The sequence below is a fragment of the Lonchura striata genome, chromosome 3 (genome assembly GCF_050655825.1).
Source record: "Lonchura striata isolate lonStrDom1 chromosome 3, ASM5065582v1, whole genome shotgun sequence".
NCBI lineage: Eukaryota > Metazoa > Chordata > Aves > Passeriformes > Estrildidae > Lonchura > Lonchura striata.
Window position 1 is genome coordinate 46184931 of NC_140705.1, and position 144179 is coordinate 46329109.

A 144179-nucleotide genomic window follows, 5' to 3' on the forward strand; every position below is an offset into this window, starting at 1 on the left:
TGTCTACAAATCTTGAGATGTAAGAGATGGGGGTGGGGGGGTGAGATCCCATTTAAATCCTCTATTTTGAAGCATTTTCCTGAGCATTTGACTTGAAATTGGTTTCTTTATTACACAGTCATGCAAAAGTCCAATTTCAGAATATTATGGGGTACAGTAACAGCGTAGTTGCAGCCCTGATTCAGATAATGGCTATGACAACACTTATTAAACCTTGAAGGTGCCAGAGAAAAGTTAGGATCTACTTGGAGTCAGTGCTCATTTCTTGTAGGCTTTCTGCAGAATTTAGTTATATTCATGTTAAAAATGGAAATGGACAATCTGACAATGTAGCTCAGAACTTGAAGGTTTTTCACAAATCTTTGTACATGAAGGGTTTTGTACTCTGAAGGTATAATTTTTAAGATAGATACAGAGGACAAATTGAATTCTGAGAAGATTTCTGCTTAGGCAGTTGCCTTCTCTTAGACACCAGCAGCCTTGAAATTAGTGCAGAGGTGTGTGCAATATAATGTATCACATACTGGCTTTCTTTGGCACATATGAAATGGTAATTTTAAGGTCTGTGTGGATGTTGGGGGCAGGGAAATTTGCATTATTTTCTTCTCTCTCTTGAGTCTGCAAGTATTCTCTGGTTTATAGTGTTTTTCTTTGGAAACACTGTTCTGCAGAGGGAAAACCCATGCCTTTGAAGCCTAGAAGGGAAAATTGAGGAAGACACTCTCCAAAACAGTGCTGTGTTTGATTAGCTGGTGATATAGTAATAAGAAAAGTAAATTGAATAGTAGCAGTTTATGAATTTTAATTGTTTTTTATTCACATACTGTTTTTAGTGTATTTTTAGTTTTCCATATATAAAGTATGCAGAGGACTGATTAAATCAGAAAAGTAATTTTTAAATGTAAATCCACAGAACAAAACCAAATCACATTGCAGCAAATATGGCTAAGAGAAATCTTGTTTATTCACAGAGCTTGGATGTGGATATGAGAAAATACGCTTTAGTTTGAAGTAGGTGTGAGACAGAAAAACATTCCAAGAATGTGTGTACCAGTTAACATACAATGCTCCACTTAATACCAGCATTCACTAAACTCTGATGCTCTTAGGGGCCACAAGCGTTTTCTATTCCTGGCTATCTCTGCTGAGCAGCTGCAGGCAACTTAAAAGGAATTTCAGTAATCCTTGTAACCAACCTATCTAAGCAGGGAATCTGCTGTTCTTTTCTCTCCAGCAATAAGGTCTCCAGGACCTGAGGAAGCTTAGCTCAGGTTGTGGTGTCATGAGCTTTTTTTTGAGCCAATCTAACAACTCACTGGCACTGGGAGGAAAGAGACTTCCTTTCTTACCCCTGGTCCCAGCTGTACGGCTCTGACACCATCCATGGCCTCTGTAACCACTGGGAACCCTCTCACTGATCTGAGGACATTCGCCCTCAACACCAATAATAAAATATTCCTGAAGAAAAAGCCCTGAATTTTCTGTTCTATTTATGGGTATTAGCTGGGAGTAGGAAAAGGCTGAGCAAGCATACTGGTTTTGGTGCCTGAGACAAAGATGGCATTTGAAGGCAACTGGATTTAGGGATCCATGCCTGATCCAGAGAGACTGCAGAGGGATACTCTTACTGCCTGCTTCTCAACTATGAACAGTGGGCTTTGGAGTGATGAAAACGAGGGTCTATATATCACTCTGCTGTTAAGGGTGTGTCTGTAAGCTTGGAGCATATTGCCTGAGAGCCACAGGGAAAAGGGGATGTGTTCAGAAGAAGACAAGCAGAACAGGAATGGGGTGAAAGTATGAGCAGAGCTGACAAGGCTGGTGAAAGGAGTGGCAGTGGCTACTGGAGCCACACTGTGTTCATTTACCACCCAACACTGGACTCTAGAGGCAAATGGAGAGTCCATTATGGGGTCCCAGCTGCTGGAGAGTTCCTGTGCCTGTGTATCCAGAGGTTGCAGTTCTTTATCCAGAGAAAGCCAAGTCTACTGCAGTCTGTCAAAACCCCCTTTTTTTCACCCTACTGAGAGTAGTAGGGAAGCTGCTAATTAGTGCTTCCATATGTATCTTACTCGGGTGGTTCTTCTATTTGTCTATGCTTTCAAGATCTTTTGATTAATTTGTGTTTTTTCCAGATGAATTCTGATTAATTTTTAGTCTCTAGGGTGTTATCCATTATTTTTACATTTCATAGTTTCCTGCTTTGCAGCTGGTCATATTTTGAGTTGGTTCCAACAATAATTTGCTCAGCACCCATAAAACTTTCGTTAATTTATTCTTTATTACATAACTTTGTTCTTTAAAGAAAAGAAAGCTTTGATTCCTTGTAGGTGATGATTGTAGGGACTAAGTTTTGCAAGTGACTTGTGTCTATTTGGTGTGCAAGCCTACTGTGACACCATTAACTTCCATCTACCTTCTATGGTTATAACATAGCTCAGATTTGCAGCCCTTTGCTGTCTGTTTACATCTTCCTGTTTCACTCTTGGTTCCTCTGCAGTAGCATATCTTCTGAAGGAACATGTTTCTGAAGGAACATGTTTGAGGATTACTGCTGTAAACTGAAGTCCTGCTGGAGTCTCAGAGGGAAGTGATGTTTTTACATAAGTGATGTATGATAAGGGAGTCACTTGAAACTGTGACTGATTCTGCTTTCTACGCTTCATGTTTACTTGTTTAACATTAGTGCAAATGAGATCACAATGAGATTGTGAATTTAGTGCTGTGTTTGTATTAAGTGCATTAAAAAATTCAGAGAAAAAACTTGAAATTTAAAATTGTCTCTAAGGCAAGCATTACTCTAAAATTACCTAGTTTAGGTAAATGAGTCTATATATAAAGCATCCGTCTTAAAAGATATACATCTTCTCTTCATATTGTGCTAGAACATATCCATGAAGTATAGAAGTGGAATAAAAATTTTAATTTTTCATTGTTTGTAAGCTTACATAATTAGTATACTCTCTTCCTCCCATTTTATTTGAGGAATATATAAATGAGTTGAATGGAAAGTGAAAAATATACAGTAAGATCTTTATACAGTATTTGCGATGTAAATCTATTATCTAGCTTTATTCCTTAATGTGAACTAGCAGATCTTTTTCTGTGGAAAAAGGGTGACTAAGATATGGAATGAGATTATGTAGAGGATCTATTTTGAATGTAACATATTTAATATAATTTTAATTTATTTTATAATCTCGTATTTTCACTTAACAGACTGGCCGCACATACACTATAAGAAATGTTAAAGCTCACTCTTGTGGTACGTTAAGAGAAGTGCAGAAGCAACAGCTTTTATTCTTCAGTGATTTTTCGTTGCATGTAAATACTAGAAGTGACTCCCCCTTCCTGCTTTCTGTAGATGTGGCTCTGATATTTTCATTCTTCTTGTCTTGCTGGATATGGTTTCTTTTCTTTTTGTGGTCTAAGTAACTTTTCAGAATCGATGCAGTGCACTATCAGGCTGCTGGACAAGTATTAATGCTTACAGCACCACTAACCAAAGCTGCTTTACTAAAACTCACTGGCTTTTCATCAATCATGAAGTTACGAATGCAGCCAATGAAGGAATTGCGTGTAGTCAGGCTTGATGTTAGCAGAGACTCTGGAAAAAGAAGATCAAAAAATTAAATAAACAAATGTTTAAAGATCATGATGGGCAAAATAATCAGTTTGGTGCCAGAACCTTTTAACTTTGCTACTAAGTGCAGCTTTTCTGAATCTTCTTTTAAAGTGTTTTGCCTACTTCCAGTGTCCTAGAGGCCATTAAAGTATGGTTAGTTATCTACAGTTATGTGAAACTCTTGATACTATATTATCAATAGAGACACAACTTTGCATTTTTTGACAACTACATTTTCTTTTAAGTAACAGAGTAGAAGGGTCCCAGTGTCTGTTTTTGTAATTTAACATCACATGTGTTGTCATCTGTGTCTGATTTGTTAGTTTGCATTCAGTTGGCTGTATCTGCATGGCATTATTTAGTATTGTATCTTATTTGTTGTTGTGAAGTTCTGTGTAAGACTTTCCTGTGCCAGGCTGATAATAGTATTATAGAGCCAATGTATGACATTGCTTATTATTCTATAATTAATGTAGAAATAGAAGGCTCTATTATGAAGCAGAACAGCATTTGCAATTACCCCTTTATATTACCTCTCTGGGAAGAGTTCTGTCCTAATAAAATTCCAGTTTGGATTTAAACAGTGAGCAGGCATCTGTGCATAGATTTTATTATTCTCTTTAGGCTCATTTTATCTCCTGGTAACGTGGGATGGATGTGAACACCACACACTCAAGCCAGTAATCCAAGATAAGCATTATAATGAATTTTGTAGTTAGAGCTGTTAATGATTGACATGCAAGGCTCAGAGAAATAATGCTGCATATTTTCAATGAGAAATGTACAGGAGTTGACTTAAAAAATGAATCACGTAGTGTTGATTACAGTTTGTATATGAACCCCAAAAGAGTAGCTCTGTCTGTTGAATAAGGGAAGGAAATGTAGTAATCTTGGCCCATGCTACACAGATGGTCTGTGAGTCACAGATACACAGGAGCAGAAATCTGTCTAACAGAAACCCCTAGTAGGAAAAACAATCTCCATCTTTTATCTTGTGTTCAAAGATGCCATTGCTTGAAGAAGAGGAAAGAAGCCTACAAGCAACTAAACTTGGGACTCCAGTTACAGTGAAAGTGAGTTTCCAATCCCATAAATAAATCAATCACTTTTTAAAAAACAGTAAGCCCACATGGAAGGAAAAATAGAAAAAAAAAATTGTTTGTAGTTGGCTGACTTCTCTGCTGAATCCATACCTTGCCCTCCAGCAGCTGTGGATGTTTTAATTTCAATGAAGCAACATATCTTTTTCTTTGAGAACTCGAGGCAGAACATTTATGATCAGCTCTCGAGCCTTTGAATTTTACCAGGTTGTTCACATATTTTGTTATTTTTTGAGCTGAAAACTTAATCTTTATGCTTTCTCTGGAAACAAGGCTGAAATCTCAGAACAATGTACCACAAAGATACCAAAAACATACCTGGTACACCTCCAATAAACACTGGCTCCCTGTGGTCAGTTGCCTTTGGATTTAGTGGCCCTACCACATGGTTGACTTCAGAGTCTACATCCAGCTGCACCACATTTGCATCTCTAATAACTGAAAGGAGAAGAAACAGGGATCAGGAAGAAGTAGCACATGAGTCTTTTATGACACACAGGAGTTTTCTGTTTGGTGTGAGTAGTTGATTTAGTTTGCTAGATTGGGTGTGATCCATAAGTGACAGTTTGTGAGCAGATTCTGGTGCAGAGCAGGGCCCATGGTAGATACAGTGGCAGTGTTTAGGCTCCAGGTTATGAGCATACAATGGCAAGTGGCTTAAAAAAAGCTTTTGCCCTATCACTCCCAATTGGGGATGTATTAGAATGCAGTGAGGCTTCTCCCTTGCTTGTGTGCCTGGATTTCCTTCAGAAGGAAACCAGAATGCTTGTGGAAAGGGTGCAGACTCAGATTGCTTCTGCAGTGATAGTGGAAGACATCCTAAGTCAGCATCTAGACAGGAAGATGAGATGGTTCAAAGTACCCAGGAAGTACTTTTTGACTTTCAAAACCAGAAAAGAAGGATTACCATCTGGCACAGAAGCAAAATCCCAGCTGTAGACATCTTCCTATTGTGAGCAAAAAGTTCCCCACATCTGTCTTCTTGTTCGATTTTTAAGGGCAGCATATACTTGTACCTACTGCAGTCTATCAGTTTATTACTGCATTCTACAATTCTGTGTCTGAGGGATGAATCAGACTGTCACACAAACTTGGGGTTTGGCAGGTGAAAAAGAAGAACTGAAAATACTTCAGCATTGCTAGTGTTCTAGCCCATGGAGATGGATATCTGGGCAGCAAGAAATGGGCTTTGTTACCTTAATTAGGGGATGATCACCTTTTACTGACCTGCAATTCGATGCCACCTGCCGTCGCAGAGACTCTGTTTCAGTGTAACCGAAGTTGAAAAATCCCTGATTCCATTATTCAGTTTCACAGTAACCTGAAGGAAAATAATGTAATCATCAGTGTAAACCCCCTCCTTTTCTCTTTTTACCTTCTGTTGTAATAATGTTGTATTCCCTACTCAAAACATGTCAAGTATCCAAGAGAAAGGAAAACATGGCTTCATTAAATTCTTCAAAATAAGGTACCTTTTAAATCTAAATCAGTTTTTTTTTTTTTTTAATATTTCAGATTCAATAGTTCTGAGACATTCCTAATTATCTCAAGAAAGAGTTCAAGAAAAGCTTTAAAAGTAAGAGCTAATTTCACTCATTTACTAGTACCTCTAGTCTATAATTTCCTGTGTGATAAATTAGTGTTTAGATGCATCAGATGATGGTTTTGGCATCTTGCTAGCCACTTAATAAGGAAACGTATAAACAAACAGAAAATGTATAAGAAAGGAATAGATAGCAAAATTAAGAATGACTTTTAAGTTACTTGTTCAAGCTTACAAGTAAGTCTCTGGCAGAGCTAGAAAGTGAACGTAATTCTGAATTTTGCCCCTCTTCTTTAGTTAATGGATTAATATCTTTTTTCATGGAAATGTTCCAGCAGCAGCAAAACAGTGTTGTGCCTCTGTTGTGGGATGTGAGATTCCTGGTGGTGATTGCCAGAGAACTCCAAACTCTGAGTCCAATCACTCAGGCTTTTCAGATGTTGAAATTGTCCCTGATTATGCTGACACTACGTTGACTGAGAATCACAGAATCATAGAACGGTTTGGATTGGAAGGGGCCCTAAAAATGATCTTGTTCCAACCCCGCTGCCATGGACAGGAACACCTTGCATAAGATGGGGTTGCTCAGTCACATCCAACCTGGCCTTCAACATTTAATGGGATGGGGCATCCACAGGTTTTTTGGGCAACCTGTTCCAGCCTCACCACCCTCACAGCAAAGAATTTCCTCCTAATATCTAATCTAAATCTACTGTCAATTTGAAGCAATTCCCCCTTGTCCTGTCACTACATGCCCTTGTAAATAGTCTCTTGCAAGGAAACAACTTATATTTAATTCTAGAGGGTTTTGATGCAGTTGTAACAGAGATATATTTTTTTTTCAAAAGAGCTCCAAAAAACACAATTAAAATTATCCTCATGTTCTATTTTATCCACCCTTGGACAAAATGTATAGATCAAGGCAAATAAAGAATCACAGGAGAAAATAACTGCTCAATAAATCATCCAGACAAGCTGTACTGATAGAGATGCTTACATTTAAAAAATGAATTATAGTTGTTTATCTTATTTGTTCAGTAAAATGGTTTTCACAAAACAGGTCTTTTGTAATACATTCAAAGAGAGCAGATAGTTAATGCTAAAGAAACACAGATCCCTACTAAGGTGGTATTGAACTGCTGCAGTGACAAGCAGGAAAAAGCTGCTTTTCCAGGATGAATTTTATTTATTAATTGCATATGTATTATACAGGAAGTGAGGTGTGAAGGAGTAAGTGAAGCAGCTCCTTTTGTTAGAACAGTTGGTACAGTTGGGAAAACCAGACAAATTATTGGACATGCAGAACTTTGGTTAGAACTTTACATAAGAAGTGCTGTACTGGACCGTTTCTATATAGACTCAGCTTTTCGGTGTGGCATGATACACATCAGTACAATGTACCTAAGAATTTCTCTGTTAGTTCACCAAGGACTAGATACAGGGGTAAGAATGGGCTTCATCTTACCTAATCTGCAGTCAAAACTGAAGCACCTGTTCTCTCTATAGCCAACATAGAAAAATAAATTCTCTGAATAACAGCTTAATTAGCCACTTGCTTTAGGATAGGATGAATGTTAAACTGATTACTCAGTCACTCTGCTGTAGATGCCTGCTCTTGGAGAAGATGTGAGAGTGTTTCCTTGGATGCATTTCTGAGGTACTGTCAGCCCCACTTAAATACCCTTCCACTTTGATTGACAGCTGCGTATCAATAATTGAAGAATATCCACAATACGTAGTCTCTTGACTGTGCCCTGAGATTTTCCTCTTCAGGAAAGACCCCAAAACTGCCAAGATTTCCTAAGCTCTAAATCTGCTTATGTTGTTCACTTAAGACTGAAATTTATTACTGCATGTGTGCAGAGTGTAGCAAGAAGAGATCCAGATTTTATCAATGAACACAATAAAAATAGCAATAGCAACAACTGTCTGGTGAGTTAATTTCAAACCTCTCTCCTTCATTTGAAATCTAGAGCCTGTAGAAACCAGGCCAACAGACAATCAAAACTTTTCCTTTCTTGTTCTATCACACATAACTCTGATAAAGAAAGAAGAGTCTGAGTGTAACTCAGACTTATCTTTTAAGAAATAAAAATTTATTGATAGTTACCTTACTTGTAACTGTGATACATTTTTAATATGTGGGTGAAATAAAAGTGCCAAATAGTGCTTTTTCTTCTTTTCAGCTGATAACAAAATATGTATGGCTTGTATTAATAAAGTGATCTGAACTTGTCACAGGTTTTATTTTTAGTATTTTAAAATAAATATTTGGTTTGGCTAATCTAAATTGTTATTATATTTAGGGGATAAATAAGAATCAGTTAATGGCAAATTTGTAAGACAAAATCTGTGTGTAACAAAGCCCAGGTAGGTGGAAGAAAAACCAGGCAAGGCAGTGGAGGAGATGTGACCTTTATACCTGTCCATTTCTCATGTGCATATTCAGGTACTCTCCATTCACGCTGTGACCATGCAGTAGGATTCCTGAGCTGCTTCGGGGACGTATTTCAAAAACAACTTCGAATTTCAGACCTAAACTGAAGGATTCATCTGTGAAGTAATAAGAATAACATTCTTTTTATACTGAGTTAGTGATGAAATTGGACATTTATTCAAAGTCAAAGTAGAACATCAAAGGGTGGATTTTATTTGTTCTTAAAACTATTGAAATGTAATCTGCTGTCAATGATGCATTTCAGCTTTTGTTTTGATTGTGTTTGCTTGGAGTACTAATAAAGGTTTATTTACTTTTCTCATTATTTAAAAAATGTATTTTGTTTAAAAAAATTTCTTAGCAATGAAATGGACAGCAGAAAGTAAATTATCTGTATTTTTGGCAGTTTCTTGTGCAAATTCCTAGACACTCAGCAGTCATTATTGAGTGAGTGGGAGTTCACTTGAGCTTTGATGATTCAGTAGGAGAAACTCCCTTTTTCAAACTGGTGACAGGCCAGGGAGCAAATTAGAAACACTTGTCTCATTCTTCTTGGTACTGCCAGTGAATAGGGTTTTGCAGTTTCCTTTCTTGTTCAAATCAGAGCCTATGTGACTGAAACACTCTCCTAAAACTCTTCCTGGAACACAGAAGGCCTATATGACAGAAAATATATATTCTGTCATGCTGTTCTGTATCAAGACATGCCAAAAGCATTTCTACAGGATTTTTTAATTACATGTTGTTTTATTAATTAAAAAAATAAGGGATGACCATTTGATGGTGTACTTGATCTCGGCCATGTTGACTTCTATGCTAATTTTTAGCAATTATGGTCTGTTCCCTCATTAAAATTGTTCCGTTATGAAAATTATTCTTATTATTTGAAACACATATATACATACATATGTGTTTATTCAACAACATGTTAAGTTTCACAATGACACTGTAACCTGTCAATATCATCTGCTTAGCACAATAGTGATTTGTTTCTGATAATCCTTACAGCTCACAGCCTTGGAAATTTCCACACTCTTTAGTGCAAAATGCCATTCTGAAGCACAGCAAATACCACAGTCCTATTTTGGGATACATTTGGTTAGGAGTATATTACCAAGGACGACATATCCGCCTTCTGATGAAAAGTATGTTCCTGCTTCTGATGGGCCTTCAAAGCAAGGTGTTACACTAAATGTCTGTGAAGCTGAAGTAAGTGATCTTCCATTGAGCTGTAAGTTGCTGAGACAGCCACTAAAGCTGTAGACAGAGTTAATCTGAGGGGTAAAAAAAGTCTTGATTAGTAAATAAACTGGTTATGGAAGGAAATAGATTCTTCTGTCCTTATTTTTACTTGTTTATAAGCTGTAAGACTGTGATTGTCTGGTGCATCAGTTTTGAACTAAAAAATAATTTCCATAGAAGGGAAGCAGGAAAAATTATTCTCACAGCCTCTCATGTCTTTTTGATGACTTCAAGGTAATTCAAGCTTGTGCTGTTTCTCAAACAATCCTTACTGAACTGGGAGAAACAAAGCACAAGTAGGGCAAGGCAGTGCTACACATATACCTCATAGCCTCAAGGAAAGACAGGAGTCTATTTTTCAGAGTGGTTTATGAATCTTGTTAGGCACATAACACTAAAGATTACCTTGAAAGAGACTGTTATGTTCATTTTTGGTTTAACACTCTTTTCTGTATACTTCAGTACCAAGCTGTAGAACACAATCCTGACCTCTAGGTACTGTCTTAAAACAGAGGTACTATGAGAACATCAAAATGTCTCCAAAACTCATTCTGTATCTCAGAACTCAGGGTGAAATTGTCTCATCTAATTTTTTGGATTATATTTCTCTCAGGATTTTTCTGTTCCTCGTGGGCTGTTGGTTTCCCAGCTGCTGCTGCAAGGCTGTGGAAGCCTAACCAGCCCAGTCCTGTGGAAGCTTCGCTCTATGCATGAACTAAGCTGTCTTCTCCTTAGCAGGATGAGGGTCAAGATCTTAATAAGATTTTGTCTGATATCATCCCTACAGTCAGCTTTTGTATTAACTTTACACTGAGGTATGGGGTCTGTACATAGAGGTCTTCTTTACCTGGATGTTTTTTACAGCTTTTCCAGGAGCTACACCTCCAATATAGAGTGGTTCAGTGACTTGCCAACTATTTGCATTCCCATCAAAAGATTCTTCTAGTACTCGGAGACCATCAATTATCAAGCGACCAATATTTTTGCCTCTAATAAATATCACCTAGGAAGGGAAGAAAAAAATGTGGAAGATTACTTTCATTTGTTAAGGGATCACTGCTGTGCAGTGGAAGAAGATGAGACATTTGAGAAGAAAAGTGCATGAGCGTGGATACTCTACAAGCCTGTTTTGCTAACTGCCAGTATTCTTTGATGGATAACCCTTTTTCTTTCACATTCACAGGAGAGCTAGATAGTAAAACTGCTGCCTTTCTTACATTACAAAATAGTGGTAATGAAGGTGTCATAAAGTCTACTGAGATCTACCTACTATCACTGTTAGCATTTTCACAGTCATCATTATTTTTATCGTATGGATTCATCCAACCTTAAACACTTAAATGTCCAAGTGAATAATTTAGTAGCTGTAGACTTCCTCTGTAGTTAATGAGGAGAGAGAGATACCTACAGAGGGGAAATTCACCTTGACTCCTAAAATTCTTTTAATTTTCACAGACTACTGAGGTAGCCTAAGACAGCTGTACTCCTTTCTTAGGCACTTCAAAGACATTTGCTGAATAAAATTATTCTAGTCTTTCCTTTAATAACTCATTTAACTCTTAATTGCCTTACTGCTCTGCTGGTTTCCTTTATTTCTGTTCAACTGTTAGTGTTGGGAATTGCTGAATTTTTATAACTGATTCACTTTCTTGTCCCGAGTTAGACTTAATAAAATGTTGCACGGTAGATCTAAAAATATTGATGGAAGTTTCTCATATAAGTATGTTTATGAATACATGAATGAAAAGTTCCTGAGCTGTCAGATGAGTAGTGTCTTCACTGCATCCCTGACAATATATGCCATCATGATTGCTTTATTTTACTTACATTGTGCCACAGACCATCATTGTATTTCTCTTGGCTCTTAATCCTTATCTTCTGGTGACCAGCGTTAAACATAAAAATGAGTCGGCCATGAGCAACAAAAAGGGCCATGAAGTTGGTCTCTTTTTGATCCGAAATGTAGCAAATCATTCCATGAGATGAGTGAGTTTTCAGGCTGATAGAGAACTGAGCTCTGGCACATAAAAACATGATATTAACATTAAAGTAGATACTTCTGATTTAAATCAAACATCAGGCAGAGGAAGACTGAGATTTTCCTTTCATCAAAAAAAATATTCATATGCTTTATGTAAGTGGGATTTCTGATAAACATTCTGTGCTGGTTTTCTGAGCAGAAGTCAAAGCTGGTGAGGAAAATGCCTGGCAAGGAACTTGTTTTCAAAAATTAAAATCTTTAGGGTGAGTAAGTTTAATGCAGACCACCAAAATCTGACAGTGCATTTTCTGTTATATTAAACAGCAGGGTTGGGGGAAATTGTAAGTGTGATAGCACAGGGGCCTGATATTTAATATTATTCCAGACTTGAAGGGGAACTACAAGGAAGGGGAAGCTTCCCCTTCCTTGTAGTTCCTTGTGAAGTCCAAGACAGCATAGGAAGTCATACCATTGTTGTTTTGACATTGTCACAGTGAAAATTTCTTGAGTGATTGCTATTATTACTTATGATCTAAAACCTGGCAAAGCTGTATTGGTGTAGGACAGTGACAGAACTGATTCCTCCTTCTGATGTCAGGTCTAACCTAGTTTCCATTCTTCATGTTTTCTCAAGCACCTATACATTTCCAATGGCATTCCACAGACACTCAGTCCCTTGCCAGTATCCATTGTTTTAAAATGACACAACTTTTTAAAAATGAACATTACATAAATGAAGCTTTAATAACATTTGGCAAATGTGTTTTAGGAATGAAGGTGGGATGAAGATATTAGATTTTGGGTTTTCCTTTATATGGGTGCCATCAGAACTTCCCTAAGTTAAATGCTATTGAATTAAAATGAAGATAATGATTTTTTTAATTTAAATCAGGAAAGAACACTTCTTTTTCTAAGTTAGTGGTCTGGTATGCTTCCAGGAAGTGTTGTGTTGTTGAATTTATAGTCTTTAATGGAAAGTATTAAACCAAAATCCTTATTGGATTTTGAATATTGCATGACATATTTTGTGGGAGCATGAATATTAAATTTCAACAGTATCTGGACTCATTATTACTTGAATTTCCATTATGGCTTGAATTAGACCAGGTTTTCATAGCTTTATGTCCTACTGCTCTGTGAAGATTAAACTCCTGACTAGGTCCACTCAGCATGTTACTGCTTCCTTTCTGCTTTAATGCCTTTACTTCTTGTGTAAAAAGACTGATTATTGTGCATTGCTTGTATAGACTAACATCCTCAAAAGCTTCACACAAATAGGCAAGGAGACACATTTTGTTAATATGCAATACGGATGAAGATTCCACAAAAGGGATGTAACTGGAAACACAATCTATGTTTTTCTCTTACTCAACTGAAACACCTTTTAATATAACCTAACAACAGGCTAGACACAAAATTTAGCCTAAGATATAAAGAAAAAATCCAGGGCAACAGCAGAGATGTGTCCTTTTTAAAATAAATTGAAATATATCTTTCTCCTCCCCAGCATATTTCATTTTTATTTCTAAAGTTACTTTACCTTTGACTGAAATCCTTTGGTATGTGATCAAATTCTTGCCGGCTGTTTGCTGTTCCTCCGAATTGATAAGCATGTTCAGTTGCCTTGGGATTCATGGGCAAGTGGCACTGAGGCTCTCTTTGCAAATTCACTTGATACAGTTTTTTGAGGCCAGATGAGGGCTGTGAAATCTTGTCTTTATCTCTTCCCACCTTCATAGAAAAAAAACCTGTTAACCAGAATTTTTAGCTAAGATTGAACATAATAAAATAACAGTATCATTTATATATGAACTAGTAATATATAGTTTCCCTACAACAATACCAGAATTGTTTCTGAGTCAAATTTTCCTTGAGCAGATCTACTATAAGTGCTGATTTAGGATAGAACAAGGGATAAACCAAATACCTGTGTAGCTAACATAATTTCAATTAAATTTTTTGCAGTTTTCCTAATTAAATATTTTTCTTTCTGCTTTTGGTGATATCACCTATTTTATAGGCATGAGAGGGTATGCTTAGACTAAGCATATCTGCATGCTTAGTCTAAGCATACCATCATGCAAAAATTCTGCATGCTGGAGGGAGTTTTTTTCCTCATTTATATTAATGTGTGCTAATTGTACCCAATAGAGACTCATACAGAAGCAGATGAGAACAGAAGCAAGCTTTTTGCCTTTACAGTACAAAAGAAATCAAAAAGGTTTGTTTCTGAAGTACTGTTTTGAAGAAGCTAGGTATTTTATTTTAGAGTTCTAGCAAAAGAAAATGATGCAAGTGTAGGCCAGATAGATTGTGTCAAGACAATAATTTCCAGTGATGGAATATGTAAAGGAACTGTAAAGGATCCTGTTCATATATGTGGCATTGTCTTTATGCATTTTAGATCCATAATTTGGAGAAATTTGGAAAACGCTAGAGTGGTACTGAAGCAATTTGTAGCAGACCTTTTTATTACGGTTTCCTTTGGCTTTTGATGAGTTTTTTCCTTTCTTATGGATAAGAGCAACTGGAGGAGATTCAACAGGGCATCCATACAAAGATGCCTGAACTTTCTCAAAGTACTTCTGGAAATCTTCCACTTCAACCTCTTGATCCAACCTGTGTTTCAAAGAGGAGATGACAAGAACAGCTTTTTTTTTTTTTTTTTGTCAAGTTTTAGAATTGTCTGCCTCAAAATCTCAGAATTTTACATTTATAGTTTAAATTATATTGAATGGGCAGTTGTTCATTCTTGGATCATGGATGAAAGTACAGATTGATCAATCAATGTATGAGTAATGAGGACAGCCTATACTACATCTGCCTGTTGTATACATGCTGGCATAGAGTGTCAATTTGCAGTGTCAATCAAATTCAACTTTTAAATCTATACAAGAACATTTCATAAAGCACTTAAGATCAACATATTCTGACCACTTTTACATGACCAAAGTCCTAACCTCCCCAGTTTCTGTGAGATGCCTTAATATAATTTTGTTTCACAGGCAGACCTGAGAGCTACATAATATAAATGTAAATTACAGCTATGCAGATTATTCATTGCACCCACAGCATTAGCAGGTGCAGTACTGAAAGCTTATTTCATCAAGTTATTCCCACCTTAACAATATCTTAACCTAGCAGATCTGTGCCAACAGATTCCGTGGAAAATGAGGTAAGAATCTTATTCACACATGCTGTCTAGCCCACAAAATGAGAGTGAAATTTTTATTGTGACAATAAATCACTTCTCATGAGCTACTATTCAAGCTGTCAGGCAGGGCAGTGCAGTGGCTGCCTGTTAATGTGTTTGGGAGGATGTTACTCACCTAGTGAAGTAGGCATTGCTTATGCAGCCAGTGAAGTTGGCTTGCTGTGTTCTGAGGGGAGAGCCACCAAAATAAAACTTCTTGATGCTGTCTGGGCTTTTCCCTGCTCTGTCCTTTGCTGGGTTCTTCTTGCTCTGTTTCTTGTCATCAACAGTCAGCTCATACCTGCAAGGGCAAAGCATCCATTTTGCAGGCTAGCTTTGGAAACATCAGTGCCAGTGGTCAGACACCACAGTACATGCACCCAGTACACTCCACTCAGTGCATACATCACTCAGTGGTACTGCTCAAAGGCAGGAGAGAGCCTTGATTTCACAAGTAGCAGTGCATTGGCAAAACTGTGTACAGAGGCCCATGGATTTAATACTACTCTGCAGTTAATTGTGAAGTCCAAAACTGTACAGTGAAGGAAGATAAACTAGGTGTTTGCTGATGAAGGGATGGAGCCACCTTTTGGGTAAAATAGGATCCAAGCACATGCTAATTGTTTATGCCCCTATCCCTTTTCCCTTCTCTTTCATCACAGTGCATTGGTGTTTGAGCTTATACAATGCTTTTTACCTAATCTGATTTTGCAACCCACTAACTGTTGCAGAAGTTAGGAATGATTCTCTGGCTTTATAAAGAACGGAGTATACTAAAGCATCAGACATTGATTTGGTTTTGCAAGCTCAGGGAAACATGACAATCCCCAAAGTTATTCCAAGGCACCTTTTCACACCTTCGGCTTTTCAAACTGTGATTCTTAGATGTCAGAAGTCATAGGTACAAATGTTCATTTCCACTAGGAAAGTAAGAATACTTGTATCTCATAGGTAAGATTCTTAAAAAAAGTTGCTTTGATTATGTGACCTTCTAAAAAAATTAAACATAAAAACAACAGTAAAACATACCAATAACCAAAGGTTTCAAGACTTTCAAGGAGCACAGAGAGAGACTTATTCCCTACTGCTGTATTTAGTCACATTTGTGGCTGCCAGTGCTAAAAATATTTTAACATGTTTCACTGTGTATATCCCAGATGAATGCTTTATGTGAAGATGCCTCAATTACTTTAGGGTTAACTGGGAATTGTTTTAACAAATTAGAAGAATTAATCTTGTTTAAAAATTAATCTCATGCTAGCCTTAAATGTTATTAAACTGTTTTCTTACCTGAGAACAAAAGAGGACTAAGCTTTCAGAAAAAATATTATTTTCATTTCAATAAAAATTCCCATAATCTTGAGCTCAGGCCCAAGCTGGTCAGTTTTCAATCACATTTTAAAATTGGTCACTTAAAAAAGGCCCCACTCAAGTATCACTTTAAAAGTGAGTGTTAAATCATAATGTGCTTTACAAGAAATACTTATGTTCTAAAGGTAGAGAAGAAAAGATGTTGTACAGCTTTACCTTTCTGGGGTGACAGAAGTAATGATGAAATGGGTTTTTCCGTCATTGTAATTTCGGTCTGGTGACTGAATTTTGGTTCCACTTGCATTTAAAACCACAGCACCTCTCTCCATAGAGATGGATAATACATCTGACTGAAATATAGACAAAAGCATCTTCATAAGCGAGTATTACACAGAAAAATTAACAGTTCTATGAATTTTCCTGTTGTATTTATTTTTTTCTGTCTGTGTTCCACATTTGTGCTTAATTTGCAAAAAGATATACTCTGAGAAGCAAAACAAGAGATGACATCATTAGAATTTATATTCTTGCCAGTTTTAAAGACTAGAATCGGAGAATTCTGCTGCTAATTATGTCTCATGTACCTGTCACATGAGCTCCTTCCATGTAGCACAAATGTATAATGTTTATATTTCATTTGTGTTTCTGGAACCCTGGTACTGTATTGAGCAGCTGTTACTGTGAGATTCCTGCTGTCATACGATCAAGACATTCTTTTCTTTTTCTAATTCCCTGTGATCGGACCTGTTCAATCACTCAAAATTGTCTCAGAGATAAGATGTGCTATCTGGGTCAGGCATAGGGGATCACTGTGCCACTAGCAGGAATACTCAGTTCCATTAGAGCAAGCACCGCCACTGTGCGCTGGTAGGAATCACTCTGCTCATTCTGCCAAGTGCTTCTGTTTGTTAAGTAGGGCACTTGGCACCTCCTAGGATTAGAGCTGTTGAGTTAAAAACCTGAAGTGGCATGTGCGAGGCCTCATTTATGCAAGCGGTGTGGGGAACTGGCACGGTTCCTGATTTCAATTGAAGGTAATGCTCCAGGCTGCAACACGGGAAAGTTTAGAAGTGGTTATCGGTGTCACGCAGCCTCCTCTGCTGCACTGCTGATGATATTCTGCAAGCACAGCAGAACAGACATTTGGGGGTGGTTGCAAATGTTCTGTCTCATGCTCACTGCAGATGTCAGTCCTGCAGCATCTTGAGATCGCTTTGTCTCACACAACATTTTGTGAGTTCAAGTGCATATTTCTGCCCGTGTCACACTTCTGAGGGGGTGTTTAGAGCAGCCTGGCCTCCCATAGCTGCAAGGAGCTATTCTCAAGAGCAGCTTTTCCCAGTCGCACATGGAAGTCTGATTGCCATCTGGGAATATAGGCAGCGTTGTGACTGATTTCTGTCAGCTCAGCAATGCTCAAAATGCCGTGCCACTAATTCAAACAAACTTTGCTTCTCGGTGATTTTCTGGATGGCAAATGTCAGATCCTTAATATTATTTGTACTTTGGTAGCACCTGCAGGTCCAAATAGGGATTGCACTGCTGCTGAGCACAGCAAGATGCTCTGTACATTTCTGCCCTAAGGACTTCAGCGAGCACAAGTTAATTCTAGGCATACGATCCAGTTCTCCTCTCAGCATCAAAATAATGTCGAAGCATTACTAGTTTTCATCTGTAGATCAAATGCAAACTGCAAAAATGAGGTCGCCAGTGAATGCTTTTATATTGCAGACTACTTTCTCTAGCATGAAAACATAAAGTGAGAAATTGTATTATTCCCCTTGTATTCTCCTGGGGAAAAAATGAAAAGGTAAAATAAAACAAACAGTAAAAAATTAGATACTTACTCCTTCAGAATAGTAAAACAACAGCCCACTGGGCTGCAATGTCCGGAAATTAAAGCCTCCTTCAAACTCAGTAAAGAGGGACACTTTTTGGCTTGATGCAATGAAGCTCTCACCATTGAAATATGCATTGCGAGACATCTGTGTATTAAATAAACCAAAATTACATGTAGAGATCAAAAACCATTCCAATAATACAAAGAATGAGGCTATTTCTTTCTAATTTTTTTTAACACTTGCAGCCAGTTCAGTTCTAAAAACGATTTTTCCTGCGTATCGTACCCTAAATTATATAGGCTTTCTCTCACATCATGGGAAAATCTTGAGAAAGTGTAGCAATTTTAGACTAAGTCAAATTATTCCCAGCTTCCTGGGATCTTGGCCCCATCTTAAGTCTGCTGTTGTTAAAGAGCATGACAAGTGGAAGCAGAGGTACTCATGCCCCTGTCTGAGCTGTGTGGCACTGAGTCACAGTTCCAGCACATGACATATTACTTTCTGTGCTGTGCTGGGTACTGGGGTAGCGTGGAGGGTGTTGGACATGGTGGTCTATAACTCTCTGAGTCTCATGAGCTAAGCTAGGTCCAAGGCAGGACAAATTGCAGATAGCTTTGTGTTGACAGGGTGAGGTGGTGTGATGAGTTCTACAAGCAATCCTTCCTCTTCACAGGTTTGCAGCATGGCTTTTGGTAGACATGGCCACATGATGAAGACACCAAACACTGTCTGGACTTGCCAGCTTGCATTATAGTGGACAAATGATGAATGATAGAAGGAACCAGAAGTTAAATGGCAATTTTCTCAGAGCTAATGTGTTACACTATGACACGAAATAACTTACACATGGATGCTAGATGTAAAAGAGGGGAAGAAAAGAACTAAAAATGTTTTATTTTCTGACTCTACTATATATAGTAACTTAAAAATTACAGTGGATTGGAGGGTGAAATTGCCACCTCTCCAACTGCACTGGTCAAACTAACAGTCCATTAATTCTTTCTACCTACAAAGAAGAATGCAAAACAATCATTATTTGCAAGAACAGTGTGAGAAAATTCAGTAGAAATATGTAAACATCAGAAAGTATAAAAAGCCTTTAGAAAAACTTTAAAACTCTCAAAAAAATCCAAAACAACACTAATGCTGGTGTAGTTATTGTGTGTGTGTCATAGAGGAAGAGCTGATGTGGCTTAAGGCGAGAACTCATTTGAAGGGTGAATATTTTGCTGTCTTTTCCATTTCACACATCTGTATTAGGATGCATGTAACGATGATTCTCCTTGTATCTTTAAGAAAAAATGAATTACACTGGAATATTTCAGAATACAGTAGATAATTTATTTTAGATTGAGCTTTCACATTGCAATTTCACATATGAGAAGAATTTTAAGCGAAATACCTTGTGCTATGGCTCAGAGTGAAAATTGGGTATTATGTCAGCAGGTTTTACAGACACACATAACCCCCCCACCTCTGCCAGTCAATGGGTGCATAGTCATTTCCTTGATGGAAGACTGTCTTTCCATTGTTTGGAGTAAAACTCAAGCTTCCAGCTATATTCATTGTCAAAATTTGCTGTTATGTCACAAATGGTGTTATGCTTACCAGTGAATCCTCTGGGCACCCATAGCTGATTCCCAGGGTTCCTGGTTCTTCCAACAAGTTGAAATCCTTCTTTTGGAACTGGAAACCCTTCATGCAGCCTTTAAAGCCGATACTTCCTGCCAGATGTGAGCTAATGCTGTTGGACAACAATGCCAAACAAACTGCAGTTAGCCCTTGCCTTTCTGAACAGGATTTTGTTGCCAAGATGTTCTAAAAGGCCTGGAAGAACTTCAGTCATTTGCCTCACTGGTGCCCGATTCTTGCATCCTTTTATAAAACAACTAATGAGCCCCACACTATGTTTTGAAAAGTCAAGATGCACCAATTGTAGTAAATATTATGTATTTATAAGTACTTGTGGTAAAAATAAATTTATTTTTATCTCAATTTTTTTAGCTCTAAAGAGAAGTTCTGATTTAGGCTTCCTGTCTTGCTTTTACTAACAATCTCCATTATTGCCTTTGCAAGCAAATGGGTCTCTATTTCTCATGAAAAATACTAACAGAGGTCATGGAAGTAAGAGTAAATTCTACTTGCTGATGTGTAGGTTTACATAATTTTAAATGAGAGCAGTTAGTGGGCTTTCAGTATCCTTTTTATGTCAGAATTGAGGTAGACAGCACAGCAGTGTATCCCAACTGCTCCTACTCATTAGTCTCAGTTTTTCAACTGCGCATCTTACCAAGATACCACAACATTACAGCACAGGGTGATTATAATTGAATTTATCCTCACAATTCTCAAGGTGCATGAAAAAGTAATTTTCATAAAATCACAGTGAGTCTATGACAGGTGCAAGGAAATTATATGGGAGCTATTGCGTACCAGTCCAAGAGATAACTCGGGAACAAATACACTGAAGGAGTGGGTGTGAAATCCAGAGTTTTGACCTGGCTGCCTGGAAGCAGGCTTTGTCCTTTAAGCAAGATGTACCTTAGCAGTGGGACTCTCTTCACGGCACGTGACATGGTACTGTTGACATCTGCTACCTGCACTCACTGTCTGTGAGTTAGCTCATTGTAAGGCAGATATTGGGAGCGTGGCAGAAGAATCAAGATCTGGAAATGCCTATTTTTTTTGCATTGGAAAACCCAGACCATAAGATGAAGTAGTGCAGATGTACATGTACATGTCTGAAATATGGTGAGAGAAGGAGTGCTGTAGGGGCTTAATTTGCTCCTCAGTGAATTCAGCAGGAAGACAAAACCAACAGGAAGGCTTCTGTCATCCTTACTGGGATTTGGACAAAAGTGTGGAGTATCACTAATCAGTTAACTATAAGCTTTACTCTGATTGATTACTCTAATCTTGACTCTCAGGCTGGCTGGATGCGACAAATATGTCTTTGTGTTAAATGCTACAACATTTTATCGAAACAAGCAATAAAAGAAAGGCTTTCACTTAAAGAAAGGCTTTTGAGTTAACTTAATTCAGTTAAGAGTTAAGTTCCCAGTGCTTCTGCCTACCCTTAGCTTTCTGCTTTATGCAGTGAGTGAGGTGGGAGCAAAATAACATATGGTGGTACTTCCAGATTCATTTATTTGGAGAAAAAAAAATCAATTGACAGAGAAAAGTGCATTTGAAGTGAGTAATACGCTGCTTTAGAAGACTGTTAGACTACTCTAAGACTAGAACTAGTTTCGCCATGCTGCTGCTGCCCTGCAAAGTTGGTTAAATGTGAGTCTGTCTGCAAAGAGGAAGCATAAATATCAGTAGTAGATAGTAGTAGCAGTAGAGAGAGAGAAGTACATCATCAGCAGGATACTAACTTATGCTCCTGATGAAAATAGAATGATGCCACCGCATTTGGCCCATACTTTGTGCTGTCTAGTCTTGTCAAGAGAATGAAAGCTGAGTACAATATCAAAGTTGCAGCTCTGCTTGAGTAATTTCTGTATATATTTTTAAACATTATAATTGATAATATTTTTACAATACCTATGGGTTTTTTTTCTGATACTGCTTGTTAATTTGAAATGTAAATTTTAAAGAATTTAGAGATTTTAGAGGAGCTAAGATTTTAGTTAGAAATAAGCCTTACTAGAGTTAATTAAAATAATAATAACAAATGAGTAGGTCTAGATGAAGTAAGGAGTTAGTAGTTAACTAATAATTGATTGCTTGTCAGCACAATGTTTATTTAGCTGGGTTTATAATGAAGAATATAGAAACTGACAAATAGCGTTTAGGAACATAAGACAATTGTGGGCCTCCTCTGTTCTGAAACCAATTGAAGACAAGGAATGGGAGTTCTACCAAGAGTTCATTTGTCATATTTGCATTGAAAAGGTAGAAAGGTCAGAACGAGGAAGACTTCATTTACTTCCTCATTTTGGGACCCCTCCCCATGAAAGGGACCACCGACCCATTTCAAGGGACAAACTACGCATGCTTAATAGCTTTTGGAGTAATTAGCATATGAAGTGGGGAATGGGATGTACCAAAATTATGAATATGTATTTTTATTTTGTGTATTCAATACTTGTATGGATAAAGACTCTGTAATCACCTGGAAGGTATGGTGTGTATTTGGGAGCTATCCCACACACTGCTCAGCGTCGAATAAACATACACTTTCTAACTTTAAACTGTTAGAGAGTTTTTGTCCGTCACAGTTGGATATTGGTACTAGATCAATATCCATATTTTTTCAATAAATCAAATTGAGATGCTATTTTTCCTGCTTTGACAGTACCTTCCAGGTGTTTTTCAGAATAACCACAATCTGCTCAGAAAACTGCATGCATAATTCATGTGATTCATCTTTTATCCTATATTTGTGAACAAGTCTCATCTGCCATTGAGTTGCTAAATTATCTAGATTTCTAGGTCCTTCTGGGCTTTTTCAGTGTTCTTTAGGCTTGATTAATGAAAGTAATTTTCACCATCCTTCGGTACTTTCTTTCTAGATCATTAATGTATTTAATTCCAGCCCCAAGAGACATCCTTTGAGAATGTGCTGTAGACTTTTTATACTGTAAAAACTGAAAAGTTACTACTATGTCCCAATTTCTTTTTCCCAGCTGCTTCCCAATCCACTGCAGCATTTTCTCTCTTCACTTCACTAGCTTTCTTAATAGCCCCTTATAAAAGACCTTTGTAAAGAAGTATTTGAAAGGTAAGTTATACTCTGTTTCTCCCTTGCACACTACTCTGCCTGCATGTTCAAATAACTGCATGGGATTGAAAGGCATAATTTTTCTTTACGTGAAGCTTGTCACTGTATTAAAAGTTTAAAGATTAAGTATTTTGTATCTCAGATTTCAATAGCAGCTTCTTCTGACAGCAAAATAAATAATAAAATTTCACAAGATTTACCACTAAATACCAGAAGCTGTTGTGCAACATTTGGTATTTTTTTTTTTTTTTTTTTTTTTAACATGGAGGGTATTCCTGTAAACAGTTGTGACACTTGAAATAGCAGCTGGAGGAGCCCTTTTGAAAATTCTGGCCTTGCTGTCTGACCCTGGGAATGGATACTGCCTATCAGAACAGCATGCTCTTCTTCAAACAGCCAGTCTGCTCTCAGAGCGTGACCCTGGGGTCAGGCAGATTCCTATGGCAGGAAATTAGAGTTACACAGTCTACTGAGGCTAAACTGCATTTCTGCCAAATGGTACAATAGGAAAATGAGACTTTTCTTCCCACACCTACACAGAGCCAGCTGACTTACATCCAAAGAGAGCCTGAGATGAATCAGAACTGAAATGCTTAATGGGAAAAGGATCATCTTTAGGTTTGAAAATGCGATTGGTAGAGGGCTTGGTCACTTTTTGCAGAGCAAGGAAAAATTCCAATTTTATATGTTAACATGTTGTTTGAAAATGCCGTTTTGTTTGAATAACACAACTGTTTCTGTTACCCTTACTAAAACTGGGCTAGTCTCAGTAAAATTTAACTGTGCTGGATCAAGCCTAGGCTTCAGTACTTAAGAGCTCTGAGAGACACTTAGAAGAGTGTCTGAAGGGTTGTTTCATATAATGTTGATGCCAAAGAAATTTTTTTATTGTTATCCCTTAAAGACAGGCTATACAACTTAACTTACATATGGTGATTAATTGAAAATACTGATTGGATCCCATTTGTAAACCAACCTGGAGTGTAAGATGTCAGCAGGTGCTCCTCCAATGTATATATCTGTGAATGGCATTGCTGTTCTTTCATTGTCCACACTTTTTATGTGTCTTCTGTCTACTACCAAGATCATCTTCTTAGAATTGTGATATATAATGGAAATCTGAAAAGAAATGCATGTGCTTAAAAATGTCATCTTTTATGACATTTATATGGTGATCTTGCAAAATTGATTGCATCTTTATACCTTCTGTTGAAGGAGGAACAACAAAATTGTTGAAAAATTCCTCCCATTAAACAGAGAATTTGTTTGTAAATTGGGAGAGGCTGACAATGATTACTAGTAGGAAGTTTATTTTGATGTCACTATTTTTCTGTTGACTGAACCCTCAGGACATTTCAATTAAGAATAAAGAAAATGTATAAAATTCTACACTGTGGCAAACAGATAAGCTCTGTAAATTTCAGAATGCTTTCTTGATTTATTCAAAAGTTAGGGCATACTTTTAAAAAAAACTTATTTCATTATCAAAGCATAGAGAGTTTAATTATTTTCTGCTTAAACATGAACAGACCTATAGCTGTAGTTTTGGTCATGAATCAGACTTTGAATGGACATAAAGTAAAAGGCAGGAGAAGCAACTCACTATGGGAGGATTTACTACTATCGCAGTTACACTGGCTTATAGCAAATTCCCTGAAATGAAATACAAGTAGATAATTTACATCTGCTGAAGTCCCTAAAATAATGTGCATATATAAAAAAAACCAAATCAACTCTCTTTTCAAATGAAATGGGAAATAATTCTTGTAATGCAATGCATAACAACGAAGGTGGTCAAGTTAGCATAATGACATGATTTTACTTGAGAAAGGTTTTATATTTGATATAGAGAACTGTCCTTGATATAATTTCATATGGAATTAATAAAACTTTCTCCCATGTGAATGGTTCTGTCCTTGGCTAGCAATACACACAATCTTTCTGCAAGCACTTATTTATGAGGAGGCAGGGACAGTCTTCCCTTGCCTCTGCTTTGTACTGGTAGGACTTGCATGCACTCTATTCTTCTGCCTGTTCTACCATATCACCACCTGACCCTCATCCTTTTGCACCTTTCATGGGCATCGGAGCAGTTATTTCTGCTTGGAGCCTCTGGGATAGTTGGTCAAATGGCTGTGATAGTAACCATATTTGTACCTCATGAAATTTAGCATCATTAATCCTAGCCTTCTTCATGGAGTCCTCAAGAAGTATGGGGCCGTTGCTGAAACCGAAGTCATAGCGGAGGTACAAGAAACCATTGTGCATCTCTAGACTGAAGAACATGCTCTGTGTAAAACAAAACAGCAGTCAGAAAAGAACTATGTGGCAGCAATTACAAAAAGTTTATAAATAAACAGTGTTGTGAGACTGCCATTGGGAAAAGCATGCTGGGAAATAAATATTTATTTGCAAAATTGTAGCACATTTTATATATGCTTATATTTATAATATATGTGTATATATGCACATGCACACATAATTGCTTTATAAGTGGCAGTTTTTGAAAGACTTGGTGAACTGTTTCCTTATAGAAATAGTATTTGGAAGCAGAGTGATGTCATTATTCTTTATCAGTAAGGTATTCCTGATGTAAACACACCTAGTCACTGTTAAAATAATACCACATGCTCTAAATGAAAGGTATTATACTGGCAAAAGCCATGTTGTGCTCAAATGGCCGTGTCTGCATTAGCAAGTTCTATCACAATGTCTGTAATTGCTCAGGATTTTGCCTTTTCACAGCCCTGATCAGCACTGATGTATTTACTGAAATAATAGCAATAGCTAGAGTGTATTTACTATGTATTTGCTTTCTAGAATTTCTGACTGTTCCTACTTTATGATTCAGTTTCTGTTCTGTGGCTGGGTGACCTAAATTTTATAAATAGGAGCTGTACTTTAGAAAGTCTTTAGGGAGTGCTTGAAATGAAGATCTGCGCCCTAGAATTAGTCTTGTTCCGAAATTAAGCATAAAGAAACAGAAACAAACCTTTATTGCAAATGTGCATCTGGGTTAATGCTTCCAATGCCAATGTTTTGCCTTCTCTCCTAGTGTTCATGGATAATGGAAAAATGGGAACAATAATTCTCAAAACACTACTGCAGGCCAAGCAAGAACTGTTGTCTTTGACATAAATGAGCTTGCTTTCAGAAGTCACTACTTAAAGAAGTAAGAGTAGGTTTTAATCTAGCACCTAAATGAAACTGCAGCCTGGGTTTGTTCTGAACAGCATAAACTTGAAAATGAAGCAAGGATTACATTCAGAGTATTTATGAGCTGTCTTTGCAGAATTGAAGAATGGACTACCACGCTTTTCTAAAAGTGCTTGTGAGCAGGCATGGTCTCCCACAGCTGATATCCAACTTGATTGCAGATTCCACTGACAAATACAAAGTACATAGATCTCCAGGAAACCTCTAGGTGCTTTTGCTTTAAAGAAAAATAAGCGCTCTGCAATAAAGGTTCTTAAACTTTTAACAGCAGCTGCTTAGTCAAAACCTCCTAAGAATGAAGGTTAGTGGTAGCATGCTATGCTGCAGAGCAATTTGCTTCCCACAGCCCTCTTCTGGAAGTTATTCTATAGGCAAACTAGAGAGTAGCTCTTCTAATGACAGGGTTTTTTTTTCCTTCTAAATGCTTAAAGCAGTGTTACATGTAGGTGTCTAGACAAGTGTCTGTCTGTTGACTGCATCTCTGCATCTGCATAGAAAAATGTTTTCTGTGGCTTTTCTAGGTTGTAATCCACACAGAACTCATAAGCTTGATGTGAAAATGCCCAAAGACCAAAAAAAAAAAAAAAAAAAAAAAGTTTGTCTTCAGAGGATATTTTCATGTCTTCAAAATTATAGAGATTGCATCACTCTCAAACTACAGAAAAGCTCTTGACATCAAGCCTTTTTATTTGGACTGCTTTCTATTTTCAGTAACTTAAATATTTAATGCTAGTACACTGTGAGGCACAGTTATAAAAATGACAGCTACCACAGAGTGGCTGCTTTTTGGGAGTTACTTCACAGAAATTTCCCATAGCTTTGATTGAGCATTCACATTTAAATAAAAGTACAACAACTGGGCTTAACTGGAGTCCATCTTGAAGTATCATCACTAGGATATGACCAGTTTGAAGTCCTGGCTGTCTCTGGATAGAAGCAGAATCCAGCTCAGGGCCTTGGCTTCCTGAGGCCTTTGCAGAGCAAGTTCCAGTTCCCTCCTAATGTATACATGCACCAGACAAACACAAAGTATTTCCTCTTCCCAGAAGTTAAATGTGAGGACATAAACAGTTTGGATTTTCCAAGATATTCTAGGTACTGGGGAACTAGTAGTGCCAATGGATAAAGGGTACCAGCAGGTCTTGGTACTCACCCCATTAATCATCAGCAGGATCAATCCATTGTCTGTAGGTGTTCGAACTTCAATGTCAAATCGTGTCACCTGGCTGAATTTTCCCCTTCTCTCAATGTTTCTGGCCAAGGCATAGCCAGAGCCATCAAAGAAATAGCTCACAGCCCGGCTCTGAGTGAAAGCCAACTTATCTCTATAGAAAAATCAAGCAGGGAAGGATTAGTTGGCAAGTACCCATTTTAATTTAGGGGAACTTAAATGTCTTTATATACTTTATTGAAATTATTGTTCTGAACTTCTGCTTCTGCCTGGCATGGTGAGACTGATGACTTCCTTTCAATTTTTTCTGGATTTTTTTTTTCCTGAGAAATAATGTTTAGCTTTGAAGATGAAACTACATCATTACACTGTGCTTTTATCCTGTGCTTTATGTAGAGCTCAGGAAAATTCTTTGCTCATCCTGGTAAAGTGATAGGCCCTCAGCACTTCCTCATTATTAGGATATACATATATGTCTCTTAAGAGCTTTCCCAGTTTGTGCAGAAATCCATTTGAATTCTCCAAGTATCTCTGGTATCTCTGTAGAGGAGAGCATCAGCTTGCACTCGTTCTGGGAATGGTGTGGGAAGCTAATTTTCTCTATCCCAATACTTCCTGCATTTCTTCCCAGTGCATGCTGCAAATTACTCTCCTTTTCTTTCCAGAGCAGGGTTCCACTGTTGCTGCCTGTAGTGTGAGCAAAATGCCTGCTGTGTCTGTGCTAAACGAATGCTGCAGCTTCTACTTTAGGAACTGCATTTCCCAGTTTGTGAAAAGAATATCTGTGGTGGCTTGAAGTGTATGGCAGGAAGAAAGTTCTGTATAAGCTTTCCTAGCTGGGGATGGGGCTACACTAAAGGTTATCAGGCCTACTAGAGCTGACTGGCTGTGGCTGTATCGTTTGGAGCAACGTGATTCGGGTCAGGAGGAGCTCTGTCCTAGGCAAGCCAGTGGGGTAAGGAGGAAGCCTGGAACAAGCCCCAGCTAATGTGGCAGTGTCCTTTATGAAGACATGACCAAGATTGTGAGATAGCTAGTGGAGACAGCAGGAAAATAATAGAGTATCTCATGCTAAAAGGGACTCATAAGGAGTCCAAATTCCATCCATACATGTATTTATAAATAAATAAATTTAAAAAAATTAAACTTGTCAATAAAATTAGGAGCAAAGAGCGACCGAGTTCCTCCTGGGACGGCTCAATACCACTTTCAGTTCGCTAATCTGAAGCAGGAATGAGCCATCAGGACCAGCACTTGAGAGAAACGGGAGCGGCGGAGTGAGGATGGGACTGTCCCTACCTGGCACAAGGTGGCGATGTGGTGGTGTCGATGTTATAGACGTGCTTGAAGTTGTACAGGCTGATCACATCGTCGTTCAGGGTAGCCAGTTCCAGGCAGCCGATGAAGCCAGGTAGGTTTAGGCTAGGAGGGAGCTGTGCAGAGGACGAGGAAGGGTTAAAAGGAGAAAGGTGGCGCTCTTTAGTTGGGTGTTGTGAGAGCATTTGTGCCTGGGGTCAGTTTTGTCCCTGTGCAATTCGTATTTTCAAAAGAAAATACGGTTGATACCGCTGAGAATAGTCTTCACAGCCCTTACCATGATATGGCCTTTGGGCTGTAAGTAAAAAGGGAGCACAAAAATGGTCTCACAGTGAGAGAATTAGGCCGGGTAAGGCAACTGCAAGCAAAAACTTCTTTCGTAGTTTTGATGGAAGCATGCTTGGAAACAGGGAAAAAAGCTAAGATTTGACTAATAATAGAGCTTACTCAATGTATTTGAATAAGCCAGTGGATATTTCATATCGAATGCATAGATATCCTTCACAGCTAAAAAAAGAACTCCATACCATAATTAAAGAGAGAGAAATGAGAGAGCTCTTTAAACCTAGGAGACACGGATTCAAAATCTGTGTCACTGGGTAATCCTCAGTAGGTATTATTTTGAACAGCTAGCAGGATGTAGAGACTTCTTCTTTTAACAAAGGTCACTGCAAATGGAATTTAAACAGCCACACTGGTGAAGGGGAAAATACAAAAGAATAAAGCTAACAGATCTATACCATTCTTTTTATATTAAAATATTTTGCTTGTGGAACAGGTGTGATAATAATAACACCTCTTGTACTTCAGAGTTTGATCACTATAATAGCTTTTCTTCATCTTCTCATTATTTTAATTTTTTTATGATACAATAGCATAGTAATACTTCAATACAGAATATAAGTAGCTGTAAAATTACATTCTTACCTGCAGCACAGATACATTTGGTAAATTATTTTTTCTTTTTTTCCTTTGTTTCTTCTAGTCTTTGAAATGATGTTAAACATGAGAGTTTCTAGTGGTTAAGTGGTGCATTTCATGTGTAACAGGGAAGCAAAAAAGCTTTTAACAAATCAAACTCTATGTTAATAAATAAAAATGTGAGGTGTCTTTTCTAAGAGGGAAGGGACCCATATGCCTATCAAACACGCCTTTCAATATCATGAATCCTTTTCTTCCTGTTTTCCTTTCCACTTTTCTTCATTCTCCTCTTTTCTTTTTCCTCTGCTATGCTCTGGAACAGACCTAGAGGGTTCATTTGCTGGATGACTTTTTGTATGTGCATGTGTGTATGAAACTGTTATTCAGCCTTCACTCCTATTCCCAGGCAGTTTGCACCCAGGACTCAGCAATCCAAAATTCCTGACATGGCATGTATTTAGTAGTCATAATGATGCCAATCTCAGGAATGCATAAGTGTATTGATTTACTCTTTCTGTGTTTTTATGTTTTTAGGACAGCTGATTGTGGATCAGTATTGGGATATTTTTAGAACCTGCTACAGTTAGCTTAAAGAACTTAGAATTCTCTTAGGTCTTTCTAGGTGTGCTTTTATTCAGCCATGCAATTTTCACAGCCAAGATTATTCATAGCAATTTTTAAATCCCAAAAGAGGAACTGATATCTTCACAGAAGCAGGTAGTTGAGGTGCTAGTTTATGCTGACTATTAGGAACTAGACTGATGCTACTGTCTCACACAGGTCTTCACACACATTTTGCTTAGGCAACTTTTCATGCTGTTATAAGTCTGGATTTAAACCAGTGATAATTTAAATTCAAACAAATTACTATCTTGTTCATTTCCTGGAAGATCCTAATATTAACAATATATTACTTTTCATTTTTGTGACAATTGTAAAAGAGAAATTCTAAGTGCCAAGAACTCATTATCATTGAAAAATACTGGTATCCTGCAAGTCAGGTTGGACTAACAGGCCTTTTTTTATACATGCTATTTAACAGCTAGCAAGCATTCCTTTTAGAACTTTTCAGGAAACATGAACAGCAGCTCACAGAAACCTGATCATCATACTTGTTTGACAAAATATGCCAGGCAAAACTTCTTCACCATGGCTAAAAGATAGAATTCTAAGATGATAAATGACTAAATAAGGACTTTTTCTTTATCTACCATTTCTGTGTTTAAATGGAAGTCCAGCAAGGTTAGTTTGCACTATTTAATTTTGAATAGAGAATATTTATCTGACCAACCTTGAAGCCTGGAGGCACTCCACCAACATAGAAAACAGCATTTTCAGGTTCCAAATTAAGAAGGGAGCCAGGACCAAGAACCTCTCCCTTTTTGATGAATTTTTCTTCAGCTGTGCTGCTAAGACTGGGCACAGTTAAAAACATTTTGCCATGTCTTCCAATCCTGCAGAAAAGAATTATAAGGGAAGAGAATTTTATGATGGTCAGACTTACAAAAGAACAAACAAGCCTCCAACTCATGGGGTAACTAAAACCAGGAAGGGTTTTATATCCTTGGAGAAGACTAGTAATCAGGAGGTAGAAAAAGGGAGGGACGACAGACATTATCTCTTCCTCCCTGTGGCCCCTTTGGTCTTGGCTCTTCAAAAGCAGGAAGAATTTCCATTTATTTTAGCAGGATTAGAACCAGACACTGAAAATTCCTGATTGGCAGCTCTGACACAACCTTTTCTGCTTGATTTTTCCTGTTAACTATTTGATTTTAGGGAAATACATGTTATCACGTTACCTCTCAATTTTGATGATACTGAAGTGAGAAGGCCAGGTGCTCACTGGCTTGGCATCCAGAGGTATCTCCACGTCTTGGCTCCCCAGATTATAAATGTACACAAGATTGTCATTTTTAATTGCAAGACCGATGTAATGTTTAGCCTAAAATACCAACGGAGAGACATGTTAGAGATACAGCATTGAAAGAGATTTAATGCAGGACATAAGTAAAGGTAATGACTGAATACAGGTAAAACTGAATGACACTTTTAAATATTACTGAAAGCTATTTAAATAGGAACAAAACCTTCATTCACTAATTGGTTGCTTTCACCACATAAAACTGTACAGAAAAAAAGTCTCTGATATTTTACTTTATATCCATTTTTACTGAGGTAAATTCAAGGTCATGAGGACTCTGCTGACCATGAATTAGTCATGTTCAATGGGAAGCTGTTCATCATTATTTAGTGTGCAGCGCCATGTGCAGGAAACGGTCTAAAGCCTAAGTATTATGCTGCAATTAAATATTCTGCCAAGAGGCGTTTCACTTGATTTATATTCAGTAGACATTCTTTTTTAGGAAAGCTTAAAAATAAAAGCCTGGATCTTTACCTTCCCACGTAATAGATTGCCAGAATAATAGCTGGCTTGTGAGTTGTGATTTTTTTTTCTTTTCAGAACCACAGTTTAAAGAACAGCTATTTCAAAGTAGTGATCAAGAGTGTACAGAGTGTACAACAGCAGCACAAGCCACAGATAAAGAAGTCTGCTTATCTTGTGGGCCTGTGAACTCAGAGATTTGGAATTGACACTGTCAACAGCATAAACTTATTAAAGCATATCTCACAGAAGCCAGGCAGGTGACATTGACTGCTTAAGAGCATGTCGGTATTGGCAGAGGAGATAGCAAGTGTGGCTTGCAGCAGTGACAATCAAAGCAGTACACTGCCAGGCAGTCTAATTTGCTTTTTAGAGAGCATCCTTCATTGTTTGGGGTGACAAGTCTCAAGGACAGGGGTCTCAGGAACCCTCGCTCTTTGCTTGTCACAAAATAAGTGATGGTCATAGAATAGACACCTTTAGTTCTGAAACATGAAGAAACAGTGACAGGAAAAACTGAGGGCAAATAAATTTCAAACTGATTTAATTTTTTTTTTTAATATATGCATAATAGTTAACTGGTCTATTCGCTTACATTTTTGTTTCCAAGGTACAAAATGAATCTGTCCGGAGAGGCTGCCAGTTGTGGGTTTTCTTTGTGGAGCTTTATGTACAAGCTCATGGAAGTGAAAGATTTCAGTTCTTCCACATTGATCTTTGGATTGACTTCAACAGCTGATTGGCCTTCAAACATCATAGATACTTGGACCTGTGGTTGCAGAGGGACAAAGTGAGACACCTGTTGTTGCCTGGGGTCGTTACTTAAGGTAGGTGTGTAACAATACTGTGCCAGCAGCCTTGCTTACTCCAAGAGTGGAGCTGGCATCTATATATTGGCATGTAAAATTGTATGTTTGAAACAATCTTTCCTGAAAAACACTGTAAAGATTATGGAGAAAGTTATCTTAAAATTAATTAAAGGTCCTAATGAACTCTGCTTTAGCATATTCATAAAGAAAATTACATTTTAGTGGGAGATAGGTGTGTGCATAGTTGAATCAGGGCTACATTACTATGTATGGAACATAATGAAATTCTCGCACAGCTATAAAACTTCTGCTCATAATTTATTTCTTTGCTTTGGGAGTAGTGCAACCATTTTCTATTCATGAGTAATCCTGTTATATCATTGAATCTACAGTGATATTTATGAGATGTTAAAAAAATTGTAAAACTGTTCATTTTAGTTCAAAATGCTTTCAATATAACTGAAGTAATGTTTTCAAGTTTAAACACAGTATACCTGAATCACAAAATACATTTTAAAGAACAGTCAAGCACTACATACAAACTGATTTTTCCAAGTTATATTCCAGCACTGTGAACATACAATAATACACTGAATTTTTTATTTCTCTGAATGAATTCAAATATACTTGACCTTGGTTTTCTCGTTAGAGAAAAAACCCTCATTATTTATGTATGGTAATGAAAGTGGTTTTTTCACTATTAAATATGTGTGAGCCAAGGATTCTCTTACCCTGCAGAAAATTAATTCAAAAGACAGGAAAAGAAATCCTGTCATCTCAGAAAAGCTTCCATTAAATTGCTGTAATTATTACTCATGGTAATTAGCTTTGTAGGTAATTTGCCTACAAATTATAGGTAATTAGGTTTTGTTTTTCTGGCCATCTTATGCATTGTGCCCAAATCTTTGTTGTCAAATTGCTACTGCAGTAACAATAGTCTACCATGAATACTATGATAAAGTCAAAGGCTTGCAAATAGTAACTATAAGGAGTTTAATGACCTCCAGTGTGCTTTGTTCATTTGGTTTTGGGGAGGTGACAATGTCCAGGTTTGGGTTCTAGCATAGCCCAAGAAAATGGAGGTTATAGTAAGATTTGATTATTAGCACTAGTAACCAAAATCCCCAGAAGTCCAAAAGTTTTACCTTGCTTGCTACACTCCTGGTTTGAGCAATTAACTCTCTGATCCGCTGAATGCTGGAAGAAATATTGTTTGCTGGTGCCTTCTGTTCTACTCTGCGCATTTTGTCCAGGAGTTGAGGGAAAACCTCTGTAAGTTTCTTCACTGCAGTTAGAAAAGAAGAGACAGACTTTTTTTCTTCTTTGAAAGACTGGTTCTGCATCAGGACTATTCCACCCTATCCCTATCCTCTTAGGTTAGCTCACTTGTCTCCTTCTGCTTTTTGATCAACTCATAACTGTGATGTGTGAGACACAGTGATTTCAGAAAGGGTAGTGATTTCTAAGAATCTGGTGTTGCTAAAGTTTTTGGAAATAAGTTTGCACAAAGGACACTATGTTTTCTCAGGACTCATAGGTAATACTGTAGTGTGTTACGTTTGTAATACTTTCCTCAAGTAGCTCTGCAAACATTAATAGTTTTAACCTTTTAATCTGCCTTCAAGACAAATGAATGTTAAGCCTAATTTTACATCTACGACAACTGGAGCAGAAGAATTATATGTTCAGCATATCACTGGATATCTGTAGCTGACCTGGGAACTGCATCTAAGAGTTATGGTTCATGAACTCTTCAAATTCACTGTAAGGGAGATGTATAGGCTGTTTTCCTCAGCTTTCAGCTATGTGTGCCTCCCAGAGGTTATCACCCAGACAGCAACATCTCTGCACAGGAGATGTGTTTGCTTGTGGCTCGCAGTCATGACTCAGGACAGAAACACTGCCAATTTCATGCTGTGGTGACAGGCCTGTGGTGTACAACAATAGAAGGCCTTAGATGATGATGATGATGATGATGATGATGATGATGCATGTACACCTAAACTGTGCTTAGTACCTGCCCCAGTCCTTGTGATTGGTAACCTCGTTAACTTTCCTGCCTGCATCTGCCAGCGGTCATGAATTAGAGTCCTGGACCTTTGGTCTTTCGCTGTTGTGTCCTCTGGTGGTACATGTGCAAATGTTATTGTTATCAAAGGGAAATTCAGGGGCTCTGTTGTATTCAAGGTGAGAGAAGTCCTTTCCCAGGAAGATAAGCAGAAAAATTATCAAGAAGGAAAAATAACTATCCTTAATTATAATCCAATTTTATCACATCAGATTCCAATGACATGCTGCCCTTTGAAGGATATTTACACATCACATCATTTTTCATCTTTAATTAAATGTAGGTACAAGAAGCTGAGTATAATGAAATGTGAGTTTTAGCTGCAAGCTACATGCATATAAGAAGGATCCAGCATTCAGAGTTAATTTTAATGACATGGATTCACTGTAAAGGTTAAGATCAGATTTGTAGGGTTTAAAGTTATATTTTAGGGGTTGCCAACTTACATCCACCTGCTCTTGTGTTCTTCCCGTTGTATTTTTTCCTTTGTCTGGGACTCATGGAAGGGACCTTAAAGATCACCTAGTTCCAAGCACCCTGCTGTGTGCAGGGACATCTTGCACTGGACCACATTGCTGAGAGCCCTACCCAACCTGGCCTTGCACATCTCTGGATGAAGACTGCAGGGAGGCAGGTAAAGGGGCTAATAATCAGATATAGGAGACTATATAAAAAACAAGGGAGGAGGAGCAGACTCCAGTCACTTTTCTGTGTTTCCAGACTACATTGAATAAGCCTCAGCCTCATTCATATCAACCCAGACTATGAGAATATTCCATGGAGTCCTACAAGTCTGCTTGTTTTTGGAAAGAGTGAAAAATCTGTATTTGTCAGTCCTGTGCTTTCTCTGCTTGGGTGTTTTCATTTGTGTTTTACTTTCCAAGTTCAGTCTAGGAGTGGGCCATATAGAACTTTAGACCCTCAATTTTTTTCCATTTAGTCCTGAAAGGCCTTATGTTGTAGGACTTGGTAATCAACTGTTCTATATAAAGCTTACTGTACCTTAAAATATCATGACTTTAATGAATCCACAAAGAATTACAGTAAATTTTGGTGATACCAAAATGTTTTAAATGTTCTGCTTAAAAAACCCAAACAAAACCCAAATCAGGAAGTTTTCTTTACTATTTTCCATTTTTAAGGCAAAAAAACTGCAATCTCAGAAAATTATTTAGCAAATTGCAGCCATTTTTAAAATAATTTGCAACCAAATTGGAATTGTGTTTGATTCACTGTCTTAAAACCTGTTTTTTCTGTTTGAAATTTGATGCATTAAACTTGAAATGCTACTATAACATGTAAACACAAAACTGATACCTGTAATACTATTGTGAAATCTCAATATAAATCTCTTCCTCTTGGCCTTTATAATGGTGTTCTTCAACACAGAAGAACATTGATTTTGATTTCTGTATTTGTAATGAAGATGGGAGTGGAAAAGAAGACTAGTCTTACCCAGTGATAAAATATAAAAAAGAATAGAAGGGAAATTGTCAAGGAGGAAATACCCTGACTGTAACCTTCCAGACACTTTCCCCTTTTACATTTTCCTTTCCAAACTGTCTGCCCCCTCTCTGCTGAAGCCTACCAGTTTTCTGTACAATGGCAACATGGACTATTCTCAGACAAACTGCACAGCCAAGATATGCTCTCACCCTTCCAAACACCAAATGCATGCTTTATTCAAGGGCAGTGCAGACATGCCAGCTTAGAGGCTTCAGCTCCTTTGGTAGGATTATTGGCATGAAGATCGGGTGTTTTGGTGTTCCAGACACCTGTCTGAACATTTGTAGTGACTTTGCTTTGGACTTGGATGGGCATTACTCCTGTCAGATCAACCTCTCCTGGCAGAAGACACAGCTGATCTGGGAACGCTCCACCATTCCTGGCACGTCTGCATCTGTCTTCCTGGGCTGTGAATCACAATCACATCTGTCTGAGCACTACCTGTGCCAGCCTCCTGTGTAGCACTGATCTCCTCAGCTATTTCTACCTGATCTTTCTGGCAAAAACACCCTCATCATAACTTTAAACAAACAAATCAAATTACTTCAGAACAAAAATGCCATGGAAAAGCTTCCTCCACAAATGTACTAGGGCACACTTAGCTGTAGGTTGCATATTAGCATCTCTCCAACAGTTAGTTTGTGGTCAGCAGGCCCTCCAGGAGCTTGGATATGAACAAATATTTTCAAGGTGACTCCTGACCTGCAAACCCACCATCACAGAGAAGACTTTTTTCCAGGCATGTGACATAGAGGCTGTTCTTATTCCTTTTTGGGAACATAACCAAGGGAGAGCTGGATCATTTTAACTCTGTTCACTCTTACAGAGCACCTCAAATGCCACTGGAAATATTTTCTCCAGTATATGAGCTTGTATGAGCAGCTTTTTTTGACTCCTGAATGTCTGCTGGCATTTTGAGCATGAAGAGCCAAATGCAGTCTGTGTTGCTGCTCTACCCACTAAGCTGGCAAGGGAAAATGTTAAATGTAAATCAAGTGTAAAGGTGAATAAAAGCAGCTTCATGTGTAAGCTACAGCACACTGTTTCTCTTGGAAGTTTTTCATCATACTATTCCCTCATGGGAGGCCAATCATATCCACATTTGCATTATTTTACATGGTAATTAGAAACCATAGCCTAAACTACTCTGTGGTGATCAAAAACATTTTACAGCAATGCATTCCAATCCAAGTGCTGTTATATTAACTACACTCCTATGAAGCTCTGTGCAGTGACTAGCGGTGAGCTTACCCATTCCCAGAGAGAGAGGTTCACTGTTCCCCTTTGATGGAAATCTCAGAGAAATCTGAGTTTCCTCCAGTTCTGGAGCCAGAAATTGGGATATTGAATAGCACTGAATTTCTTCTTGTGAAAGGAACTTCTAAACCAGTTCTTGGGAGTACTCACTTAACAAAAATACTAGGGGTAAGAGTCTTATTGATCAAGGAATTCTGAAAATAACATGACTCTTGGGATGCCCCGGCTGAGAGGGAAGACAGTCACTTTGGAACACTAGAAACAATGTTGGATTTGATGCTCATAACACTGTTTGCAGTAAAATGACACTTGCAAACTTCCTGATAGAAGAAGGGATTTAGGGCAGTAGATCTGAGATTCAGACTTTCTGGAGACAGAATCAATGAAGTTACGGAATTTCTCTGAGGTATTTTTAGAAGGCAAGACATCACTGAACAGGTCTACAGCTGGTGGCATCATCAAACATGTTAAGGAAATTACTTGTTCTGGACTTCCAGCCTCCCTAGCCATAAATATTTTAGGATTAGTGAGCCTCTTGAGCAGAGTCAAGAATACATGGAGCGATAAGTAGTGGTGCTGTAATAAATTTTTTATTCAAAATATTTTTGTTTGATTGATAATAATCTCGATTGATTATTTTCTTCCCCAATTATTCTTTTCCTTCTTTCTAAAGTCACTTTATTTCAGCTTCATCTTCATGTCTCTTTTTCTACTTTTGCCTATCATCTTCATTTTAATTTTGCAGTCTGCCTTAGCTTTTCTTTTGTCTTTTTATTTGCCTTAAATTTTTCATAATAAGTTTTCCAATGTTTTTTTTTTTCAATAATAAAAGTGGAATTAACATGATGTTTACAAGCTTCTCTAGAAATCATCCCACTTAAATATTTTATTTCCTCTATCCTCTTTGACTCCTTTGTTTAGACTACAAGCTTATCAAGTGAGGGGCCATTTCTTCTCCATGTTTGCACTCCTGAACACAAAAGGGTTCTGCTTTCAAATGCTTCTCAATGTTAAAAAGCAAACAGACAAAAAACCCTAAATCACCAACCATAATAGCAAGAAGTGTTTAAACAAGCTGTTTACCATTCAGTGTGACCTTGATACCCCGATAAAAACACATTAGAATTCAATAAGTCTTCAGCACTTAAATGTTTAAATAATTTTTAGAAATCCCTGAGGATCCAGTGTTTTTAAACTATAGTCAACACCTAGACAACTGCTAATTTTTGAAAATTTTCATGGGGGCAAATACTAGAAGATTATATGTGATGAATATGCAATGTAAACAATTAATATAACGTATTATTGCAATGATTCCCTGATTTTGTAACACTGAGGAATGGCAAACTTCATGTCACCATACCTGCATCCCCAGCTGAATGCACAGCACTGTCAAATGCCTCTGAATTTTGCTGGAAGTCTTGCAGGTTTTGGGACCACAACCTCACGTTCTCATCCATGGGGGTCGTAGCCTGTGTTACTGTCGTGGTAGCACTTACAGCCTCTGCAGTCTTCAGCTGAGCTTGCTCCAAACGCTCTCTGGCCTCCACTACAGAACAAATAGGGAGTGACAGGAAAGGAACTCTTTCAAATATTCAAGTGTGTTGTGTGTTTCATCACTCCCCACTCTCTGTCTTCCCCTTCCCTTTTCTCTTCTTCCCTCCAGTTTATATACACTGAGAATATGGAATGGAATATTCTTTTGGTCAATTGGGGTCAGCTGTCCTGGCTGTGCTCCTTCTCAGTCTCCCATGCATCCCCAGTCTCCTCACCACCATGAAAAGCAGAAAAGGCCTTAGCTCTGTGTAAGCTCTGCTCAGCAGCAACAAAAACATCTCTGTATTATCAACTCCGTGTTCAACAAAAATCCAAAACAGAGCCCCATGCTAGCCACTGTGAAGAAAATTAACTCTACCACAGCCAAGATGAGTACAAGGTTCAATAAGAATGTTAATAATTTCAGTGACTAAACATTTAATTTCATTATGAAAGTGATAAAGCTGCATATTTGATATCTAGGTCTAGTAGTTTCAGCCAAACTCTTATAAGTGCTGAACTCTTAGTAGCAACTTCACATCCATATTCAAAGATAAAAATGTGCTCTTCAGTGTATGAAGATAAAGCATCATAGAGATGAAGTTCCTCTCCCAACCTGTCTCTGCTGACTGCATTTTTGCGATGGCTCTCATCAGCTGGCTCCGCAGGGCATTCATTCTGGCAAAAGAGCCATTGACTTGCCAGCTGGTGTCTGCAATGGTGTAGCCGCTGCCTGTGGGGAGAAAAGGGGAGGTACAGCTGAGGGGCCTCCAAGTGCTGTCTGAAAAGGTAAATTCAATCCTGGGCAGGTATGTCCTTAGGCATTTACTATAACATGGACAGTATACCATGGCCTCTTTTAATTTAGGACATACTTGCACTCTTTATGAAATCTAAAGGAAAAAACAGCCCTGCAGCACCCCTGCTTGCCACAGGGTGTCTTCCAAAAATTTGGAGAGCTGTGTTCCAGTCAGTTCTCTTTCTCCTTGCTTTACCAAAAGTGCTGAGAATAGCTGCAACTGGTACACAGGAATAGTTTTAAGGAACTCAAAAAGTCCTGAAAAATTTGAAAGGTAATCCTCTAATTCTAGATTTTTCTTTCATTTGCAAAGAAATTAATTTCTTTCACTTCTTTAATTTGTGAAGAAAGGCCAAACTACTTTAATATTTATTATTACCCTCCACGGGTGAAATCTAGCCTTCTGAACACTTAAGCTGCTGTGATTTGATTTTAATTGAACTACTTAATTGAGTATATTTACCGGTGAACAACAGTTTGCTGGGTCACATATTAAAATAGTAATTGTATCTGAAAGGAACTTTTCATGAATGAAATAAACTATCAATATCTAGTAGGAGGACAAAACACGAGCTACTCAAACTGTGCCCATGGCCATTTCAAGTACTTTGTGTGGTAAATTCAATCAATAACCTGTTCTGTTGCAGCAGTAGTTCTGCTTAGTGATATGCTTCTGAAAGGTATTTTAATGTGCATGGCTATAAGCTGATTGGGAAAGTAGAAAGGATGTATATTTACTGTCATGTGCTGTCCGTTGTAACTGCATGGCTCGGATGAGAAGTTCTTCACTTTTACCTTTATGATAAATGACCTGAGTATCAATTCCGACTGCAGCCTACAAGCATGTTCCAAAAAAAGAAAGTCAGAATAATCCTTATCAAATATGCCACTTTACTGTGATTAATTGTGGACAATATTTTACCTTCATATAAATGCAACTGCAAAGTCACTACAGTTTCATTTGTTTTGTTAACATTTAAGATTGGCAGTTGGATTGGTAAAAAGTCTGAAAAGCAAAATTTTCCATTTTAAGAAATTTTAGAGAAGTGTATGGTTTTCCAAACAACACTACTGAGTAACAAAGATGGAGAAAATTTATCAGCTCCAGTTTAGGCAACATGACTAAATGCTGCCTGTTATTTAGGAACTGTGACTCTTAATTTCTACTGTCATCTCAGATAGGTGATAAATGCTTTCACATCATGGGGAGCTGCCTTGCAGTCTGCAGCAGTACGCTGGAAACAGAGGTCTGGACTTGAAATCCCTCAGCCCTCTGGGGTTCAGACACCTTTAATCTACCCAAATTATCTTGCTATCCCACTAATAAATTGCTGGTAAGTAGCACGTATACAGACTGGTAACTACAGGCATACAAAAACTACATGTGAAGTATTTTTGAACAGTAAGACCGAGAAAAAAATTAGCATCCTACTCCTTACACTGAGTGTGTGAGTGGGCTTTGTCCCATTTCAGCCTGATTTTCTATGGGATGCAGTGATGTCTTGAGCACATTTCCTGCCACATGGCACTCAGTGAAGTAGGGGGACTCAAGCACTAAATGCCAGCTCAGGCTCCCACAGGAGCAGGGAGTTGTCTGCAATTTCACAGAAACGTCTCAATGTGAGTGACAACACAGAGCAGCATCACCCTATGGGATAGGGACAGAAGCACCTCTTGTATCTTTTTAAATACCAGGAGACTTCAGACTGGAAGAATAATTAACTACATGGGAATTAATTCAGGAAATAATAAAGGAAAAAACTGTGCAGTGTGAAGCTAAATACTGCCAGACAACAAAAGTTGTTTTTTCTTTACATTTAGGTACCTGAAGTCCCTGAAGTCCCTGAAACATTGTAAAGTAAAAGCTGGTATTATGAAAATTACTTACATCCTTGACCCGGTTTGTTGTGTTCAGTGCCAACAATGCAACCTCATTGGCTTCTTCGATATAACCAGCAATGTTTTCATACACATTTGAAGCATTGATTGCCCTTTGTACCAAACCATTTGAATCAACACCATACAAATTCCTGTTAAAAAGAGAGTAAAAGGTGAAAGAAACCAAACTGAATCAAAGTAGTTTCTGACTACATAATCACACACATAAATGTACTTGGCCTAACTGGTATTCTCTTCATTGTGTTTGACCAATCTGAAGCAGGTGAAAACTGTGTGGATAGAAGAATCTCCCCCGCCATATAACTCTGAGAATTTTGCCCTTAACATTTATGTGAGCAGCAACAAATGACTACTCAGTTTTTACCTTTTTTTTTTTTTTCTAGATTAGATATTCCATAAATTAACAGAATAACAGGTCTATCAGTAATCCTTCTTTAGGAATGATTCCTATCAATGAATGGAAAGAACTATGTGTGTCAGTGACCAGGATAGATGGGTCACTGTCTGTCTATATTTTCCAAGGTAAGTGGAAAAATGGGGAGAATCAGATGAAGAACTACCCCTAGCCATGAGAATTTGCAGGAGTTAGACTGAAAGAATCCTTTGATGGCATGGTTTTGATCTGCATGTTAGGTGATAACTGGTCTTCAGGGGAGATTCCAAACAGAAGATAGTTCTGGGCTCAACATTCATCTGTTAACAAATTTGAATAAATATTATTTTTTAATGTTCTGGTGATAAGCAGATTTCAAAGTATATTTTAGAAAGATGTTCTAAATATAGATGTATTTGCACATGTGTGCATTCACTTCAAAGTGTTTGCACACTGAGAGATTATTAAATTTCCAGATTCAGCATTATTGCAAGAATTTTCTGCTAAATTCCCTTAAGGCAAAACAATAAACTCTATCAAATAAAAGCCTAACAGGCTAATAAAGCAAACCCATAAAACCAAGATGTTTTGAAGACAGGCTAAATGTTTTAAAGGATTAAAGTTTCACTGCAGGACAATCTTCTCAACAAATAATAGAGTCAGCATTAATCCATCTGGGTATTTTGTAATTACTTTTGTTTGCTTTTTGTGAAATTCCTAATGTGTTAAACTTAGTAATAATTTTAAAATTATTTTGGTAAGGGAGGAAGGATAGCTATATGGGGTATTTTCTTTCAAGTTAGTCTGCTGTCCCCAGTTAACTGATCTCAGGCTGAACATATTGTTTGGTTTTTATGTTCCTGTAGTTTGTGTGTCATTATAGAACAGTCTCAGATGTCAGCTTTATACAATTGCATAAAAGAAGACCATCTGTTATTTTTTCCCTCTATTTTAATCTCCTATCTAGGGCATACAAATATTAAGAAACAACTGGTATTTAGATAATATACTTGAAGAGTAGTTGTAAGCTTATCTTCCAAAAGCATATGCCTATGATATTACTTAAGGTAGATTTTGGTGACACATTTTATTTAAGAATTCATTTACAGCAGTGATTTTTCCACGGATTGTCTTAGTTGCAAATAAAATCATTAAATTTATTTAGAAGTGATTTTTTAGTAAATTGGTGCAATGTTGATGCATTTGGTATCTTCCAACAAAATATAAAAACTTAAAATGTTTTTGATGTTGTTGTGAGCCAGTTTTATTTAGCATCAGAACTACTCCATCTGTAAAACTGTTGGATAAAAATTCTCTCAAAGCTCATTTTGTACCCTGTAATGCTAAACATTTTTTTAATGTAAATGAACCTACTGACATGAGCAATTTCTGTGGACCCATTTAATCTTGCTTGTATTATTTCACTTTTCACTAATCCACCTTTCCTATTATTTTGGAAGAGGAAGGGAACATGCCCAATTAGACTAGAGAAAATGTCATGCAAGATATATACTTATTCTTTAAAAAGTTTCATAGATTTTGCCTAGCTCAACTTCAGCTGTTCTGTGTGGACCATGACAAGTCCTTCTACACATGACTTAACACTGATTTGTTTAGTGCCTATTTATTGTCACTGTGCTTCTGCTTGTCTTTTCAGCTGTTCAGTAAGTGACACTTGTATGAACAGAGTCTGCTGAAGTGAAATTTTACCCATCGAGCTCATCAGAAAGTCTTCTTAGGTTTTGTGCATGATGCATAGCCTTTTCTACCAGATCATCGTCAAACAGGGACAGGTTGGCTATTTTTTCTTGCAGTTCCTTTTTTGCTCCATCTATTTCTGCGTAGAACCCTGATGCATTCTGAACAAAACAGGGAAGGGAGGAAAGATGAAAGTTGCAAAAATCAAGTCTTTATTTTGATTATTATGGGATTTTTTTACCCTTTATGTTATTATAATGTTCCTTTATTTCTCTTATAGTTGTTTTAATCTACATCTTTAAGAGAAAAAGAAGAAAGATCTAATGGTGAATGCCAGTATAGAGACAAATGAAGGAAGATGAAAATCAATAAAAATTCCAGAAGTCACTTAAGAAGGCATTGGAGAGAGATACATAAAATAAAAAGGAAAGATGGTAAAAGTCTTACTATATATCTTGTATGTTTGCTCCAGAATTGTGCCAATGACAAGTCTTTCAGAGTAAAGTCCCCTTTCTGCCTCCTTGCACAGAGAGATTTCTAATGCTAGAGACATCTTGGATTAGTCTGATTTGCAAATCAGTCCACCTAAATACTACCTATGTATGTATAGGCAAGTAGAAGTAGAATCCCTTTGCCTTAGCCATGTTTTTTCCTGTTATGAAATACTTGTGGAAAGACCAAATAGCCTGCATTCACCTTCTCTCCAGTACACAAGCTTGCCAATGTGTCTAAAGATTAGAAATGTGGAAAAATGTGATTATAAATGTGTTTCAAAATACATGAAAAAGCATGAAACAGAGAGAGGGAAAAAGGATGAATGGGTGAAATGTGGAAATACTTGTTGCTGATGAGGATGGACAATGTATAATGTTTGCTTCCTTCCTTACAGTGTGAACAGCCTCAATGGGGAACCCAAAATGATAAACTGTAGCAATGTGTTTTGGACAAAACACCAGAGAAAAAGCTCAATGCACTGCTTGAACACAGGGTTAGTTACAATGTAAGTTGTCATTCTGTTTTCTCAAATTATTTTTTCGAATAAAAAATTAATAACTTTTGGTAAATACTTTTGTGTCAAGAAGTGGGCAACTGTGACAAAAATGAATGCTTGTGGAAATTTTTATTATTTCCTCAATTATTTCAAAATTTTAAAATAAGTAATGAAGAAAGAAAGCGGCTTTGGTAAATATTTTAATTAGCAAATTCCCAGTTTTATTTTCTTCATCTTCTAATAGAAAAGCTAAACCCTAAAAATTTCTGCAAGTTTCCTTCAGCCCCATGTCTGATTCAAAACACTGGATAGTAGTCTATGGTTCCAGAAAAGGATTTCTATATGACAATCTGGTTATATATGTTTGACACAGTGCCTGGTTCTAATGTTGATATCCGGGATCTTTAGTGTTCTTCCATGCTCACTCATAAGCACCAGGAAAGGAATTTAGCATGCAATGCAGTCCTTTACCAGAACATCTTTTGGCACCTGCCTGTAATGAAATAATTGAGAACTCTATAGCAAAATCTTTTATTAAGCTTTGCCTACAGTAATGTGTCCTTATGCTAGAATTATTTTTTTTAGGCAGTAAATTGTAATAACAGAGATTTTCATCCAAGAAAACCATCTACTTTTTTTCAGGAAATATTAACCAGTATTTCGCTGAAGCAGTATAAAGGAGAGTTTTTCCATTAGTGATCTAAACATATGATTTCAAAAAATCTGGATGTATAATTTAAACAAGCCACTGAGGCACTTACCTTTATTACTTCACTTAACTCAGAATTGACCTTTTGTGGTCCTTCCAAAATAGTTGTAGCACTGAGCAGAATGCTGTTCACTTCATCCATTTGCTCTTTTGTCTTCTCATGCTGTTTCTAAAAAGAAAGCTCAAAACATAAATTGCATCCAATACCATTTGTGCTTTGATATGTTAATCAATTTTTAAAAATGTGCTGGAGTTAATTAAAAGATAGTGGTGAACTAATTAGATTTTAGACAAATTGGAAATCTGATTTTCCAAGACATGTCTAATTGCTACATATTGAGATGTGAATTACTTTTTGTTGGTTTGTTTCGTGAAAGAAATGTTGGATGATTAAAAAAAATTAATTTCATTTTATATTACAACCTAAGATGATATTGGAATGAAGCACTATTTATTGCATAGCAGAGACAAGTGAAGCATGGATTTTTCATACTCATCTGGAGACTATCTTATTCTGGAGTTTTTTAAAATCTACAGTACAGAGATCTCTTTTTCTTGTCAGTAGTAAAGCCAATGTGAACAATCTCTTTTGTGCACCATTTGCCTTCATCATGAGGAATAATGGAGATCCTAATGGTTAAGAACAGTGAACAAATACAAGTATACTCTTCAGGCCTTGCTTCATAACTGTGCGACAAGCTGCAGCTTGGCACTGTAATTATGGAACAACAGAAGAGGCTTTGTACTTAAGGATCTCAAGCCCTTGTGACAGGATTCACTAGAGGAGCACTCCTGATTTCTCTATTGAATTCTTAGACCTTCCATATCAGCATGAACTCCTAGCACTGCAAATTTCAAGAACTCTGAAACTAATGCTGTGAAACACAGAGGTTGACCTGAATTTGTGGGATCTTTCTTCAAATCACAGAATTGTTCACTGATGCCCTCTCCTCCAGAATACAAAAAATTTCAATAATTGACATGAAAACAGTTTGTTTTGAATGGCCCTAAATTGTTCTCTTTGTAATTTTTCCCTTGCTGAAAAAATAAATGAGAAGTTTTAGGTGTGATATTCTGGTTTTGCATTCCTTAAAATAAATTTATGAAAACCGGGAAAGAATCACAGAGCTGCTCTGATGAGAAGAAAATAGTTTCTTTTGTTTGGCTGATGGGTTGGGTACTTTTCCTGGATATTAAATGTGAAAATTCAGTTTTCTCATCAGCCATGTGGTTTTGAACCTAATGCCACCACTTCCAAGCAAAGGACCCCCACTTCCAGGCTACAGGGGACAGGTCACCTCTGAGCTTTCCTCCAGAGTGATTACTTTGTTCAAAACCCTGAAACTGTTCATTTGGACAGGATGCAAGGGAAAACTGTTGTAAGTTTATAGCTAAGCTAGCAAGTTCACCTAGCAAGTAGAAAACCCAGTTTCAAAGTATCTATTGTGGAGCAGTTAGAAATTGATTTGTGCTTGAAGATTCAAGGACAGCTGTCAACTCCTCCTGAAAAACTGGGGATGCAATTGATTAAAGTGATTCAGAGGAAGTTTGGATCAGACAGTATGAATGCATTCAGCCCAGGGCACAAACACAGTGCAGAGTCTTTATAAGTAATTGTTTTCTTAGAACAGAATTAGTTTTGTGAACATGATGCCCTCCCACATTATGTCAGGACATAACTGGATGAAGTAATCCCAACACAATATTTATAGCAGCCATGCTACCTGAAATTTTAAGCTTCTTGACTTTTACTGTAACATGCCTTTCTAGTCTAGGCATAAGTATCCATCTCTCTTGGTCCGATGAGGCATGACATGCCAAAACTTCTCATTTATTGTCATTCCACAAATAGATAATAGTACCTTGCAATTCCACAAGCTGTTTCTTAGAACTGATGAATCAAACTCATCCTGCTGAGTGGTCCAAGAAACTTTTTTTTGGTGTGGTGATTCCTGAATCTAAGTTGTGTATAATCTACTGTTTTAAGCAGTGGCAGAGATGGAATGTTCACAGTCAACACTTATGATAAATGTAGTGCACAGTACCTCCTGCCTTTGGAGCCTGGCTGTGTTTTCCCTGTTTATATCCTCCGTTTGTGTAACATAGTCCAGTGCCTCGCCTAATGCCTCCTCCAGGTCTGACAGCTTCACATCCTGTTCGCTGAGCTGCTCCAGCACATCAGTTACCAGGGACCTGGTGTCATTGTACTTCTCGTGAAATGCTTCAATTTGCTGTAGCACTGGGAGAAAAATAAAGAGACCAATAAATCAAAAGCTTGGATTTCTGACAGAACTTACCTATACAGGAATTTCTTTACTTTTACTCAGGCGACAGTAAAACACATTTTGTAAAGCTCATTTGAGGGATTATATACCTAGATTTTAATTTTCCCTTCTCTTTTGAGAAGGAAAGATGACTCTCATTTTAACGTTTCATTTTAATCCTATTACTTCCCCCTCTGAAATATATTTTATTAAAAGAAACTAGATCTGTCTTTGCCTGCTTTTCATTTGTTTTTCATTGTTAAATCTAGGCAGCCTATTCTAGAGAAGACAGTGTTTATGCCTCGTGTTCTGATTCATGTTCATTAAGCTCTGAGAATTAGGCTGCCACTTTTTCCCATGCCAGCAGCTTTTCTCTCTCTGCTGGTGTTTGCTGTCCCATAGGCAGGGGGGAAGATGTACACATGAGCAATGCCAGCCCTGCCATGAACCTTCCTAAGCAGCTGTTGTTCAGGTGCTCCAGTGCACAGGCACACACAGACCTTTTCCCCCCTATTGTGCTGTGAGGAGCACCGAGCACCAGCAGGTACTTGGGGCAGGAATTTGGGAGCAGCAACATCTCCAGCACACCAGCTGGTGCTTGCCAAGTACCTGCTGGTCCTCCCCAGGGGCCCAGCAGTACACCCAGAGCTGCCCAACACCTGCCAGCTGAGCATCAGGATGTGGCTGAAAGGAAAACTGACTTAAAACTCACACTCCTCTGCTGCATTTTCCTCCTCATCTGCAAGTTGCCTCTGATTAGTGAAAGGCTTTAGATGTTTGATCTCCTTCAGCATCTCCTCGGCCATGCTCCGCTTCTGGGCAATTTCTTCAGGGCTCAGCTCTTGTTGAATTGCATAGTATTTCGACTTGCTGCTGATTTCTAGGGGGAAAAGGGAACAGATGGTCAATTCAATATGACTACACAGAAATAAATACTGTGGACTACTTTTAGTTTTGTGAATTGTGATTATAGTGATGGCAAAACAAAGTTTTAATTATGTTCAACTCCATAGTAGATAAGGATTATGTTTAATCAATCCAATCTTAATATTAAACCTGTAAATAATTCACACTTTCTGTCACATGTGAAGAGGATGGGATTAAATAGACGTGGGTTGTGTGCATTATTTGCCTTGACATTTCTTATAGGCTGGGATAATAATTTTATTTTGGATTCTGTGACGTGTAGCAGGCTGAGGCTTTCATCTAGGATCATGGCTTTTAAGTGCTGCTGTTTATAAAATAATAATAATGCTAAGGAGACTGAAGTAACCTCATTTTCCATCTGCAGATGTTTGAGGCACCCTAAGGAGGTAACATATGTCTTCTGGCCTGATGCTGCCTAGGTGGTTTGGAGATAGATACTATTTCAAGGTTTTGGTCTCAGTTCAAAAAACATTGTTGTATCCCTGCAGCTAAAATTGAGTTTACCCATTCCCAGTGTAATCATTATGATATTTGCTCACTTCTCACTCCCTGGCCTTGAATACCAAGCACCTCCTCTTTTATGTCCTGTGATATGTGTGCCTTTGGCTAGTGCTTGCACTAGTTTTGTGGGTAAACAAAGTTGGCAAAACCAGCATTATTCTTATGGAAGATTTTTATAAAAAATAGGCGCGTAATTGTGGCACCACTGATTCTTTGGCAGTGTCTGTATGCCTGCTCTTGCTGGGTCCTGAGCTCATTAGTGAAGTTTTAAAGGCTCATACTGAGCAGAAACTGATGATGACCAGGGCTCCATGGATTTCTTTTTCCTTATGCTGGTACACGTGTGTGTGCAAATGGGTGATAACTCTGTAGAAGAACAGTTGGTGGAAATAATTTTCACCTACTTGTTTCCAACTGTTTTTGTTCTATTCACAGCCATGGACGTTGTTTTCTTCTATAACAGCTGAATGTGATTGTGCTATTTGTGTGCCAGATTAGATGCATATCTGCCTTATGTGGTTCCTGTCCTGCTCCAAACCAATTAATGATCCAAAAGGATGATCCATAGACATCAGCCATGGTTGTTAGTGACACACAGTGAGGCTCATGCTGACACTTTTACTCAAAAATTGTAGAAATAAAATTTGATAGATGGCCAGACAGTCAATGTTTTTTTTAATATTAGAGGCTCTGTTTTTTTGATGGGACATATTAACCATGTTTCCTGAGAGAAAGTAATGAAGCACCCATGGAGGTAAGGATAAGCAAGGATAACAGTTGATATGTAACCACTCTTCCTTACACAAGTTGCCAGATGGCTTGCAATAACTGCCAAGATGGAACTGATCAGGTCTATTAATCAAATATTTTTAATTGGAAAAGGGATGTTTAACCTCAGCTACCAAGTCAGCATTTCTATTCTGGTGCCATAGACAGCTTTGGCATACTGCTGGCTTTGCTGAAGGCTGGGGAAAATGTGTTCTGCAGCAGGATGGAGGCTTTCATGTCACAGGTATACAGGGGACAGGGGTGTTTTTGAGTACATTGATTTCAATTGGTTTAATCTCATTTTTATATTTCAGGATGATAATGGTATGTCATAGATATTCCAGATGAAGATGATTATCACCAACTAGGAAATCTTTTCTGAGTGCAGTTGTGCTTGAGAGGGTGTTCACTGTTGTCATAAATTACATATTGTCCTATATATCAGAAGATTTTCCTTTGATATATAGGACAATAAAAATTCATGATGATCCATTAATACATGAAGGCTTCATTAATACATTCCTGACACTGAGATGAACCAGAAATGAATCTATTTACCTTCAATGTTATCTCTTATATCATTGAGCTGCTGCACAAACTGAGAAGCACGGTTGTTGATCTCTGTGGTTTCTTTCTGTACCAGTCGGCCTTTGCTAGATGCTTCATTTCCCTATGAATAAACCATGAGAGGTAAATAACAGATTTCTTTTCAAGATGTGAGGATGAGCACTATAAACACACATTTTGTTTTCTCCTGGTGAGCACATGGAAGTCCTTTCTATCATATAAAGTAGTATTTAAAGGTGTTCAAAATGAAGATCTGTCTTGTCAGTGTTTTCAGAATTGCACAGTGAGAGATTAAAATCTGTTCCATATTCATCCATCATTTGCTGCAATGAAATTTTCATAAATTAGATACAGTTGTAAAACTCTATCTGCTGAATCTCCTAGGCATTCAGTGGGGCTGGCTTATTTTGTTGCTGGGTATGGCATTTCCTGAGTAAGCAAACAGAATGAAGAAAAAGGTGTTAAGCTCCTAACTCTTTTTAGATTTGTGTCTCCCACAAGTGAGATCCCCAGCTCTGCAACTTGTTAAAGAAAAAGCCTGGGAATTGAAAATACTCTGAGGAGCACAGCCATGGTCCTGTACTACATTGTGTTGGGGGCTGCTCTCTGCACTGTGTTCCCTTACTTAGGGTTTGTGGAGACCCCAGGTGGCATTTGAAGGCAGGGACAGGGTGCACAGCACGACTAAAAGGGATGGGCATAATGATAAAACAAATTGTAAGGGTTATGAGACTGAAAAAACAAGTGAAAGGGTTAGTAGAAATGCTTTGGGTTCCCATCTTCCAAATATTCAGGATCAAGCTATGTTCTGTTTTACTCAAAACTCATCCCATGCAGACTTTGGGAGTTACAGGTAGTTCCAGGAGCTATATTTAGTGGGAAGATTTGCCTACAGTTGGCCTATTCACCATGCCTTTGTGGTTTAGATCAGAATCTGCAGCAACCCCTGAGATATGGGGATGTGCACATAAAATGCTCTGAACAGAAAATGCCGTGTGTCTCTGTGAAACCCACTTAAGGTCCCAGCACCCCTTTTCCATAAATGTACCCTGAAATAGCATAGAGCTCAATATATTCAGAGTTACTATTGTGGTTTTCCACTGTCAGAGTCTGGGGTCATTATTTCCCTGTCTTGCAAGCAATCACAAGTATTGATGTGGAACTCTCATTACAGCTAGCCAGGGAGAAAAGACCAGAGGAAATGCTGAATTTATTTGCTCAGGGACAGTAAAACTGAGGAATGAGGAAAGAAATCCCCAGACAGTACTGCAAATGAAATGTTATTATCCAAACTCACTAAATATTCATAGAAAACCTAATGCCTTAATCAGTCTGCCTACCAGCTAGAGAGAGGGACACTGAGGTGTGTGAGCTCGGACAGATATTCACAGGTATGGAGCTGTGAGTGTGAGTTGATTTAATCAAAGCTCTCTTGAACACAAGCATAGTCTGTATAAGTCTTTTGTGACCTAAGTAAGTGTTGATTAAAAGCACATAAACCTAAATTTTCTCTTCTACTTTCCTTTGTGTTGCTTTTTTACCCCCTACCTGCTCCTATATTTGAGTTTTAGTTTAAGGTATAATTCTAATTTGTTTTGTGAAGGAATTGGTAAAGTGCATATAAGATCTGGCACTTTGCAATAAGCATGAAATAGAATCTAGTTCTATGGCAGCTGTGGCTATCTTTGATAATAACATAGAGTGATGTATTTTACTAATATATGTATATTGCAGCAACAGATATATATTTAATATTATCTTTTTAAAATAGAGGATAAGCAATTTTGAACCTTATTTCTTCTCTTCACATATATCATAGCAGCATTATTCTAGGATGCAATTAAAGTGTTGTGGGAGATGAGAGCTGATTTTAATTTTATACCCTGGCAGCTGGATGTGCAACATTTATGATTATAACTGTATTAAAAATATCTTGAGTGCTGATCAAGCTCCCGTCTCAGTGGATACCTGAAAAATCTTTTAAACTTGCAATTCTGAAATATATCTTGAAATGTATAACCAGGATTAATTTAATTTTAAGAGAGAATACATGTAAAATAGATATAGTACAAATGCTCCCAAAGTCAATCTGCATTAGTTTACTTCTCTTAATTAGAAATCAAAATGTGAATGAGAAAGGCAATGTGTCTATCTCAGATCAAACATGCTGTGTAGCGGGTAGGTGGGAACTCAGATCCTGAGGGGAAGATTTTTGTGACTGGTGACAAACCTCCAACCTCCAACACTCAACACACTTTTTACCTACTTCCTTTTCTGTGAAGAAGACTTGACTTGATAATTAATTTATGCTTTTAATTAATATTTAAAGTAGAAAGTTACAAAATAGAAATAGAAATAGGAGGTTCTTCCAGCTGTCAGGGCACACCCGCTCTTGTTTGGTGAACGTAAAGTGTCAGAGTAGATGTTAAGAAATATTTTTTTTATGAAGAGGGGTGAAACACTGGGACAGGTTTCCTAGAGAGATGGTCAATGCCCCATTTCTGGCAGGATTTAAGAGGCATTTGAACAATACCCTTAATAAGAGACTTTAACTTTTGATGGGCCCTATATTGCTCAGACAGTTGGACCAGATGATCATTTTAGGTCCCTTCCAACTGGGACTATTCTATACTCACCTCTTATGCCACCAGGTGAATATGACAAAGTGCAAACCCTCAGAGCTTTGGCAGAAGGCTGTAAACAAACCTGTTCATCAAGTGTTTCTGCTTCTCTGCGGAGATCATTCATCTCATCTGCAGCATCATCAACCTGGATGGTCCAAAGCATAGCATGATTCTTTTTTTTGGACATTGCCTCCTGTGTGTGGGGAAAAACAAGTAAGTGCATTTTAAAACAAAGTCCTTCTCTAGTGAGGGCAGGGATTGAAATTTACAGGAACAAAGTGGAAATTCAGATATTCAAACTACATGAAAAAACTGAAATGCCATCAATGTTTGTACCTGGAGATGTGTGGCAGTGATATTCAGGTCATTCAAACGCCTTTGGGCTGCAACACCAGTGGAAATGCTCAGTAAAGTGGATTTGCTTTCATCGATAGTCAGAACTGACAATCGGATGTCATCTGTCAAATCCCAAATACATTTATCGCAGCCTGATAAGAAAATAAGACAGCAACATTTTTCTTTAGTGTTAGTGTCAGTTAACAGCAAATATATTAAATTCATGTGGTAGTGCTCTTGACCCATGGTGTTCACTCTCTTTGTCACTGATGCTTGCTGGTGGATACCCATTTTTTCTTTTACTTTCACCCTCTCACTTCCAAGGCTACTTCCACAGTACAGTTATGACATTTCTAGCTGAGCAGCACCAGATGGGACTGCTCAAAGAGGCTGACACAGAGATTCTGTAATCAGTTGGGAGTGAGGGAGAAGTATTTCCTGGCTATTCCCTAGGCGCTACATGTTTGTGGCCTGAAGGACAATGGATGAAGATAAAAAAAAACCCAACTGCATTTTGTTAGAACCTCAAATTCAATATTTAAAATTTAGTGGTATGAGAAATAAGGATGTCCAGTATATTGGCTCTTGGCCACCTACTTTGTTATGAGGGCAGCTTCTAAAAACACAGTTATAATGTGCTTGGAAAGTTCTTTTGCAGATCTATATTGTTCTTGCTGCAGGATTGCAATGTCACCTTGTTTATAGTGACACTGGTGCCAACACTAAATGCAAGAGACTTAGGTGAATGTGAAACACAGATTCCTACAGACACTTTGGCTTGATATTTTAGCAGGTCCCAAATGTTTTCCTTCTGGCTGCTCTTCAGGCACATGACCCTTCTTCATGGGAATTGGTTCAGAAACCCATGTGTGCTACATGCTCTGCATTATATGCAGGTATAAATTAACTAACATTTAAAAAATACATGTAGTTACCAATAGCTACAACACAGTACTCCTGGAAACTCCCCAGGCTTCCTATCATTAGAGTATGGCAGATAGTGGGAAAGGAACTGGCTGATGGATACATGCCAAGTTGTCAACAGCAGCACTCTACATTAGATGTTGTACTGGCTTTGACTGGGGTAGTTTTCTGCACAGGTAATTTCAGTGGCTAGTATGGGGCCATGTTTTTGATTTGTGCTGAACACAGGGTTGAGAATGTAGAGGTGCTTCTGTTGTTGCTGAGCAGGTGAGATCCTTTCTGCTTTTTGTACTGCCATGGTGGTGATGAGAGCAGGGATGTGCTGGAAACTGGGAGGAGACACAGCCAGGACAGGTGACCCCAGCTGACCAAAGGGATATTCCAGACTGAGCATGTGACATCATGCTCAGTAAATACAGTGGGGAGAAGGAGGAGGAGACTTTTGAAGTGATGGCATTTGTCTTCCTAAGTAAATATTATGCGTGGTGGGGTCCTGCTCTCCTGGAGATGGCTGAATGCCTGCCTGCCCATGGGAAGCAGTGAATGAATTAATTGCTTTGCTTTGTTTGCAGAAGTGTGTGTGGCTTGTGTGTGCACAAATTTTCTGGTTTTTACCTTTCTGATTCTCTCTCTGTTCCTACTAGGGTGAGTGAGTGAATGGCTGTGTTCTTGATGGAGTTAAGCCAAAACAAGAAAGTCATAAATTATATGCAAGATATCACAGGTAAAGTTGTGAAGACACTTTTTAAGACCAGAATATCATTTTTCAGGCAGTGTGTCTCAAGGTCTATGGAAGTGGCTTTGGTGATACTTCCCTACTGCTCAGCAGTTTGGACCTGAATGTGCAGTCTGCACCACAGAGTTGGAAATATGCCTGTACTCAGATGAGTGTGTGAGAACTTTCTGAAGTACTCCATCAGCAGGACATTGTGTATATTCACACACTTAAGTGCCCTGTGGGACCACCGTCAAAATCCTGAGCCCACTGGAGTACCAAGCTCTTAAGTTAGTACTTGTAGGCTTCTAAATATAAGAGCAATAGTAGTTATTGGTGTTTTCATGATAATGTTCTTACTGATGGTCGGGCAGTCTGTGTCAGTAGAAACTTCAGGACTGTCTGCGAGGCATTCTCCAGTCTGGCTGTCACACATTCTGCCTCCACAGTTACATGCTGGGGAAAAAAAAAAGGACTTTTGAAAAAAGAATCTTCAAAATGTACAACTCTCCCTCCCAACTCATGAATTTTTTATGCTTAGGATTGTGTGTAGATATTCAAGCCAATATCAAGAACTTACTGGACTGATTTTCCTTTCAGTATTTGGAAAAGGTGCTTCTCGCACTGATGAAATTTGAACAAATGAAATATGAAGTGGAAAACAGAGAGAGAACACCTCTTCTGAAAATACTTGTTCAAAGCTTCGTTGCAAGTAGAGCCAGCAAGGCCAGAGTTGCCCAGAAGGGCCATTGTACATCAATATCTAGAGAGGGTGACATTTAGGAGATGTATTAAGAAAAGTGGGGCAACTAAAGTTAATTATTAGTTACAAATCTCTCCAGAGCTCCGTTGAATTTATCAGCACTCTGTCAGGCTGTCACTAAAAAGGCTTTGCAGCTATCAGGGATTGATAGGGGACTCCAGTTACACTCTCAGCTTGAACATATCAAAAAGTAAATATTTCCTACCACTTACAATGAAGAATAAATGACGTCTTATATTGTTTCAAACTTGAGAAAGCAACATTTTTATTGCCAGCATAAGTGGCTTTTTAAAAAGTCCAATTTTTAATCTAACATCTCTAAACCTCTCTCAAGGTTTAATTGGCCTTTTAAAATATATTATTTTAAAGATGAAAATATTCTTGGAACACTTAAATTCAATAATAAAAACTCAAACAGAACATAAGAACAGCAGCAATCTATCTGGAATTTATTTTGGTCTTGTGATTCATGTTTCACAGAACCTCATATAACAAAATATCTTACTGCCTTTTTATTGCAGCCCATTAATTTTTATCTATGAATTACTCTTTTATTTACATTTCCCATTGCACATTCAAGGATTTGTCAACTGAAAAGGTGTAAAACAACTTCAAAGACAACATCCTGCACTAATGTCAGAATAATTTTGTGTAAGTGGATCAGTGTTAGCAAAACTAATCAGTTTTTGTACTACTGTAAGAACAGAAATTGGTTATGAATTCTCTGATGCATTCAGCATTTTGACTTTATTACAATCTGTGCTTCACAGCTTTTTGATCTATGACTACTTTTAATTCATTATTTTTTTTTAAGAAGTGAAAGAAAAATATCAGTTGAAAGCAGAGATTTCTTTTTGCCTATATCATGGGGACTAGGCTATCATCAGGTAGCAGTATTAAACTTAAAAAGTTAAAATTTCGATGAGATTGATGCTCAAGAAAATAAAATTGTGTCTTATTTAAATGAATACCTGTGAGTCTCCCACATAAAATCTTATATCAAATTAATTCCAAAAGCAGTCTGGATCATTTTTCAACTACTGGTTTAAGAGGTACCACATTTTTAGTAGGGAATTAATACTTTCAATGATACCATAATTTGCTGGTGGGGAAAGCTTCTAAACTTACCTTTATTTCTGAGGCCCATTTGTGGAGAGCTTTAAACTATGGCTAAAGAATATGTGGTCAAAAAAAAAAAAAAAGCAGCTTAAAACTACCATTCACAGCTACTGAGATTTTGTCTTCCACTCAAAAGAAAAAAAGATGATTTTAGATTGATAGAGCTGTTTGTTAACTTAGTAGTCTTGTGGTTTTTTGTTTTATATATCCTTTGCAATGCTCCATGGAAACCATGTATGCAGACTGTCTTGATTCTTACAATAATTTTGTTTCTCTATTTTTAGTTTAAAGAAGATATTTGACTTATTTCAGAATAAATTCTAAGCAATAGCTCCTAATTGTCCCATAAAGCCAGACAAAGGATAAGCTTTCCCTGTGAAATACACAAATAGTTTGAATATCATGGATGTATTGATGTACTGCAATCTGCACAGTACTGTCAAGTACAGCACATTGCAGTGCTCAGCAGAAATGAAGATGAAACAAGAAGTGTATAATTCTCTGAAACATAATACTGCAAAATCAGGATTTGCTAGAGTGAACTTCAAAATTAAATTGACTTCTGAAAAGAGAAAAGCTGTACCTCTCACAACATATTCAAGCATCCAAGCATTTTTTATCTTTAGCAAAGATGAAACACTGCAAGGAAATTTGCTAACGAAGAGAATTACCACACTGGTTTCAAGACTGTGTGAACAGCCTGTATAGAGAACTCCTGTGTACCTCCTTAAGGGTGCAAACAAAAAACTCTACTGAGGTGATGAAAGTTTGAGTTTCAAAACCGTACTTTCAGAGATGCCTTTCAAAATCACTTATTGTATAACCTGCTCAGACACTTGGAATGAGCTGAAACTCTCAGAATTCTGGCAAAGTTACTCTTAGGTGCTTGAAGCTTTTGCCCATGGGCAGGGCAGGATTGCTGTGGTTTGCAGAGTTGAAGTGCCGGGTGTGTTCATCCTGTCTCATGGAATTCAGGACCCACAGACTGGATCCTATCATTCCTTCCTGGACAACTGCAGTTAAATCATCTCAGGTAAGTGAATTAGGCAGTGAAGTTTATAAACGAGATTTTTTTTACCACCTGAAAAATCACAGACATGCTGTATTTCATGAACATCTTGTCTACCCAAATCCAGACAGAAGGTGAGTTTTGGGCATGCTGTTTCCCACAGCTTATGTCTTTTTAGCTAGTTGGGATACATGGCTTTGGCTTTTGGGATCACTGTGCATGAGCACCATCTGTTCCTGTTCAGCATAAATGGAATTGAACCATGTGAATTTGCAATGTGAGTTACATCCTGGAGATGGACACTCAAATTCCAGCTGTCACTGGGATGTAAAACCAGAAAGGGCCAGTAGTGGCATCATGGCATCATATGTGGTCCCCTGCAAGTGAAGATAGCAGCACACAGGGCATGTGATTCCACAGCATCCTCACAGCCTCCATCCTGTGTGTCCCAAAACACTTCATAATAAGGAAGTAAAAAACAAAGTCCTAGTACACAGTAAGTTGCAAGAAAGATCCAAACATTGCTAAGTCCCTGAGGCCTGTAGCTCTGTACCTGGAGGCCCTGGAGCACTTCTGAGGTCCAAGTTGAGTGTGTGCTTCAACTGTCTTACCTTTGAGCCAGGCTGAGGTAGGAATACTATGCCTCCCTCCTTTGTGTTCTGGTCCCTGCCAAAGAGTTTGAGAGGGGGCCTTGCTCTGAGCACCAGCATTTTGCCTTTAAGAGTGGCTGTTCCTAAGTCCTTTGAAAGAGGATGTAAACTTCTCTTCCAGAGCCAAAACAAGGATAAAAGGTATGAGGTCAAAGCCTTGTTTGGATTGAATTCCATGTAAATTAGGACAATATTAGAGGAGACAAAACTTTGCAACCCCTCTGTGCACGTATGTTTTGCTGAGGTGCTCTGGGTAACACTTTACTAGCCCCTGAACATACAGTCAACTCCTGTGTGAAAATACAGTAACCAGCAAGATTACACAGACTCATAGGAAATGCAGAATATATTACCAAAGTGGAAAATAGCAGAAAGTGAGTGTGTATTGAGTCAGGAGAGGAAGGATTATCCTGTTTCCATAAAAAATCCTTTCAAGTCTTTAAGCACTATCAGCCTGAGTAGTCATGGTGTGGACAAGCAGAAAGGTGAGGACTTTGCCTAAAGAACTCTTAGAGAACCTTATTTAAAACAAGATTCAGGAGAACACAACAGTGCCTTCATTAAACCTGATCAGGCACTAGAGATGTTGGAGTCTGGGGTCTGAGACTTGCTCATGGGAGATGGAAAGAGATACTCCTCTGGTGCCTGGGATGATTCAACTGAACAGGCATCCAAATGATCCCATCACCTGCCTCCCAGAGCCCCAGGTAGCTGGGGTTCAGGCATCTCTGATTTCTGGGAGATCATCCACAGACCATGCTGTGCTGCTCAGCTCTGCTGTACCAGACTACAGACAATACCTGTGCAGTTTTTTGCCAATCTGGCGTCCCCATAGTAGCCTGGAGCGCATCGTTCGCACTTGAACCCGCTGGTGTGGTGCAGGCAGTTGCGGCACTGGCCGGTGACTTCATCACAGTCTTCAAAAATCAGATTTGGGTCTGAGTTGCCATTGCAGTCACATTTTTTACAAGTGCTTCCAATTAGCAAAGGGTTCCCATAGTAACCAGGGGCGCACCTGAAAGGAAGAGCAACACTGGCAATGACATTCTTATCTGCGACATCTTTTTTTCTCTGACCTTATTTATGTTACCAGGAATTGATCACTGTCTGCAGCTTCTAATGGACAGAGAGCTAATTAGGAGCTTTACTCCTACAGAAGATATTTTGTGCTCTAATCTCAATCTGTACTGTTACATATTTTCCCCTTCTGGAACACCCCTCATATCTCAAGCATACCAGTCTGCGTTAATTTATTTTTTGTGCATATCTTTAGCAGTGAAATGATTTTCTCCCTATTGTTTTAAAATCTGTGACAGAGTTGTTTTGGCAGCAAGGCAGCTCTACAGTGTTTGTTTTGGTCTCTTTCAGCTCCGTATCTCACCAACTATATTGTGTTATATAGGAAACTGTGCCAAGAGGCTGCATTCAGGATGCTGAAACTCAGAGGAGGTTCAGACCTTATTTCTATTATAAATCTGCATAAAAACTATTGACCAGGAAAGGTTTATAGAAATACTTCTATGGTGAGGTGTTGGGGTGTCTTCTGGTTTTTGCAAAACAGAATAGGCACTGAACCAGACTCTGTTTTTCAGATCTGTTTGATGTTATCCTGTTAGATGAGGATAAAAGGCTGAGAGCAGTCAGCAGGGAGGATTCCTCTCTTGGTCTGCAGAGGAAGAGAGGGAGGTGGATACCAGGCACCCCGGGAAGGCCTGAAATAGCTCCAAATATTTTATCATTTTATCTTGTTATATTTGGGAAATAATTTCAGTTGAGAAATTTCTACATCTTAAAATGAGACACATGTTAATATTATGGTAGTTTTTCAAAGTATGGTAGTTTTTTGATGTAACACTCCTAGATGATCAGTGGTTCTAAGCAAAGAGGTAGTAATAGATTTGGTTATTTGGAAAGGAAATAGTCTCAGTTAAAGATGTTTCTGCTGATATCAGGGAGTGTGCTTAATCCTACAAGCAAGGGGAACTTTTGCAAAACAACCACTGACAAAGGAGAACTAGTACTGGGGTGGGCATGGAAATCTAATGCCCATGATGGAGATGCCTGGAGCTCAGAGATCAGGGACTCACCCCAAAACAGGAAATTAACAATTCCTGCCAGGAAGGGAATAACTAGTTAGTGTAACAGTTGCTAGCTGAAGGAATTGGAGGATTGAATAGCTGCTGAAATAATTTAGGTAAGGAGTATTTATTGTAGTTCATTCTGTTTTATCACCATGTTGTCCTTGTCTCCCATCCAAAGTCCTATTTAAGATGCTGTTTTCTCTGTCTGCTGTTGGTAAGCAGGGAGGGTGAGCGCTTCAGGCAGTTCACATTAATTTTCCTAGGTTCTGGCTGGATACCTAAACCAAGATCTGTTGTCTTCTAAAATCTGAACACAGTCAAATTAAGGTTCTGCCATATCTGAACCATAAAAAATGTGGAAGATCTGATAGCAGCTTCAAGTTTTGATCTGTTCCTATATTTTATTTTTTTTTTTTTTTTTTTTTTTTGGCCAAAGAGAGTAATTTCCTCAACACTGCTTTGTTCATGTTCCAGTCCTGAATCCTCACAATAGAAACACATAAAAATTTGAGCATCTTAATATAAACCATTTGGCTGCCTCAAATACTGCTTTTGTCAATGACAAAGGCTCTTTCTGTCTCTTTGCAACATTGCCAGAATCTTTGGTGCAGATTTTATCATTTGGGTGACCCAGATGTAAAAAATTAAAGTGTGGCCGAGAGTTCTGTGCACCCCCTGAAGAACTGTGAATGCAACACTGAGTGCAGAGTGTAATTTATGATTATGATTTGGTTGACTCATTCCCCTTTCCCATGGGAATTAGAGCAGGCAGTGATGGGTAAAGCTACTGGTCAGTCATGCCAGAAGTCTTGCTATGATTGTCTGTGATTTCAGTTGTTTGTTTTTTCTGTAGTTAGGTATTTTCCAAATGATCTGTCTAATGTGGCCATCAGGTTCACAGAGGCCACTGAGTAGGGCTGGGGTCAGACCAGCCTTTTGCTCACTGCTGCCCACATCTACCAACAGCAGCGTGCAATCCCCACCAGGCCTGCCACGTCTGCCCTCTCATCAGGACAAGGCCATTTTCCCCCTTTTCTGAAATGAACTGTTCAGTTCACTTGCCAGGAATGTAGTGAACATTTCCTCACATCCCCACAGATTTGTTTTACATCTGCTGCTCTTTATGACCACCTGAGGCAGCAGAACAAGTTGTCCAGAGAAGCTGTGGATGCCCCATCCCTGGCAGTGTTCAAGACCAGGCTGGGTGAGGCTCTGAGCAACCTGATCTAGTGGAAGGTGCCCCTGCCCATGGCAGGGGATTGGAACCAGATGACTTTTATAAGGTCCCTCCCAACCCAAACTCTTCTATGACTCACTTTTATTAGCCACAATTTCTCATCTGGACCAGTTGTTTAAAACAAAAAGAAACTTTCAGACCTAAAAATAAATGTGTAACATTCACTCTTCTGTTTGCCACTCAGTGCATCTCATAATACTGAGGCATTTAACCTCTTTTGAATTGTGGGTAGGATGTGAGAAGAGCAGAGGCCAGTGACTGGAAATGTTCTGCTCCATCTCTGCACTTTATGGCCTGAAAAAGTTAAGAGGCCTGGAGTAAATGTCTTTTCCTAGATTGTATCAATAAATGACCATTTTTTGCTAAAAAAGTGTATTTCCTCTCCCATAATAAAATTGAAGTTGTCTTTGTTTCATTCTGCAGCCATAGCTGCTTCCTGTAATTATTAGTGAGTAAGGAATTAACTTCCTCTTCTCTGGCAATGCCAAAAGAACCTTTTTCATATATTTGCTTTGGATGGTAAATTGTAATTTGTTTAGTTGTTCTTTTTAACATTTGTGCATAAACAAAACCTGCATGTCATCAGTTACCACCCTGATGCTTTACTGCTGAAGTTCAGGAGAAAAATGATAAATTCCTAAATTTCAGTTTGTGAAGCTGGTTTACTCAGTTCCTAGCTAGGGTGCCTGTGAATTCACACCACCTTTTTCTGGCAGTGCCCAGCAGCAGTGTGTGCCAAGTAGGGGCTTGCTCTTTAGCAAGTGGGCAGGGGCAAGCAATGCATCATCCAGCTTTGAAACACTTTTGATATTTCTGATACAAATGGGAATAGAACCAGAAGGCAAGTCCTGTCTGTCTCTGCTTGCACCTTACCCCAGCAACTAGCCAAGCTCTTAATATAGTGACCAGGACAGGCTGATTTCTTTCTGTAGCTTTTTCCACACAGCTTTGCCTTCCTTGAGACAGATGCACTGTGTCAGGCTGGGGAGTGGCCAATAGGAAAAAAAGCTGATGTTATTTTCTGCTGTTTCTGTGTTACTGCTACCCATTTCATAGGATTTCTAATGCTTGTAGTCTGGGTTGACATTTTAATAACCATTAAGAAACCTCAATGACCTTTTAATTGTCTGCATTATCCTTTGTGTATAAACCTGACATTTTGAAGGAACAAAAGAATAAAGCTGTGGGCCTGTAAACAAGGGTGGGTTTTTTATTTTTCTGCCATCTGCTTTCACTGTTGCTGTCATGTTAGTGATGTGGAGGTAATTGACTGATGTTTTTGCATCATCTGTAAGGAGAAAGGCCTTTACTCATTGCTCATGTTTTCTTTTTTTTGATTTATTTTTGCATCTTAAGCATCCCTTTTCTCCCTTCCCTGACAGTTACATTAAGTGTCATTTGAATTCCAGGCTTGCCCATTATTTAGTCAGTTGACTAAAGACTACAATACTTCAGGGGCTTTAAGGGAAAACAAAATGAGATGTTCAGGAAGCCATTGTCTGAGCCATCCTATATCCCTCAGTCTTTGTGTTAGAGCTTCTTTAATTATTGGCTGCTCAAAGACAATTTCAGAATTATAATCAGGCTCCTGACATTCATTGAAACATCCTCTATGTGTGTTCATAACAAGTAAGAGAGCCTCTTACAGCACATGGAATTATATTTCTGCTGTATAGTTCAATTTATTTGTGTCCTTTTTTATTTAGGGAATATTTGCTGGAAATAGTTTACGGAGATAAGGGAAAGCTGAAAAGCAGCACTGGCCAGTAATTTTTTGCTTGACTTTATTAAATTATGCCTGTGAGGTGCATTTAAAATGTAACTGAAAAAAGCTGCATCTGCTTTAAGAATTTGATTTGATAGTGGATTTTCTCCTTTGCTTTTGTAAAGGTTATTTAGTAGAAACCTGCTACATATTTTAGAGGGATGAATTGCAAGAGGCATTGATGTGGTAGATACTTTACACTTCAGCTGCTGTTTCAGATTTGTATTTTGTATTTTTAAATTGCATTCCTTTTAGAAAGATCACTACACAAATGCATACAAAGTGCAAGAACTAGATCAAAAGTGTAAGACCTAGAACAGACATATGTAAATGTCTGACTTACGCTGACACTTCTCCACAGCGAATTTTAGTGCTTTTTAGTAGGAAATGAACAAGATCATTTCACGGATACAATTCTACCTGATGAAAACAAGTGCATAAGATTTCTCCCCAGTATGGGAAAATTCCCTGAAAAAATCCAGGACTTTTATATTGCTGACCAGCAAGTCATCCTATGAGCTTCTTACCTTTCACAGTTGGGTCCTGCATAGTTTTCCTTGCAGACACAACGCACACTTCCACTTTTTCTGTGACAGGAGACTGCAAAGCTGCAATTTCATTAGGATGAACAGTTAGAATACCAGGCAATGACAGACACTTGGAAATGTTTCTTCATTCCAGTATGGACATTTGTCAATGTGAATTCTGGCTCTTGATTGTTCATGCTGAATGGGTGTTGGGCTCTCTACATAATTTATATTGTACCCCAATTTTAGACTTTAGTTTAGGAAGCCAGTCATTGTCTTGCAGTGCAGATCAGACACATCTGCAGGTTTTGATACACACGCTTTAGACAAGGAACTTAAGATAAATGTGTATGTCACGTGAACCTAATTGTTTCCTGTCTATTATCCCAAGGGGTAAAATATTGTTTGTGGAAGACACTGCAGCGAGCACTTCAAGAACTGAGATTTTGGAATGGGTGCAGCAGTTTCCTGTGCAAATCCGACAGTTTTTCTCAAACTCCAATCTGGAAGTTCCTAGTGATGAAGACTGACCTCAGTAATGTTGTCCTCATTCAGAGTCACTGAGTTTACAGTAACCAGGGCTGCTCTACCTGTAAGCAGGAAAGAATCTGCAGCCTCTTCTGAGTCTAACATGCCAAGTAGTGATGCTGACTGCAGTAATGGCTTGGGCTGTAGTTTCTACTGCCATGATTCTAAACCATGGATTCCTTTGTTATCTTCTGTTTTCAGGATTTAACAAATGTTTAAATAAATATGAGACCAAGAAACAGCAGTATCCAGATGTGGAAAGTGCAAATTTTATGGGCATTTCAAACACAGTAATGGACATGGCTTAAATACATTTACATGAAAAAAAGAGATACAGTCCTAAGATATTTCTAGTTAGTTTGCAAGAGGTGTGAATAAATTTCTGCCAGCACTAGAATGCAAACAGAGTAGTGAGTGGCAGCAGTTTCCAGCTGCAGGCCCATGCTTGCTAAAACACAGGTCCACAGTGGGCAGCTCCTGGGCAGCTGTGGCTTGGTTGCATCCATTTCACACAGGACAAAAAACTCAGAGCAATGGGAAAGTGCATGATCCATGCACTGCTTGTTCCAGGAACAAACAGCATTGAAAGCTGATGAGAATTCCCACATAATTTCAGTTCCTACCAGGGTTTCTCAACTGGTTGGACAACCAGAGGCAAAAAATCTGGATCTCTGCTGTCTCAAAATATTTGATATTACCAAAGAGAACATAAAATGAGATTCTTCTCAGCGAATTTACAAATTAACTGCTGTGTGGCTTTTACAAGAACATGTTGAGAAAGTCACAATAGCTTGGCAGCTTCCTCTTCTTTAACAAAGTCTAATTCCTTCACGTAGTTGCAAAAACCACATTGTGGATCTAAGGAAGTAGGACTGAAATCTTCCTCAAGTTTTATACTTTTTGTGAACTTCTAGGGGAAAAAAAGGCTTTATAATTCCCTTGGGTTTGAAAAAAAGCAACATCTGCTGGACTGTGAAACAACATCCATCCTTTTCTTGTTCCAAAGAGATGACATTACACTTCATGTGTAATGTTCAAAAGTTACTCCAAAAGTTCCCAGGATAGAAGATATGAAGACAGCCTGGTCAGAAAATCTAGAGACACTGCTGAATTCCTGGAAAAAATATCTGGTGAGTCCGTCAATTCACAGATTCAGTATTCTATTTCCAAAGTAAAACATGGTACAAAACAACATCCTTTGGATGTTTTTAAAGGTATTTAATGCTTCTCTGCTTCTGGTAGAGTTATTATTTTGCCTTACTCTTTATATGTAGTAGGATTAATGAAGGAAAATTAAAAAAACAACAACTAATAAAGAACATTTTTTTATTTGGATTTAGTTAAGCTTTAGTAAAGTTAGTTTTTTTTTTTTTTTTTTTTTTTTTTTGCCTGTTCCAGCCTCAGCTGAAGATTATTTCTGTGATCAGGTCTGTCTCATGCAAGAAACTGAACAGGCAACTTCTGCACATTATTTAAAGAGGGGTATGAGGCAACTTCAGATGGGGCGTTTCTTTAATTACCACCTTCAGGATTTTTCTCAGGGAAAACCAAGGAAACAAAGTGGAATTTTACTGACATAGTTTCAAAAGGGAGACAATGTCATGGAACATAGACTATTCTGAGATGAAGGAACCCTTGAGGCTCATCAAGTCCACGCTAATTTTGCTGCTAATATTGAGGAATCTGCATTCAGATTTCTTACAACATTTGTTCTCCCTTCCCAACCCCATGCTGCTGAGTTCTGGGTTTGGGGTTTCCTTCTCCCTAGTGGTCTGGAACAGGAGAAACATAAGGTCCCTAGCTGAGGAGCATATTGAAACTGGGAATGCTCCTTGGACTCTGCTTGCATCTCCCACAGCATTGGCAGGGAAAGGCTGTAGCCCAAGTCCCTGCTGGTCCCACTGCACTGAGCCCTGCCCAGTGGCCTGGTGACCATCCAACTCCTGCTCTCAGGGAGCAGCTCTGCAGAGTCTTTGGGCTGCAGCATGGGGCAGGGTCTGGGTGAATGCAGACCCAGTCACACTGTGTCAAATCGAGCTGTAGGGAGCACAGACCCAACCTTGCCTGGCTGACCTTGCTTGGTAGAGCCTGAGGCTCATGTGGTAGTGCCTCAGGCATGTGCAGCCCAGGCTGCGCCTCAGAGAACAGCTTCTTACACCAAAGTGGCTGCTCTGTGCCCAACAGGTGACAAAAACCACTTCGCCAAGGAAAAAAAGCACTGCTCCTGACTGTTGTATTTCTAATTTTTCAGACATTACAGCTGCTACTGAAACGGGAAGAAATAGTTTGCTTCATCTGTGAGCTTGCTCGCTCCTAAGCCTTTCTATGTCTGAGCAAAGCCAGGTTCTTCCACTGTCTCTGGAGGATTTTCTCTGTAATCCAGGCAAAGCTGAAGTTTTTCAGCAATATCTCTTCTTCATCCCATGGCGCTTCTCACATGTCTGAAGCTCTTGCAGAAGCCAAGAAAGGATCTGCAGGAATTTGGCCAGAGTGATTTTGTTCCTTTGCCAGTTTGAGCCCTGAGAAGCTGAGCAAAATGGAGTTCATTCCACCTTAAGGTTGTGTGAGTAATTCTATAGCAACAGGAAACAAATACAGTAAGGATGAAATTCCCTTTGCTGTGACGTTCTGCTGAAAGCAGGATGGGAAACAACATGAGAGGAATAGCTAGCTCCCCAAAAACCAGCATCAGCCTGTTGGCAACTATTTACTAGCATCTCCCTGTGGTGGGATTCACATAGATTCCCAGAGCATGAGGAAGCTGATAATTTCTTTCAGCTGCATTACTGACATGCCACTAATTGTTTTTAATGGCTGGCTGTGGCTCCTATTTTGTGTGTTTGTTTGTTTTTTTTTTTTTTTTCTGAAGACACAAAGCACACAACATCTGGAGTTCTTTGACTTGGTCTTGTTTTTCTGTCAGGCTTCAGAGTTTCTTACCCAAAAGTAGCTGGGCATCAGCTGAAGGGGCACTGGAACAGGATGCTCCAGCACTTTCCTTTGAACTGTTACTTTGCTAACCATATCCAACTGCTGTAGACTCAGGGGAGAATTATGCTTTTTTGTGTTTGGTTTCACCCTTCAGGTGACATGGATTGGACTTTCCATCTGTCTTTTTTTTTTTCTCTTTCAACCACATAAATCTGATGCCACCTTTCCTGAGAAGTCTTCTTTAAGAGATTTTAGAAAGCAACCAGACAACTGAATAACCTCTTCTGCATAAAGGGTGAGCTTGAACTTGCTCATTCTTCTCCCTCTTGGTGTCACAGCTCATCTCTGTACAGGCCACCAATTGTTGGCATCGGTGCCTGGCACCAATCAAGGGTGGATGGGAACTGATTGTCACTGCTTATTATCTTACTGTAAGACTTTCATACCTTCTCTTTGTGAGTTTTCACAGGCAGTTCCTTGCAATGCTGACTTCTTTTCTCTTTCTTTTTACAGGTGGCTGACTTCTTCCTGTCTCTAGCACAACCACCTGACCTGTTCTGTCCCAAGCAGCACATACTAACCCTTCCTGTCCCTATCAGAACTGCCTGGCCCTTACTGTCACCAGCACCTGACCCTCACCCCTCACAGCAGCACAGCCAAATGACTCCAACTCACCTCTCAATTAGCTAACCCACTCTTTTATAACACCCATCCTTATTGTGCCCTATTAAAGGCAAGCCTGTTCCTACTTTTTGGTAATTAGTACAGCTGCAACTCCTCAGGGGCAAGATTGCCTTCAGCACTATCTCTATTCTCTCACAAACCATCCTCCCAAATCTTGGTAATAATTGGTATGACTATTTTAAGATATTTTACACTTTCTAAATGAAATGCTGTTTCCTGTGGTTATAAATATGAGCAGCTGGTAATCCTCTTATTTACCCTTGTGTTTGCCAAGGGCCACAGCCTTTGTCTCCTGCATTGAGGAAGAGATGCTGCCCCTTGGAAAGGGCCAAATGCAAGCTAAATCAAAGAGAAGCAAAGACTCTTTACATACTTGGCAAGTTCTGGCAGGGGGCAGGGGCAGGGCTGGCAGAAGGTGGGCACTCCCCTGACAACGTCACCAATGAAGCCATCTGGACACTGCTCACAGTGCTGTCCTGTTGTGTTCCGCTGGCAGTTCTGCAGTGGAAGGAGACAGAATGGTGAAAGTTAAATGGAGATGCTGCCTAATTCAGAAGGAGATCACTTAGCTGAAGACCTGGCCAAGGAGAAGAGTGGCTGATGCCACACCTTGACCTTGCAAGGTATTGACAAATTTGGACAAATAAACTGACACAGCTGCAAATAAAAATATTATAAATTATTACAATGACCAGCAGCAAGTATTGGCAAGGTGCTGTACAGGACAAAACAGACATATGAAGCTGGAAGATGCTCATTATTTATAGGTTCAGATCCTAGAAGACTTTGCTTTTCTTGCTTCCTGCATAGTTTTATAGTGATAGAGAACCCATTGCCCAGAAATTATTCTTTGTACAAGGCTGTCATTTAGCTAGAGAACTCTACAGCAAGTAGAATGTGATGGGAAAAAGGAATAAAGTTAATTTTTATTTCACGGATCTTTAAATAAATTAGCCATTAGTGGTTTTAGAGATAAAGGTGGTTTTAATTAGTCATATTTGCTGTAAGGAGTAAAATATTTAGTATATGAAAAACCAGAAGGTTATTTTAATTAATAGCCTCTAAAATGAGAGAATACTAGGAGAAAGTTTGAGTAGGAGGAAGGGGAGGAAGAGGAAAGAATTGCACTAATCACAGGGCACGTGGTGAGAGCTGGAAGGCTAATACAGTTTTAAAAATATTTTGCATTTGTCATTATACAATTTAAAAATGATGTTAATGTACCACCAGAGAGACAGGAGAATGTGGGCACTGAGCACTTGAAGTGCTTGAGCCACCCTGTGTCTGAAGCACTGGCAGAGGCCTTGTGTGTGTTTGGTCATAGCCTTCGCTGTGGTTGATCAATTCAACTTATCTTGTTTGTCCTCAGCTCTCCAAACAACTCATGGGTATTAACAGAGTAAATCTGCTGCTGGTTTCCAAAGCTCATATACAAATGAATGATGACCAGAGAAGGACAGCAAATGCTGCTCCTCAAATCTGCACTTTTCTATCTAAACTGAAGGGAAATGAAAAAGGGCTCTCTTACCCCAGATACCCCATTATCTGAGTGCATTTTTGTAGCTTTTCTTTGGTTAATGGTTATGTAAAAATTACATAAGCATTAACCAGAGAAAAACTACACTGCTATGTGTATTTAGAGCCATATTTTTACAGTGATAGAAAAGATGTCCTTATATTTTATGTTCCATTATTTTGCATCTACAACTAAACTGCTGCATCCATTAAGCCCAAGAGACCTATCTGAAGGCAGGGAGAACACCCTCCCTGCAGGTCATGGGTGATTATCAGCATTGGGTGACACTGGTGTGATAGTTTGAGAAAAGTGTTTTGTTTCTCTGTGGATCATTTTGAGTGGATGATCGGTAGCACCCTGGCTTCTAAAGGCTTCTATATGAGTCTACAGCATGTAATCAGTCATCCTTCATTACACCAGCAGCTTGTCTGATTGCAGAGTGGCTGGGTTGTATTTGCCTGTGTAAGAAAATATCTTAGGTGGTCCTATTACTCCTCTCTGTCACTCTCACTGAGTGCCAGCAAACACCATGAGCATTCTTACCTGGCTCTTACTGTAACTATTAGTGCACACATGAAAAGAACACGAAATGGTGCTATGAGTGGGTGTGGGGGATGTTCAGTGTTACTTTGAAATGACTGTCAACACTGAGCTCCTAGATCCATTTGATTGGAATTAAAGCTACTGTTCTGAGAACACACAACATTTCATGTGTTCTAATTCTTCTCAGTACGTGCATTTGTGCAGAAATAATAATGAAAAGTTTGTCGATTCTCTTCAGGCAATAGAACTCGGAGAAGTTCCCCAGCACAAGACAAGCATGTTTGTGTAAATTAATATAACTGAGAAACAGAGGCATGAATCTGCCCCAACTTAATTTGGGAACCTGAACTTGCAAGAAAAGAGTTCCTTCTGACAGTCTTCAAAGGCACCAGCTTCATTAAATCTGCCGTTTATGCAGTTTTATGGAAATTACTTCATCTGAAGGATAATAAAGTGCAATTTAGGTAGTCTGGACCTTCTCCATAGGAAATAGGTAGCAAATTGGCTTTCTGTGTACCCTCTAAAGTTGAAGAAAGATAGGATCTGCCACAGAGTGGTACAGAGTACCTGTTAGATACCTAATGCTTGATGGTGCGCAGACACTCCAGGGGCAATCAAAAGTTAATACTCAGCCCTGCCTCTCGTAACCCCCCCGCCTCTCCAAAACCACAAATAAAATCCCCCAAAATAACAGGGTCTTAATTATTGTCTGTGAAATCTGGAAGGGTCCTTCAACTTTGACAATCTTACTACTTTGGAGATGAAAAAGATTATTGTTGCAATGTGTTTGAAATTGTCTGTTTATTGATATTTTTTCTCCCTTATTACTTATCCTTCTGAGAGATGGTATTTTAACAACTGTTAATGCAGAAGATTGCACAAGGATAAATAATTTATATAAGCAGGTGGCTTACATGGCTGTGCAGTCTGTATTTGGAGGCAGATTTAGACTTCTCCTCATATATGTTGTCACATCTGAGGTTACAGGACTGCATAGCATTGCCCATCCCAGCACACCAGAATTTATTGCCATCCCAAAATAATAGTAATAAAAACCATAGTGCATCATAATGACTTGAAAGCCAAGAGTTGTACATGTTTTATCTTTTCCATCTATGAGGTTTAGGGTTTCAAGCGTTCTCTCTCCAGCCATTGTGGGTGATATGCAGTATTAGTTTTCAGAATTTCATAGGGAAGAAACAGATGAGGGATTTAAAGTAAGCATAAAGTATTTTGCAATTTTTCACTAAAGACACCTAAGTAAAAAAAAAAAAACCACAACAAAACAAAAACTAAAAAAAACAAGAATAGCTACAAAACTAATTTCCTGATGTGGTTTGGGTCAAACTACCCCCTATATGTCAAAGTTTTGATTTATAGACCTGAGCTGATGCCTTGCCAAACACACCTGGCACATTTCATTCTCAACCCATCACTTGGTGTAGCTAACTGTGACAAATGTGGCTGAGCAGGTGGGAGAGCAGCAGCAGCCCCTCCTTGCAGTCCTGGCCTGATTTCCTTCATGGAACTGGCTGTGCAGGAGTGGAAACAAAATGCTCACACATTGGGGATCACTATTGCACGTTTTCAACATTAAACTGGGTACGACAGCAAACACTAAGTTTAAACATAACTAAGAGGGAGGGAAATACCTGAGAATTTACTAACAATAATGTTTTTGACAATCTCTGCATTCTAATACTGCGTTCTGGTTAGATTTTCAAACATATGTCAACAAGGCTTTATAGATATCTGCAGCCCATCTTTACAGAAAGAAGCAGCAAGGCTCTTTGTGAAGGCAGAGGTACCTAACAAGCTGGGGAGTTTTGCTAGCTCCCTACTGCTTTTAGCTCATGCTTGATGGATGGTTGTAGATCCACTGGCAGTTCTCCAGACCAGCCTTGGCAACCATGTGGAACATATTATCCTCTTGGGCAGAACTGCCAAATCTATTCCAACCTTTCCACTCAGCTGTAAACCCAAATGCTTAAACACAAATCACTTACACGACAATATGCTCTATTGTAAAAAATTCCATAAAAGGCTGGAAAGGATACTGGTGGATTAATCCTCTCCACTGTTAGGATAATTTGGTCTTTCTTGTTACAAAATGGTCACATTTATTTATTTATTTATTTATTTATTTATTTCCTTGTGATATTTGGATGCCTTATATAAAGACCAATCAAAAAATGGAAGTGAAATGATAAAAAAATACTTAGCGATTTCTAGGGAGACAACAAGAAATTTACCTTCACCTTCTGCTATAATTCTTTCTTCAGACTTCTTTTGTTCTGTGTTTTCTTGCATCAAGGAAGATCTAATCTCCATTAACAGTAGGCACCTCATGTAAGACACTGATAACTCATTCTAACAAAATTTTTGCCTGGATACACAGCTTAGTATTTTTAAAGAACTTTCAACATTTCAATCCATTTTGCTGTGTTCTTTTGGAGTCATTGCCACAATATATTGCAGACACCTCATGCAACTTGCTTCCCTAGACTGTGCAATCAGATTTTTAAGTATGGTAAAGCCCTGTGAATTGTACTACTTGCACAATCCTATGCAAGTGTGACAGTTCATTGCTTTAGAAAAGCTGTTGCACCTCCATATGCCACTCTTTTCAGATGTGACCATCACAGCCCCTCTGATGATCAGTCATTTGAAGACCACTCCCATGTCTGAATTTTGAAATGTTGAGCCCTCTGTGGAGGTGCTTTAAAGAAATAGGCCAGCTGTAGGTTGCTGGTGGGGTGTGGTCTGGGGGATGGTACAGGAAGTAAAATCTTCCCTTAATATTCTTCCTGTCTTACTAGCAGCAAAACATGCTGGACTTTATGCTGGGGAAATGCATATCCCTGGGTCTGCAGATGGCCACTTGAAACTTTTGCAGGTTCATCCAGTTAACATCACATATATGCATGTTTCCAAAATCAAAAGTGAGACCCTGAAAAGAGACTTAATTTTCTTCTCATAGCTAGGATTGAAAAAATTATGTTAAAAATCCAAAGTCCAAGATCAGCACAATGAATTGATGTTTCTTCCCCTACTGGCCTTACATGCATCACCAGATAGTGTCTTTGAAATGAAGCATTATTTCACATTTCTCTTTTAATATATCATTAGTGGAGCTTATGCTGTGTTAGCTATTCCTCTTCTAACACTTGGGTGATTTTTTATCCTGACAAAATGGACTGTGTGTCTCTTCAGTTTTAGTCACAGGATCATGTGACTGTATCTTTACTGCTTTTATGTGGACATCTATGCAAGAAAAGCTCTCTCTGCAATAATTTCTTCTGTCTGGTTACCTAAGGAGATTGTTGGTTCATTGACTGTGTCATTCAATAAGCTTTTAATGACTTGTGGATTTGATTTGCACTCTATGAATAAGCTGAGAGAAGTTTTGAAACAGAACCTCAAGATATATATGTCAGCAGAAATTAAAGATATGAGCACTGTACCTTAAGGCATCATTAAAGAGGGTTTAATGTTATTTGATTTTGAATTCAGGGCACAGGCCAATGAAAATTTCATTAATTTGTATTCTGTGGGAACTACATTTGCCAAATTGATTTGAGGGATTTGCATAATATGATGGCCTCAGAGCATCATGTAGGGCCCAACCCTTTCTTTTCATCCTTTTTGAAGAAGAGTACTTTTTCCTTTTTATACTGTTTTGTCTATTTATTTAGGTCTTACAGCTTAGTTATTACTTAGCATATAAAAAATATCTACCAACCAAACAGAGTGTTATTGTTATTTTCATGCTATTATAGTTTCCAACATTGCTAGCAGAGTTAATTTTAAGAAGTGATATATTTTTAATGTTTAAATCATTCCATTATGTTGATAAACATGCAGATATAGAAAACTTTGACATTGGGGAAGATCAATTCTAAAGATCTGCTGCTAAAGATGTTTTGTATCTATGGCTCAAGGTTAAGGTAAGAGATGGTTATAGTGGAGAATCCATAAGTGATAAAACTTTGGAATGCTGTTGCAGCTTGGAAGCAGGGAGATAGCAAGTTCATAATCATGGAAACAAAGGATGACAACAATAAAAATGTGGGATAAATTTTATTTTTAACAGCTCATTAAAAACTAAATGAGTGCAGAAAATCCTGTCTAGTTATCAGGTGTGGTGATTTCTACTGCAAGACTTATTGGAGTAAATGGCCAAAAAATTGAGAATAGGGAGAATGGTGAGCTCGCCATACCACATGGTTCTAGCACTTCACAGGAACTCCCAGATACAGAGATATTGACTCATTTCTGCCCCAGCAGGCTTTGGCCAGATGACCTTCTCCAGCTCTTAGGGAAGGCTGCTTTGTCCACTGATTCTAATACAAGTCACATTACCAACCATCAAGTCACCATTTCCTAAATGGAATTAATTCATTCAGCTAACGTGCTTCTTCTGTAATTCAAGTTATCTATTTCTCTCTCTAAGCTTTTCTTCTCCCAGGACTTCTCAGTGATGTTTTGCTGTTAATGAATTTCATTAGCCTTCCAAACTTCTCTGGAAATGTCCAAATCTTCAGGAAGGTCCTGTTACTGGAGTCCCCATGGGCATCTCTGGCTCTAGTTTATGCTATCAAACCTTTAAATCTCCTTTTAATTCTGCACTTTTCCTCTGCCTTTCACTTTTCTTTCACTTAAGCCTTTTCACTGTTCCTTTTTATTCAGAAGGAAATGACCTGAGCTTAATGGCTTTTAAAATCCTTCCAATAAGCTATCAAAGAGCAATTTGAACTCAAACAGTAAGCTAGGGTTTAGCTTTTAGTTATTTCTTATTACCTAGCTGGTTCCAAGACAAGAAACACCAATCAGGAATGTACATTTACTTTCAGATAATTTCTTCCTGATACTGTAAATTTTCTGAATTTTCTGTTTTTTTTTTTTTTTTTTTTGTCTTGAACCCTTGACTTTAGCCATATTTTTGTAGAACACAGGAAACAAGACTTCTGTTGTGTTTGTAACCTGAGGGAGGATATAATCACTTCCTAATTCATATATTATACTCCAGAAGCTCTCTGGTGACCACAGTCATCAGAAGTAGACCTGTGACAAGCTCTCTACCTTGTTCCCAAGTTTTCCATCAGATGTTTCCCCTTGGCATCACTGTCACTTGACACTAAAGGGACAATGATCCTATAAGCCATGCATGTGAAAGAGAATATCTGGGAGTGCCTGGCGGTCTTAAACCCCTTTTGAAATTTAGTATTAAAAATGAAGCCAATATGTGTTCTGCAGAAACCAGCCAATTCTAAGCACATTACAATGGCCAAGCCATAGTAATTTTTCCTGTGCTGAACAGCTGCACAGTCTTCTTCCCACAGAAATAAAAATGGTAGGAAATATGCCATGGAATTTGACTGAATGTATTAGAATAACTGAAAACTTGATAGTGTTTGCAACAAAGCAAAGTATGTGAATATTATGAGTCAATTTTATGAAGAGATAAAGTGAGGGCAAAGGTTTATGACTTGTCAAAAGTAACACATGGCAGAGCAAGCGGTTCTGGGCTCTTACAAGCTGGACTTTTTACAAGCCTGCAAAGAATATACTAGTGCCTAGCTCTTGCTATGTGGTTTAAACCACATTAGCTTCCATCATTTTTTTAGTGTATTAGTGCCCTAATTGCCTGCTAGTAGTTTGGATTAGTTTTACTGGGCTGATTTTTGCTCTGGAGCTACAAATGTTTGACTACTATTACTAACACACAGTTTTCTATATGAGGTGATTCTGAGTCAGATTGAGCATAAGGGAAATTGTAACAGCTCCTTGGAACTCAACACACTCTTCCCCTGGTGTATTGTTTCAACCTTTTCATGTTGTTCCTTCACAGCAGGAGACTGCCATGCAACTGAATTGCTATGGGTAACACATGTATATACACTCACAGGGGTCATTCACCACTATAAATTGTTTATATTATACACAGCACTGTATTTATAAAGGGGAGAAAAAAATGTGTTTGAATTCATTTTTTTTTTCTCCAGAGGTATACAAAACTCTTTCCATATTTCTGTGGACTAAAAATTTTCCACATGCTAACTGTCACAAATACTGCATGAGGGAAGTGTTTTGAATCTGCAGAGATAATTTAGGTGAGAATTAATTTTGGCCAGGATAATTCATGGCCTTGGCCCTACTTATGTTCCTTCTTCAGCAAAAAGCTCTTGTGGTACAAACACTGCTTTTGCATTATATTGAAACTGAGCATTGGTATTAAAAGTCAGTCAATCAGAGAACAGAGGAATTCCTTACCACACAGATTCCAGATCCATCAAGGCATCTGTTTGCATTACCATTGCAGTTGCAAGGAGAGCATTTTCCTGAGCTGGTACGATAAAATCCTTCTTGGCATCCCTGCAATGAGAAAAAAAGTGTTTCCTATGCATATGTAGCTGGAGAGTTAGGTTGGTGAGAGGAGAGGAAAGGAAGGCTACAGCCATCAGGTCTCCCCAGAGCACACTGCACAACCCCACCATAACAGACCACACACACACTGCTGAACTTGAGTCTGTGTTTTCACTCTCTGTCCTGGTGCTTGGTTTTTTGCCTTAGAGTGTTAAAGCTGTCAGCATTCCTGCCTGCATCCTGTCCCTGACAAGCTATGGGTGTGGAGCTGGAAGATTCTTACTGCATGTTGTACTACAGGATGAGTTAACCAGACACCATAATCCTTATTCAGTAGAGAAGGTGTGTTTATAGGAAAGGAATAGCTTTTACTGAAAAGGAAAAGAAAAGAAAAAGAAAAGAAAAGAAAAGAAAAGAAAAGAAAAGAAAAGAGAAAGAAAAGAAAAAAAGAAAATAAAAGAAAATTTGCTTTACATTAAAGCTTTAATGAGATTTGGATGAATAACCTATGGAAAACAGAAACATGCCTACAAAGATCAATGCCCTTTTGAATAAATGTGTGGCTTTGCCTGTTGTATATAATTTAGTAATTTTGAAAACTCACCAAAGCTTATCAAAATGAAAGAAAAATTGTAAATATCTGGATCACCTTCTTTTGAATAATAATTCAAGCAATAATATAAGGAACCAGAAACACAAAACTATTAAGGTGTCCTCCAGAGACTGAAAAAAAAGAAAATTAAAGAGGATAGTTTTTTGTTTTGTTGTGTATAAATTCTTGTTCTTCACTGAGGAACTTTTCCCTCATTATGCAAAGCTGGTGAGACGTACACAGGCTGACCTCAGGAGCAAACTCTGTTAGCTCACGTACCCTGTGTGACCCTGCTCACCCTCTCCAGTCTCCCTGTGTCACATGTATTGTGCTAGATTAATGAATTTTTGGATCCTAAGTAATTCAGTCTTGTCTAAGTCTTGCAATATTGTTGCAGAGCTGATATGAAGACACTGGCATGTCATTAGCACTCCAAAAATTATTTGCCACACCAGTGATTTGCCAGTGAAGCAGTGATGTTTCTGCTATCACTTACAAGCAGCATCCCTGAGGTGGGTGTCAGAGTTCAAGGTATGCCAGACTTTCCTGAAGTATTTTTTGTGGCTCTCTGTACAGAACTTACTGTATTCTGGGACTCTTGAGGTTACCTACCCTTGAAAAAAGTGGGAAAAGTGTAAAGTTCATGTAACTCAGAAGCGTGTCTTCTTGAATTTTTATGAGCTGAGAAGCTTCTTATTGTTTTGCACTGATCAAATGAGGGTTAACTTTCCTTTGTATCTTCCTATTCCTTATTTTCCTGGGTGAAATCAAGGATGAGTTATAGCTTATCACCCATAGCTTCTCATGCCCAGGTAAGCTATGGCAGAACAGCAGGTAAGCAGTACCAAAGGCAGACCCACAGAGTGATATCTCCCCTATCCACAGAAACTGGCCTCTGAGCAGTAGTGCCAAATGTCCGTGCTGGTGGCCAGGGCTAGCCAGCCCTGGCACCACGCTATGGCCGTGTCACTGCCGGGAGCTGCGCTCGCACGCCGCATCGCGCTGTAGTTACAGCTGTGGAGCTCTGGGTAGCAATCCTGAGTCTCATCCATGTGTTAACTTCCATTGCCAAGTGTGGCTAGGCTCAGAGAACTGCTTGCTTAGAAAACAACATCTTAGGAGATGACTAACAACAGGCTTTAAAAATGAGGTTTAGAAATGAATCATTAGTCCAATCTTATCCCAGAGAGCTCTGAGAAGTGGAGATGAACATAAATGGAAAACTCAGTTGCCTTTACCATTCTTGTGCACAGAATTTTATCTGGTTTGTTTTGGAAACACTTTCTTTGATAATAGCTCCTAGGAGGCAAAGTCTTCAGACCACAGACTCTTTGGAACAGCAGAAATACTGTCTATTTATATTGCTTGTTTCTTTCAGTTGTTTAGTCTTTACACAGTGGTAGGACTGGCTCCCGCCAGACTAAGGATTGCAGCTCAGTGATTACACCACAAACTGTGGAAGGGAGACAGTTAGTTTCTAAATTGAAAACAGATTCTTGTCCCAATGTCTGCCTTTGCAATATTTCTTTCCACCCATACAGATCTAAAGCTTGTTATATTCTCTGATGAACAGAGCTGGTGGGTGGTCCTAGCTGTGTTCCTCTAGTGTCTGCCCAAAAGCTTTCTTGGTTTTGCAGGTCTAAGCAGAATAATTTTTTACTTATGACAGCTAATACAGACAATGAAAATGTAGGAATGCTTGTAAAGGTGTCTATGAAAATCCTTTAGTCAGCCATAATGATAATCTCATTTATACTTCAACTGATGCTATGCCTGCACTGCAGCCATGAGAGAGCTTCCATCTAATCCACACACCCAGCAGTAACCAGTTAGTGCAGGTCAGTGCTACATCGTTGATTTTAGCACTAAGGGCAAGGGCTGCACAGACTTTGCTAAAGTCCACTGGGAACCTGTTTACCTCCCATTATTAGCAAACACACTTCTGAGTTCTTTAAGACGTCTGCCTTAAGTCTGGGTCCCTATATTTTTATTGTCACAGCCCGTCTTCAAAATGAGATGTGAGGAAATCATCTGAGTATTTTTTTCACAGACTTTCCCCACCATGTTATTCAATTAATCACAAAAAACTTGGAAGGTGCTGATGCTTACTGTTTTAAAACAGTACTTTAAACCATGGGCTTCATCAGTGTAAACCAGACATGAGATATTGACAATCAATGGTATGAGGAACAAGGGAAAATGGGATCGAGATTTCCTTTGGGCTCTGAAGTTTTCTCAGGCATTCTCAACTATTCTGATATATTTTTGTTGCTCCTTGCCCTACTAGTGATAATGGAGTGATTGGTTCCAGAGCTCAAGCCAACATCATATTTATAAAAAGAAGTGTCAGAGTGTTGAGCTAATTGGGGGATTCAAATTGCTGAATGTTCTGGGAGCACAAAATTATTGCACACAAAGCAGAAACAGGACTGGAACGAAATAGAAATACTCTCCCTGCAAAATAGTTATGTAGGCAGTTGAGTGAGGAATGTTTCCGTCCACTGTCTGTTTCTGAGTGGTGAAGACAATTAGAAGGCCAAAATGATAGGTCTGCACTAGCAATTATGTCTTCACAATTATTAGATATTTTATTTCCCCGAGGGACAAAATTTGTTCAAGTTGAAAAGTCCAATCCAATCTTGGCCTTGCTGATCTCCTGAAAATCTCTGCACCCGTGGGGTATTAATTCCCCCCTCCTGCCCTGCATCTGGATTTAATGATTGCATCACTTATAAACAAGAACCAGCTGCATGCTGAAAGTTCTGGGGAGCCTGTAGTAATTTTCTGCTTCTTCAGACCTTTCTGCTGGTCTGGGTGCAACATGGGACTGAAGATGGAAGACAATTCACATACACAAAATATGAATTTACTCCCATATTATATTCAAGCAGTTCCATAAATTCAATTGTAGCTGTTCCTGATCTGCACCTGCAAACTGAGGGCAGAACCAGGTCCCCCATTCCTTCCCTGCTGCCAGCTTGCAGGAGGGGTGCAGCTGTGTTGGGATGGGTGTTTGCTCTGAACCTGCCTCTTCTGGTTTGCTTTCCCTAAAAGAAGAGTGCTGTGCTGGTAGCACACACAGAGCATTCTCTGTGGTCACATCTGCACTGTTCAGCTGAAGAAAGGCAAGGTGTGGTTTCAGGCTTTGATCTTGCTCCTTGACAGACTGTGATTTTCCTCCTAATGACCAGGCCCAGCTCAAGGCATGGCATCTGTTAGGATGTGCTCCCAAGAGGCAGTTTTTATAAGGGTACCCTTCCCTGGGCAAACATGGGAGGTATTTCAGCACATGGACACAGGCTGTGTTGTCCTGTTTGACTAGGAGGTCCCATCACTGCTTTATTTTGTACTTCAGATGTAGCCATTGACTCTCTCATCTAATGGTAAGAAAGCATGGCATGTATCTTTGGTTAGTACTGGAACTTGTAACTTGTGAGTATGTAAACACAAAAAAGCTCTCTTCCACTATAAAAGGCTCCCTTGGATCCACACCAGTGCTTGTTATTTCCAGAGTTTCCTCCCAAGTGATGAGGTCACAAAAGCATGTGTATTCAGGGTTAAATGGTCTACATTTATAGACATTTAATGGACATTTCAGCTTGTGTTACATCCATGTTACTATTTTCAGTCTTGGACCAGGAATCCCATCACATCTGGTACAAAAAAAGCCCAGAAGAAAAAGATGGTGCTGTCCTCCAGGACCATTGTAAAAGAGGAAACAGCTGGTGCACGTGGGGAACTGAATCTAAAGAACCAAATTCAAAGCAGTTGCCACTGCACATCAGCTGCCAAGATACTGCTAAGTTTAGTGCCAGTAGAGCCTTGTTTGTAGCTCCCAGCAGTGTTATGGTCTTTGCTGCTAGAGAGTCCAAAGGTGTGCTTCCTTCCAGGTCTGAGAAGGATCCTCAGGGAGCTACATGGATGTTCAGGCATGAGGAAAAGGTCAAATATTATGGTATTACTTGGTAGAGTCTCCCTACTAGAGAGAAAGGTCTGTTCAGGATAGTAAAAATGAATGCAATCTGGGCACCACTGAGCCTGATGAACTCAAGAGCTCGTGTTGAAATTAAAATTAACGTAATTAATATAATATCCCAGATCTATCTGCAAAAATACAAATAAGTTCTATCCTGTATTGGAGACACTGTGCTTTGTGTAGAAGGGTGATATTTGATGGCAAGAGGAAAAGATGCACATTTTCTTAGTTTCTGGCAGCCTCCATATATCTTCATGTGCCAAGAGGTTAGTTAAATGAGTCTAGCCTCATTTATGATATGATATTCAAGTCTTAGAAACTGTTCCTGATTATATTCTTTTAGCATTCAGTGGAAGAGAATATAATTAATTCTCATTACCCGCCATCTGGTTTTGGCCAAGTACATACATAGCTAGCTCTGGGTAAGCTGACATACCACAGTTTGTTTATCTGCTTTATCTTGATGAAATTTAATTCGCCATATAGTTTAATCTTGAAAATATATTTGTGCATTGAAGTTTTCATTTTTCTGCAGCTTGATCTCTTCCATAAAGGTGGTAAAAATATTGTCAAAAGACATAAACCTAAGGAAGTCATACTTGAGGAGTGTGAAATCTGGCCTGAGAGGCTATCTCTCAATCAAAATATTTATGGAGAACTGTGACACACATTGTCAATTATTTGCCTAATAATATTTATCACTTGACATTGATTTATTAACAGTTTTGGAACTGTAGGACCATTAGAAGTTCCCATTGTCTCTTATGGATTGAAAGAAAGGAAAGAAGAAAAAAGAAAACAAACTCTACTTGAACACTATGAAACTTTGCTTCAGAACACAGGGAAAAGAAAATAGAAAAATGTTGCTTCTCTGATATAACAGGCATCACATCAGCCATAGAACCCTGTAAAAGTAGGACACGGATAATTTAAGTTCATGTTTTCAATGCATTGATGGAAACAATCAGACGAATTGAGTGCAGCAATGTCCCTTCTTGACAGCTTCACATCAATTTGTAATGTCTATCCATCTGGAAGGAACAGTTTAGACAAACAGGTTTGGGAGTCAAAGTTATAAGTCATTGAAACTCTACATTTTTTATCATACATAGATGAGTGAATACTCTAAACCACCTCCATTCATATAAAAATCTTTGTCTCTAAAGCAGAGACCAGTCTGCTGGAAGTACATGGCATTACCATGGAAACATCAGCTCTCTGCTCCTTGAGGACATTTCCAAACCCAACCCAAACATGCTTGCTTTTGTTTATTTGTCTTTATAAGCAGTATTTGAAATTGGCAGTTAGAGTTCTGAGGCCTTTTTGAAATTTGTTTGCTTAGGCCAACTTGAGATAAATAGCTTATTGCCCTTCCTAAAAATAAAGATGTTTTCCTGCTTGAATATCTCCCAGTCCTTTTATGTAATTATTTATTAGAAATAAGAACATTAGAGAAAAAAGCCTGAGAAAGCAGTCCTCTACTATACATTTGATGTTATTTCAGTTCCTCTGGCTTCCTCAGAACAGGCAGGACTCTTTTCCAAAGAGATTTCTGGTTTTCATCACCTGTAATAGGGACTGCTCTTTCAATCCCCAGCCAAGAGTTCACAGAAATCTTGCCAAACATTCAGCACTCGGCGTGTCTCACCCAGCATGTCTATGTGAGCCCTGAAGCCCCGAGGAGCTCTGTGCCCCTGGTGCAGTGCTGAGCTAGCAGCTGTGGCCATGATGCTCTGAGGGCAAGCTGGCCTTGGCACTGCGTGCCCGTGCAGGAAGACTAAACCACAGCAAGCTGGGAGCCATCCACATGGACACTTTCCACGGGATGGTATGGTTTGATTTCTTGTATACGGAAACACACCTAAATTTAGTCAGCTGTGCCTGCTGCTCTCTCCCAACAGCACAGAGGGACATGGAGGGCAGTTTGTGTGTAGCTGCCAGCTCTGTATACGAAGTCTGTGAGATGAAGCCTGTTGCACAGGTCAGATGTGCTATGTCTTGTAGCAGTGTCCAGGCTGCAACAGCTATGGCACAGATCTGGCCAAACTGCTGGGCCCTGTATCCTTGGAGAAGTGCAAAGTCTCCTTAGAATCTGTTCCACAAGTAAGTATGTTCAGGTAGAGAAAGTGTATGGATATAAAAGAAATCTTGATTGTTGTATTGTGTTTTTATATTTCTATAAACATTCTGTAATGGTTTGCCCCTCCACACCTCGTTTTTCTCCCAATGGTTCCACCCTGAGTTTTCCAGCCGTTCCCTCAATGTCAATCTCCTGGAAAATGCTTAGTCATTCCCCTGTCCCCTCCCTGGCACCTTGCCCATCACTTGGCTCCCCATCCCATTCTTCCAGACTCTTCTACCCTGGGTGTCGAGTGATTGGATGAGGTTCCGGGGTCCCTCCCTTAAACTTCCCCCATTGGTTTTTGTATCTGTCTGTCCTTTCACCTTCCACTCCCCAAATCCCCCTTCTCCTTGTTACCGCCTTGGTATTTAAAATGCTGTGAGAGTCTCAGGAGCGCTCTCTTGGATCCTCTGGAGTTCGGAGATCCTCGGAGCCTGGATTAAACCTGAGACTGTTTCCCCATCCCTGAGTCGGCTCCTTTATTGCCTCCTTGGACATCGCCTCTCCTCCAAACAAGGCAGACAGTGTGACTTTCTGCCTTAGCTGCTCACCAGCTCTCCTCGAGATCCAGGGGAGTGTCCCCCGCAGCTGACCGTGCCTCTGTTGGGCAGGTGAAGCCAGGGGGCTCAGGTGGCACGGCAGCACTTGATGTCTGACAGACCCAACCAATTATCTACGTATGTACAGGGAAGATCTAGACTAGAAACAATGACCCTATTCTAAGGACATTTTCTGGGTCCTTCCAAAAGGCAGACTAAAAATTCTGCCTTGCCAAATTGGGATGTAAATAAACTAAAGTGTTTGAATCCATGTACATCCTGTCTTAAAACCACTCTGGGCAGGCACAAAATCTATGGCTTATCCTGCTTGGAAATCATTCACTACAAAACTGTCTTCTTTACCTTGGACAAATACACAAATATACTTCTGGTATTTCATTCGCCAAAAGATACTGAGGACAGCAATGTGACTTTCACATCTGCTTTTCAGCTTGGGGCATAATTGACTTTCAGTGCATTTAAACATAGATTTTAAAAATCCAGTCTTCCAGTTGTAGACTGATGGTCATTTGACCACTTCTTGCTCCCTGGGAGTAAACTAATAGACATCTCAAATTCCTCAGGTCAAAGATGTGTTATTCATAATCATAGGCACAAAGATTTAGTTCTTCTTCAGCCTGCTGAGAAACTTTATGCGAACAAAAAGAGCTGGATAATACTGCATCCCACTCTCCTGACCCTCCTGCCATTGGTGACCTGCAGAAGAAACCTCTCTCCATTTGCTGCGAAAATATAAAACCCATCAGATGAACAGAAAACACTGTGTGTAACTCCAGCTCCAGGCAGTGTCTGCCCCTGTTCTGGTGTGAAGCACACTCAGGAGCCCTGGGCCATCTTACACAGCAAACATGCACTTTATTGATCACAGAAAAGGTGCTTAACTGCTGGAGGTTAAATTTCAGGTTGAGAATTCAGCATGTGTAGTTTTTAGGAGTATCTTTTCATTACATGGGGTTTCAGAAGTGTGTGGGTACAAGGGGATGGACAAGGGTTAAGTGGGGGCAAAGGATATATACCTATATTTGCTCTGCAGGGCCCTGCTGCTGGCTGAGATGTGCTGGTTTTGGCCTTGGTCCCAGAGGACTGGATGGACTTGCATGTTCACTAGAAAACATGAACTTCATTTACTGCATAGGGTCAGCAGACAGGAAAACCTGCTCTCATTTCTCCCATTTCTGAAAGTGTAGGCAGCTCCTCTGAGTTCATCAGGGATTGAGTTTATCAGACTGATAAGGTGTGTATTAATTAGTGTGCGTTGGTGCTCTTCACACCTAGACTTTTCCATGATTTTGGATGAGGATCTCAGTGGTGCCAGCTCACCGGTTCTTGCTGAAATGCTTTGGGACAAAATATTGACTACAGCTGAGAAACACTGCTAAGAACATTTTGGGATGCATTTAAAGTTAGAACTATGCTGTTTTTATGTGCCCAGGATACAGTACGTATTTTACAAGTACATGTACAATATCTGAGCAGTGTGCATCAGCAGGTATTCCATCTTTCTAATTTGACCTAGCTAACCATGAAAGGCTGGCTCACCACTTTTCTTAACTAGGAGATAACAAATCACTGAACCCACCATGAGATGCTTCCAGATGCCTCTGCATGGTTCCTGATTCCTGTTTTCCAAAAGAGCAGGATTGCCAGAGATAACTGCATGAAATAGTGGTCGTAATATTATTTTCTGTTTTGAATGTTATTTGGCATTGCTCCTCTTCTTCACAGTTTTTGTTCTCATCTGTTTGACACGTGAACACCAGACTGTTCACAAGATCATCAGTAAAGTGAAATTAAAAAATGCAAATCAAAGCTCTGCATTTTTTCACATAATACCTGGTAAGAAAGAAGCTTGAGGTTGTGGTCTTTTTCCTCTCAACAGCTGAAATGGTTGACATAATAGATGGCTGTATTGAAACACTGATTTTTTATTGCTTCTTCAACAATGCCAGCTATGGCAGGGGATTGGTATTATATGATCTTTAAGGTTCCTTCAAACTCTTAACATTCCATGACTCTATGATCTGAGGAATCCTGAAGTGTATAACTCGGGGTAGAATTTGTCTAATTAAATTTTCTCTGCTTTATTGTGTTCTTGTTTTTTGAGACACAAGGGAGAAAGTATTTCTAGAAGGTGTCCTTGGCCTCTTTATATACAAGTACTTGATGACAGCTCTGATATTGTTCTGTCATTCATACTGCTGCCACATTTTTACAATAGTAACTATGTAGTTGCCAATCATCTGTTTATTAATTTTCTATAGACCTTGTTTTGAATTTGCCAAAGGAGAAAGAATACTTCTATGGACAGATATTCGTGCAGTTAACAATTTCCTCAGAAGCACAGTGAGTACTTGTAGCAGTGAGGGGTTTGATGCAGAGAGCATGTACCAATAAGTCTGTTTTTATGTTGTGAGGCATTGATTAAACACATGGCTTCTCTGTTTGTATTTATAGCTCACCCTAGCTTTTATTTATAGTTACCTTTTAGTCTTGTCTATATTATATGTCTCTCTTGTTGGCAACGAGGCTTGAATATCGTTTAAACAATCTTACAGTACATGCCAACCAGATGAGATGATTGTTCATTGGCCCTTCTTGGGGGAGGCCTCGGTGCTTCTCCTGGGCTATATCTATTAATGGAGCAACTGAACATTACACTGAAGGGTTTGGATCTCCACCTGCCTCCATTGGCTCCTACAGCCATTCTGTTGTTGCCTTGTCCACTATTCATGCTTGTGTCCTCCCTGTTCTGCTTTCCACTTGTCCTCCTACTCCTCTTCTCCTACCTTTGCTATCCTTGCCTATCCCCGTACCTGGTCTCAGCCACTTATCCACTTTATTACATATGCTTCACCTCTAATCTATGAACACCTCCACAGCAATAGTTTCATTATACTGTTTGAAATTAACATAACAAAAATATTCCCTCTCACTGAACATCAAAGAAACTCAATGCCTTTTTTCTATGCACGAGCTGCTCTCTCTAATTAAGTTCATAAGAATACTGGGATTCAAGAAAATACATTCTTCTGCTTATGTCTTGTGTGACAATGAACATTGGTCTTTAATTCAGTTTCTTGATCAGTAAAATGGAATAATGACCACAGCCATGCAGAATCACAGAATAGCTGAGGCTGGAAGGGACCTCTGGAAGTCGACTGGTCCAAGCAGGGCTGCCTAGAGCTGATTATCTGGGACTGTATCCAGAGGTACCCAGTGTAACCCGTGGCAGAGCACACAGCATAATCCCAGTGTCCCAGATGCACCCAGTGTACCCAGCAGTGACACTCCTCAGCAACTTCATGTCTTTTAAGAGAACTGCTCTGAAGCACCAGGAATACTGAACATCCCTATGTGACCAGACATTTTTGGTAGTTGTGTTTTGCTTGTTCCAGATGTCTGCAGAGAATGTAAAGCTGTTTCTGGACCCAAGACTTTTCTTAATGCAGTGCTGAAAGAATGTTTTTCACCTTCAGTTAAATGGCCATAGTTTGAAAACATTTTGATATGTAAACACCATTGCTTGGCATTGTGTTGCCTTCCCCATTTTTCCCCACCATGCTTTCTTAGGGTTAGACCTCACTCTTGTATTTGAGGATGACTTTTATGAGTGACCTGCAATAATTTACTGCCAGAGCTTACCAGATATATGAAAGGGATTTGTCAAAGAGTATAGAAAGAAAAAACTACAGTTCAGTGATAAAATTTCCCATGAAAGATTCAAACTAACTTTGTAAGTGAGCTTTTCAGCTATTTAAGGAAAATCTGGGGTTTTTTTTCATACAAGGAAGGAAACATGAATATGGAAAAATCTATTTGATATAGTTGTTTTTTTAAAATATCGTTGGCATTAGTTTCTGTTAAATCAATGATTAAAGCATTTTTCTCTTGTCAAAAAAACAAATTAAGAGCAGGAGCTATTATTCGAGGTACAAAGAACATTAATTCTGCTGGTAACTTCCCCTTTATCTGTCCTATTATTTTCTCTTAATTTATTCCATGCATCTTCCTAGACCAGATCTTTGCTATGTAGTTTTCCCAGCCACTGAGGTAAGCTTTAACTAATTTTAAAAATAAAATGGCCTGATAGTGCCATTTCACAGAGCTGTCATGCTTCACTCTAAGTTATCATTTGAAGAAATAAATGGACTTTAAATTCCCAGACCATGAGTAATAAATTCAAGATTGCCTTTGTACTTGAACATATAAATCTCTATGGAGTGACATTTCAGAAGGATCTTTGTCTTCCTCTGGAGAATGAAGCCCTCAGAAGTTAAAAACTGACCTGTTGGCCAGCAAGTTCTACCATCAAAGTAATCAGAGAGAGAGATAGACAGAAGTTCTGCTCTCCACCATGAGATACCCCAAAACGTGCAGGCAAAAGTGAACATCTGCTCTACAATTTTATTTATTATCTGTTGATTTTTTGCTAAATTTATCTGAGCTTTGAAGCCTTGCAAACTAGAGAATTAAAAACAAACACGCTTGTTCAGTAGCTTCCCCTAGGCCTCCAAGCTCTATTTATAATTTCTATAAGCCTTCATTACCTCTGGTCTACAGTATCAAATTCTTCTGAACAAGAAAGGTCACATTCTAACTATTATTACTGAAGAAATGAATTCAATGTGTGACATCACAGCTAGACAGTTAATTACTCCATTTAGTAGGACACTACAGCTGTTAGGGAACTGTCTGCATGCAAAAAGCCACTCAATAGTATTTACCATTTCAAAGGCAGAAGCTTCATGCAAATTAGTCATTTGCAATTTCAATTTTATTTTTAAAACTGTAAACATTCCTGAGAGGAGCATATTTTTTAGCTTAGTCTCCAATTCAATGTTTATGATAGTTTTATAATAAGCACCCTAGTGTAGTCCATTAAATCCCCATATTGTTCTTTTAAATTTCTGACATTGTTAACTGTGAAATATTTATTATTTCCAGTGTTCCACTGATGTTGTAAATTAGAAATTAACCTGAAGTTGGTGAAGAGATTTGGGCACAATGCTGTTAATCTTTTTTTATCCATTTATCTTGACAGGTATCTCAGTTCTAATTGCATTTAATGAGACTGCAAACTAACGTAATTATTAGAACTAAAGTAATTATTACACAAAATTTCTCTTTTGTTATTTAAATTACAAATATAAAAGCAAATTCTTTCCTGCTTCAATTGTCATTCAGTAGAGCCCTGTAATATTTTTGCATATTGTTATTTTTTAATGAAATTCTCATGAGATAGGTTTGATAAAAAACCTCAAAGAGTGTGTTTGCCATAGATTTGGGCAAATTAATGGAGTATTCTGGAAAAGTGATATGAAATGCTCATTAAATCTGCAGCAGTATATTTTTGTGAATCTGAGTAATTTGAATCTTCAGACACCAAAACAACAATAAATAAAGCAGTGACACCGGTTGTGAACATACAATCTTTTTCAGTAAATGAACTGCTTAATAAGTGGTGAAACAAATGAAGCATAATTTTCTGTTATTAGTGTCTTTTCTGTCATTCCCTGTGCACGGATATCAATATTGTTCCTTTTTGCCTGCATTCGCAGTGATGCTCCCACCTGGGAGCACAGGGCTGGTCTGGAGCCAGGCACACCGTGTCTGGCCAGTCTGCAGCTGCTAAAGAGTGCTGATGATTGAATTTAGTCTGGTTTTCCAACTGTTGCTGTCTTAAGCAGCAACTAAACACTAGAAGTTCTCCATCGTTTATATATACAGAGGGGTTGAGCCCTCCTCAGAATTTACTGGAAAAGTGGTTGCCTTAAAGGACACAGGACAAGACACTAACTTCATAAGTTTTAAACTTGAAAACTCCACTTGCTGACATATCCATGACAATTTGGATTATTTATATATTACCTGATGAGTTATCAACTCATCAGCCTCCAAAAGAGAAGTTTATTTTGTATGATAATAAAGGACAGGTTATGAAGCTGGTGGAAACTTTGTTCTCAAAGTTTTAGGTGCAAAGATCAGAGATCACTAAAACTAGCAGGGCTGAAAATAGTTACTACAATTCTTGATAAAATCTGGCTAGTAGGAAGACAGAGAAAAAATATTACCTTTATTTCTCCCTATGCATGGTAGAGCTAGCAGTCAGAGAGACAGTGAATATGGCTAATTGCACGAGGGGAAACCTCCAAACCAGTGAGCAAAGCAGAGAATGGCATGCAGGAAAAAAATGATAAGGAACCCTTTCCCACTGTCACTGTGTATTCTGATTCCTTGGGTGGGCTTAAGCATGCCTCCACTGCAGCAGTGACAGACTGATGGGGACTCCCGAAAAGAAGAAATAGCTGAAAGCCAGATGGCTTTATGCAGAACAACAACATTATATATTACCTTGACTAAGTAATTGTATTATATTTTTTTAAAATTTCCTGTGTTGAAAAAGTTTCCAGACTGTTATCCCCTTCCCAGTTCAAGTGGAAAACAAACTGCCATTCAGCAACAGAGATGGGGTTGGATCCAACATAAACATATCTCAGCTAGGCATTCTCCATAGAACTGCACAGTAATTTTTTCCATATACAGTGGGAAAGACAAAGCCTCTGCTTAAAAGGCATTCTCTAAAAAGGGGGAGGGCTAAAGTGTTTTAGCTGTCTGGAAGCTAGCTAAGAATCAGATATTAATACCAGTCTCTAATTTACTTATTAGTACTGCCACGGAGTGAAAAACTTACTTTTACAGATGCTTGCTGTTAGAAATAGAAAATCTGCACTTGAAAGGGTAGCTGGTTGATTTTCCTCTTTCAAAAAATGCCAAGTTTATTGAATTTACAGGAAAAGGGATAAACCTATGTTGTTTCCTCATTAACTACCATCCACCCAGTCCCCACTTCCATGAAATGTACATTCTGAGTCATTGAGTCTCTCAGATAAGTGAGACATAATCAGTTGACAAACTACAGTACTCCCTGAGAGATTTACAGATAGAGACAAAAATTTTCAAGGGATGAAAAAGTGGGCATTAAAGCAAGTACTAATATGCTTGTGGGACCCTATTAATACTGAGATGGTAAACCTCAAGCTTCAGTTTCCCTCTTCCCAGATTTCTAGTATTTCCTGGCTTGATTTTGCATCTCTTTGAAATGTTGGAATCGCAGCAGAGAAGAGCAGTGATATGGCTATTGCTGACCAAGGATAGCCTCTGCAGACTATCTTGTCATTGACTGGAAGTAGAGAGCCACAGAAAACCACAAACTTGCAAAGACTGAGCAGGGTATGCAAATTCCCCAACTTTATACCATGTCTAGACTTCCAATACCTGCCCACATCCCTCTGAATGAATGGATATGTGCCAGGTAGTGGCAAACCTTGCCAACCCTCAATGGGCCAGACTATGTTAGCCTTTCTGAGGCATGAAGGATTCTAATAGCCAGGGTAGGGAGGGTTATGTTATATTTTGTCCTGCCAGATTTTTTTTTTTTATTATTTTCTTTTTTTTGGATGCTGGATCTGGACAAATGCTTCCTTCCACAAAGTGCTTTTGAGGAAGGGTCCCTGGAGCTTGGAGTGGGGAGCATAGCATAAGGGAGTCACGACTGGCAGGCTCTCTGTGGCTCTCCATGGGCTACCATCTAGGCTCAAAGGTGGAAAACCACAGTAGGAAACCCTAGGACATACTGACATTGCATTAGCCTCGGCAGAAAATCTGCTAATCTCTCTCCACTTGGAAGGTCTTTCATAAAAGAGTAAAAAATGCATTGTAGGGTGGTAACTGGGCGGTAACACAGCTCAGAAAGTATCTGGTTTACGGGCTGGTTCTATGTAGCTACTTTTCCTGTAGCTACACTGGCAGCAAAGGTCAAAGATTGAATGAGCTAATTTGAATCCATTTTGTTGGGTAGGCAGAGTCAAACAGTGGTTCTGAGTATTACAGTTTTAGTTAAAAAGTCTGTTTTTACAGAACATATTGAAAGTTGTTCTTCCAGATGGAGTATTTTTTTTTTTTTGTAATTATTAAATTATGTTTCAAATTAATTGAGGTGTGCCAGTTCCTCTCATACTCCCTGGCTTCCATATGTCATGACTGAACACATCATAGTTGTTCTTACAGTCTTGTAAAGTTGGAATAGTAATTTCTAAAATATTTTTAACAGTCCTCTTTAATTCTTTGACTCTTGAATGCTGTGGGTTTTTCTCTGTTTCTTGCTGGCTTGTCACAAGAAAAGAAAAAGGAGTTCTAGTATTCATAAAGTATTTATTGCAAGGAAATAAGTATATAAAGAATTGCAAAATACAGCTAAACAGGAATGACAAAGCCAGATCATATTTACTGTATTTTAGTCAATCTGTTTTCATTGTCAAATACACACTTTATGTATTCTGAGTGATAGGAAAATATCTTTGAGATTTTAATGGCAAAGAATTAAATTTCAGAAACTTTGGAGCTCTAACAGCTTTGTGTACAATGCTATTCAGCAATTGTTGAATCTTGCATTAGGATGCATAACCCAAACATCCCCTCCTCATGGTGGTGTGTGAAAATGGATTGGGATCAGATCCAAACATTCAAGAGGACCAATTAAAATATAAAACACAAAGAGTCTATATTTTGGTGTTTGAAATCTAAGTCCAGGAGCAAATTGTAAATTATCAGTGGCTGCTTATATGTTACTCGGAAAGCTTATATGTTACTCAGAAACTAGACCTCTTTTACACAGCTCTGGAACACTAGAAGCTTTAATTGTTATCAGTATAAATCAGGCCAAATTTTCCTTCAGAAAGCAATTCTTTCATTGCTTCTCATGCCCCCTGGAAAAACTGGACTTTTAATTCCTTCCTTTCTTCCCATGTTGTGAATAAGAGTGGGCATAAAAGGCTTTTTATTGGTTTTCACAGCCCAGAGTGAGCTTTAGGTCACTTTGCTAGTACTTGCCCAAAACTTTGTGGGAATACACTCAGTGGAGTTTAAATTTTGTTTTCTGGTGATTATTTTATACATCTTCTTGAAACGGAGAAAACTTCCAACTATGCATCTGCTCTGTCTTGTGCTTCCATTTGCTTTAGCTTCCTATGATTCAAAAGGTTTGGAGACTGGTGGCACTACTCCAAGCAGCTGATTTTCATTAAAGTTTTGATGAGAAACTTAAGTTGGAATCACAAACATCTGCAGTAAAACTTCCTCCCCACTAATAGATGTTTCTCAGAACATAACTTGGTATCAGAAAAAAACAGCAGTTAGAAATTCAAATTTCCCATTATAGGAGTTAACCTAACATAACCTCAAGGGTCTGAAGTGAATTGATTTAAAGATCTGCTTTTTAAAAGTGTATGCAGTTCACATTAGCTTTAAAGAATATAAAGGTTCCTGTCAAGCTAAAATGCTTTTTGGCTCACACCTCAGGATTAGGTCTTCTGCGGCTTCTTGTAGTACTAGCTTGTTTTGAACAGATTGATTCTACAAGCAGGGATCAAATTGTGGTTTCGTTCAACAGTTTGCAAGATTTTCTGTTCCAACCATTTAGGGGGAAAGGAGTGAAGACAATTTGGTGATATTTTGAGTCTTTGTTAACAAGTGGCTGGGACTTATGGTTGCTGTCAGTTTATATATTTAATGTGAGCCATTTTAGAGAGGTAAGTTTGTCACAAGTCCCATGCTAATAATTGCTTATCACTTTAGAGATAGGCAAGCTGCTGATAAAAGTTAGGTGGGAAAAAATGATTGTCAAACATGTCATTTTAACACACAAGTTCCATCAGATGATTTCTGCCTCTTACTTTCTCTTACAGTAAATGACTAATTTTGAATTGACTGTGATAATTGTTTCCTTTAAAGGACTTTTGCCTCTCTGCCTTTCCCCTGAGCCAAAAACACTGATGCTGAAAAGAGTTTTCCTCTTCTATCTATCCAACAATATCATACCTTCCTTCAGTCTGGGAATTGGATTCCTGCCCTGTCCCAACTTCTTTTTTTTTTCTTTACTCTTAAGACTCTTGATTATCTCATTCTTGCTCTAATTTTTTCCTCTCCTTTGTCTTGCTGCTTTAGTTTACTTCCTTTCCCACTATTTACTTCACTTCTTCTTTCCATGGAGGACATTTGAGATTATCTTTTTTTGGCTTGGCAGATGTCTCCACAGAATGTCTGTCTTCTGTTTCTTCTCCTAATCCTTCCCACACTCATCTCCTATTCTGGTCTCTGGCCTCTTGTAAGTCCTTTACATCAGAATGAAATTAATATTTTACTGGATGTCACCTTACATTCATTTTATATTAAGAAGAGTGACAACTAAGTGTCACAGAGAATCATTTGTGATACTCTAGTATTCGAAGTCTTGTACCATGTTTTACTCTCACTTTAGGCTCTTTGAGGAACTTTCTTCCTAATGGGGAACAAAATCTACACCTATATAATTAAAACCATTATATCAGAGAAATTTACAGACATAAATGTTGACAGTGGCAGGCTTCAGACTCAAATGGTAATGTATGACCTGCCTCTCCGTTTAGAGGCATGTGTTTGACAGTGGGCCATAACTGTTCTCAGAACTTCTGGTTTTCAGTTTTACCGTTGTGCCTCACCAAACCTGGAAGTGTCCCACCATTCCCTTTCCTTCTGCTATGTCCAAGCTAGTGAGTGGAATATAAAATAACCATCTCTGATGTTAGCCACTTCCTTATCTGTTTTCATTTGCTATCTGCCTCTTTTAAGTATTTACTTCCATTTCTCACAAATTTTCCTTACAAAATATTTTAATCTATCCTTGTTTGGAAAAAACAGTCTCATAATCTCCAAACTGCTGTTGGGTTGCACTGATAAGCTGGATCCAGTGCTCTGCATTCACTCTTTTTCTCTCTGTCTCCCCATAGACATCAAGATTCAGGACTGTAACATCTCCCCACCTCCCCTTATTATCTTCATGAGCCAAGGAACTTAATTTTCCTAAATAGCACAAAAGTACTCTGAGTACTTAAGAGTGCTTTTCATATTCATCTGCCTCTTCATGGACAAACCAACACAGCTGAATAAAATCTCCAGTGCTTAATCACTTATGAAAATAAAATTTTTAACTAACTTAGTTTCAACATAGTCATATTCAGTTTCCAATTGTTCCATATACCAATACCTTAATTTATTAGACTAATAAGCCTATTTTTTTTCTTCTGTGTGTAATTACACAGTAAATTCGAATTTTTTTCTTAACCTCTCTCTGAGTTGGCAAATTGGATTGCATACTCTCTCAGCTATCTTCAATTTCCTAATACTGTAATCCTTCTCAATATACCTTTCTGAATAATTTTAATCAATTTATAAACAATTTTTTTTTTTTAAACAAGAGGCAGATAACTTATTCCATGGTGATCACTGATAATGCTCCTTATGTAGGGAACACAACATTTCATGGTGTGGAATCTAGTCCAGTTAAACATCTACTTTAGCTGATTCATAAAGCTGTCCTGAAGCAAGCATCCAACAAAGTCTTTCAAGAGGAAGAGACTTCTTTGATTCTTTCCAGGGAACACCTCTAGGAATTAGAGGTTTAAAAAAATCTGCTGTCTGCACTACTGTATGGGGAATTTGGATTTGTACATGAAGACAGCCCATGATTCTGATTGAAACATCTAGGAACAATTTATATGCCTAATTTAGGTGGTCTAGATTACAGAATGACTAAGAATGAGGGCACCAAGGTAGCTGACATTGCCTGAAGTCCAACTCAGACCCATGGTACTCTCTTGTGCATGGACACAGCATATCAGCATCGCATTAAGAATGTAGTTACTTCTCTTCTCTTGAAAGGTTTTCATCCTAATTTTGGGGAAAAAAAAAGGCAAAGCTCCTCATTAACTTTAATTCTGTTTTTTTAAACCCCTTCTCCCAGTTTCTCTTAGCTTAGGGTTGCCACACATGGTAAAGGAAGAGGATTGGAAAGCTGAGAAACATTCACTGATACATATTTACATTAACTGAAATCTCCTGTTTTTCTATAGGTTCATAATATCAAACTCTTACCAGGATTTAAGATCATCCCACCATTTACATCCTGGAAACACCCACTGGCGTGTTCCACGTTGCAGCTGACTGTCACCACAGACCACAATGAAGCCCCATCTGTGGCTTTGTAACTCTGCCATAAGAAACTGCCCCCTTTGTATAATTTGGCACTATTTGACATGACTAACAGCCTCTGTCTGCTCCGGGGAGCTGTAGGCCTGAGTCAATATTTAGACGAAGGAGCTGAATCAAACCGCGCTGTGTAAGGGAGTTTACTCTGCGGTTCGCTGTGAGCTGTGGGTTAAGCACTTGTGTTTCTAAAGAGGCTAATTCAAACCTACTGGGATAACCCTGTTCCTGAGGCTGAGGAAGGGGAGGTGAGCTGTGGGAGGAAGAAGCTCTTTAAGGACCAAAAGTAACATTCCTTCCTCAGATGAGAGACTACCAAAGTGTCACTCTCCGTCCCCTACATAAACCTCCAGGCTTAAAGCCTGTTCCTCAAATCCTGTTACCAACCACACACATGGATCAATGAGCAGGTTCTCACTCTTACAGAGCCATTTGTCCTATCCCCAAAAAAACATCCTACTGGGCCTCCTTGGAAATTGCCACGGAGGTGGCAATTTTCAGGTGCTGAAATATGCAGCTAGCAAGGGGTCCCAAAGTCCCTGCTTCTTCCTCATGAAACCATAGCATTCTGCAGCCAAGGGCCTTGGCTGATGATACCAAGCACAGTCATCCAGTTGGAATACGGGATTCAGAGTCTCAGTGCTGCCATTGCATAGGTTTAAGTAAACTACCAGAGGCAACATCAGTTATTATATAACATCTATTATGTTGGCCTGAGCAAAAATTTAGAAAGGATTGAAATAGTTGAAGGAAATTAAAGTGTCATTCCCCTGCAGTGTCCAATATATCCCACAGTGCTTTCCCAAGGTAAAATCTAATATATTTGCATGAAGAAATGTGAACTGTGTCTTTGGGAAAACCATACTATACTATCATAACAAGAAAGACTAAAAATCACTTATGCTCATTATCCCATGAAAAGCAGCTACAAAACCCATCCAGCTCTTAAGTCAGGCATTTAATTGAGGGACTTTCCATGTTGTAAGCAACAGGTGGCAATGCAGCTTCTTGGGGCTGATCCGAGGCCAGAGAAGAAAATCTGTACATCCTACACCATGAAGCCTGTCCAAAAACTTGGATGGCTCCTGAGAGTCCTTATGCTGAGCAATGCGGAGTTCAACCTTCAGTTTTCTCACACAGGTCATGTTTCAGGCGAACTCTCTGGCAGGGTGGGAGGCGTTTCCTGAGGCTGTCCAGCTGCTTGGAGCAGGGGAATGAGCTCTGTCCTGCCCTGCAGCAGTAGCCCTGGATATCTGAAGGCTTTATGCATTTATTTCTATGGCTGTTAATTCTGGCAAGTGGAGGATAGTTGGAAAATCAGCCATGTGATATTGGAAATTTCGATCTTGATATTGTCACAGTGACACAGCTGTGCTAATCTCACCTCATTTTTGGATGTTATGCTAGAAGAACTACTCTTTTCCTTCCCATGACCTTATGGAACTCAATTACCCTTCTACTTTGTATCTACCATGCATGAGATATTACTGTGCTGTGTCCACCGTTCCACTTCCAAACTTACCCCACCCCCCGTGTATGCTGGAGTAATTTATTATTTCCTCAAGACATATTTTTGAGTAGCCCATTCCTGATGCAGTGTTGCTAAAATAAAGAGTATAAATCAACCCCAAAATAACAGGGGAAATTTTTCCATTGTCAAATTGCTTCTCAGATCTCTCAATAATCTCAACCACATAATTTTTGGAACTTGAAATCTCTGTAGGTGTGTTCTCTGCAGGCAGTTTCCTAGATGCATTTGATTTATCATCCCCTGCTTTCACTGTGAAAACAAACTTCAGATTTTGGAGGTGGATGGCATTTAGAAGCAAAAGCACAAACTTTTACAGGACAGAGTTTGCCATCAAAAAATAGACTTGTTCGGGAAATTTCAGTGAATTACAATTGCAGGAATTACAAAGCAAGCAGAAAAGTGTTGTGACAATTAACTCTTGTAAAATAGCTCTGTTTAGACAGGCCTGTTTAGCTATGTTGGCAGGAAAGGCAGAGACACGCTAAGCCAGCTTCACTGCAAAGTACAGCAGCTGTCTGCTCACAGCAGGCAGGACATGTGTACATTTTGAAGTCTGAACTGTATCTTTCCAGTCCCGAAATGCAATGTCTCAGACCACCTCCCCCCTCACCCCCAAATCCTCCTATATTGCTTTAAGGCTCAAATGATTAAGCTAACATTTACCATATGGGATCTTTGACACAGACAGGTGAAAACAGAAAATTGCAAACACTAGAGAGAGAGAAGGGAATTACTGTACCTCAGCAAAAGGCACCCAACTTCCAGTAGCTACTGCCTGCTGCTGCCCTCTGATAACAGTGGCTTCTTGCGTGCTGACCGCTGAGCTACCTTCAATGTCAAACTGAAAAACGCTTCCCTCACTGGAGGCTGTGCTGGAGGAGAAGCATCTCAAAAAGAAAAATACAGGAGAAACGAGGGGCCAGGCGGAGATCAAAGCCATTTCCTCCCCTTACATCCAACAGTGGTCTTCTAGCGTCTCAGTAATTGTTTACCCTCTTCTGCAATCAGCCCCCCTTGGTTTAGTGGTGCCTCAGTTATTTTAACTTTCTTTCAGCATTCAGTTTCCAGATGTGGCACTTCAAGGCAGTCTAACCGGATCCTGATTTAAAAGAGGGAAAAAAAAGAAAAAAGAAAAAAAGAGGAAAAAACAAGAAAAAAAAATGAAAAGAAGGGGAGAAAATGCTTTTGCTGCCTCCCTCGTTCTCTCTCCGTGCCTGTGGCTCCTCTTTTTCCCCAGAGGCTCGAGCACAATAACATACAGATGGGCAGTGCTTAAGCAGAGAGTGTCAAACAGAGATTGTATTCCAGGAAAGCACCGCTAACTCTCCAACCACCTTATCTCCCCCTGTCAGGATACAGACTGACACTCCGTTCAGTGCTCTGGCTTCCTTCACATGTTCACATCATTCCTTCTTTTACCTTTCGTGTGGAGACCCTCCCACTCAAACTTTACTGTTCAGAAAGTGAGGTCACCCTTTCCTCCCTTTCCATGCCAACCCCCCACAACTCCATACGACTGCTCCAAACAAATCATTGACTCTCCTGACTGTTTATTTTTTAACATTCTCCAGTTTATTCAGCAGAAGGCAGAAATGTGCCAAATTTATTAAATAGAAACCCGCTAGACTAGCCATTCCTTATGTCTTGGGGGAGGGGAGGCTGTGGGCGGGAGGAGGAGGAGGAAGAGGAGGAGGGAGACAGCCTGGCTGTGACATGGGCTAATAGGGCTAAGTGGTTTCTCTAACATGCTTCATTCAGCTCCTTTCCCTCAAGCCCAGTTCTCAGCTTCTCGCCGGCTTGTGAAAAAGAAATCGTTCACTGTGATTTTGGAAAATGACTTCATTCTTCAGACTCATGAACTTTTATTTACAAAGACCATCTTGTATTCCTTTTTCAAGAGATGCTTTGTGAGGCCCTGGTAACAAGGCTTGCAGTGTGTATGTGAAAGTGAGCTGAATATGTTGCCCACAGTTCACTTCATTTTGTGACTACAATCTCAAAAAGACAAGACAGTAATCCTTGCTACGTTTTGTGACTACAATCTCAAAAAGACAAGACAGTAATCCTTGCTAGGTTTTGGGATGAAGTCGGGGTATAGTTATACTAATGTGCACTGCTCCAGCCAAGAGGTCAGCACCCTGTCCATCAGTGGTCCTGAATGCAGGGAGTGGTAGCACCACTGGCCAAATCAGGATTCTTTCTTAAATCTTCACAGAAATTGGCTTACCAGGCTTTATTTTGAGAGTGGATTCCTTCTTTTTCCCTTCCTTTGCCCTTACGTTCTGGTTGAAGGTATTATTGACCAAGGAAGCAGCCAATAGAGATTTAAGGCTAAAATGAAGACTTTTAGTGATCTGTTAACTTCCATACATGTGTAGGCACAGTTTTGGACCCATGAATGTTGTACAGAGGGACATAAGGATGTTCACTGTGAAGAAACCCTGCCTGATTCAGAAATTGCACAGCTGAGCAGGCAACGCCACTTAAGCTTGTGGAACAAAGTATTCCCCCAGCAGAAAAGAAACACAAGGGTATGAAGTTCCAAGACCAAGGTTAGGAGGAGGAAATAAAATATATAAATGGCAGCTGAGGGTTATTCCATTCTGAGGGGAAGAGAAGTATCTCTCTGCTAGCTGAACCTGACCTGTTAGCAAGCATATAGTCCTCCCAGAGCCTGAGGGTGAGATGTCACGGCTGCCAGGACTTTTCTAATTCTTTCTGGTAATGGCAATCCTGGAAATGTCCTGTAACACATCTGAAGCAGGAAGAAGAAGACCAGGGAGTCTCCAGGCAAGAACTCCATGAGTATCCCATTAGATGTCCTGCTACAGGGGCAACCTTGAAATGTAAAGATAACATTAAAGCAGGGCTAAGAAAGAGAACAAAACATCTTGAAAGTAAATTATAGAATCACAATTCACATGGTGGCAATGGAGATTTTTAATTATGCAGTGAATTGTGAAGCAAATTGCCATGATATGTGTGAGAATATTTTTTGGATATTTTTTGTTTTTTGAAAAACCAACCACCAACCAATCTTCTATGTCTGCTCCCAGGCATTTGGCAGCAGGCTGGCCAGCTTGATAAGACAGACTTTAAACTAAAAGACCTGGGGGATGATTTCCAAAGTGGCAGTGCTCACAGCACCACATCCAGGTGGGAATAAGCAGACCAGCCACAGCAGCAGCAAATGTTTCTTAGCTGCCTCTCAAGCTGAGAACCAGAAGGCAAACCACCTGAAGTGTGTGTCTACTTCCTGCACTCCTTCTGGGAAACTGGCATGCTCCATTACCCCTCTGAAATGCCTGTTCACCAAGGCATGCAGCATGGGGAATAAACACAAGGAATTAGAGGTCTCTGAGCACTTTCAGGGCCACAGCTTTGGTGCAGTTAGAGATGTGGTGGGATAGCTCACACGACTGGAGTGCTAGCATGGCTGAACATGTATTTTAATGAAAGACAGGCCTGCAAGGTGAGGTGGTGGAGTTGGTGTTCATGTGAGAGAGCATATCGAATGGATGGAGCTCTGCCTAGGAGTGGAGGAAGAATGAATCAAGAGCTTATGAGTAGGAATTTACTAGGGTGGCACTGTTGTGGTTGTTTTCTAGAAGCCACCTGGTCAGGAAGAAGCAGCATCCTGGGCCTTGCTCAGTGCAGACAACTGACCATTTTCATCCTGTACATTCCATTGAGAGACATTCCTCATCATCTGCATCTGTATTCATCTTCTTTACCAGAACAAGAAATACCATCAGAAATGTCATTAAGGATGCTAAGATTACAAGTTCTTCATGTAAAGTCTTGTGTTTTTTGCACACATGCAGCAAGTTACCAAATGAACTTCAGAGTATGTTGAAAGTGTCTCGCCTAGTAGGTTAATCATAATGCAAAATTCCTGAAATACATTTACAGAAAAGAGAAAATATATTCTTGAAATGGGCAAATGTTGCCAAGTAAAAAAAAAAATTGTAACCCATCATATTTCTTTATGTAAAATCTGAACTAATACATTCATATCCCTGTAGAAGAATTCACTATGCTAATTTACAGCAGTTTGAGAGAGGAAATGCTGTAATTATTCTCAGCAAAAAAAATCCTAAAAGGAGGAGGATGTCTGCTTAATATTTTTGTAAAATCCCATACTAGCCTAAGGAATTAAAAATTTGAAAAATTTCATGTTGTGGTTCTATATAACAAAGGAAATACAGGTTACTTCAAATGGTGTAATTATTAAGTAGTGAATAATTTATTCGAAAGAAATACAAAAATAGAACAGAGCTCACATGATCTGTCTCCCCAGATATATTAGCCCCATACAATAAAAAAATATGACCAAAGTATTTTGAGCAGAAAATATTACATATTCGCCTAAATATCACTATACAGTGGAATAACTTGTTAAAATCCAACTGCTTAAAAAAGCAGTTTTCTGCATTTAATTTTAAATACTTTAAAAGACTGTATTCCTTTTAAAAGAAGTTCAGAATTGTCTAAAAATTGAAAAAAATATGCATAGAGTGCTTATGAAATACAAACCTTTAAATATAAATTTATGCTGTGATAGACTTCCAGTTTCTTAATCTTTGGCTGAGATGATGCAGCTGTGTTACATAAGCAGCCTGAGATACGGAACAGGACTTTTTCAATATGGCAGGGTGCAGAAACACAGTTTCTCCTTCTGTTTTCACTGTATCATCTTCTGTTCTTTTTACGAGTTCTTTCCCCCATCTTTAACATTTGCTTTTGATTCACTGTGATAGACATTAGAACTGGTGAAAGACAATAGGAAGAATCCAGTGGAAGGCTTATTACAAATAACATGTTCCAAATTAACCAGTCTCAAGCTTTTGTGTGTGGGCCACTGGTGGTTTGTCAGTTCCCAGTGGGACATCTGCAAGCAGCCTGTTGAGCTCTAGTGCCAAAAATTACCAGTTGAACATTTGAGAATGTTACATGGTGGTCCAATGGAAGTGTTGACAGTTGAGTGATGTTTGCCATCCAAAATATTTTGGAACCAGTTTTCAAAGTACCTTTCTAAAGGTTAGAAGATGTTGGCAGCATATCTTTGTATCATCAAATGAATTATCTACAGTCAGAAACCTGTGGCAAACAAGGGGCACAAAGCAAGAATTGCTCTATCACAATTTGTGCCAGAGAGAGATGCTAATGGAATTGTAGCTATGCAAACAAAACATCACTTTTTAAAAATTATTTAATGTGTTTTGGATTATGTCATGCTAGAAGTCTCAGTTTGCAGGTAGAAAGTAGAATTTATGCTGTAGGGTTCAAAGATGTCATACTGTCAGACTTCAAGTGGTACACCTGGTGCGGGCAGGGAGACGTAAGCATGTTCTTTGTTTCTTTGACATACTATTTAAGGTCATCAATTATTTATTTTCCCACATGAGGACATTTTAGAGCCAACAGTTCTTATCCCTCATGTTATTAATTACTGGCAACACTGGGATCTGGCTCATTCCACATTGCTTACAACCAGCCTTACAGTGTTTCTGTGCCATGGTACTTGTCACTGCCCAACTTCTCCACTGTAAATCTTCAGTTAAGCATGCCAAAATCTTCCTAATCTGGTGGAAATTTAGTACTAAATTCCTTAGTACTACAGATTTAAAGACAACCTTGTTTACCAAGAAAAATGTCTGAAGGTTTCCATCTCCAGAGTGTAACAGAGTGTTGCATCTCTCTCTTGCTAAAAGCCTTCTCCTTGGAAAACGTATGCACATTGCAAGATTACGAATGAACCACAACATATGTAATACTGGATAACTTGAAAAACCCAACCTACACTGTTGTTAGAAATCAGTCAGATTTAGAATAGTGTTTTTCCAATCCAGTGTCCACTCCCCAGAGGTAGCCAATAAATAATAATAACAACATTTTCACAGTTTTTCAATATGAAAGTCTTTTAGTACTTCTGGTAATTTTTAACAGTCTTATCTGAATCTCCTGGTACTCTTGCTATATCATTATTCATGTTGAATGGCCTGAACTATAGATGTGCTATGCTACCATTAATGATAATATCTACTTAATTCCTTATGAATTCTAATATTCTGTATACTTCTGAGACAGCTTGTCTAGCAAATTGCTTAGAGGTGAGTAAGAGGTGTTAGCCTAACTTCAATTATAGAAGGGTGCATGAGAAAAGAAACCACCATCATACATAGTGTTGCATAAACAGCAAAGAAACTCAGATGTAAAAATGTGAACTAGAAGAGGTGAGGCTGGTGAGATAAAGGTGGTATTTGCAGGGGTGGAAGCCATACTTCTTGTCTTTTGAGGATAAACAGTTGAATTTTTTCGTTTCCTGTTACAATTCTTATGCCATCTTGCAGTGGCAAGAGAACTATTGTAATCTTTCAATCAATCAGTTTCTTGACCTAGTGTCTCTGACACTTTGGCTTGCACATTCAGGACCTAATATTTCCAGATGGTCTCTCATATAAGTTCTGGGCATATCTGCTCATCTGTTAAGATAAGATTAGCCAAATCAAAAGACAAATTAATTCAGTCTGCTATAGCCAGTAAAGCGATACCTTTGGTAGAACAACTAAAATGTTATGTGAGAGTTTTTTTTTTTTTTTAAAGCTATTTTTATAATAGAATTGTCCCTAATTTTATCAAATATGCTTGTAGGGGGAAATTTGATTAGGAGGAGTAGGACAAGTATGTTTTGCTTGTAGATAATGACAATGCTTAGTATTAGCATAAATATCAGTATCACTAGATACATTGATGGAGAAAGGTGTTTTAGAATAGCTTTGTAGTCTATTTGAGTTGTTGACAGATTTTATTGATAAAAACAACACATCACATCATACAGAAGAGAATAGGTGGCCCTGACTAACAATGATCCTGCTAAAACAAATCCTTCTCTTAAAAGGAAGTCCCAAACTCACATTTCCTTATAGTTTTTCCTTTTGCTCCTCTTGTAAATCTTTTCCAAATTTTCAGAAAGGTACTTCTTAACTTGTTCATTCTTCATGATGCCACTCGTGTCCTTACTGCCTCTGAGAATTCATTGGAGAGTCCCCATATCTACAGCAGTTCCTTTGTGAGCCTGCTCTTGGTTTAAGTGTTCCTCCTGTTGACTGTACTTTGTCTCCTTCACTAAAACCTTGGACACAAAGGGCTAGCTGCTCTTCCTGGTCAAGACAGGAAGGGTTTACTCTAACAACAAGAACAAAGAAGATTAAAGCAAAAAAAAACAAACAAAAAAAACCCCAAAACCAACCAAAAAACCCCAACTCTACTTACTTTATATAATCTTACTTACAAGCAGATATTCTCAACTTGTTTGTGGTACTCATATTCTGATTAACTGCCATAGTGCACTCCTGCACAGTGCCGTGTTTCCTCATGCATTATGCTTTGACCTCAGCTGGCCTCTTTCTGTCTGGAGTCTTTAGACATTTCCCTTTCTCTCCCAAATTGTTTGTCTAATTCAAGCTGCATGTCACTACTTTTTTTTTTTTTATTAAATTCATTCTCCCTCTTGGGAAGCTTCCCCACCCTTTCTCATCGGTTGTTTGATCATAATAATGGAATATTGGCAAAATAAAATCATTGCATAAAAATCCACGCTGAACTTTACAACCCCTGTAGAAGTGCCCATAAAACAGCTTTTCAAAACTGAAAAGAAAAAAGCCCCACCCAAAATCCCAGATCCTGGAAAACTGGCTAACAATTCTCCCAAATCCAACAGTGCTTAACTTAGCCTTGGATATGAAGTCATACAAAAGTACATATTCTGGCTCACTGCCAAAATAATTCCCATGGGTCCTCCTAGGTCAGCACAAAGAAGAAATTATCTCAGATCCCTTCAAGTTTATCCTCTTTACTCCAAAGATATGCTGGTGGCTAAAAAGGAGTATGTTGCCTGCAGCTTACAGCAAAAATACGATCTAACAGAGAACTGAAGCAATACTGAGATCACCAGCAGTTTAACTAGGCCAGCAAAGCTCTTGGTGTAGCTTGTTTTCTGGCAAGTGTGGTGGGTTTTAAAGCCCCTTCAAAACTCTGAATTTTCCCTGACATGTCCCTTTGTGCTAGATGTAGCAGAGAGATAGCGGACTTGCGAGAACATTCTTTTCCAACCTGTCATGTCCCATAGGAGAGCATCCCAACACCAGCCAGCTCTCTGTGCTCAGTCATTCCCTTTTTAAGCATTGCACCAGTTTTAAAATTGCTCTGTGCCAGCAGCGCTTGAAAGTCAGCCTTAGTTGCCTTGCATAGCAAGCCTAAAATGCAGTCAAAAACTTTTCTACTCTGATAGGAAATGTTTCCCTATAACATGAACAGTTAAGCAAGGCAGATCCAGACTTGTATGTCTTGATTGTTGTATCACACCTATTACCTGTCAGTGTAATCTGATGTGGATATTTTAAAATCCTTGGTTTCTCTAGTTCTGATTTTTTTTAAGTGGAGGGATCTGTGAAAGTGCTTTGTCTTAGATAATTGGTTTTAAATACTAAAATTACTTCCCCTGAATGGTACAGTAAACAAGGAGGAGGAATAAATTTTGATTGTATTCTGCCACCTGTACTCCTGATAGCTTAATTTGTTAATGTCAGGTCTGCGGGCACTAAATGAACGTGCATGAATGTCTTGACTATCTGATGAAGGGCACTGGCTAGTATGATGCAATTAGCTGAGCTCACCAATTATGATGGACAGCTAGAGCTCTCTGAGTTTTTCTGAAAGAGCTTAATCAAAGGTATCAGAATAATAGAAGCTCTCTACATGAAAAAGGCAAAGAACTAAGGCAGTTAATTAGATTTTTAAAAAATTGTTGTGTTTATTATGCTTCCCATTTGGCCTTGACATTTAAGTCTCAACCACAAGTGAACCTAACTGTACTGCTGATTTCACTGCAATCAAAAACAGTTTTAATTTGCATAATAAGCTGAAAGTATTTGTTTGAAACTAAGACCTACAATAAAACCCCCAAAAAATTCTCACAACGTTTTGCAGGAGTTTCATATTTTCTCTTAAAAGTAAGGGTGATGAAAGCTATTTTCATGTACAGTAAAACACTGGTTTTCAGATTTTTAAGAACACTTTTTTGTATTTTATTGTTATTTTCACCCTGGCCAACTGACAAATTCAAAAGAATAACAAAACAATTCCCTTGGACAGGAAGCACAATACTGGCTCACCCAATTTGTCTGTTAGCAACAGAGCTGGCTGAGCAGCTGTGCCCTGTCCCACTGCCAGGAAATGCTGACAGCAACAGCTACACCATTTCAGCTGCTAACTGGCTCCATAGCAAGTTTTGATGGCTAATGAATTGCGCAAGTGCTACCCAGATCTGTCCAGATCTGAGGAAAAAGAACAGCAGCTTTGGGATGTCGGCTGTTTTGAGAGAGACCCAGCACCACAGAAAGTTTCTTTCATATGTGTGGGTTTCACTCTGCCCGTAGTGACTTGGTGCCATAACACAAATCGACCAAAGCTGCATTTTCTGGTAAAGCAGAATGAAAAAGTGTTTAGAAGACACCAGCATCTTTCAGCTGGCACAGAGTGCTTTGCTATGACAGCAGCCAGCCACGATGGAGCCAACAGACAGAGCAGTGTGCATGCATGTTGAAAATTGGCTGATTTAGTTGCTTACCCACACGTACAAACGAATCCTGGTAGCTCCCTAATTGCCAAGCTATTAGTTATGCAGTCAGGCAGCTCCAAGATTAAGCAAGTCCCTTCAGTTTTAGACACATGCTTTCATAGCTGTGAGGAAATCCATGTTGCTTTGTCCACTTTTATTAAGCTATTGGAGATCTGAATGTGTATGCATGTGGACAGGCATTGTGTAAACCTCCAAGCAGATCAGTGCTGTGAGGGAACTGCCCTTAGGTACACAGGCTGTGTGCATGACCTGAGGGACCTGATTCTCCTCTAGTGGCTTGGGCAGACTTTCTCTGTAACAGGAAAATTATTTGCCTTTCACAAGAATCCGACACTTGGTGGCTTTTTCTAAATAGCAGGTAGTTATTAACTTAAACCAGGGTGATCAGAAACGTGATGTTGTGAGTTTTAAAGGCAAATCTGCTACACACTGATAAAGGTATGAGTTATTGTTTTTGGGGGAAACTGCCTTTTGATCAATTTGTCCTGTCTACTCAATTGTGCATTGGAAGTTTAGGCCTGCTGGGAAGGTCTCACAACTAGATATCTGACATTTTGAGAAACACTGGACTGTTCAGGTACCTTTGAAAATATTTCTTTAGATTCCTCTAAGCTTTACACTGAGCTCAGCTCCTGGGCTGGGCTGACACCACCTTTTTGGCTTCATAATTAAGGTGAAGGATGTGATAAGACCTGATTTCTGAGCTGAAAGAGTTTAACAACTCTAATAAATGGGTCACCCTTGTCTGTATTGGGTCTGTACGCTAAACCAGTCTGTAACTTCAGGCTGTCAGGCCAGCTGGAATAACAGCCTTTAGCCTATGATGAGTGTGGATGGATGCCACTTGCCTTCCAGTTTCAGTGCTCCCCTTCTGCTCCCCATAGAGCTCTTTGCCATGTGCTGTGTGAGAGGAGCAATCCAGACAAGATACCATCTGTAGTGTGGAGCAGAAGACTCACCCACACAGAATGAAGTAATTTCACCAGTGATTCCATTCTACACCATGAGGTACAGCCAGGCTTTTCAGGTTCTATATTGATTTTAAAAGCAACACCAGTAGATGTCTCCTAGTCCTCCTGATTCAGTCTACTGCATCATTTCATCACACATGCTGTGTCTCCATAACATGACATCATTATCCTCATAATTGATGGGAAGTTCAAATGAGGCTTGTGTAGCCAGCATAATTCTGATAACTCCTGACAAAGCTACAGAATACAAAACAATACATATATTTTTGCTTTCAACAATTCTAATGCACTCGTCAAAATTCCTGGCATAGAGACAACCCACTAGCCCTTTGATGCCATTCCCATTGTGGTTTTCATGGAAACCAACACTTTCTTTAGTGACTATCACTAGTTTCCATAGCTGAGAAATTACTTCTAACTGCCAAAAATATTTTCTTTATTATCACTTAGGTTTTATTCTTACTTGCAGGTGCAAAAAGCTGTCTTAAAGTTTCTATTTCCTATTCTCTGTGTTTTTTAGTTGATGAGTACGGGTAGAGCTTTAGGTTGCTTTCTGTTTCTGTGACAATCTCTCATGATCTTTCTCTAGCTCCAGATCTTTTCAGGGTTTGCAAGTGCTTGAAACAGACAACAGAATAGTTTCTTAAATTTTACTGGTATGACAGGAATATTCATGGCTGCTGAAGTGGCTGCAGTTATTGTATCCATAGCAGCCAGAATCACACTTGGCTACTTTAGAAATGGACTCTGTGTTTTCATGCAAATCCTATGATTTGCATGAAGGACTGGATTGTTCATACAGGCCATAAAGTTTAACAAAAGAAATTTCCCTTTTTGACTGCATTTGCAGAAAGGCAAAACAATTGCTGTGGGCCTCATAGTGTGATTTCTCAGTGCTTGCTGGGACAGAGCAGGTTTTCCTGTGGATCAGATCAAGATGTCTAAAAGTCTTTTGTTTGCCAGTTTCCATGAGACACTCCAACTTGAGTCCTCTCTTAGAGCATTTGATTTAACATTGTTTATCATAAAAGATTCCTTTTTGATTCTTCTACCTTCTTATTATGTCAGTGTTTCACACCCTCTCCTGGATCATCATGACTGCTTTGATCTGAGGATGTTCTGTGCTTATATGCTCCCTTAGTTAGCTTTCTTTGATGCAACAAAACCAGAAAGTCAAAATAAAGATTTTAAGAGCAGAAAGTTTTGACTGCAATTATTTGGCATGAGATGTCCAATTTTTGGGGTTACGTTTTGAGGCTATATGCTTTAGGCTAGAATTCACAGTTCTTGGACTTGTGCATTAGTGCTGAAAGTTCAGCTCTGGAACCTTTGTCTTGTTGCCCACCTGTTGCTGGTTAATGGTGAATTTAGGCTAACCTGGATTTGCTTGAGGTAACCTAAATTTATTGCTCTCGACAGAAAAGGAAAAAACAAGCAAAATACAAACAACTGGGTTTTAAACGTTCATTACAAATTTGCCATGCAGCTTGAATATTGCTGTCAGGAATAGAAAATTGTGTCATGAAAGAAGAGCAGAGTCTTTCTATAGGTTTTCTAGATCTTCTTAAACTGTTCCTCTTTTATGGAATTTTATGGGATAATAAAAGCCCCAAAATTTGAAAACAAAAGGAATTTTTTCTTTCAGGTCTTTTCATGAGTAGTTTCTGAACAAACTTGCTACATATTTATACAGGTCTGCTGACAATTTCATGGTATTTCAGTCCAATAGATGTGTTCAACATGATGAATGTGGTAAGCAGAATACACTGAATGCAGTAATCAAATGTTAGTGTAGTCAGATTCTTACTGTGCTGCTCTCACTTTTTTACCTAGCTGCCTTTAAGCCTTATTTTCAAACTCCCTGAGAATTTATGCTGATCTAAGTCCATGTGCTAACACTGACCTTTTTCTGATGCTGTAGTGGGCTGGCTTAGGGAGCTGAAGAGAAAAGACTAACCCTGCAAAGCACAGCAAATAGTTTTCAGTCCGTATGGCTCCCTGAACTTGGTTGCTAAGAGATCAGCAAGCACTACTGCTAGTGCAAGTTTAATGAATAGTTTAGGGAAAAAAGCTGTATTTCAGGAGTGGGATATCCTAAATCTTACCTGATCCCTGGCTTCTAAATGAAGGGATTATTCAGAAACATTGGTCAGAATTCATCAATTTCTTTACTCGAATAATAACTTGTCTTTTTCCCAAATGCAGAGTTTGTTTGGCCTCATTAAGACACACTTTGATGAAATAAAATGCAAACCAAGTAGCTGAACTGACTCAATGGATAACCACACATCAGTAAGAAAATGTAAGTAATTTTTTAAAAAATATAACAAGACTGCAATCTTTTAACCAGGTCATGTGGGTCATTTAATAGTTCTGCCAATTCAATACAGAAGGTGATGTCTTGACCCTTCTGGAATCCATAGGAATTTTTTTTATTTACTTGAACCAGGATTTGACTGCAAAGATTTTTTTTCTTACAACATAAAGCAGAAGACCAGAATTTACTCTTTCTGCATTTACAGTGGCCATATAGTTGAGTATACAAATATATCTGCATAAAAGAGGCTCACAAATACAGAAAGAAAATGTGGATTAAAAAAAAAAAGGGATAAACTTCTAAATTAAAATCAGAAGACACTAAATATATACATGTTGATCACTGCTACTGTAATCCAAGAAAAAAATTGATGTTTAGGAGGAAAGGAATGCTTTGGGAAACACTAATTTAACTTTAGCTTAATAAATTTATTTTAATGAATGTTACTTCTTACCTGCTAAAAGAATTGTCCATATGAGTGAAACACTATATCTAAAACCAGATAATTTGTTGGGATAAAATACAATACACATGACTAAGACCAGAATTTGCATTCCAGTATTCTTACATTTATTTGAAAAAAATCATGGAACGATTCAAAAATGCTTAAGGAGATTACAAGACAAAAGACAATACCTACTGTCTGACAGAGACAACTCAGATATTGTGGCTGATCCCTTTCTCTGATAGAACATTGTCAAGGTCAGGCTATTAGTTTGACACAGCACTGAGTTTTTTGGGCAGGGGAAAAACAACCTTTTCAACGCAACTATGTCAATTTGAATATGAGTAATGTTTCTCAGCACTTAATCTGGGAAAAAATTCTCAAAGGTCAAAGCTTCAATGTGGAATAAAAGAGGAAGATTCAGAGCAGCTTGGCAGTCAACACTGAAAGCCAGAGCACAGCTGAGCCTTAGCAAATGTGATTGATTCTATTAAAAAGAAAAACAACAGAAATAAAAGAAAAAAAGATGGTTTTAAACACTGGCTCTATTTAGCAGAGTGTATTGTTGGTGTTCACCCTGTATTAATCCACTCCAGAGACTGTGCCAATACACAACACTGCTGTTTTAAAAAGCCTAGTGTTTGGCAGCTGTTTTTCTTGTACAGAATCATGGAGAACTGTGATTACATCTTCTGGACCTCCCCTACTCTCTCCTCCTGAACGCATTTGTTCCTTTCAGCAGTATTGCAACTTCTCTTATAAAAAGAAAGAAGTGGAAATGAGGAGGAGGAGGAAGAAGAAGAGGAAAATATCAACACATAAAAATGTTATGGGTTTAATTTGGTCTAGAAAGAGACTTCACTTGTCTGGAAGCACAATAGCTCTTTCAAGGCCAAAATTATCATTGTATGATGACCTTAGAAGCAATCGCCAAAATTTTTTAAGGGAGATCATGTCTTGGCTTGGAATTGGAATGCATTTTTAAGTGCAGTGACAGCTTCATTGTTAGCTTTTTCCTGCTGCTTCTCTCTGGCTCTTGATGAATTTGGAGAAAGTAGGTATGACAGGAAATGAATTTTCCACCATTCAGTGACGGTCTTCTCCTCAATGGCCATCACCAAATGTACATGGGATCCTGGGATATGGGACTTCACAGCAGTCACAGTGGCTGGAGTACTTAACAGCAATAATGAGCAGCAGTAACTGACTGGAAAGATCTTTCCTAAATCTCTCAAGCAAAAATAATTCCATCACACACCCTGAATCATGGGAAAGACTTAGATTCACAGAGATACCAGCGTATTAAAATAATCTGTAAGCAGAATATTGCATTGTAGGTAATGTAAATGTTTTTGACCTCCAAGAAGATGAAATTCCAATTTGACTTTTAGATACCAAGTGTGGTTTGCCCCTTTCTTGTCTCTCCTCATCAAATGTCTCTTAATACCCTTTACAAGAGCCTCCTTTCAAATGGTCTGAAGTAAAAGAGCAAAATGAGGAAAGTGTTGACAACTATTTTCTTAATTATTTACTTTTCATTCTGAGGGAGAGAAAAATCAGTATAAACTTATAATATTGTCTAATATGTTTGTTTATATATCCTAATAAATGATACAAAAGGGGGTTGGTTTGCCATGTAAGAAGCCAAATTTGGAATCTTTACACCCAAATATACTGACTGTAGACATCTTTTAAGTAAATATTTGGTAGAATACTTTGTTTCATTCCTGAGGTAAACAGGCAGGGAAGGAAAGCTCACACACATACAAAAGGTAGCATGGACTCACTAGTTTATTTCCTTGAGTAATGCGGACATCATTGCTTTGTCTAATGCTGATAGTAAAAAGTGCTAGCAGCATCAGGAGTTTCGTATAGGATATTTTGTGTTTACTCTTAAAATGGAAGCTTCATCCATTTTAGACTTTATCCAGAATGGCCCCATAGCTACTGATTACCGTTAACATGCAAGTTTCCCTGATTTTATGCACTGAGTCTTCCTAAAACACAAAACCAGGCTGTATATATATATAAAAAGAATTTTATTTGAAGATAGAAGCAGCACAGCATCACCTTTGGAAAAAAAAAAAACTCCTGTCACAAATGAAGTCTCTATAAATTGCTCTCTCTTCAGTTTCCTTGGCTAAAGACTACTTCCTGCCTGGCCATAAAATATTTGGAGACTGAATCACTTTCTTAGCTAGCACACAGCTGTCTCTGTAACACTTTCTCAATTGGAAAATTGCATGAGGATGAACTCTGAGCATCTGCACTTTCCCTGGTTCCCCCAAAGGTAGTGACAAAGGTATTCTCAGGCTAAATGTATGTCTCCCTTTTCTAGGTGAGCAGACTTCATGTAGACTCTTCCCTTCTCTTTCTACGTTAGTAGTAAGTTCCTTGCTCATTTGGCAGGTATTCAGACCCAGGGACTTCATTAGCTTCACAAAACAGGGAGACTTCAGCACTGAGATGCCTTTCTGCTCCCAGAGGAAGGGCTGCCTGCTTCTGCAGGGCGTGGGGAGGAGCCATGAGCAGCGGGATGGGCAGAGGTCACACCCGGACAGGCAAAGGGTACATTCCTTTGGTGGATGCGATGTGCTCCTAGTCAAAGGGCAAATACTTTCCAATAAACTGAAAGCTTCCACTTTGTGGTTTTGCTTGTGTTTTGACTACCAAGAAATATATTATAGTATTCAAAGATTGCACTGGTCTTGCAGGCGTGCTTGCAGGTAGCTGCTGAGAGATGCCCAAGGTGCTCAGGTGAGATGTTTGTGCTGCAAAGGTCATTTGGTAGTGCGACAGCCAGGGTGACTGACTGGCCAAGGATGCTGCTGCACTGTGCAGCAGCCTCTGAAACACCCTGCTCTGTCCCTGTGAGAAACATACCTCTGTGAATGATCACCAGGACACCTTCCCTTCATTGCTGCTGAGTGTGTGCAGACAAGCTGACCCTGCCACCACACCAGGCAGCCTGAGAGGACTTCAGCCACAGCACCAAGGGCTCAGTCCTGGCTCTGTGGCAGCCAGATGTCAGACATCCTGGTCTCTGACACCGAGGGGTGTGTATGCACAGACGTGGAACAAAATAGGTTCTGTTCCTGAATGTCTCAAAAGCTCTCTATTTAGTACTTGAAAAGAAATTTAGTGCATTGTTTTTTAGCAATTTATTATTACTTGGGAAGCTCTCTGGAAAGTACAAACTAAGCTTAAGTACAAAGATGCTACTGAGGAGGAATAGCCCTTACACTGTGTATGAGCATTCTGAGGCAGTTGGAAACAGTTGATTCTGAAGTGGTGGTGTTATTGTCATAACTGGTCAGCATTTCTGGTCTACTGATCTTCAAGTGGAATTCAAGACCTAGAGAATCTCTAAGAGATACTCTAGCTGACTTGTTTGTTCTTCAGACTTCCGTCCTTTGTTATTTATTTTGTTATAAACTCTAGAAAGGAGCTTTGGGAACTTTATATATTAACATTCTGTTGAGGAAGGTGAGTACTCAATGGATCAGACAATATCAAAGCTAGAATGAAATGAATATTTGGAAGCATTTTGTGTGCTTTTCAACTCTAAAATTTGCAGTACTTGGTTAGTGATGATAATTCAAGTTGCACAGAAGTCAAAAGCTATAAAGAGATTGATTTTATACAGAAGAAGAGGAATGGAAATAGGATCTGCATTAAGCTGGGAACATTGCAAGTTGCAATTTGAGTTCACCTTACCTAGGTTTTCAGGCAGATATGAGAGGAGATTTTTAGTTTTATTATTTCTGGAGAAAAGGATTAAAGAATGTGAGTGAGAAAAAAAAAAAAAAAAGCATAATCTCCTCGACTTTTCTATCAGCATATACAACCATTTTGCCTGAGAAACAAAAGTGATGAAACAGAGAAGAGGCACTTCTGTTCTTGGTGGAAGAGAAGTGAAAGGATTTGAGAGGAAAGATGGTGATGTTGTTGTACAACCGTACTGGTTCTGTTTTTGTCCTTTCTGGTTTTGCGTGGCTTCAGATGAATTATATCAGTTGTGTCTTTTGTCCTTTATGGTGCAGTAACATTTCTTTGATTATTGCAAGTATAAGCAGATTGAAATGAATTATATCTTAGGCTGGGAAAGCTGTATGGCTCTTATCTGGGGGATAGCAGGGTCCTTCCCTGGCAGAACTGATAATTTAGCAAAATCTTCCTTAATTTATATTTCCTTCTTGTGTTTAGCATGGCTAGTACACATGTAAGCAGCAAATCCACAGGCCCACGCACTGGATTTTCCTGTCTATGCCCAAGATTGCACAGATGGCCAGGTGGCAACTTGAGCCCCCAGAGGAAGTATCAGGGTAAGTTTTAAGTCCTCTATAAGGTGATGACATTTTTCTATTTTTCTATTTTTCTATTTTCCAATGTATTGCAAAAAAAAAAAAAAAAAAAAAAAGCTTACCTTGCTAGTAGTACATCAATAGCAACTTATTCTATTCTTGTTTTGTTTGATATTGTTCCCTTGAACCACACAGTTACACATGCTACAAATTAGCCTATTGCCATCCTCAGCTTCTAAAAAGTGTTGGAGGTATTAGCACTGAAAAGTGTCAGCTTTTTAATATGGATTTGGTCAGATCCCACTCCCAAAACCTCTGGATTCTGGGAAGCAGGTCCTTCCTGCATGAATCTGATGACATCTAAGCTCTTTCCTCAGCTAGGAAATCTTTTTATCAATGCTTCCCATAGACTTCCATCTTTCCCTGTAAACTAGTGAGATCTACAGAGTAAGACATTTTTCTTGCTTCTCCTGTGATATTGTTCATAGTGCAGGGTGAAAAGAAACACGTCTTTCAGCTTGACCCTGCTCCCAAAACCTGTCACTCAAACCTCCATCAGCATCAAGCGACGCTGAGCTCCTCAGGGAGATGGGATTGGAGTTTATTGTCTGCAGTGAAAGACCTTGGGGTTCTGATATACAAAATGTTGATCATGAGTCCGTCTTTGCAGCAATGGAGGCTGTCTGAATTTTGGGCTTCAGATGCTTACATCCACACCTTTGTGGTGCAGAAATAACTTGATTTATTTTTGAAATGCAGCAAGTAATGTAAAAATAGGATTACACAAACCTTTCACAGGAAGACAAAATTTTATAAAGTGATGGCATCATGGTGTGTTTCCACAACCTTGACATAATTCAGAAATTAAGAAGATTGTCAAGATAATTTCCAAAAATGTCAGAGAGGCAATTTGCTGAAGCTTTATAAGAAATGATGACATTTATTCTTTCAGAATGAGACTGCTACTGCTAGCTACCTTAAATTGTACTTTGTTCTCAGCCCTGAAAATGCTTTTTTCTGGGCTCAGTTTAATGGATTTCAATAACACTATCGAAAACAAAGAAGTAAGGTAAGGGTATGTATTTAAGCTCTGCAGGATCTAGGTTTTATTTTGCTGAATTTTTATTGCTCCAGGTGAAATGCATGAGAGATAGGGGCACTGTGAGACCCAATTTGGTTATATTTTTTTAGATATTTATAATTTCAGTAAATTGTTAATTTGTAAAAGAAACAAGCATTATCTGCTCTTTGTTTCTTTATGCTGATGCTTTTGTGCAACAATGACAGTTACTCAAATTAAACCTTACCCCTAAAACAAAGTCAAAATGACTATTTTCTCTCCACAGTTCTGTTTGTTCTGTTTACAATATTTTACAGCGGGAAAATAATCCACTGACATTATCTCTTCAATTAGGCAAGCCTGCTGTGCTGTTGGTAATTGTGAAGTGGATTATTGTACCAACACAAAGAAAGCTTTTCTCCAACATATGTATGGAAGCATGGAAGGTGGGGGAATGATGCCCTCAGTTTGGCTCTTCAGAATTTATTCATGCTATATTTCAGAAGTAATGGGTTATTCAGTCTATGTTCAAGTGCCAGGATAAGCTGAGGAAGAATGACTACAGGACTTATAAGCAGAGCTGCATCATACTCCATTTTAGGAATCCATTCTGGTTTCTAATGTGAGCAGAAAATTAAATGGTTGCCTGATGGTGTCTGGTCATAATGTACAGCATTGGGCTCTAGCAGCAATAAATATTCAGTTCTAGACAGGAAAATTGTGGCATTAACATATTTATATTGGACCAGTAAACACGATAGTAATATAATTATATTAATAATGAGAATGAATGATCCAGCTCCAGAGGCTGGGTCCATGCCCTGTTTGCTTTACTGGTACAGATGAGTCCCTGGGGATTTGTGTACTTGGACTTAGACTTGTCTTTGTGCGAGCTCTGTGTGCACTAATCCATGCTGCCTGGTCTGGGAAGGAGCACTTGTCAAATCCCTGTGCATTCAGGCTCAACATGGCACAATCCAATGGAAATGTTGTGCCTGCAGGACATTTGAAATGAAGCCACTGTCTGTATGTGCCCAGGTTTCCTGGTAAGTGAATTTGTCTTTACAGCAGATCCAAGCTTAAATCTTTCCTGTGCCTGATGGGATTCATATCTGAAAGTCTCATTTTGTAGGAGAATGCCTTAATTATCGGATGGTGCAAAGAGTTTAGTGCCTTGTTGGTCAACTGTTGTCCACATCCCAAATCACACTGGTCAAGGCCTATATCTAGCAAAAAAAAAAAAAAAAAAAAAAGAAAAAGAGATTTGTATTCACAGACTTTTCTCTTTAAATAATAAAATGGCATAAACCCTTGTTGAAATAAGTCTATATGTGTCACCGTTGAGTCAGGAATGACACAAACTCTAGGTCAGAAGGTTAAGAGGCTAGAAGCCCTAACTTTATTGGAATCCATTCTTTCATACCCTGGTTGATACAGGTGGACCTGATTGGTCTTTTAATCAACACATTTCACATCATTAGATAATTAAGAAGACACCCTTTGGGATAAATATCTTATGAGAAAAACAACATATTACAAACATTACCTGCAGACATTTTACAATTCTTTCTCTCCAGCTCCCTAAATCTTCTCAGACCGATTAATGGGAAAGCTTATCTAGCTTTCTCTGTCTCTGACCATACTGTCATATCCACATATATCCTGTGCTATTCTCCAAACCATGGCAAGAAGAGCCAAAATTGGGCCATGAACTACGATAATAATTTAAGAAAATGAATTATGCTGCAGAGGCTGGGTACATGCCCTATGTGCTTTACTGGTACATATGAGTCCTTAGGGGACAGTGTTCCCAGCTGAAGAGGCTTCTTGCTTTTGTCCCAAAGCCCCTTACATGAAACAGTTGCTGGCTGTAACATGAGAAGGTGAGACTTGCTACTGGTGGAGAAAGAGGTGTCTCAGTCAGTCCTTTCAGGCAGAAATCGTGTGGAAGATACTGGGCTGGCTTATGTGCTATTTCAAAATCTGACCTGGAAGGAGTGTGTGTACCCATCCATTCGAACTCCAGGCAAGATGATGTTTCTGTAGGTGTAAACCTGCATGGAGCTGCCATGCAGGACCCCAGGAGAGAAGGGGAAATTTGGCAGAAGGGTGATGCTTCTTTTGTCTTGCAGGACTTACTGTGGTTTCTGAACCTTTGCCTTTCAGAGGAAAATTGAAACAGATACTGTTCAGAGGTTTTCAAAAGCCTTCCCAAGCCTCTTTCCATAAAACCTCTCTGCCTTAGCTAGATCAACAACAATTTGTTGGTCAGGACACTCATCTGGAACATCAAAAGGCCATGTTTAGAACCTTTCTAGCTTTCCCTTTGTGATAAGGAAATAGGACTTGCTATGGGTTTTCCAAGTTGGGACTAGCAAGCTGTAAAATCTGTTTGCCTCAGCCTCATGCTTGCTTAATAATTTCTACAATATGGAGAGTAGGAATCACAGGCAGTAGTCACATCCAAGGTCTTACCCAAGCTGTGGGACCCTTCATGTTACTCCTTACTGTCTTTTCCTCACTCTCAGGATAGTATTATTCTGGAATGGAGACTTCTCATACCTAAAATCCCATTCTGAGTCTTATAAACCTTTTCTGACTTACCTTTTTTCAAAGCAAATCCTTACATCAACCTGTTTTTGATGATGATGTTTTTCAGCAATGAAAGAACAACAATTGACTCATTAGAAAATCCCTTCAGGTCAGACTTTTATTGCATTGTACTTACAGATCTGCAGGGAAAGTGTAGAAAATTTTGCTGATGTTCTTATTTTCCAAAGGTTCTTAGAATGTATGACAAAGAAAGGCAAAAATGCTTTTCCTAACTATGCTTTAGAGTGCAACAGGAGATATAGCATCAAAATCATCTTTCCCTAAACACAAAGTAACACACTGGCATTCCAAGAAAATGGCAACAGATCCCTCTGCCAGTATGTGGTGATGGATTTTCAATTCTTTTTGTGATTCATGATGATAGTTAGATGTCAAATCTTTTCTGCATACCAGGTAATAAATAAAATATAATAATAAAAAAATCTAGTGACTTCTGACAGGAAAAATCTGAGATAAACATGGCCTCCCTAAAATAAGCTACACATTAACTCCATTAATTTTCTGTTATTAGGAATTCTGAATAGATGTGCCAGGTTGTGTGAAAAGTGTATACATTAATGATTTAATGTATACCTTTTCTTGTTTCACTGTCCAGTTATGTGATCAAGAGCTGCTGTATTTTTATGGGACATTTAGGAAGGCAAAGACAAGTATTTTCTGGAGCGAAGGTATCACTGAAATAACTGAATTCTGAAAGCCAAAGTCTCTTAACCACATGGATCACTTCAGCCAAGACCTTATCAAATTCAAATATTTGGTTGTGTCTTTGAATTCCAGTGAGATCTTAAAATACACCATCCACCTTCTGACAAACATATTGCTACTGGGTATACTAAAAACATCCTAATAGTTGATAAAGCTCTATGGAGCCATGTGGAGTCTCAGGCCAAAGTCAGAACCATTGTTTAGCCAGGTTTTGTTTAACAGCAGATATAGAAGCAGCTGTGTCAGCCCAGCACCAATAATCCATCTCCCCCTGCATCCCGTCTCTGGCAGTGACCAAGAGCAGGCTTGCTGGAAAGCATCCAGGAACAAGAGTGTCACATAGTAATACTTCTCTGTGGTATTTTTCTTGACTCCAAAAATTAGTGCTGAGCAGTCTTCTGAGTCAATGTTGTCATCTTTGTATCATATAATCCTCAATGGATTTTTGTTAACCTTGTGTTTTTCTGGTCAAATTTTGAACTTGTCTCAATTATTTGCTTCCCCAGTGCCCTGTTCCAAATGACTGCTGCCACCAGCCAGGGACATTTGATACCTCCTGATTCTTAGGGTATTTCTTCCTTAAGAGTGTATTCATACAACTACTTTCATGCAACTCTATGTAACTATTCATGCAACTCTACAAGTGTTGCAAAATCAGTGTGCACTTTTCCTGCGGATATCTCTCTGTTTCAGATTCCTGTTTGTAAAATACAGCCACGTTCTCACAACATGTAAGGATGCCACTTACGAATCACTCAGATGCTGTGCCAAGCCTGTGGAAAAACCCATTGGGAAAATGAACAACTGAACAGCATGCTGTACATGAGTCTGAGGCCGAGATAGTGAATAATGAGAAGAAAACAAATTATCAGTGGGATGCTCATTAAATGAGCACCATCCTCTAGTGTACTGGATGAGCACAGACAAGCTCATTATCCATTTCTGTAATTAGAAGCAGTGTCCTAATTGATGTACAGAAATGTGCCAAATGCAGGTGACTCACGTTTGACTTTGCTGTCTTAAAGGATTGTTTCTGTGTAGCTTGTGCATATTCATGTCCCATCTCTGAGATAACACCTTTTACTTAAAGTGATACAGCTATTCATTACAAATGAGTATTATATATTTTTTTTTAAGTTCTAAAACACACAAAAGATTCAGTTTTGAGAGCAGCAGCTCAGTTGTTTTTTTTTTTCTGAGGATTTAATTTCCCAGCCTGCCCATTGCATTATGGGTAGGCCAGTGCAAATGTAATTTCTGTAAATGAAAAAGACTACTGGTGACTACTGTGACCTGTAGAGATCATATGTGCTAGGTTTAACTAGAGTGTTTATCTGATTTATCTTGGTAATGAAAACCAGCTGCTTTTCAATCACACCAAGTTTTTCATAGCCTATCAGTTCCCATATAAAATGAAACTGTGTTTTGTACAAGAAAACGTGTTTGCAAGGTGTCCCAGACTGGTAAATACAAAAGGAAGGGATTTAGAAACATCTCTGAAAGCATCATCCTCTGACTTTTATGTATCTATTTGCAAATACTGAGGAAAGAGTCAAATACAGATGCCAGCTGTCCAGCAGTCTTAGCAAAGAACTAGAAGTGAACAGATCCAGGAGAGATCTAAGTAGATTTCTAAAGTAAACACTCCTTGCTCTATCAGCTGTTTTACCTCTGGTTTAGAGCTGACATAAGTGTCCTGGTAAGCTTTGAACAACTGCCTTTTTCTTCCCCAAATCTTGCTGTCCTGTGGTTACAGCAGGGTATTACTGTCTCATCAGTGTCCAGAAGACTTGGCAAAAGAGTAGTAGTGGGAGTTAATACTAGTGAAGGTGGAATCTAAATGCATAGACAGGTGAAAATTTTATAATAATGTGCCTTATAATTAGTATCTTGTGGCATCTAGGAAATATTCCATCATGGTCTGCTGTGATGCTGGAAGAGTTATGGGAAACAACTGTTTCTGAATTTAAAATTAAAAAAAATGACCAAGGCATTATAAAGATAAAAAGTGAATGGGTGAAGCAAGCTTAAGTAAATATAAACTGTGATAAAATTAAGTAGTTTCAAGTTTTCTGGATATAAAACTATTTGTGGACATTACTTCCCAGCACAGGCACAGAAAGATGTGGCAACCATATGTCTACAATGGCAGAACTGAAGAATAGGCGATATCACAGCCAAAGTAATTACAGTGGTTACTCTCAGGCCACAGCCTGGAGCTGAAAATGTGGTATAGCTAATTTCTTAGTGACAGCAGCTGACCTTCTCTGCAACAGGAGAACACACTGAGGAAAACCCAATATGAGCCAAAGCAAAGTCTCATGAGTTTGTTTTTTTAGCTGTTGATACAAATAGCCATTGCCCCGTAGCCTCTTTCTTGCAGGAGGTGCAATCTTCTGCTCATGCTGAGGGAGGCAGAAGTGAAGTGCAGCACAAGTGGTGAGGACCTCTGTCCATACTGTGGCATTTATGATGTGTGACATTTTTGGTGCATGGCATTCCAGAGCTGACCTGTACATCTGATGCTCTGCATTAGAGAAGGAAAGAGAGGGTGCATGAAGCCAAAAAGAGAAATCCCTGGCAGTGTATAACTTGTATAACTTTGGGGGCCCAGTGGGAAAGGAAATCTGCTGTCTGTTTTTTATGTAGTCATATCTTCTTCCCCTCATCTTTTTGTTCACCTACAATGAGACAGTAGAATGCAAACCCAGTTCTTAGGTAGGCATCCTCTCCAGCCAGGGGTAGGTAGCTGCTTGGGATTGCCCTTCTGAGATGCCAAATTCTGAGACGTGGCAGAAAAAGATTACATTCCCAATCCTAGTTATTACATACTTGAATTTTGGCGCCAAAACATGCAGAGTGTTCCCTCCCTCAGCAGTTTCCACTGCTTGGCTTTGATGGTAGCAATCTGTGAGGATTTGGTTTTGGCAGTGCTTTAGTACTAATTTTTCTGTGTGTATTTGGAGGTGGAGGAAGGCTGAGGGCTGATGGCAGCTGCAGAACTTGGAATTGCCAGTGACTGGTGGCTTCTTCAAATGAGACTATAAAACCCTCAAGGCTGGCCTGGGGGTGCACAGCCATAGCTTATACCAATGGTCTGGCTTTCTGTAGCATGTGAGAGTGAAGCCATGGAGACAGCACAGGCTGCTGACCCTCAAATCCAACCTGCAGGAACAGTCCATTATTCTGCTCCCCCATGGGCAGGAAATGCTTCCTTTTTCACCTGCAGCTTGCTTCTGATTGCAATGGTGAATGTCCTTGTAATGAGAGATATTGCTTGACATTGAGACAGAAAATGTCAGTCATGGGTGATAAGAATAATATGAAAAGAAATTATTGAGGACTCTGTTGTTGTCCCAGAATGATACTGTAGGACCAGCTTTTGGTAGCTAAGCTTTGGGCATATTTGGGTTGCTAGAAATTGCTCAGAAGAGGCATTCTTAGGCACAAGGTCGCATGTTGCACTGTGGGGCTCCCTGGCAGCATGGTCACATACCTGGATGAGGGTGGAATCAAACCTGTAGCAAACAGGTACTAACTCACAACAGAGATTTGTTGTAGTTACCTGAAGTTTCATCTGCTCTTCAATCATTGCAGTAATCCCATTTTACCACACACTGTGCAGAAAGCTATTTTGTACCTAGCAGTTCTTTTCATTCATTTTTGGCTACTCATTCATATTTAGTGTTATATTGTTGAGAAAATAACAAGACGTGAAAAAAAAGTTCTAGAGGTGCTTTACCACTGTATTATCTGGTTTTACAACCCATCTGGGTATATGTGATTAACTTTTAGGTTTAAACAGCTTGAAAATAATTTAACGTTTCCCTAACATTTCCAGCTGTTTCTCCTCCTCTCTCTTCCCAAAATACTGAGTACTTCAAAGAGTGATCTACTTAAAAATGATAGCATATTTACTTGCTTTACAAGGCCTGTGTCACTTCTTAACATTGAGGGAGAAGCTGCTTTATGATAAAATTGTTTATTTCAGCATTCTTTTTATTCAGATAGGGAAAAGAAAGGAAGAAAGGTTATCTTCTTTATTATTAGGAAACATTAAAAATTCCTTATCCTATCCTGCAGTGCATTTTGTTTTGTTTTATTTTGTTAATAATCTGTATTCTGATTGCTGCTTGGTAAAGAATAAAATAGGATTCTTTTGTCATGGGAATGCAGAGATGTTTATTTCCACTTTGGGAGCATAACATCTGTTAACTCTGTTTTCAGAGTTAGTTGCTGAAGCACCTGGTATCTCACGCTCCACCCAAGACTGTAAAAATATTTGAAACTGCAGGAAGGCAATACAGCTGTGCAAGCTTATATGGGATCTTGTTGATTTAATTAAGTTCAGGAAAAGCAGCCATACCAATAAATACATAGCTGCTTGAAAGAGAGAGGTGCTATTTGATAAAATAAAGCTTCCCCCCTTAATTATCTGGGGTTTAGTTTTAAACATTATAGTCTCCCATCATTCCTCTGGCACAATTAAATTCTGTTCTTGTTGAACTCCTGCACCAGATGATTATTTTTTAAGGGTGAAAATGACACAGTGAGGAGAAATTCCAATCCAGCTCTTGCTGTTGATGTCTGTGGCTTTTTAACCTAGTTAAAAAGAAAAAAACAAAACCAAAAGAAGCCAAGTTAAATTCTCTGCCTTTGTGTGGGATCCTCCTTGTCAACAAATATAGTCTCTTGAATGAAGAGGACCTTCATGCCTTGATTTGTGAGGCATTTATATAGTTACAGGAGAGAGCCCCGGCTCGAGGATGCCCATACATATGGAACAAAGAGCAGCAAATGTTTCAGAGGATGGAATTCAATTCCTGGAAGGGTGCATGCATCACCTCCGCTTGGTCCAGCTGTGGGGAAACTCCAGCAGGCACCTGGAAACAGGAAAAGTGACACCACATTAAGTGAGGGAGGTGCTAGAGTGATGTTTAACATTCAGGAATAAATAAGAATACAGAAAATGGCTTTGTGCAGAAATGTGTCTCTACTAGACAATATTGAAGTCCAAAAGAAAACCTATTTCTTGCAAATGAATTTTTTCTGGAAGAACTTAGTGTATGGAAAAATTGGGAATATTTCAACTTTCTCCAAACTCAAGAATCCAAAACTACTTGGGAGAATAAATACTAATGTATATGGGAAGCTGTTTGTAATTTCCTTTGTAATTTCAGAACATATCTGGCAAGGTTCCAAGATTTAAGTGTAGCAACCACAAATCACTGTGTGATTAGTTGGCAGAGCATGCACTGATGGCAAATCACTGCTAACGGAATGGTGTATGGAGCAAAGGTCATCACTTCACTCCCTGGTCTTTAGCTTCTCACTGGAAAATCGTTTGGTTAAATAAAACACTGATAGATGGGAGATTGTTTTCAGGTATTTGCTCTGCATCCTGTTTGAAGTGTTCCTGGCTAAACTCACTGGCAGTGCTCTCATGTGGTAATTCTGTATTTACATATTGTCAGGGGAGGAGTCTGAAACTTGAGAAATCTTCTAAATGGGGTTTTAATACAAGAGCAGAGTGACAGAATTTTTGGAAACAGAAAATAAAAGTGACTAAAAAATTGAAACGCTTAGCATATGCAAACTGAGTGGAAAGATGGAGTATCATTACATATTTTTGCTTACTAGATATGAAGTTGTACTGGAGATGTGCTGAATCAAACATCATTTGACTGGGTAATCAATGAGGCTGGTGCTTCAAAGAAACAGCTCATTTCAACTCCTATGCTGGAAAGCACACACTGTGGGTGAATCTAAAACACTCTGCAGACTTAGGCATGGTAAATGCGATTGTTGAGAATGTCAAGGCACTTTTTCTAAAAGCTGTGTTATGCCACTCCTACTCTTAACATGCCTCTTCTCTCTCTGTCTACAGTGATATGAAACAAAAAGAAAGCTAAACTGATTTGTAATTATTTAATATTCCTATTTGGTACACAAAATATTCTAAAGGTGGTTTCCTGAGTTTGTTTGACTATTAAAAGATGCTGCAAAGTTTGGTATAATCATTGCCTGTGATACAGAAGTGCCTCATCATAGAACCTGTGCCTGGAAACACAGGTGGGCAAATTTATATGTGAAACTGTACTTTTCAAGACTGAGTCTGCATAATTTCCTAAGTAAGCATCAATTTGTCTGGATTGACTGGGACAGTGTTTTCTCATGGAATCAGGATGCTGAGCAGTTTATAAATTGACATATGGATACCTCTAGCTGGGAGGGGGGACCTCACTCACAGAACTCAGCACAATGCAGCTCTGCACCTACTTAGCCCTTCAAGAGCACCACTATAACAGAAGTCACTGCATGCAATCCTACTCTGTGTGCATGCAATCCTACTCTGTGTAGATTTACGAAGCATTTTATTTCTCCAGGGCTTTTTGTAACACTCATTACTCAAGAATCTGGGTTTTTCAGAGTTAGTGACTGTGTTTTCATAACAACTTGGCTAGATGAACCAGCTCTGTAAATGCGAAACAGCTACAGAGGCTGAGCTGGAAATCTCAGTGATTCTGAGTGGCTGGTCAGACATGGATGGTACCAATCGCTTTTTGAATCATAGTGTTAAGCATTTTTTCTGCTTTATGTAGACCCAGTAGGAGGACCAATGGAAACATGTAGAAATATGCCTTTCTGGACCAACCCCAGAGCAGCTCAATAGTGCAGTTCTATGCCTCACTGTGTGGTCTTCACATTCTTCAGCTGCAAAGGTAAACATGGCTCCTGTTGAACATGCACAAACTGTACTTTTGAAGGTTCTGTAACTTGACTGAATTTGGTCAGATTTTCACTGGGCAGGAAAAACAATTACTAACAGACAAGCTGCACTGTCACTGCCATCTATGACATGTGTGCTCTAAACTTTAAGATTTGAAGAGAATGTTGCCAGAATTTACCAAAACTGAGTATTATTTGTTTCTCCTCTTTAGCTGGTAAAGGCTGGGGGGGATAAATCCAAAAGTGTGTAAAATTTGAACCTCAAACTGTGATGGCTTGGGAATGCCATAAAATGAAATGCAGTCTGCAGAACTTGAAGCTTAGGCTGGTAACAGTCTGGGCTCCCAGCCTGCTGATGTAGTTTTGTTACACACTTCTACTAAGTTATTTTCATGTATTTGCTATACTTTGTTACTTTTAGATGCTTTTATGCCAGGAATGTATTTATCTATATATGATTTTCCATGAAAAAGGGATCTATCTACAATGCAGACAGATGGAATACAGTCTAGTTTATGTAGTATCAACAAACCCATGCTCTTCTTTTTTGCCTTTACATTTAAGTTAAATTGCATTTTGTATGCCACCATCTGCACAGTAGTATGCCTCAGCAAGGCCTGCTGTTCCTAAAAGCTATTAATTGAAAAACTTTACCCACTCTGAAGCAAAACCCCTCTACTTACCCCTTTTCTCAAGTTCTCAAGAAAAAAAGAGAAACTAATAGGTGTCATGAGGCATTTTGGTGTTATTTTAGGTAAACATAGCTGTGAAACCTAAAGATGTAACTTCTTTATATCCACCCTGTTAATTAATAAAATTTATTGAATATAAGTTAATCACCCATGTAAATGCTTTCTTAATAGGTTTCAGGATGAGCTCATGAGCATGTCTGGAGAGCAGTCCTTCCCCAGTGCTGCCAAGTTCCAGCTCAGACTCACTGCAGAACCTCTGCTGTGAAGATGTGTGAGCTGGGGACAGCGCTACAGGGCCTGTATTCTATTCAATTCAAAGGAGATGGATTTAATTACAAATGGTATAATTTGAAAAGATTTTGTAGTTCAGAAAAGCTCTTAAAAATCCTTGCTGGCAAACTAAATAAATGAACCTTTATTGCATCTCTTAATCTTTGTATAGCTGCAGGCTGTTTAACAAGGACCTCTGCTGTTCGTTTAATTTATTACACCCCCTTACACTTCACATTTTTTCCAATTTTCTTAATGAGTTCTCGTTTTGTTGGGCTTTCACAACATTTTTCCATGTGCTCTGTGTGCTTACGTGCACCAACTATATGTTACATTAAAAAAATTGCAAATCCTTCAATACCAGCTGCTGTAGTTCATAAAGTTGTAACTTTACCCTTGTTGAACTATATCAAATCCCTGTAACATCTGGCATGTTTAAATTTCCATGCTATTGAGGGCTGAATTTTTATTTAAAACTCCCAGATAGATATAGACCTATCAAAAATTTCTTTGCACTATAGCTTCTTTAAACCCCCTAAACTTTTTTCTGTAACTGTGAAGAATTTCAATTGACAACTACCAAATATTTTTTTATTTGTTTAATTTGTTATATGGGTTTCTAAAAAAAATATTTTCTCTTTTGTTTTCTGATCCAATGAGTAACCCAACCAAGTGAATAATGGAATACCATTTTTTTCCTGCTGAGCTGATCTTTCTGTCTGGGTTTCTGAATCTATACCTACAGAGTTTCCTTGAAAGAGGAGATGAGCAGCTCTGGACAAGGGGAATATGCAAGTGATGATGGTTAAGTTAGAAAAACAGCTTTGTCTCATTTTCTGTGTCATGTGAGATTTTTGTAACATGACTATTATTAGTATTTTTATTAACTCTCAATTTGTGCCTTTTTCTACTTAGTGGTGCTCTCCTTATTACAACTGGAATTCAGTAGTTCTTTCCCAGGTCAGAATTAATCCTCCAGAGTTTTTTTTTTGCTTGTATCCCATTTAGTCCCAAACTCCTGCCCTACCACCTGCTCTCTCACCCTTACATCTGCTTCCCTGTTTTTAAACAAAAATCCTGTGGAGGGAGGTTTACTGGAGTGTGTCAAAGGGTTAATACATTTCTCTCTTTCACTGCAATTTAATGAATCATCTTTGATATTAGCTCATCTGAGACTACCTCAAATGATATATAATGTGTTCAGGCACTTTCAGGCAAGACATATCATTAGCAGTGCTTCCACAGCATCCTCTCAGCTGTGTGAAAAAGCAATTTGAAAGACAGGTTAAAGCATTTTATTGGTTTCACAAAAGGGATGAATGAGTGGAGAGACAAAACAGAGCAATGCTCAGCTGAGGCCTCGCTGTCACCACCTCTTCTCCTTGGTTCAAGGTTATGGGGCTGCACACAAGCTCACGTATAAGGTCTGACATGTATCCTTCCCTTTTGGCTAGATAGATATAACAGTATTAATATGAAAAAAAATCACTTTACATGAGGAACTTGGTGGAAACCCTTTTCTAGAAATGGGTATGAGTCTTAACAGCTTTAGAAAGAGATAAAGCAACTGGTCCAACAACATGCTGGGAAGAGCCATTAGAGAAGAGTCATTAGGGAAGTTGTTAGTCTGTGCAGACTGGAAAACCTGCTGGAAATAAGCTTTCTTATTTGTGTGCTTCTCCCATTCTAGACAGAGCAAAGGCTCTGTATGCTGGATTAGGTTATGTTCCCCTCCTCAAACTCTGAAGCAAGGACACAGTGGTCTACAAATATAGTTGCTTATTAAAATATATAAAACCCGACAATTAACAACATGTTTTATTTATTTTCTATGGTGCAATGAAACATGGTCTTTCCCTTGACTGTCATGTCAATTGTCAGAGGTACCAGGATGCTTTGGTAAGGCAGTGGGACTGGAGAGAATAATTTATAAAGCTAAAATCCCATTGCTGACATACAGATATGTTCCAGCTGTATGAAGGACCAAGAAACAAGATTGTTGTGAAAAGGGGTGGAAAGGGAATAAAACCACTCAAAATTTCTAATTAGAATTTGAATTTAGCAAAATAATCCTTTTCACTATGCTGAAGTGCTAGCTCTCCAGGGTAAAGGATCATGTAGCTACTAGAGATAACCAGTAACAACAGGGCAGAAAAATTGCCCTTCTACATGGAAAACTTCAAGTTGGTTCTCTGACTGTTGCACATCTGCCATAAAACTAACATTGCATAACTCCTAATGCAAATAGCATACTTTCACTCTAATGCATTTATAATTAACTTATTAACACTAATTAAAAATGTGGAAATCACTATTATGGTTCAGAATTTTCTACTTGCTTTCTCCATGTATTACATTCTGTCTGCACACAATGAAGTCTCAACTAGGAATAAAATATTGACCTCCCAAACCTACAAGCTCCACCCACTGTGTTTGGTATCTTTATGACTCTCAGATCATGCATCTCTCTTAGGCACAATGAAGACTGATGATGAGCTTTGACAGACACCCTGAAGATTCAGTTTATCAATCCAAAGCCAACTAAGGCTAACAATGGCTGAGCAGTCATTATGTGATTTGAAGAGGGCATCCCATTTCATTGAATAGCTTTCACTCTCATTCAGAATTTTCTATTATTTTTGATTGTATTCCATTTCATTATAATTCCTCTTCCCTGTGTTCCTTTCACTTTATTGCCTGATTTTGAGATTTCTTCTCCTTTAATGAATATTAATTTCATGAAAGGAACTGAAATCTTGCAATTTCAATGAATATAATTTCAGCAAATTTCAGTCCATTTCAATGCACTTCTCGTCATCCATCCCATTCCATGTAATGGCATTCACTTTTTACGTTTTGAATTTTCTTCTTTTTGTTTTTAATAATTTAATTTCTTTCATCCTACATCTTCTCCTGCCTGTTTGTTTCAATTTTTTCCCAGATTTCAAGATTTCTTTGAGTCTCATTTTGGCATGCTTTTGTCCTTTTCACTGCACCTCATATCATCCCGTTGCAATTAATTGTATGCACTCCATTTTCAAATTTTCTTTATTTGTTTAACTTGCATTTTATTTCAGCACATGTCATTCTAGTCTGTTAATTTAACTTCATTCTCTGATTTTGAGGTTTCATTTCATGGATTCACGATGGGAAATGAAATCTCATGGTTTCACTTAGCAGTATTACTAAATTTTTCACTGCTCTCTTTAAACAAAGGGATCACAAGAATCAGATCCGTTCCTTTTGCCAGTTTCATATTGAGAATTCATGTTCTGTTATTTTTCACAATTTGGACTTGAAAGAATTTATATCAGCTTGGTGATTATCTCCCTATTGTCTCAAAAGTCTTGTTTATATTTTTCAGGATTTATCCTTGTATGACACTTAGGTCAGTCATTCTACAATACCTTTTTTGCATCCTTTCTCCATTCTCAAATGTTGGCACTATAATGGGTTTTGCACTGTTCTAGTACTTCTCTCTTTCACCATGAATTTTGAAAGGTGCAAAGATTAGTTCATTCAGGTTTGTTAGAGATGGTGGAAGTGGGACTAAGTGTTTGTGTATCATGGGTAAGTAATCTCCAGCTTGTCTTTGTTCTAGCCTGAACTGTTACCACTTTATCACTGATGTTAATTGTGTCAGCCACCTGAGCCCAGTTTACTTTCTTAATGAAGATAGAAGCAGAAAGAAGAAAAAAATAAGGTACTAAATGAATTGTCCTTGCAAAAGCCATCTGCTACCAGCTTTTTTTTTTTCATTTAGTGAAGGACCAGGTCATTAATTTTGTTCTGATTTATCATATGTAATCCATTAACCCTTCCCTTCTCTGCCTCAAGTATTTTCTGAGTGCCATTTTTATAGTATTGTTTGCTCTGTGTTGGGCTATCTTTTCCTTATTGTGAGGGGCTGCTCATATAATTCTCATTTCTGGGTGAAATGCCTTTCTTTTCTTTTAGCAGCATAGAGTTTTTTTTCAGGGAATTATGGTTTATGGACATTCTTCTCAGGTAAACTGCCCACAACAGTGCTTTAGGAGTGCAGTTAAGTGTCAACCATGTGGTACAAAATGGTGTCATATTATTTTAATCTGATAATAAATATTCTTTCTTTATCTGCCTCTGATGAAATGCCCTCAACCTTTTATAATCAAATTACTTCCTCACTAATGGAAATTCTTAATGACCTTTTATAAATATCTGGGTATACCAGCATCTCAATTTTCCTGCAAAACTTACACAAATTCACAAATGTGATTGTTGTCCTTCAGACTTAAGAAAATTTGTTAGAAAGTGACCTCTTACTTAGAGTCAGCTCTGCCGACTCAGTACATGTCTCAGTGCTGCAGCTATCAGCAAATCTGGACAATCAATGTTAGTGCTAACCTATTGTGCAGGTGGCTGGCTGGCGATGAGACACCTGGTAGGAAACGAGCTGTGTGGAAAATACCATGGAGAGACAGAGCTGTTAATCAAAATCTCTTCTGTAAAAGAGTCATTAGAGCTTTGCTTGACACATGTCAGTACTGTGTCAACAGGAATGCTCAGGGGAAATAATGGTCCACAACACCTGCTGCGTGATGTGACAGAAGTGACTGAAGTGACTGCTCAAACTCTGGAAGTGCCCTGCAGGTTGGACCCCGGGAAAGAGAAGAGGGGTCACCAACACTGAAAATCTTTTGAGACTCAAGTACAAAACACAGCACCAGTGGGAACCACACACGTATCCTCCATGAAAAAAAAACTTCAGGGTAGGTATTGAATAGGAGTTGTTTTCAGAAGGCAGTTTCAGTATGTTGATGGTTATGCAGTACCTAAATATAGCTATGAATTCTTAGATATGGACAACTACAGCTTCATTAGGATTTTAATCTGCCCTGTTCATCCTGTCTAAGATAGGAGAAATAACGTGCACAGTTTGCATAGAACACAGGAATATAGGTCTCTAAACATGGCAAATGTTCTTGTATTTTGACCAGTTCTGAAATAACTTTTGGAAAGTTTGTTCTGTTCTTTTTCACACAGCTCAGAATGATTTTAGCAAGGGTTTAGTTAGTCCCTTTGAAAAGTATGTCCAGATACTTAGCCTTTTTTTTTTTCTCCAGAAAAAAGGGAAGATAAATAAGTTATTAAATTTTACAAAATTTTGTTGATTCATTAGCTTCACCAGGGTGCTAGGTTGAGCATCTACATGGAAACAGCATTCTGTGGCTCTGACCTACATTGTAAATTGTCTGCAATATAATAGTGAGTGAAACTTAGGGGAGCAATTGCTTCAAATGTTTGCTGCCATTAACTTAAGGGTGAGGAAATGAGAGAAATCCAGAAGTTTTCATTTCCAAGTGAAGCATGTCAGACAGCACAGCACAAGACCTTTCTAAATTGCAATATGGCATCATATTAAACAGAACCCATCTCTGTTTCCTTTGGCTTTCCATCAATTTACATATTTTCTTAGATGTAGTAGTAGCAAATGTCAGAGCTTTTTCACCATTTCCCATAATGCAAAATTAATATGTTACTATCTGTAGGTCTGTAGCTCTCACTGACCCATTGCTGCAAACTCTGAGCTGTTCATCTCAGAAGTAGCAGTGGTGAACTTAAATTGAGACATGGTGTGAAGTGTCTTGTGTCAAAGTGTTTTACTGCTGTTAATGAAATAAGAGAATAGTAATTAATGTGAAATGATGCCTGAAAATGAGTGGCAAGCACTAGCAGGTACTGATGGCTAGATAATGATACAGACCACTAGCATAGCATGTGCATAAGCCTGAGTTCCAGCAGGGTGTTTGGGCTGTACCTCTGCACTGTCACCAGCACAAAGGAGGAAGCTGGAGCTAGGCTGCTCCCTGGAGCAGGATTAGGGGATGCCAGGGCTGAGCTTGGGGTGGAAGGCTGAGGCAGCAGGGCCTCGAGGTCTGATCCTGCTTTTCTGGGGGAAAACAAGGCATAAGTAGTGCCTGCTCAGCTGGTGGCTGAGTAGGGGGCTTGAGGGAAAAAATGGATCTTGCTGGGAAAAGAATTAACCATCAGATTAGAAATGTCCTGTGATTTCAATTGCTGATTCGCAGGCATAAGTGCTTTCTTACTCTTGGGAGTGAGGATGTGAACATTTAGATTAACAGAGCAGGGGGTTTGTGACACTGGGGATGAGAGATTGATATGCTGCTGCAAGGGCATCCAGGCATGAGGCCATGCATGCCTGAAAGTGAGGTCCTCCTGTGCAGCCTGAGCCTGAAAGTGCTGCCATCCTCCACCTCCCTGAGGACTGGCAGCTTTTGGGGCTGGCAGGGAAACTGCAGTGAGATGGGCTGTCAAAGCTGCCTGCAAGGAAGTCACCAGAATGGCGACTCACCCTCTGAACTGGACCCTGGGGGCAGCTAGCACAGAGACATACCTTCTGCAAATATGATATTTTCATGATTCCTGCAACTTAAAGGATTGCCTATTGAGTTGGCTGTGGGTGAGCTTTTTTTTTTTTGAAGGACTTTGCTGCTAGGGAGAGGGGAGGTGGATGCTTTTGATAGCCAGGGATGGCATGGTTAGTGATGATTCCACTTCTGTTGTTCCTTTGTCAAGCTTAGATTCTGTCTGGCAGTGAGAGAAACAGGGGAAGGTGTTTGTGATGTGTCAAGTGCTATTTGCATGTCAAACAGTGGTTTTCTGGCTAGGGTGGTTCAAGGGTTCTCAGGATCCTCCACTAGCTCACAGGGAGCTGCATTCCTGCAAGGGAATGAGTACAAGTTTTCAGCTGTACCAAGAGGGATTTATCTTGTTGAACTGCAGTGAGTCATCCTAAGGCCAGCATGTAGGTTGATTCAGGTGAGTTCCTCTCGGCAGGCGCACAGGTATTGCTCAGAGTGTGAGTCTTATCGAGCATCTCTGCCATTGATGTTGGTACGCTCTGTGTTCAGAGGGAGGGGAGCTGCCTCCCGCCACCCTGTGGAAATGACCTGTTGAATCAGTCTGCATCCTGCTGCTGTAGCTATTTCAGATATGCCAGTGAAATACATCACTCTTTTTTATGAGATTTTTCTCCTCTGTTGACTCCAAGTCTATAGTTAATCAGCACAGGCACCAAAGTGGTATCTCTCAACAGCTTAAAAAACAACATGAAGTTTGTTGCAGTTTACCCAGCCTGCTACTGCTCTATCTAGGCAAAGACAGAGAAAGAAAGCATCACTGAACTGTGTGGCACTTGCTTCTAGAGCAAAACAAAAGTGAAAAGTGGGAATTCAGGTAAGGATCATCAGTGATTCTGAAAAAAACAAGCTAAAAGCTTGAGAAGCACTTAATGCATTTGCAAAATTCAAAAGTCACCTACAACAGTACTTACATGTAAGTCTTCATTTTGCTCCTGTGGAAGCTGTGGAACACCAAAAAACAGAAGAGAAGCACAGATGTTTTTTTAGCTTTTTTTTTTATTAATAAACTTTCAAGAGATTTGCTGTTCTTAATTAATCTTCTGTGTCACCTTCTGATCCTCTGGTTTGTTATTACACATACTTGTGACAATCATGGGAGCTTTGCACTGATTACAATAAGTATGTTCAATGAGATCAGGCTATTTTTAGCTATGAATGTACAAAAACTGAGATGATCAGAAACTAGTAGAAAAATTTCACATGGTCTTTTAAATAAGAGTTTCAACTTAGCTATCTAATATAATGTCTGTCTTTTGAAGCACCTAAAACTCCTTTTCTACAAAATGTTAAGGCCCCTAAAAGCAAAGTAGGAGCATTAACTGGACAGTCATGAGAATAGGCAATGTATCCATTTTCTAAAACTTGTTTTTGAAAGCTTTTCTATTTTATTTTTCAGTTTTTGTATCTTGAGGTTTTCTGAAAGTATAAAATCCAGTGCAGCCTGAAGAGATGTAATGCAGGATTAAGAAAAGATGTCTGTGGGGCTTCCCAATATCTCCTCAGTGATGTCATGTAATGCAGATTAATGCCTGTCCTCCAGCTGGCAAACTCCTATGGAACTCACTGACACACTCACATTTTCATACACCTACTCATGCTTTTTCCGTTTGTGGCCTTAAAAAAACACCCCAAACCAAAACCCCCAAGAGAGTCTGTTTCTGCTCACAGAATTAGCAGATCCTGGCCTGTTCTGCTGGAACATGATTAATGAAGTATAAATGGGTAGTTTTCTTACCAAAGGGCTACTGACAGATTAAAGGCTGGTTAAAGTTGACTGATGTTTATACACGAAAGGAGGCAACTACTTGATTCCTGGTGGGCAGCAGTCACTATGGAAGTTTGTTTGCTTTTGATGGAGATGAAGAATAGACAGAAGGATTCCTGGAAGAGTAAAAATTTTTCTCTAGGATGGAGCAGCCAAATGCTTTCTATGTAGAATGTTCTAGTTTCTATAGATTAAAAAGTATTATATGCATTTATATGCACTGGGAGTAAGGAGGGGTGGACAACTCTCGTAGAAGCACTCAATAAATCCTGCATCAATAATAATAAACTCACTGATATCAAAGGGCTCATCTACTCCTTAGAGATAAGCTCTTATGTAATGTGATACTTATCAAAGTACCTATGAGTCTGCAAAATTTAGTTGGGAGATCTGTGCAAAGGCTGTGACAAGCCATTTGTGGAAACAGCATGATATATTTCACAGCTGTCAAAGCACTAGAGCAGTTTTACTTGCAGTATCTTAGAACACTGGAATTTCTTGCTGAAGCTTGAGAAACTGGGGAAAAAAATTAATGCTAGTTCAGATGTATGCAAAATATCTTTATTTTTGATAAAAAAGAAAAAAAAGCTGAGAAAGTTTGGCCACCAGGAAGGCTGTGAGCTATGTCTCATGTGCTTCTTCAATGCTAACAATACACGATGCGCCACCCTAAAAGTTACCCCTGTGTGCCATGACAGCAGAGGTTTCAGCAGTTGCATCAGGTTTTCATGGTGTGCATCCTGCCTGGCAGCTGCAGGGGACATGGTCCAGCTTCATTCAATACAAGTCTCATTTGCAGCTTCCCCCACCTTGCTTTGGAAGCTCTGTTTGAGCTGGTCCTTGCCTGAGTTGGATTAAACTTGTGCCTGTACCTGGTCTTGCATGTTGTTGACCCACACTCACAGGCTAATGCCTTGACTTGAGCAGGGGTGGTGCCTGTCCAGCTGTGCCGTTGTCTGTGGCTTGCCTTTGTCTCTTCCATTGCAGACCAACCATCAGATAACTGTTTCCCTCTGGTGATGAGCATGTAGAAAGAAAATCAGTTGCAAATTATTGCCCTTACTCTTAGAAACCACTCACTGAAAAGAGGATCAGCCTCTCTTAGTGTATTTTGTGGTCAAATTTAATTTTCTTTTCTGGGAACTGCCTTATTTTTTCTGATCTTACTGCTCATGATAAACATGTGCTGGCTGATAATAATCAACAACCATAATTTCAGCAACAAAAAGTTTGAAAAGTTTTGAAAGTCTATTTGCAAACATGTCAAGTGGATTTTTTAAATGCATGCTTTGATATTTTCCTTTCATTTTTTTTGATGGTGTCTCCATAATTTCAGCTTCCCTGCAATAAACATCACAGTATTTACAGTGCACAGAGACATGATCAGTGTTGAAAAATAGGCTATTCAGAGTTTGTTTTATTAGTTCAACAACACCAAACAAGTTTAGGTAAGTTGGAAGCAACTTTTTTACCTCAGATAGGTAAACAGCAAGGTTACTGTGTCCATGCTGAGGATGTTTGAAATTAAGCCAGTGGCAAAACTGTGAGCTGTAGTTCCTGCCTATTGTCAGAGTCCAGCACCACACCCTCATGCAACAGCCTGCCCTGACATGACAGGATGCAGGAGAGCAGCTGGCCCTGCTCTGGGAGCAAAGGACCAGCACTGCTGGGAACCACCCTGTGGGGTATCATTCCTGACTAATGAGCTTAAGTGGAACCAGGTGGAGGGCAGAGGCAACATGAGGAGAGATTTTGTAGAAATCCTGATGTCAGTGTGATTACATAAATAAATGGAAGTTTTCTTATTCAGATATGAAACAACTAGACAACTGAAAAAGGATGCTGACAACCCAGAGGGAAATATTGCACTTTGTTTTGAATCTATAGTAATGTAAAGACTTAATCTGCTTCCTTCAGATTCCATTAAAACCTAGGTGAGAGCTTGGCTTTTGCAAGAGACTGCATTAACTGAGATGTGAACCTCCACCTGCTTTAAAGGCTGCTTTACATGTTCTCTCCACCTCTAGGTACTGAATTCAACTGTTAGAGCAGGAGCTTAGTGTCTTTCTTAGATCTTTCTATACCTGACCTAGGAAAATGCACATCTTTATCCCATTTGGAAAAAAATGTTCATGTTTTGTTGCCTTTCTCCTTCCATCCTCATTAAGTAACTCTGTGGTGACTGTGTACCTGTCTCTGGTAAGAGAGATGAATCTAGGCAATCTAGAAGACAAGAGGGATCTTTATACAAAGGAATTTGCCCTGTATGCTTGGGGGTTTTCTTATTTAACCAAATTATGTTATATTATTTGGTATGCTTATTGGGATTCCAGATGGTTTTTTAAACATGCATAATACATGAAACCACTGAAAGGCAATCTCTGTGGAATCCCTTTGGATTTCTTACAAATATTTAGCTTCCACTCCAGCTTTCTAGATATCTTGTTGTTTCTGTCCTATAATAAGATCCTTTAATATAGTTCCCAGAGCTGTAGTATAGAACCTAACACCTTATAAAAAGGAAATTTGCAATGGATGTAAGGAAATTATATCAAAAATATGCCTGCAAACAGCTTGCCAGTGAGTTGGAGATAGCATCAAAGCTGGCATTATGCCAGCACTGGGTGACCACTGCTCTTGGATATTTTTCTAAAGTTTATTTTTTCCTAAAGTTTAATTTTTTACATACGTTTACTCCCCAGCCCCCAAAGAAATATTTTTGCAATGATCTTAAAAAAACCAACAACAACAACAAAAAATCAATGCCAGCCACTGGGCTCTTAAAGAGACTTTTAACCACTGTGTGTGTAGCACACACAGTAGGACTAAATACCCTAACTATAAGAAACAAATTTCTTTAAAGATAAAGGTTATGATAAGCAGTAAACAAGACAAAATAGAGCTTTTACCTTGAGGGGGAAGAAAAGGGAAAGGAATGGAAAACCCAGTGTGGTGAATTCTTTCTAGGGCTATGTCCTACAGGTGAGGGTAGAAGTTCCATTACTGCTAAGTTTGCTGACAAACAGAGGTAGAAACAAAGGAGTATTTAATGTGCATTGCAGTCAGCACTTTCAATAAAACTCCTCTCTGGGGGGTGTCTGCTGCTGGTGTTTGCATAGATTTCACTCTGTGCAATTTGGTATAAATCTCTATTGCAAATACCTCTGCGTGGGAAGGGAGTTGTTCTTGCCTCCAGAGACTTTTTTCAGCAGTCAAAATCCAAACAGACTTCTACCCTGCAAAACCAAACAACATTAAACATTCCCAACCTGAAAACTTGAAGACGTGGAGCCCTTCCTCCCAATGCCATAGAATCACGGAATAGTTTGGGTTGGAAGTGACAAAACAGATGATCTGATTCCAGCCCCCCTGCTATGAGATGGGGTCCCGGTTGCTCAGAGCCCCATCCAACCTGGCCTTGAACACTTCCAGGGATGGGGCATGCATAACTTCTCTGGGTAACCTGTGCCAGTGTTCAGCATCTTCACTGTAAAGAATTTTTGCTGTATATCGAACCTGAATTTCACCTATTTCAGTTTGAACTCATTGCTCCATGTCTTATCACTACAGTTGCTGATAAAGTGTTCCTTTCTGGTTGCTTTCTCTTCCTTGTATCCCTTAAGGTATTGGGAGGTTTCTATGAGGTCTCATAACCTTCTCTCTCCAGGCTGAATATCCCTTACTTTCTCAGCATGTCTTCAAAGTAGAGGTGTTCCTATCCCACAGGATTTTCAAGTTGCTAGGACTGCAGGCTGAATCACACCTCATTCAATCAGGTTTTGCCAATCCTCAAAGACAGCAATTTTTATAGTTTTGCTGAGCATCTGTTGTAGTGTTCTCATGTTCTTTTTGACTCTTTTCTGCTATGGATGAACAGGTCAAATATCAACTTATCTTCTTCACAGCCTATGTTCCAGACCTGATTCAGTCATCCGTCTTCTGGGGATTCTTGCCCAGAAATTGAGCATCACTCAATTCAGTTCCCCAGCTGAAGTCTGGCCAGAGCTGTGTAGGATGAAGAGATGATCCTGCCAGTGCTGCAAACTAATTTTCTATTTTTTCACCTCAATGTGATGTTTCTCTTTTTTTGTAGTAGTGTGATGTTGTTGACTCATGTTCAGCTTGTGATCCATAGTAACTGCCAGCTCCTTTTTTTTCAGAGCTGATTAGTCATCTGCCATCCAGCACCGGAGCAGCTGACAGTCCTTATCTAACTACAGTAAATTCTGCACTTCTCCTTTGAATATTTTATTTCTGTTGGACTGTGCCTCTGATTTGTCATGATCATTTTCAATTCTATATCAGCCTTTCAATACATTTCCATATATGCAAATGTGATAATTCCAGCGCATTCATGACAATATTTTGTTGCGAGAGACTCCAGGTATACCCTGTGGGACTATACATGATACATAGCTCCACCCTGATAAAAGCTGCACATAACTCCCCTGATATGGTTTTCCAGGCCATTCTATACCCTTGGATAATAGTTTCTTGTAGTTCATATATATTTAGGTTAAGTGTGATAATGCCATGTCCCACAAGCTGACAATGGGACATGCTGACTGAATTTTCATCACTTGACCTCCACTGCTCTGATGCAAAAGTAAGACTAAAGTCTGGTAGAACCAAGCAGAGTGGTTGGTTCTACTAGACTTCAATCTTATTTTTGTGTAAGGTAAGTCAGAAAGCAAAGGTAATGAAATTTTTTTTTCCAATAGGTATTCTCCTGCTTTGTATAACATTACAATGTTCAGTTAGAGAAAAATACAATGAAGACGATAAAATAAACAGGTGGGACTAAAAAATGTTATAGGATAGATCTGTGGTGGTATGTATGGAGAGGTTACAGGACTTGGATAGAAAGCAGGAATAGGTTTTAAATGAACAAATGATATACCTTTTTGGGAAAAAGGAGAGCTACAGTATAATGCACCAATGTACCATAGGATTATACCCATTTCACAGAGAGACGAATGTGATGCCAGGACTTGTCCTATTGAAGTTGGCAGGAGTGTGGTATGGGTGCCAATATTCCCAGCCTTTCCATGACAAAACTGCTATTTTCTTCATAAAGTCCTGCACTGTCCTATGTCTTTTCTCACTCTGCAATTGCCATGTAACACTTTGTGGTCTGCTCTTAGCACTTCAAAAGGCCAGCTGCTCCCTCAGATTATCAACTAGCTTTTTATCTATAAATAGAGTGTAGCTACTGTCCTGGGGAGATTCTGAGCTGGAATATATGCAAATATATTTGACAGGTTTTCTGAGCCTCACTCTTGGGGGTTAACATAAATTTTCAGATAGGATAAAAGTCAGCAGCACATCCAAATAGTCTTAAAGCATCTTACGACACTGATAATTGTTCTAGTTTATATATGCTTTCACTCATTAATGTGCTAGTACCCATCAAATGCCTATTTTCAAAAAGGAAGAATATGGACAGTCTCCTTTGCTATGCAAAACTTGGGACCTTTAGAGGATATATATGCCTTTTGTGTCTATTAGTGCATTGTATCCATACCCTTATGCAACCCCTTCTTGAAACTCCATGAGAATGATGTTCAGTGACAGTTTTCTTTCAAGCTCCATATCTTCCTGGCTTGAGTTTCGTGTGGCAGTGTGAGAAGAGACACAGCAGATGGCAGTGCATGACATCAGTTATCTCTGCTGCACGCTCCTGTTCCCAGCAGTGATTGTCCAGAGCCCGTGAGATTGCACTGGAGGGCATCCCCCACTCCCTGGCTCCATGTGGAGGAGAGGAGGACACTTCTGTGAACCAGTGCACTCTGAGGCATCACTTTTGCTAGGTGGATCCAGACTGCTGAATCAGCCTGCCCCCAGATTTAAGCAGCTTTAGCACTAGTAAGAGACTCTAAAGGCCTCCTACATACACACAGATTGCAGCTTTCAGCAGAAGCCAGTCCCAGGGTATTTCTGTTTTCACCCATGTTTTTATCTTCCACGACATGATTCATGTTCTTAATAGCTTTTCTGTTTCAAAATCTAGGCAATTTGCATGTCAAATTAATTTTTTCCATATATCCTCATAGTTATGTTTTTTGGGTGAAAGTTAGAGGGCTTGTTCTTGGTGCTTTGTGACATTTGAACTAATATTTGGCACAGAAATAATGATGGCATTAAATGAAAATTTCCTTACCATGTTGTGATGTGTTTCATCAGTTTGATCTGGTATAAGAGACAATCTGAAATATGAGAAAAAGGAAGACGGAGGGGAAAGAAAGGAAACAGAATTTTCTTTAATGCCAACACAGGACTGCTTTGGTAACAATGAATGGGAAAACAAGGAAAAAAGTCTGCAAATTATAGTTTTAAGTGGAAAGCATTGTTTTTAACCAAAATGTTTAATTATAGAGCTTTTAAGGAGAGCCCAGTGGAGTGTTACTAAGATGATGAAGGAGTTGGATCACACGTCCTGTGAGAAGAGACTGAGAGAGCTGGGGCTGTTCAGCCTGGAGAGGACTCAGGGGAACATTTCCAATGTATATAAATACCTAAAGGAACAGTACAGAGAGGATGGAGCCAGCCTTTTTTCAGTGGTGCCCAGAGGAAGTGGTCCAGGCAATGGGCACAAATTGAAACATGAACATCAGAACATCAGGAAACAAATTTCCAGTGGGAGGGTGAGTGAGCACTAGCCCAAGTTGAGAAGTCTCCATCCCTGGAGATCTTCAAATTCTGTCTGAACACAGTCTTTGGTAACCAGCTCTGGGTGGCCCTGCTTGAGCAGGGTGATTGGACCAGATGACTTCCAGAGGTCCCTTCTAACTCAACCATTTTGTGATGCTGTGAACCCAAAGAGATGCCAACTCCTGAACTGTACTCTTATACATTTATGGTATTTTCCAATGTCTCATTGAAAATTTCTCAGAGCATTATTAGATAATAAACAATACTTGAAGTTGCAGTTGGAAAACTAGCATTAGGCAATGCCCAAACATGGTCTCAAAATTCCAGGGGATTTCCTGAATCTGCTAAGTTACTACTCTAGTGCTACTTTCCAAAGTACCTCAGCAAAAATACCATGTGCTATTTGTTTCAGAATGACATATTTGAAATGGATCATGAAGTGATGGAAATGGTGGGCTAGTACAAGAGGTTGTCTCTGCTGTTTATTACTAATTTTGCACCTGTGTGAGTCACAGGTAACATCAGCCTTGCATCATTCGGAATTCAAATGAAAGAATGATCTTGTTACCTTTGTTTGGATTGAATATTCTCTCTCTTCAAATAAAAGACAGACATTTTCCTAATATGGCAGATCTAAATATCAAGAATGGAAAATTCTAAAATATGGAAAAAAATCTAATTGCCAAATCTGTGGAAAAACTAATTTTTCTTTTAAACAAACTGAGATGCTGACAGAATCTTTTTAAGAAAATCAAAAAATCTGCAAGTGTCCTATTAATCTTCTTGAAAGAATCACTTTTTTCAAGAAAAGACATGATCAATATGTAAAAACTTGTGTGTGGAATCATCCAGTAGTAGCAATTTTTTTGTTGGTTCTTTTATTCAGAATGGATTGTTTGCCTTCTATCCTGAATAATTTTGGACAAGAAGGTGTAAAAAAATATTTTGGCTCTTTCTATTACAAGCCAAGAATATTGCTTTAGGATCTTTCAATTAAAGACAAGAAGATTCATCTAGGACCTGCTTCTTTAAGCATATGTTCTCTTTTGGGTATTTCTCCTAAGTAGGAGAAAAGTCTCTTTTCAAATAGGTCTGTTCAGGGAGTGCTGATTGGGAACTGGGTGAGGAATCACTCCAGAAAGAGGTGCATGCATCAAAGGCTTACACTGTGCTCCTCCATCTGCTGTTGAGACAATGTTCCCGGGGTACAAATGTCCATATCATGACCATCCACTTAGAGACAGGTTCTGACTTTCACCTCTGAAAGGACAAAAGATTAATGAGCAAAAAGACTGCATTTTTTTCTTTTTCCCTAGATGCCTTTCCTCCAGAAGGGGCTTGGATGTCAAAAGCACTGTAGGGACACTTGCACATCTGTGAACTGGTGAAGCAGCTCATCAGTCAGAGTAGCTGATTTGGGAAACAAGGATACTGCAGCTAATGCCTGTTCCAAATTCTCTATAAAGAGTTATCTTTGGATTTTGTAATGTATAGCATTAGCACTTCAGAGACCCTCATCCTTTTTTTAGAAACTAAAGGTAAAATTTGACAGTAATTTTTCTACATCTTGTCTCAGAAGAAAAGCAGATATTAACGAAAACATTTAACTTTGAGTAGTCCTCATATCACCACTAGTCACCATGCTTGTGAATTTTCCAGAACAGATGATCACAGATGAGATCACTATATCTCATACTGAAGAAAGAAACAGTATTAGTGAAGGATTTCTGCAAAGT

The 144179-nt window shown here is 38.9% G+C and overlaps 1 protein-coding gene and 1 long non-coding RNA gene across 2 annotated transcripts; both read right to left on the minus strand.

Annotated features, from left to right (window-relative positions):
- Positions 1-2262: 2262 nt before the first annotated feature.
- LAMA4 (laminin subunit alpha 4) lies at positions 2263-99080 on the minus strand. Its single transcript, XM_021555532.4, has 38 exons — positions 98596-99080; positions 76905-77006; positions 68946-69070; positions 64430-64510; positions 59620-59834; positions 55639-55734; positions 53640-53791; positions 53386-53496; positions 50671-50782; positions 48629-48796; positions 47698-47891; positions 45705-45821; positions 43965-44113; positions 41871-42012; positions 40721-40817; positions 39800-39916; positions 39011-39196; positions 33962-34101; positions 32603-32776; positions 31424-31566; positions 30916-31078; positions 28686-28819; positions 27369-27540; positions 25157-25288; positions 23976-24118; positions 19882-20017; positions 18280-18417; positions 16649-16782; positions 15258-15422; positions 14394-14547; positions 13469-13659; positions 11775-11964; positions 10795-10950; positions 9820-9979; positions 8691-8821; positions 5953-6046; positions 5044-5163; positions 2263-3607 (listed from the first exon to the last, which is right to left on the minus strand). The coding sequence occupies exons 1-38, from the start codon at positions 98794-98796 to the stop codon at positions 3462-3464; spliced, it is 5481 nt and encodes a 1826-aa protein (XP_021411207.2). The 5' UTR covers positions 98797-99080; the 3' UTR covers positions 2263-3461.
- Positions 99081-136337: 37257 nt separating this feature from the next.
- LOC146767882 (uncharacterized) lies at positions 136338-138601 on the minus strand. The gene is made up of 2 exons (XR_014953715.1): positions 137265-138601; positions 136338-136805 (listed from the first exon to the last, which is right to left on the minus strand). It is a non-coding gene; the product is annotated as an uncharacterized LOC146767882 (long non-coding RNA).
- Between the last annotated feature and the right edge of the window lie 5578 nt (positions 138602-144179).

Excerpts from the sequence above, each read along its gene's own strand:
- LAMA4 (XM_021555532.4), bottom strand. The coding sequence starts at position 98,796 with ATGGCTTTGATCTCCGCCTGGCCCCTCGTTTCTCCTGTATTTTTCTTT. Across the intron at positions 45,822-47,697 it reads CCAGGCTCCAAAGGCAGGAG|AAACAGCATGAGAAGACAAA; the intron begins GTACTGTGCACT and ends CTTTCTTTTTAG. Across the intron at positions 8,822-9,819 it reads AGGCGGATATGTCGTCCTTG|ATGAATCCTTCAGTTTAGGT; the intron begins GTAATATACTCC and ends ATTACTTCACAG.